The following is a 124,755-nucleotide window of genomic DNA, read 5'->3' as shown; positions in this document are numbered from 1 at the left end:
CAAGGGTACCTGGACAGGGTCTCCCAGTGTTGTTTCAACTGGCGCTAGTCTACCTTATCTCTTTTATCCAATGGTGGGGTGCTTAAGATTTTGTTTTTATAAAATTCCACTGCTTTAAAAATATTCAAAGGCCATCACTTTGGGGAACTGGGGTTCTGGTAGACAGAAAGATAAATCACTTCTTTTTGAAGAATTATTTTGGATTGTTCACCTCTCAAAGAGATGAAATATGTGACTTCTTTCCTCTGTCTCAGTCACAAGTTCTGCCTTGATTGGAATGTTTGGAATTTTTTTTAAACAAAATTGGTCTCTGCTTTGTAAAAAGTTTTTATGTTATAAGAATATATTTATATATATAATATATAGTTTAAATTTATATGTATAAATTTTAAGCCACTTTATTGAGGTATGATTGACAGACCAAGAAGTGTACATATTTAATGTATAGAATTTGACGAGTTGAGAAGTAAGTATACACCTATGGAACAGCATGGTACCTGAGGTTAACAATACTGTATTGTGTACTTAAAAATTTGCCAAGGGTAGGTCTTATGTTAAGTGCTCTTAATCACGCACACACAAAACAATGATAACTAAAGGGGGCAGGAGGAAACTTTTGGAGGTGATAGATATTTTTATATTTTTACAACTTTGATTTCATAGCCTATAGGCATGTAACTCACAAACTGAGTAAAACCTTATGTATATGGCAAGGGACAAGATTACGTTTCAGATGGCCTTGATTCACACCACTTCTTGCCCTGCCTTCAAAAGAAGACTGTTTCAAAGAGATAACCTTTTAAGAAGTATCCCATTATGTCTTTGTTTTTCAAGTACATTGACCTGTTAAATGTCCCCTTCTAAAAAATAGATTGAGACTGTGAGAAAAAAATGACTTTCTTGAAGAACACCTTGCTCTCTTGCCTAGGCTGGGACAACAGGATTTATCTATTCTCGACAGCTTCCTCCAAATGGGCTGTTAGTGTAATTGACATTTGTGGTGTGGGATGTTTCTGGCCTGTGTCATTTCCCATCTTCCCTACACAGGAAGCATTTACTGGCTACATTGCTTCTTCTTGTGTGACTTGGGATTCTTTTTTTTTTTTTTTTTTTTTTTTTTGCGGTATGCGGGCCTCTCACTGCTGTGGCCTCTCGCATCGTGGAGCACAGGCTCCGGACGCGCAAGCTCAGCGGCCATGGCTCACGGGCCCAGCCGCTCCGCGGCATGTGGGATCCTCCCGGACCGGGGCACGAACCCGTGTTCCCTGCATCGGCAGGCGGACTCTCAACCACTGTGCCACCAGGGAAGCCCCGGGATTTCTTTTTTTGAGGGGGAAAATAACTCAGAATATGTTGTATGAGCAGTGTTGGGAAAATAAAGATGAAAAGACAGGTGAAAAGACGTTTTCGATAAGGTGATGTGTGTTATCAACAGGGGAGTCTTGGAGAAGTAAACAGGCGATAGTTGTGTTAAGTATAAACTGGGAACAGGGTAGAAGTAAAATCATTCACTTTTACCCCTAATTGACCCTAAAGGGATTTTTTTTTTAACTGTAAAATCCTGGATTTGATGTGCAGGTTGATTTGAATTTAATTTGCTCTTGGATGATAGATCGTCAATAGTTAATTGAATAAGAATACTGTGTCTTGAACCATATTGGTCTTTTCCCGAGAAATATCTGTCATATTGGAAGCCAGTCATTGGTTAGCTTCCTATTTAATTTATTTTTGATCAAGTCTTTTACTACTACTTAAGGAGTAGGTGATAAACCGTAAACACTTCAGGTCACTAGAGTTAGAAGCTGTTGACTCTTTCTGATGTGACACTAAGAAAGTACAGTTAGATCTCATAGATGTTTTCTTTCTAATCTAATCTGTTTTTTTCTCCCGTATTTTAGTACTTTTGTACTAATATAGGGAGACTTAAGTCGCTGTGGGACTGTATAACAAATGCTGAATATGTAAAATATTTTATTTTGCCCAAAAATTGGGAGGAAGAGAGTCTGATTCTTCTGGGGGGAGAGGATACAATTATTTCTATGGCCAAATTGATTAGAATTGGCCATACTCTGTTAAAATAGTAAGAACTTAAGGATTTTGCTTTTATTTAATCAGAACATGAAATTTCTTGATGTGATATAAACTATGGATATGTAGGGAAATTATTTTCACAATTATCTTACCTCTTTTAAAGATATTCTGAATAAAAACAATCTAGTGGAAGGGCTTCGGTTATAATTTTTATTTCCCAGTGTAGAAATATCCTTTCCTATAGTCATGCTGTGTATGTGTAGAGACAAATTTTATTCTTCGGTGATCTTATGATAGCCGTAGTCATGGAATTCACCTCTCTCTCTTTCTCTCTTTCCCTCCCTCTTCCTATATCTCTCTCTCCCTGCTACATCTCTCCACATAGTATCCACTTGTGAGGCAGTTCTTGTGTAATGGACCAGGCACTGGACTTGGCCTCAGAAGATGGAGGTTTGAGTTTAGCTCTGCCGTGTATAAGCTCTGAGAATTTTGGCAGATTACTTAACTTCTCAGGACCTCAATTCATCTATAAAATGAAGGAAATAATCATTGTGGTTGCAAAACATTAAATGAAATAATGCATGTGAAGGAACACAATTAACACTGACACCTTATTGAAATTTTTTTTTTAATTTATTTATTTATTTTTGACTGTGTTGGGCCTTCGTTGCTGTGTGCAGGCTTTCTCTAGTTGCGGCGAGCGGGGGATACTCTTCGTTGCGGTGTGCGGGCTTCTCACTGCCGTGGCTTCTCTTGTTGTGGAGCACAGGCTCTAGGCGTGCGGTCTTCAGTAGCTGTGGCGTGAGGGCTCAGTAGCTGTGGCACACGGGTCAGTAGTTGTGGCTTGCGGGCTCTAGAGCGCAGACTCAGTAGTTGTGGCACACGGGCTTAGTTCCTCTGCGGCACATGGGATCTTCCCAGACCAGGGCTCCAACCCGTGTCCCCTGCGTTGGCAGGTGGATTCTTAATCACTGAGCCACCAGGGAAGCCCTGAAATTTTTTTTATTGGAGTAAAATATACATAACAAAATTTATCATTTCAACCATTTTAACTGTAATTCAGAGGTATTAAGTACATTCACAATGTTGTCCAACCATCACACTATCCATTCCTAGAACTTTTTCATCATGCCAGAAGCTCTGTATTCATTAAGTGATAACTCTCCATTTGCCCTTCCTCCAGCTCTTGGTAATCACCTTTCTACTTTCTGTCTTTGTGAATTTGACTGTTCTAGGTACCTCATATAAATGGAATCATACAATATTTGCCCTTTTGTGTCTGGCTTATTTCACTTAGCATAATGTCTTCAAGGTTCATTCATGTTGTAGCATGTGTCAGAATTTCATTCCTTCTTAAGGCTAAATAGTATTCCATTGTACATTTATATCACATTTTGTTTATCCATTCATCCGTTGATGGACATTTGGATGGTTCCCACCTTTTGACCATTGTGAATGATGCTACTATGCACATTAGTGTGCAAGTATCTGTTTGAATCCCTGCTTTGAATTCTTTTGGGTGTACACCCAGAAGTGAAATTTCTGGATCATATGGTAGTTCTATATTTAACTTTTTGAGTGACATTCTCTTTTTAAGTATTTTTTGAATCTGTTAAATTGATCATAGCAATGCGATTCCTAAATGGTGTGTTTGTTCATAGTAGTCTTTTAATTTCCATAGTTGACTTGATATGAGTCAGGACAGTGAGGTCACCTTACATTTCAGGACTCTAGGAATAGGTGGCCAAGGTGATAAGCTCTCTAATCCATGGTTCTCAGAAGTGCATTTGCTGTACACTTAGATCATTGAGGGTGAGGATTTGCCCTGCTGATGCCCAGATGTGTTGTTTAAACAATAGCTGTATCAATGGATATAATATTTTCTGCTTTGGGCCTTTCTGTAGGGATTGAGGAGACTGAAGAACACTGAAGACAGGCTGATGGGCTCAGTTGGTAGGCTCCACTGTCTCACCATGACTGCTGCCGAAAATCCCACACCTGGAGACCTAGCTCTGGCCCCCCTAGTCACTTGCAAACTCTGCCTGTGTGAACAGTCTCTGGACAAGATGACCACGCTCCAGGAATGCCGGTGCATCTTCTGCACAGCTGTAAGTTTACCCTGATGCTTTCTTCATGAGAAAATACAAAGGGAAGAATTGTAAAAATACAGGATATACTTCTGTGACTTACCGAGAAGCCAAAGTTTGTTACAATATGATTCTGCTTGGGAGAGCAATTCCACATTTGGATATGATTCCAAATACTATCTTGAATAGTAAACACGGTATTTACTGGGGTTTAGGCAAAGTGTAACACGTATATGAAGTTTAATTATTGGTTGAATAAGCAGCATCTTTCTGTTCTTAAAGCTCTAGCTAAGGAACAAAATAGACATTTTAAACATGCCTTAGTTAACTACCATCTGTAAGAAGCTCATCAAGTGTTTTGAATGATGGAGAAATCAGGTAGCAATTTGCTGAATTTTCCTTCATGTACTTGCTCATCTCCTACAAAGCATATGGTATACAACTGTTTTACTTTGTCGAATTTCCTTTTTAAGTTTTTTTCCCTATTTTCACAATATGCCGAATGCTGCTTATTCCTCATAACAAATATAACCCTATAGATCTTCAGGGGTGGGCTTGTCTCTTTTAGTTTGGCACTTGGTATCAAGGCCTGTGACCTTGATTGCATGTATCCCTGAAGGTTGGTTGGTTAAAGAATAAAGATAGGAAATGGACTGATGGGCTCACGGGGACTACTAGCAGTGTGAACCAGGTGGTCTTGCTCAAATTTTCATTTATTAAAGCATTTTTTGAGCTCCTGCTCTGTGCTAGGCACTTGGTGTTGGGAATATAAAGATAAGTAAGATAATCCCCACAGAAAAGATGGACACATTGCAGGAACTATACAAGAGTTTGGTGAAATCAGGGATGGCTAGATGTAACATACCACAGGAGTGCCTCACCCACTTTAGGACTGGGAGGGGGATTCCTGGTGGCAGTGCTCTCTGACCTGAGGCCTTAAACAAGAGATTGTAAACTGACGCCTGTGGGCCACATCGGGCCTCAACACATTTTTGTTTGCATCCCCAATTGGGAAATTTCAAATAACAAATTGGTAAATTTTTTATGAAAAAATGAAAAAGTAGTAAGATATAGCTACTCTGGGCTTGTATTCATAGGCCCAGAAATAAATGATCTTTCCTCTATTTATGGTACCTACCTCTCTCCTGTGTGTTTGAATTAGCTACACTTTTTTTTTTTTTTTGCGGTACGCGGGCCTCTCACTGTTGTGGCCTCTCCCGTTGCGGAGCACAGGCTCCGGATGCGCAGGCCTAGTGGCCATGGCTCACGGGCCGGGCCACTACGCGGCATGTGGGATCTTCCTGGACCGGGGCACGAACCCATGTCCCCTGCATCGGCAGGCGGACTCTCAACCACTGCGCCACCAGGGAAGCCCCCTAGCTACACTTTTAAACTAAGGATGGATTAAGAGCCAGCTAGGAAGAGTGCTGGGCATTTCAGGATGGTAGAGGGGAGGGCCTTATGCCTAAATTACAGTCGTCACTGTTTATCTTTGCTTTGGTAGGCCTTGTGTGGGCAGACTGTTAATATTTATTATACAATAAGTATAATAATCACCAGCCAAATGTGAGTTTAATACCCCTGACTTGTGAAGGAAATTGACCAGTTTAGATACGGTGATCAGTGCTTAAATCAACGAGAGTAAGGAGAAAGAAATCATTTAGGAAATACTGGAATAATTTATAAAAAGACATTTTACTAAGCATACTTTTGAAAAACAAACAGTTAAGGTGAAATAAATTTTACTCCTCTTTTTTCTAAGTTAATTTAACTAACATGACACATTTTCTAGCTAGTTTATATCCATTTTCTTAAATTCTTTTAGATTGAGGATTAGGGTAGAGAGAAGGCTTGGAATAATTTTTAGGTAAAAAGGAAAGGGACTAAAATCCTTTCCTTACGTTTTCAACTGTAGGATCCAAAGATGGCAAAGAATAGTATCATTTATCCCTTTATTCAACAGATATCTAGTGAGCAGCATTTGTGTGTCCCGGGAATTGTTCCAGGCACCACGATTTATCAGTTAAAGAAACAAAACCCAGCATAGATCCTTGCTCTTAGGAACTTACATGCTATCAAAGGAGTTACATAATAAATAATTAGCATACTAAATAGGTAAGTTACATACTAGTCGGTAATAGGGGCTTAGAAAAAAAGCAGAGCAGGCGGTTAGGAGTGTGGGGACCAGGATGTTACACGGATAGTTGGGTGGAGAGAAGGAGGCTTCAGTAAGTGATGTTTATGCTGGTTCTTCCTCATCTTGTCAGTGTGCATTACTTCACAGGAAGTAAGGAAATGGCCTTGTCATCACGGGGCAGCTTCAGTTTCCTTTGGTCTTACTTTGTTTCTGAGTGCTGTGCTTCAAAACTGTTTCCTTTGACTTTCTCACGTCACTTTCGGACCTTTGCTAATCCTTGAAACAAATGAGTCAGAAGCAACATTTGGTTAAAGCCAGAGTGGAAATTTTTGTCTGAGGGTTAATGATGTTTCAAAGCAGGATATGGAATTCACTTTTTGCAATGAGATCTCAAAGAGCAGAATTCAAATTTGTGCATCAACGTTGGATAAAGAATACACAGACAAGCAAAGGCTGCATTTCATATTCACAGATTGCTGCCACTGCCATATTATTGTTTCCATAGATCTTAGTTCCCAGTTAAAGGCAGCACAACTGCTGCTTATTTCTCCTTCAGCAGTTTGGGGGTAGGAGTTAATACAATTAGATTATTCTGTCATGTAGATTCATACTTCCTCATTGTTGGGGAGTACTCAAAAGCAGAAAGACAAATGGCTTGGTATTTTTGGTATCCCTCCAACTTGGGAACTTTTCATTGCTGTAAACATTAAACTTCCCTGGCTTCCCAATACCCCATTTTCTATGATCTGCCAAAATAGTAAGCTGTATGTGTTTGATTACATTAGTGTCTATAAATTTGCAGTTGATGCCAGACTCACCTGAAATACTATTCTAACGTTTCTGTTAGAGCTCTTATTTCTTCTTTTTAAAAACCAGTTTCAAAATGTCTCGGAGGGTTACTGATGTTAAAAACCAGTTAAAAATGCCAGTTAAAAATGTGTCTGATCCCCCTAGTTTTTGATTTGCATTCGAATTAAAGATATTAAATGTGTTTTGTGTTTTCAAGGCTGAAAAGAAACCTGTGACATTTTTTAATAGGCTCTATACTACTAATTCCCAATTTTAAGTATGATTGGATGACATCTTCCAATTATTGGCTGGGAAAGCCTTCTTGGGCATGCCATATATTTAAAATGGTTTTGCTAAGATAGTTCCCTCTTCCTCCTCCCATGAGGAGAATGTCCAAATGTAATGGTTCTCTTGCTAGAGATGGTGCTATACTTGTATATTCTCATCAGTTCAGTAAAGCTCTTTATACATTCTCTCCTTGTCCTGTTTTCCCTAAGAAACAGTGTGATCAGTGTGGAGAGTACAGGATGGACAGTGTCTGACTGGACCATTGGCTGTTGGCCAGCTCAGACCTGGCGCTTAAGCAGGTGTTCCCTAACCCAAAGGTGTTCCATGACCCTCCAGCTCTGTTTCCAAGTCAAATTAGCTTGGAGACATGTATGTTTTCTAGTCCTCTCTTGGAGGCATATAAAGCATAATTGCATTTTAGAGACTCTGTGAAATCTTGTGGTTAGAAAGAAAGCAAAGGGACCCTGTTGACCTTCTCCTGATGAAGCATTTCCGTTTGACCAATGCCACCTTTTTTTTGAGCGGAATACCTATTAATTTCCCCACAACCAGTGCATGGAAGAATGCCGCTTTGACTTACCACATGGATGTAATTCTTGATTTAAATGACATCCAGAGAAAGGAAGGGGACAGATGTTGCTTCAAATAATCCATCGATGTGTCTAGTTTCTTGTTAAAAGAAGCTTTTACCATGTTCTATTTGAGAAGATGGTTTCTGTTAGACTGCTCAGATTTAACATAGAGAAGAAAGTATAGTATGAAGCAAGGGAAGCTAAATATACGGACAAAAATGGGTGGAGCTCTCACTAGCATGACTTAAGTCATGAATCATTAGGTGCATCACGGAACCAAAGAAGTTGATATTGTGGGGTTACAGAGAGAGGTGTTGTAAAATTACTTGTTGTACTTGAAAGTTAAATATCTCAGGGATGTTAATTAATAATTAATAATATGGAAAAAGTCTCTCTCTCCCCACCCTCCCCCCATGGATTTAAATAATGCAAATATGAAAATTCAAATTCCCCTTTTCTAGCTTTTGCAGCACACTCTTTCAGATAATACCACACAATTATAATTCAAGGGAAAGAAAAAAATTCACAAAAGTCCATTATCAAAGGAGGGAAAATTTGTGGGCTTCTCCCTTGTGAGCAATATTTGCTTCTCTGATTTATTTTGGAAGCTATTTCTGTCAGCCACGAATTAAAGAATAATGAAAACACAGTTGTTGCTTGTTTTCATAACCTAGATAATTTCACCTAAAAAGAGTTAGTATGTTGGCATGGCCTATTTACCATTCAGATTAAAGACAGGATGTGCTGAGCAAAAAGAAAATAAAGTCCAGCCATATTCTTGCCTTTTTTCCATTACATTTTGTTGGCTCTAAGTAGTTAGAACTCCTTTTACTATTCATTTCTCTGAGCCAAATGGATTTTCCAGTGTTTGAAAAAGTGAGAGGAAATATAAAGCTTTTTAGACCAAGTCCTTCTTTTCCTTGGGGCCTGTTGGGTGACCTTTAAGCAAGGCCCACATATAGCCTGGGAGACATTTACAGTGTGGGAAGATTTGCAGTGTGTGTGAGCGCATATGTTGTGTATGTTTCTGAGTACATCCAAACATTCATGCACACCCACACAGATTGGTAACTTTCAAATGAAGCAAAGAACCTGCAGTGGTTCTTTCCTGGATTCTAACCGATACCTACATAAGGAGGAAGGAATGTCATTTTTCTATTCCCACCTCCATTCTTCCCTTCCAGTGTTGCACTCATAGTGGTTAAAAGCGCAGATGCAGAGCTAGGAAGACCCAGGCTCGTGTTCAGGCTTTGCTGTTTACTGGTGTATAACTTTAGACAAGTTCTTTGGCTTCTGTGAAACTTAGTTTCTCACCTGTAGGATGAAGGGGGGGTTAGTGGATAGTAGTATCTATCTTAGAGTGTTGTAGGAAGCACCGAATGAGAATCCCCGTACAGCAACTAGCACAGTCCCAAACCCCTAGTAAGTTAACATTATTATTCCTCCTAAGTTCTGTCAGTATGCTGAGCTGTTCTGTTTTTCAAAAATGTTTTAGAGGAAGGAAATCGTGTAAAGACTTGACTTGCTTCCTCATTAGCCTTTTATAAAAAGGTAGTTATACAATCCAAAAATGGGCAGAAGACCTAAATAGACATTTCTCCAAAGAAGATATACAGATTGCCATCAAACACATGAAAGGATGCTCAGCATCACTAATCATTAGAGAAATGCACATCAAAACTACAGTGAGGTATCACCTCACACTGGTCAGAATGGCTATCATCAAAAAGTCTACAAACAGTAAATGCTGGAGAGGGTGTGGAGAAAAGGGAGCCCTCTTGCACTGTTGGTGGGAATGTAAATTGATACAGCCACTATGGAGAACAGTATGGAGGTTCCTTAAAAAACTACAAATAGGGGCTTCCCTGGTGGCGCGGTGGTTGAGAGTCCGCCTGCCGATGCAGGGGACGCAGGTTCGTGCCCCGGTCTGGGAAGATCCCACGTGCTGCGGAGCGGCTGGGCCCGTGAGCCATGGCCACTGAGCCTGCGCGTCCGGAGCCTGTGCTCCACAATGGGAGAGGCCACAACAGTGACAGGCCCGCGTACCGCAAAAAAAAAAAAAAAAAAAAACTACAAATAGAACTACCATATGACCTAGCAATCCCATTACTGGGCACATACCCTGAGAAAACCATAATTCAAAAAGAGTCATGTACCAAAATGTTCATTGCAGCTCTATTTACAATAACCAGGACATGGAAGCCACCTAAGTGTCCATCGACAGATGAATGGATAAAGAAGATGTGGCACATATATACAATGGAATATTACTCAGCCATAAAAAGAAACGGAATTGAGTTATTTGTAGTGAGATGGATGGACCTAGAGACTGTCATACAGAGTGAAGTAAGTCAGAAAGAGAAAAACAAATACCATGTGCTAACATATATATGGAATCTAAAGAAAAGAATAAAATGGTTCTGAAGAACCTAGGGGCAGGACAGGAATAAATACACAGACGTAGAGAATGGAATTGAGGACACGGGGAGGGGGAACAGTAAGCTGGGACAAAGAGAGTGACATGGACATATATACACTACCAAATGCTAGTGGGAAGCAGCCGCATAGCACAGGGAGATGAGCTCGGTGCTTTGTGACCACCTAGAGGGGTGGGATAGGGAGGGTGGGACGGAGACACAAGAGGGAGGGGATATGGGGATATATGTATGCATACCGCTGATTCACTTTGTAATACAGCAGAAACTAACACAACATTGTAAAGCAATTATACTCCAATAAAGATGTTAAAAAAAAAAAAAGGTGGTTATATAGGTGATTTCAACTCACTACTATTCTGAGACACCCGCAGATTAGCAGTTAGGGTTGAGAAAGAGAAACTTCTCTGTTGGATTTGTCCAAAGAGTGGCTAATGGCTGCATGTTTCAACTGAAGACCTAGCAGTAGGACTTACAGGAAAAACCAAAGACCAACACAACTTGGAAAGTCAGCAGATGAGCACATTTCTGGTGGATGTAAAAGATTCAGATGAAAGTGTCTCAAGGTAACGTTTAAGAGCTGCTGACCCCCAATAAGAATATAGTAATATAATTACTTACTGGCTTGATATGTTTAATCTAGTATCATTTTTAGTATCTTTTACTGAGAACTCTGTGGACTGCAGGAAATAATGAGGCATCTTACTCCAGCAATGTTATGGAACAGTTTTCCATCCCGTCTTCTGGTCATGTGACCTGCCAGCCTTTCCTGAAGTTTTAAAATCTCCAGCTCCCTGGATTCCCGTGTCTTCTAGTAGTACTAAATAGACAGAAGTAAATTCTGCCAGCTCAGAGCCCTCTCTTGCTCTGTTGGTTTCTGGTACTAAAATATACTGGCTTGCAAAGTTGGTTTTATGCTTTCCCTTAACTTTATCTTGGATGATCAATGGTGAGTTGCTAAATTTATCTTTGTCTTTGTTTATTTGTAAATGACCTCCATATTCTTGCTGCTTATGCTTGATTGGAGTTTTAATGATAAAACTGTGATGACTTGTATATTTGGCAGTCAAGCCACTGATTTAAAAACACAAATTTTGATACTCTTTTTCCACTGACAACTGAGTGGCTGCAGGTCAGTTAGCATCTGAGAAATAAGAGCAAACTGTAGTAGCATGAGAAATGGATTAGAGATGACTTAAGGGGGAGCTGGCTTCCTGGACCTATGATCTCATCCATTGCCTAATGCTTACCACTTACTTATTCAAGGAAAGTGGTAAAATGTGGCCAAAGGAAAGAGCAGCAGACAGAACCATGCTCTTAAGGCCCTAATGATGGTGTCATGGCATCATAGTCCTAGAAATGGAAGGGACCTTAGATCTAATGCCCCTGCCTTCCTAGTGAAAGAAGTTCCTTTCCTGGATGCCAGAATGGCTTGACATTTAAGAGAATAGATTTCAGATCTGGTTGTCTGGGCTTCATTTATTCAACAAAGATTTATTGTGCCATGCACAGGGCTGATGGTGAAGATACAGTCGTAAATAATCAGATCAAGGTCTGGTTTTCAAATAGGTCACAGGTTAGTTCAAGACACAGACACTAACAAGTAAATGCAGAAGTCAGATGATGATATGTGCTCTGAAGAAAAACAAAGCAGGCGGAAGGGGATAGGGAGAGCTAAAGGAGAGGGGGTTTCTATTTTACGTTAGATGGTCAGGGAAGTCTCACTGACAAGGTGTTATAGTTAGCCCTCTGTATCTGCAGATGCAGAACTGAGGAATGTGGAAGGCCGACTGTACTATGCCATATTGTATAAGGGACTCGAGCATCAGTGGATTTTGTTATCTGGCGGGGGTGCTGGAACCAACCAACCTGCCCACCACACGGATACAGAGGGTTGACTTATTTAAGCATTTATTTATTTAAGCAGAAAATACATTATTCAGTATTATTTATTTATTTCTTATTTAAGCAGAAAATACATTATTCTGTGTTTAAGCAGAGACCTGAAGAACATGGGGAACAAACTGTATAGATGCCTGGGAGAAGAGAGTTTTAGGTAGAGGGAAGCAAAGGTCCTAAGCTGGAAGTGTGCTTGATATGTTCAGATACAGCAAGGAGGCCAGTGTGCGTGTGTATGTGTGTGTGCGTGTGTGTGTGTGTGTGTGTGTGTAGGGAGATCAGACATGAGGTCAGAGAGATAGTGGTGTTTGTGGGTAGGACCTCACAGGCTATGATAAGAATTTCGACGTTAGGTTGATGTGAGAATGGAAACCTTTGGAGGGTTTTAACCCACAGTGTAACATGATGTAATTTTTCCACCCCCACTTTTTATTTTATTTTTAATGTTTTTTTTGGATCTAATGTTGTTTTAAATGGATCACTGTATTAATAAGTGTTCTCCAGAGCAACAGAACCAATAAGAGATATGTATGTGTGTGTGTATATACACGTGCTCTTACATATATGTATATATATATATATGCATATGTATGTTCGTGTATATACATAAGAGCATATATATATACGTACATATATATATACACATATCTTTTATTGGTTCTATTATTAGGATTCTGTTTTCTCTTAGATTTATTATAAGGAATTGGCTCATGAAGCTATGGAGGTGAAGTCTCATGACCTGCTGTCTGTAAGCTAGAGACTCATCAGAACCAGGGGTGTGGTTCCACTCTGAGTCTGAAGGCCTGAGAATGAGGAGAGCCAGTGATGTAAGTTCCAGTCTGAGGGCAGGAGAAGACCAATGTTCCAGCTCATACGGTCAACCAGAGAGAGTGAATTCTCCCTTCCTCCACCTTTTTGGTGGAGGATTAGATGAGGCCTATCTACATGGTGGGTGGGAGGGGCAGGTGGATCTGCTCTACTCAGTCTACCAACTTGGATGCTAATCTCATCTGGAAACACCCTCACAGACACACCTAGAAATAATGTTTAACCAAATACCCAGGTATCCCATGGCCTAGTCAAGTTAATGCATAAAATTAACCATCACAATCACCCTGCCAGCTGTGTAGAGGATGTACTACAGGGGCAGGGGTGAAAGCATGGAGACTAGTTAGAAGGTAAATATGATAATCCAGGCCAGAAATGATAGTGGCTTGAACCAGCAGGTGGTAGCCATTTATGTCTTTGGATAGTCTGAGTCTTCATTTTCTTTTATATAATTAAGGGATAATAATAAATCATCCTTTAAGGTTAGAGAGAAGATCTAGATAAAGCATGTAGTACAGTGCCTGGAATACAGCTAGCATGTGTAGCTCTACTGGTTTTGGTGTGATCATCTAGATTTTGGTTGAAAACATCCAGGATTAGGACATACCATAACACTAGCTATTCAGTTATTGGAAATTCTAATTCTGAATTATCGTTTTCTTCTGCATTGATTTGAAACCTGTTTCTATATAAATTCTACTTATTAGTATGAGTTTTGTTTTCTAGAATAGAATCGGTTGAAATCAAATTTCTATTCTATTCACTAGCCCTGTATTATTTGAATGAAGGTTATCTTTCTCTTAGAGGGCAAGGACAAGGTTACTCATTAAAAATTCACCCACAGGGCTCTGTCCAATGTGGGAATGTTAGTAAATTTGTTCCCCCTTCCCCTGGTTCGGTTGACACAATTCTTTTGGAACAAGCTTCATTTGCACAACATTCTTGACTTTGATCATTGGTTGAACAAGTACTTAAGGCTTTTCTACTTTCTTTTAGAAAAGCATATGGTATCAGGGTAGCAGGGTGGTTCTAGAAAATGGACCAAGATTTAATTTCTTTTTCACAAAGAAGGTTATAAACAGATGGTATGTTGGTAATCTGCACTTATATGTCTTTTTTTTTTAAAGCATACCTTGCCAGTGTTTAATTCTTTGAACCACATAGCAGAATGTGATAGGCTGGCCAAACATGCAAATCATGACCAGAGAGTGGGCAAAAGTGGGTGACCAGGGCTTCCCTGGTGGCGCAGTGGTTGAGAATCTGCCTGCAGGGCACACGGGTTCGAGCCCTGGTCTGGGAAGATCCCACATACCGTGGAGCAACTGGACCCGTGAGCCACAATTACTGAACCTGTGCGTTTGGAGCCTGTGCTCCACAACAAGAGAGGCCATGATAGTGAGAGTACTGTCCAAAAATACTGGGACAGGCAGGGGCAACTATGCCAGGACCAGATGGCTACTCCAGTTAACTTGAAGTACTTCTTCAAAGTTTGCAGTAATTTCAGTGTGACATGTGGAAGATTTCTGTTCCTCTTTTATCTCTTTGTAGAAATAGGAAGCCAATAGGCAAATGAAGGCCCCCAACAGAAGAGTGAGAAGAAAAAGCTACTTGACTGAATTCTCTCTTCCCTTCAGTTGTCAACTCAGAATGGCTTTCAGTCTTAGACCTCAGCTAAGTGCAAAGGTTTTGGTGACCAGTTTCATATATGCTGATGGGGGTAGAGAATTTAATTAGAAATATAGTGAAATCTCAGTTACTTATTGTCTTCTATTCCATTTTTCCTTGTCCTCTTCTTTTTAAATTAAAAATTAATTTTTAATCTTAAATGTGACATGTGCTGGTTTTAAAACAGTTAAAAACCTTTCGAAGTATTGATTATATGAACAGTTCACCTGTACCCCCTTCTAGACCCTTTCTCTGTTAATATATAGAAACACATGGATGGATACATATTCATGCACATCACGTAATAGAGAAATGGGATCTGTAACTTGAGTTTTACAAATTGAACCTAGTGTTTTGTGGACATGTTTCTATATAATAATATACAGACCTGCCTTTTTAAGTGCTGCATACTGTTCTCTGGTATGGCCGTATCAAAATTTATTGAACTAGGTCACTCCTAATGATGGGCCAGTTTTTGCTATTATAAATAAACATTTTTGTACTTACATAAATATGAAAATATATCTGAGATAAATTTCTAGAAGTGGAATTGCCTAATTAAAAGGTGTGTGCATTTTAAATCATCACGTGTTGCCATGTTGCCTTTCCATACTGTCGTGTCAGTTTACATTCCCACCAATGGTGTAGGAAAAAACCCCTTCTTTGACACTCTGGGTATTCTCAAAATTTTCACCTTCTCTAATCTGATATGTGAAAAGAACATACTATCTCATTGTTTAATCCATGCTTCCTTTTTTAAAGGAGGAAGTTAATTGCAGCAAAACAAACTCATTTCATGAATCTATCTTTAAAAAATATGTGGCTCGTCCAGTGCCAGTACAGTTTCAGCTGATTTTATACCTTGGTATTCAAATTGGCTGTCAAATTAGAAAAATGGGCCCTGTCTGGAAAAGTATACACATAGGAGACATGAATGAATGAAAAAATAATGCTCAGAGCGGTGGGCCTAAGGTGGTGGGAGATGCGTTATCACACACACACAAAAACTCTATGTTCAGCGACAAGATGTTACTAAGCAGGAAAAGAAACTTAAAAATGTAGACAAGTGGCAGCCGAAAAGGTTGTGAGTTAACTAGAAAATTCAATTAACTCTAAAACACCATTTTCTGAACATTTAAGTTAATCAAAGTTTGGTTAGGATATGGATTTCAGATATGCATGGAACCTCTTGGAATCAGGCTGGACAGAATCAGTGCCCCCTTTCTATGGAAGTAAATAGCTCTGGGTTAACTGAAAGCCTCAGCGGTTTTGAATCATTTCCCACCCCCAGTAAAGAGGTCCTTTTGGTTTGCCTCTTCTGGAAAGTGTTTGTGAGTTATTAGCCACGTGAATGTAGGGTTTTAATTCAATCTTTTTGACCCTCTCTTTACTTACCTTAAAAAGAAAATCAGGGAAGGACAAACAAGAGCATTTGAGTACCTACTATGTAATATTTATATTGTAAGAGAATTATTTTTTCCCCCATTTACTCTTACCCTGCAGTTTACAGATCAAGAAACCAGTGCAGAGTTAAGTTGCTTGCCCAAGATCCATACTCTTAATTCCTGAATCATAGGGTAGTTTGGACGAAATAAGAACAATCTCTGTGAAAATACATAATGTACTGCCTAGCACATCGTACGTGCTCCCTAAATTTCATTTGTCAGCATGAACAATGCATGAGGCCCATATTAGGTTTTTGTAATCCTAAAAGTTTCTAAAGCTGGACAATGGCCTTTCTAATGCAAAATTGACAACTGGTTTTTATGTACATAAAAGGTGAGTCAGTACAAAGAAGATGTAAGTAGCAACTGATTTTTAAAAATCCAAGGAATTCCGGAGACCAGGGAGTATATGTATAATCTGAATACACGGGTGGCCATAGCCCCAGGTTGAAGGGATTGAGGGGTGTGCTATGAACTTTCAACTGTGTGACCTCAGGCAAGTTATTTGAGGAAAACAAGGGCTGAGAGATCAAGAGGTCTGTTTTACACACCTGGAGGCTTCCAGTACACTTAGTGTTTATTTAGATGTTGAAACTGAAGTCAGAGTTCAAGCCCAGACTTCCTAATTCAAAGATGAGTGTTCTTTCACCCCCTGATCCATCATGCTTGTGGAGTTACTGGCATTCCCTAGAGGACGTCAGTCTTCTAATTGTTTCCAAGTGCTTCCTGTGTGCTGAGGGTAATTAATGAATGAGGGACTCTAAAGCAAAGAGATCTTTACTGCAACTGGAAAAAAATATTTTATAGCTGTAAAAATTTCCTGGGTATGGTATGAATTGCAGATCATTTTAATATGGAATGGTGTCTAGTTTTTGAATAATTCTGTGGTTTATGGGGTCAGTAACCTTCAGAAGGAACAAAAGTAGTGTTTTCAAGTTATAAAGATTCCAGTATTTTCTCCTGCTTTCGTTCTAATGACAGAAATCATGGTGAGGTAGGGGGGAAGTAAGCCAAGGCAGTGTCTCCATTAGACCTTGGTTTAAATCTCAATTCCTATTTTTACCAGTCATGGGAACTTAGGGTAAGTTTAGGGTAAGTTACCAAACTGCTTTGTGTGAGGTGGGAATAATTCCGTCTCAGAGTTGCTATGAAGATTAAACGAGATAATTTTAAGACGCATACCATAGCTATCATAGGAGCTCGACAGATATTCTTATTCCCATCATCTCCTCCCTTCTCCTGCCTCTCATGTAATGAGTATTTTAGTTCTAGGCCAGTGGTCCCCAAACCAGCAGCATCAGGAGCAGCTGTGAACCTGTTAGAATTAGAAATTCTTGAGCCCCACCCTAGACTTACTGAATTAGAAACTCTGGGGATGGGGTCCTGTGATCTGTGTTTCAGTTCCTCCTCCAGGGGTTTCCGATGCACTGGTCCAGAGTATTTGCAGGGCACTCTATGAGTGAAGTACATATGAGTTGCTCACTGTCATGTGCTTTGAAGAACCTAGGGGCAGGACAGGAATAAAGACACAGACGTAGAGAATGGACTTGAGGACACGGGGAGGGGGAAGGGTAAGCTGGGACGAAGTGAGAGAGCGGCATGGACATATATACACTACCAAATGTAAAACAGATAGCCAGTGGGAAGCAGCCGCATAGCACAGGGAGATCAGCTCCGTGCTTTGTGTCCACCTAGAGGGGTGGGATAGGGAGGGTGGGAGGGAGACGCAAGAGGGAGGGGATATGGGGATATATGTACATGTATAGCTGATCCACTTTGTTATAAAGCTGAAACTAACACACCATTGTAAAGCAATTATACTCCAGTAAAGATGTTAAAAAAATCCTTTAAAAAAAAACAAAAAAATTTTTAAACAAATTTATTTATTTATTTATTTCTGGCTGCGTTGGGTCTTTAGTTGTGGCACACGGGCTTAGTTGCTCCGTGGCATGTGGGATCTTCCTGGCCCAGGGCTCGAACTCTTGTCCCCTGCATTGGCAGGTGGATTCTTAAACACTGCACCACCAGGGAAGCCCAAGACAAAAGAATTTTAACAATGAATATCTATATTCCCAGCACCTCATAGATGCTAACATTAACTTTTTACTGTTCTTGCTTCGTCACACATCTGTTGTCCATCCCTTTAATTTATCCTTCTGTCCTTTGTATTGTGTAGTTTTTTTTGTTTGTTTTGTTTTGCTTTTTGGCCACACTGTGCAGCATGAGGGATCTTAGTTCTCTGACCAGGGATCGAACCTGTGCCCCCCACAGTGGAAGCGCAGAGTCCTAACCACTGGACCGCCAGGGAATTTCCTGTAGGATATAGTTTTAATACTCACTGTGAATTCTCTTGTAGAATGTAAGTACTGCATTCTCCAGTTGTTTGCTTAGACTGGTTGAATGGTTGTATTTTACGCAGATAACTTGCGTAGTCCTATGTCTTGGCTAAAGGAGTTTCTTGACCCTTTATTACTTTGGGATTTGTTCCTTTCTGTGTTGCTGAGACCTTGTGTGCATTCTGAGAGAGTCACAAGGGCTGCTTGAGAGTTCAAACAGGGACTCTTTAGGGACACAGGAGGAGGAGGGAGAAAGTGATAAATGAGTTCAGTGGAATCTACTGATGTTTAATCTGGGATGTGCTTATTCTCACTGCCTGTCCTGGGCCTTTTGGCTGGGGCGCTGGGGCCAGCTGAGGGCTGGCAGTTCTGAGGTCTAATGTTTCTTTGGGGGAAATGGAAGGATGTAAACTTGGCAAGCCTTCTTGTTGTTTTGTTTTGTTTTTTCTCCTGGAACCATTGGTTGCTTTTCTGGGTGTACTGTGTCGTAAGATAGCATCTGGCACAGAGGGATCCCTTTGGAACTAGTATCAGAATTGGGGCCTGCCTCTGTTAAGAAAGGCAGCACGGGCTTCCCTGGTGGCGCAGTGGTTGAGAGTCCGCCTGCCGATGCAGGGGACACGGGTTCGTGCCCCGGTTCGGGAAGATCCCACATGCCGCGGAGCGGCTGGGCCCGTGAGCCATGGCCGCTGAGCCTGCGCGTCCGGAGCCTGTGCTCCGCAACGGGAGAGGCCACAACAGTGAGAGGCCCACGTACAGCAAAAAAAAAAAAAAAAAAAAAGAAAGGCAGCACAGATGAGACAAAGGGGAAAACCTCAGAATGGTCAACTGAAGAGTTATTGAATTACTCATGTTGGAAGCAGGTCTTTGCGCTGCTAGTGCCTGCTCCCTGCTCTGATTGAAACATTCTTCCAGGTTAGCAGATTTAATTGGCTTCGTTGTGAGGACTGACGGGACTGCAGCATTTCCAGTGGATTTATCTTCAGAGCTATTACTTTCCCCAAGTTTCTTAATTTAAATGTTTCATGATCACTTGAGATCAAGATAGAAGCTTTTGATCATTCTTGCTTGGTGGGAACTGGAGGTACTTTTAACTGGGGCCTAGATTTAATCTACCATATTGAATGACTGTTCTCAAACTTACGGGGTGGATCTGAGTACCCTTTTCCAGAAAAAGTAACAGCACTATTTTAGGGTAAAGTGTTTCAAGATACTTTAAATTTTTATATATATTTAAAATTTGCATATATAATTTCCCCTTTAGACTTCCTTTACTATTTCTTCTGGAACTAGTTGATGCATGTATTCTCTATGAAGATGAATTTTCCAAAATGATATAAAGGCAGTGATGATGGATATATTTTCCTTCATTAGACCTGAGGGCATGGATGGTATTGAACCTAGTGGTTCTGACTTGGTTGCACGTTGGAATCACTTTGGGAGCTTAAAAATACTGATGCCAGTTTGGCAAGGTTTCAGAATACAAAATACAAAAACCAATTATATTTCTATGCACTAGCAAAGTAATATGATAATGGCATTAAGACAACAATTCTATTTACAATAATATCAAAAGGAATAAAATACTTGGGAATAAATTTTTAAAAAGAAGTACAAAGCTTATACTCTGAAAACTACAAAACATTGTTGAAAGAAATTCAAGAAGACTAAATACCCCATTTCATGGATTAGAAGACTTAATATTATTAAAAATGACAGTATTCCCCAAAACGGATCTACAGATTCAACACAATTCCTATCAAAATCCCAACCATCTTCTTTGCAGACATTGACGAGCTGATCTTAAATTCATATGGAAATTTGATGGACCTAGAACAGCCAAAACAATTTTGCAAAAGAAACACAAAGTTGGAGAACTCACTTCCTACTTTCAAACTTACTACAGTGCTATAGTAATCAAAACTGTGTGATACCATCAAAAGGACAGACAGATAGATGAATAGAATAGAATTGAGAGTTCAGAAGTAAATTCTCATGTTGTTGGACTGCTTCCTCATACCATCTACAAACGTTAACTCAAAAATGGATTATAGAACTAACTATAAGAGAGCTAAAGCCAAAAAAATCTTAGAAGAAAATATAGGAAATAGAAAAAATTTAATGACCTTGGGTTAGGCAAAGCATGAACAAAAGGAAAAAAATTATACTCTATCAAAACTAAATACCTTTATACTTCAGTGGGTGCCATCAAGAAAGTAAAAAGATAGCCTACAGAATGGGAGAAAGTATTTGCAAATCATGTCTGATAAAGGGCATATGTAGAATAAATAAATAATTCTTAAAACTCAACAGTAAAAACACAATTAAAAATGGGCAAAGGGTCTGAATAGACATTTTGCCAGAGAAGGTGTACAGATTATCAATAAGCACATGAAAAAGTGCTCAAAATCATTAGCCATCAGAGAAATGCAAATCAAAACCACAGTGAGATACCACTTTACACACATTAGGATAGCTAGAATAAAAAAGACAGTAACAAGTTCTGGTGAGGATTTGAAGAAAATGGGAACCCTCATTCTGCTGGTGGGAATGTAAAATGACGCAGTTGCTTTGGAAGATAGCCTAGCAGTTCTTCAAAAGACAAACATAGAGTTATCGTATACCACATCCACTCCTAAGTATATACCTAAAAGAAATGAAAACATGTATATACTATTGAAAGAAGCCAGTCACAAAGGATAACATATTGTATGATTCAGTTTATGTGAAATATCCAGAATAGGCAAATCCATAGGGAAAGAAAGTAGACTGGTCGTTGCCTAAACCTGGGGTGGGAGGATATGGGGGGAAATGGGGAGTGACTACTAGTTGGCATGGGGTTTCTTTTGGGATTATGAAATGTTCTAAAATTGATGTGTGATAGTTGTACAACTCAGCGATTATGTTAAAAGCCATTGAATAAAAGCAATAAAACATATACATATATAAAATACACACATGTATATATATGTATAATATACACATGTACATATATCAGTACATATACATGCATATATAACATACTGATGCCTGGTCCTTCCCTCTGAAATTTCTGAGTTGATCGGTCTGTGGTGTGGCCTGGGCATTGGACTTTTGGAAAGCTCCCCAGGTGATTCTATAAAGCACCCAATGTAGAGAGTCTTTGTTACTAGACCTTGTTCCTCAAGAGTGTATTCTGTGTGCCAGCAGCATCAGTAAGACCTGGGAGCTTATGAGCAGAGCAGAATCTCAGACCCCACCCCAGATCTTCTGAATCAGAATCTGCATTTTTAATAGGATCCTTGATTGATTCGACATTAACGTTTAAGAAGCATTTTCAGTAATGTATTTGAATAGTAAGGCTGGTGAGTGTTATCTTTGAAATTCGCTACCTTCCTGTTGAAACACCCTTCTTCCTTCTGCCCAGGGTTTCTCCTTAAGGCTACTCTTTGGGGTTCCTGTACCCTGTTCCAGTGTGTGTGTATGTGGGGGCCTTCCCCACGCACTACCAACCAATTTTCAGATACCAGCAGAGTCTGGAGATGGTGTTAGATTCCAAACGTTAAGGGTTCAGTTGTGCAAGACTCCCCTCAACCACCACCCCGACAACACACACACCTGCCCATTTCAGACACCAGTCATAAGCCCAGGTTGTTACTTGGGCTTCTGACCACTTGCTCAGATGTAGATTCCTACGCCTCCCTCCATAGACTTCGGACGCCAGTCTCAAGCCCAGGTTGTTAACTGTTCTGCTGACTGATTGGCTGTAAATCAGAGGTTCCCACGATCTCCTCCTTGGATTTGATTAATTTGCTAGAGAAGCTCATAGAACTCAGAGAAACATTTTACTTCCTAGATTACTGGCTTATTATAAAAGAATATAACTCAGGAATAGCCAGATGGAAGAGATACATAGGGCAAAGTATGGGAAAGGGCATGGAGCTTCCAAGCCCTACCCAGCTTACCACTCTCCCCAAATCTCCACATATTTACCAACCAGGAAGCTTTCTGAACCCCATCATTTTGGGTTTTTATGGAGGCTTCATTACATAGGCACAACTGATTAAATCATTGACCATTGGTGATCAATTAAACTTCCAGCCCTTTTCCCCTTCCTGGAGGTTGAGGGTTGAGACTTGAAAGTTCTAATCCTTTAATCATAGCATTGGTTCCCCTGGCAACCAGCCCCCCATCCTTAGGTGACCTGGGGGCATTCCAAAAGTCATTTCATTAATCTCCAAAATATACAAACAGCTCGTGAAGCTCAATATCAAAACAACAAACAACCCAATCAAAAAATGGGCAGAAGACCTAAATAGACATTTCTCCCAAGAAGACATACAGATGGCCAAGAAAGACATGAAAAGATGCTCAACATCACAAATTATTAGAGAAATGCAAATGAAAACTACAGTGAGGTATCACCTCACACTGGTCAGAATGGCCATCATCAAAAAAATCTACAAACAATAAATGCTGGAGAGGTGTGGAGAAAAGGGAACCTTCATGCATTATTGGTGGGGATGTAAATGGATACAGCCACTATGGAGAACAGTATAGAGGTTCCTTCAAAAACTAAAAATAGGGCTTCCCTGGTGGCGCAGTGGTTGAGAGTCCGCCTGCCAATGCAGGGGATGCGGGTTCGTGCCCCGGTCCGGGAGGATCCCACATGCCACAGAGCGGCTGGACCTGTGAGCCATGGCCACTGAACCTGCGTGTCCAGAGCCTATGCTCTGCAATGGGAGAGGCCACAACAGTGAGAGGCCCGCGTAAAGCAAAAAAAAAACAAACTAAAAATAGAGCTACCGTATGACCCAGCAATCCCACTACTGGGCATATATCCAGAGAAAACCATAATTCAAAAAGACATATGCACCCCAATGTTCATTGTAGCACTATTTACAATAGCCAGGACATGGAAGTAAGCTAAATGTCCATCAACAGAGGAATGGATAAAGAAGATGTGGTACATATATACAATAGAATATTACTCAGCCATAAAAGGGAATGAAATTGGGTCATTCGTAGAGACATGGATGGACCTAGAGACTCATACAGAGTGAAGTAAGTCAGAAAGAGAAAAACAGATATCATATATTAATGCATATCGGTTAACATCTGAAAAAATTTGTATAGTTGATCTTATTTACAAAGGAGCAATAGAGACACAGACTTAGAGAACAAACGTATGGATACCAGACTTCCCTGGTGGCGCAGTGGTTAAGAATTCACCTGCCAGTGCAGGGGACACGGGTTTGAGCCCTGGTCCAGGAAGATCCCACATGCCGCAGAGCAACTAAGCCCGTGTGCCACAACTACTGAGCCTGTGCTCTAGAGCCCGTGAGCCACAACTACTGAGCCTGCGTGCTGCAACTACTGAAGTCCGTGCGCCTAGAGCCCATGCTCCACAACAAGAGAATCCGCTGCAATGAGAAGCCTGTGCACCGCAACAAAGAGTAGCCCCCGCTCGCCGCAACTAGAGAAAGCCCGCACGCAGCAACAAAGACCCAAAACAGCCAAAAATAAATGAATAAAATAATAATAATAATAAATTTCTATTAAAACAAACAAACAAACAAAACGTATGGATACCAAGGGGGAAGGTGGGGGAATGAATTGAGAGATTGGGATTGACATATATACACTGTTGATACTATGTATAAAATAGGTAACTAACGAAAATCTATAGTATAGCACAGGGAACTCTACTCAGTGCTCTGTGTTGACCTAAATGAGAAGGAAATCCAAAAAAGAGGGGATATATGTATACATATAGCTGATTCACTTTGCTGTACAGTATAAACTAACACAATATTGTAAAGCAACTATACTCCAATTTAAAAATGTAAAAAAAAAAGTCATTTCATTAACATAACAAAAGACACAGTTCTCTCTCTTACCACTTAGGAAATTCCAGGGGTTTTAGAAGCTCTGTGCTAGAAAAAGGATGAAGACCAAGTATGTTTTTCTTAATATAAATCACAGTATCACAGCTGCCCTTCCCAATGGGGATCTCGTAGTTACTAGTGTTTCTTGTCTATAAAAACCTATTTGTCTTATATCCTTTTCTTCGGGGCTCTGTGCTCTGCAGAGCCCTGAATGAAGTGAGAGTGAGCCATCTGGGGGAAGAGCATCCCCGGGAGAGGAAATGCAAATACCAAGAAAGGCCTTAGGACTGGAGCAAGTTGGGCTTGGAGAAATAGAAGGCTCGGGTTCCCAGAATAAGGGAGGAATGCGGTAGGAATGAGGTCGGGGCAGTAGCTTGGAGTTGGAACGTGTAGGACCTTGTGAGGCATGGTAGAGAGTTTGAGAGGCAACCTAAGGGATATGCACATTCATTGGAGGGTTTGGGGCAGGAAAATAATATATGATTTTTATTTAAAAAATGTATAAAGAGCACTCTGGCTGCCCTTTAGAGTAGAAGCCAAGAGACCCCTGAGAAGGCTCTTGCAGGGGTCTTTGAAAGAGTGATGGTGACTTGAATTGCAGTGGGTGTGGTAGGAAGTGGTTAGATTTGGGACCTGTTTTGGTTGTGGAGTTTGAGGAAGAGAGGAATCAGGGATGGTTTTTGTTTTGGCTCCGCAAGTAGGTAATTGGTTCCAGTGACTGAGATGGGAAGCCTGGGGATGTGGGGAAGCATGTGTGTTGATATGATGGGGCAAGCGGATTCCAAAGCTCTGCTAAGTCAAGTCTGAGGCTGTGATTAGACAACCAGGTGAAGATGTGTAGTAGGCATTTATTGGATATAGGGGTAAGAGAGAAAGAGGTGTCAACCCAGAAACTCCTAGGTTTCTGGGTTATATAACAGCGTGGATGGAAATGCCATTCCTAGAGATAGAAGACACAGGACAAGGATGGGATTTAGGGGAGGGGATCGTGAATTCAGCTTTGCATTTGAGTGTGAGGTCCCTATGAGCCATTCAGGGCCCAGTATGCTAAGTACCCAGTTTGATGTGCAGCTTTGGAGCACATGTGGAGAGATCTGGCCTGGAAGGGTAAATTTGGAATTCATTGATTTTTTTGGTTGAGATTCGGCCAGGAGAATGGAAATCACTCCTGGTCTTTCAAAACAGGAAGTTTCATTCAGCTGATTGGTTATAAAGGTGATGGAGGACCGAGAAGCCAAATAGGGCAGTGAAGCACCTAGATATTAGCAACAACAGGAAGCAGCATTCCCCTGGAAGCCAGGGGACAAGAGGAAGAAAAGGTATTACTAGAATAGGAGTTAGGGTATCTGGTGAGAGCTAGAGCCATTGTGGGAGCTAGAGCCATGGGGAAGGGTCCTGTCCAGGAAGAGCAGGAGATGCAGCCACTGCTGGAGGTCAGTACAGAAAGCAAAGGGGTGGAGGTGGAAATGCCCAGGCTCCTTCCCTCCTCCCACCCTCTAGTTTTTCAGTAATGCCTCCCATTGGCCAAGTCTCCCTGGAACCCGGGAAACACATTCTCTGCGTTACAGAGCAGAGCAGGAAGTGGGGAATGGACCTGAAAGCAAATAGGCAGTGGACCAAATAAATAACTAGTTCTTTCGAGTTAATGAGGTGACCAAAAAGAAAGTGTGAAAAGAAAAAGAGTTTTGATCCCATCCTGAAATTGCAGCATTTAAAAATTGAGTAGAGGAAGTAAAAGAGATTGAGGAGGAATGGCCGGAGAGGAAGAATGAAACTCAAGGAAGTGTGGAATTCTGAAGGCAAGGGAGGAGAAAGTTCCAAGAAAGTAGGGGTGGTTCATTGGGTCTTAGACCGCCGAGAGGTCAGGAAGAAAGAAAATGTGTATGGATGTAGTGACATGGAGGTGGCTGCTGACTTTAGCACCCACTTCAGTGAAACTGTAGGGGAGGAATGGGGATGGGGATGGTGAAGGAGGTGAGGACAGACAGCTCTTTCACACACACATTGTACAGCCAGCAATAGGAGTAAGGGAGGGCTATTTTTCTTTGCTGCTTTATTATTGTTTTTCTATAAGTAGGATATTTTTAGGCATGTTTAACTGCTGGAGAAGAACCCAGTACATGGGGAAATATTCAAGACATAGGAAAGAAGCTAGATGATCAATAGGGTAAATTTCCTGAAAGTCAGCAGGGAATGGGAACTAGAAAACAGTGGAGTTGGCCCTGGAAGGTGGTGTCGGCTCATATGTGTCCAAGGAGAAGAGAAGAGAGGAATGCTGCAGGTGGGGTGGGTTTCTGTTTCGGTGATTGGAACAGAAGGAGTTTTTGCCGCAAAGCTGGTAGGTGGTAGATTCATGCTTCCAGCTCCCACAGATGTCTGAGTGTCTACCATGTACCAGCTCCTGTGATGGGTGTTTCCAGAGGATATGAAGAGGAGTAAGACAGGATCCAGACCTTGAAGGGTGCCTGGGCTACTGGAGAGATATGCAAGTTCACAGTCTACTGCAATGTAGGATGATAATCGCTGCATGATTTCCATGTACAACATGCTTCCATTGTTAACATCTGGTGTTACCTAAGGTGTTGATGGGAATATTGGCAAGTAGGAGGAAAATCCGAGTCTTCTGGAGAATTGCAGGAGAGGAGGCGGTTGTATACTTTATAAAATTCTCTTTGGAGGGCTTGATATTCTAATACATCCTCAAGGAAAAATGCCATACTACCAGCCGCACTGCCATTGAGAATCACACTGTTCTCCTTTTGATGGATTTGTAGGGATTCCTTTTGAAGGGGAAAATAACTTGAACCCCAATATTGAGATAGGCTAAAATAAAAATAATTTTAAACTCACTTAAACTGATAAAACATAATACAAGGGATAAGCACATTAAACTTCTATCTCAAACAACAAGAACATCAGAATAAATGCATAAGCTAAATATTAACTAAAATTATAGACCAATAAAATTTAAGTTAACATTAATGTGATGGGCGTTGCTTAGTTTCCACTAGGCGACTTTTAACAGTTAGGCTCTGAGTTTGGTGTGTTCCAGGGAACAAGTGGTCATTCAGTGATCTTTCCACTTTTCTGTGTTGGAATCACTAAAAATCTTCATTTGTACAGCTTTCACTTGGCCCAGATACTTCCATTGTTTTCTCTTCAGCCTGTGACAATGAAAGCATTCCTCCTTGGCAAAACAGGACTGCCCCGCCAGCACAAGTGTGAGCGTGGACACTGAGTGGAAATGGGTCTTCTCTGCTTTTTTAAGACCATTAAATAAACATGAAATGGGGGAAAAAAACCCAGCCATGGAGAACTTGGGAGCTCTCAAGAATGCACCTTTGCACCCAGTTTGAAAAGTACTGTGCTAGCTGGTCTGCAAGGTGCTGTGAGAGCAGACAGTCTGGGCGTTGCATCAGACTGGGGTCCAAGGCAAGGAAGGCTTTCTCGAATAAGAGAAGCTTAAGGATGAGAAATGTAAAACTAAGGTCTCTTTTTAACATTAGTTATGGTTTATTGTTTGATTTGGGGCTTCTTTGTAGTCATCTGGTACCAGGTTTTCCTATCAGTCCTCTGATGTCCTGTGTAGTTGACAAAGGGGTATGAAGGTGATCCCCGTCACTAGAAATATCGTATTTGTGAAAAGTCAAGGTTTCTGAAAGGGGTTTTGTAAGAAAACAGTTTTAGGATCATGCTGTACCAGGAAACAACTTACTGCTTAGCTATGGGTTGTTGATTTATTTGAATTTTTTTGAACCCATTATATGTTTCCAAGCCAGGATACTTTGGGTGTGTTAAAAGGCTTTTTGAATTGGAAGAGATACCATCTTGAGTTGTACTAATAATTTAGCTCAATGGCATCCAACAAAGAAGGCATTATTCTTGGATCATGTACACACATCATAGTCTGAACTGGAGTAAACAGAATATTGGCTTCAATAAGAGATGTTATTTAGAACACACTTGAGACATTGTGATGTAATTGTGTACCAAGGGGCCGAGAAGTGTTAGTCTGCATTTTATTAAATATCCATTTTAGTGTACAGCATTGTACTAGGAATGATAAAAAGAAAAACAGACATTTACTCAAGGCCTGTCTAGATTTTGGCCTCAAGTACTTCCCCCGCATCACCTTCTTTCCCACCCATGGCTGAGCTAGGGATGAGAAACCCTAGGTCAAGAGGTCACCAACTCAGCTTCAAGCCATGTGGGCTGCCAGTTTTTATTTGACCTCAGAACCCCAGCACCGGCACCTAGAAGTGTCCACGATCCTGGGGCTCAATTTAAACTTTCAGTTACCGGCACTCGTTACCTCTCTTCTCCCAACAATGCCTGTTGTCCTCTTACCTCCCCTCCCCACCCTCTTGGGGTCACATCTCTTTTGGGGCTTTCATGTCTGCGTGCCTGCCTGAAGTTCAGAGACTTCTATTCCATCCTCTTCTTTACATTTGCATTCCTCTTTCACTTTTCAGAGTATTTTCGTGTATTTATCCTCATGGAGGACACTCCATTTCCCTGAGAGTAGAGGCTAGGCAGGTGGTGTTGTCCCATCTTACAACTGTGAGTGCCGCAGCGAGAGGGGTTAATTAATTACTTGCCCAAGATGCAGAGGAGACTTTTAGAGCTTGTACTTCAGTTGTGATCATTAGAATCCAGTTCCATCAACTATTCATTGTAATGCTTTTTTTTTTCTTAGAAAAAACCTTTAAGAAAGCTATAAGGTAGTAACAGAGAATGAGCAGTTGTATAGTAAATATATTGGTGTGTGTGTGTGTGTGTGTGTGTGTGTGTGTGTGTATAATTCTTGTGGTGGATACATAGGAGCTTTGTCTGAATGTTGTAGCCCTTTTTGCCTTGTCCATCTAATAGGTGAGAATATCTAATGAAGAATGCCCTTTGGTCAAGTGGAAAATAACATCCCTGAAAGGGGCCTAGAAGAAACCCCTTTCTGGGAAGACTCCACTGTACATAATTCACAGGCTCTCAGGGTTGGAAGAGACATGTCATCTGGTTCACCAGGTGTTTGATGGTTAAATCCTTGGTTAGATCCCATCTGAATCCTTGAGGGCTGTGGAATGATTTTGAGGAACAATCATTATTATACATGACCTGTAATGACCTAAAGATGTTTCTATGTTCTATCAAACTAAATGGAATATTGGCGATTTAAAAGAAAAAATTGTTTCATTATTTTTTGGGTCATCGGAGCAGGAATAAAGATGCGGAAAGGGGAAGCTGGGATGAAGTGAGAGACAAGCATTGACATATATACACTACCAAATGGATGGCTAGTGGGAAGCTGCTGCATAGCACAGGGAGATCAGCTCGCTGCTTTGTGACGACCTAGAGGGATGGGTTAAGGAGGGTGGGAGGGAGGGGTTATGGGGCTATATGTATACATATAGCTGATTCCCTTTGTTGTACAGCAGAAATTAACACAACATTGTAAAGCATTTATACTCCAATAAAGATGTGAAAAAAAAAGATTTTTGAAAAGTTCAATTTTTGAAACATTTCCCTTAGAATTTGTTAGCTGTTACGAAAATTGCATAGTTAGACATTTGTTTAATCCTGTTGTTTAATGGAATGTGATTTTTTTTTAATGTGACTAAATGACGGTAGTTTTCTTTTTTCTCTTTCTGTGTTTCTCTGTATTTACAAGCTAGATGCCATTTCTCCCAGAATTGTTAACCATTGTACGTAGGTTTAGTTTGTGTAACTTGCACAGGGGTCAGTGTGAATGCTTATGGTTCTTTTGTGCTTTAGCCAGAGGTACTAAAGAAGAGAGGGAAGGTTTGAGATTAAATTTTTGTGAAAGCTAATAGAAGACATATAATGAACCTAAGTTACTTGAAAATTCAGTAAGAGGCAGTAACTTGGGCTGGTTGTTTTCCCTCTTTGCCTTTGAATAGAAATGCATGCCCTAGTGAGGGAGTGTCAAGTGCCTGTGCTGTAGCGTCACTTAGCAACATGCACTTACAAATCTCTATTTTGAACCATTGTTTCTCAGAATTAAAAAAAAAAAAAAAAAAAAAGGTCATATATTTAGACCCTGTAGTCAGTGTATACACCTCTAACTTCTGCCCTAAAAGCACAGGTCTGATAATATTGTGGTCAGGAGAGTCTTTGTGGGAAGCTTCAAAATTCACTGGGTTTATGTATCCTGGTTGCAGTGTATCTAAGAGCATTACATTAGCAAATAGAACATACATTATAAACTCTTGGGAAAGCTTAGATTTCAGCTTTACAAATTTGCAGTATAAGTTGAGATGAATTTTTTTGCCTATAAAGACTCACATAGTCTCTTTAGTTCCTATTTAACTCTAAGCCTTTTCTATGGATGCAAATAAATAGTTCTACAGAGAGGCTTGAATAGAGGTGTGTGTGATGTTCTCTTATAAATATCTGCTCTGTTTATGGAGCTTCTCTACCACAAGTGGTTTAACGGGTTTCCTGAAGGGAGTGGAGAAAGAATAATCTTAGAAGGCTAAAGGATTAACATTTGCTCCACAAAGTTTTTGGAAGTCTGAGACCAGGTGAAATGCAGTAGAAATATGACTAAATCTGCATTTTGCACACTTCCGACGGGCTTCCATGTACAAAATTTTAGCTTTGTGTTTGTGCGTATGAGTGTTTTAAACCCTGTGAAGTAGCCATAACAGGTTTTATTGTCCCCATTTTAAAAATTAAGGGAGGCAAGTCGGGGTCATGGTTTAGGTAATGTTCCCATTGTCACCTGATAGAGTGGCACTGAGGCTAGAGCCCAGATATTGGGATTTGACGCTCATTATACTGTTCACTTTGTTCTTCTCAGATATCTTCCCCTTGAGCCTAGAGACCATACCTTTTCACTCTTTCTACATCAGTTTCAAGTGGCAGCGGGAGAAATCAAGGCAGGAACGCTGGAATCTGTGTGGCAGTTGGAAGGCCGAGAGGTCCTCCGGAGCAGAGCTGGGTGGACAGGGCTTCCCATCATTTACTCATTTATTTGTCCCTTAGTGTGACACTAGTTTTCTTAGGCACTTTGGCAGTTCCTCTCGAGTTTTGCCTGTACATTGAAGTTCTTCCCCACATTTCCTTGCTACTGCTTTCTTATCATTCTTCCTCGTACTGGAGACCTTGTCTGGCATAGTAACTCCTAGAGCAAGTGATTGTTCACTCTTCTCTTGAGCAAAAAAGTGACAGTTAAAATATTATATCTCTACGGGGCCAATTGTCGGGGAAGAGTGACTTGAGAGGACCCTGTTCTCAGATATTGTTTATTCTCCAATTCATACTAAATCATCTTTTATTCCCCAATTCATACTAAATCTTAAGCATTTTCCCATGTCTTTAAACATCATTTGAAAATATTTTTCTTGATTCTTCAGCATTCTATTGCATGGCTTTAGTTTTTTTTTTTTTTTTTTTTTGTGGTACGCGGGCCTCTCACTGCTGTGGCCTCTCCCATTGTGGAGCACAGGCTCTGGACGCTCAGGCTCAGCGGCCATGGCTCACGGGCCCAGCCGCTCCGCGGCATGTGGGATCTTCCCAGACCGGGGCACGAACCCGTGTCCCCTGCATCGGCAGGTGGACTCTCAACCACTGCACCACCAGGGAAGCCCTAGTATAATTTATTGATGCATTTTTCTATTTTGGATATTGAGGTTATTTTCTAGTTTTTTCTGTGATAAAAAACTGACTCCTTGGAAAAGGGAATTTTTAAGTATTTACAGAGTTAAAAATATGGTTTAAATAGTTTGCCTTAGTCATTAATTCATTAGTACATTATAACAGTAACTTCAATCAGATAAATACATGATTGTTTTTCTGAAATAATACAATTGTGATAGTTTTATTTTCAGACAGGGAAAATGCATAAAGATGGTCAATGAAAGGAAAAGATGTCACAATTATATCATTAGGATTTATTTACTAGTTAAGCTTTTATAAAAGGTGCGACAGCAGTATTTTTAATGTAGCAGGTTGATACATAAATGTATAGAGTTGTAAAAATCGGAACCAAATTATGACTAATCATTACTTTGTAAGAGTCATTAATTTATTGACCCTTATGTATCCTGGGGAGTGTCTTCCTCAAACATTTGAGCTTGACTGTTTTTCATCATGCATATAGAAAAGAGCTCACCAATTATAAGCAAACTAGTAGAAATTGAGGAACCAGCTTTTGAATTGCTTAAGAGTTTGATCTCCCAGGACTATGCCTTTTATTTTTTTATTTTTTATTTTTTTTTTGACAGGGTCATTAATTAATTAATTTATTTTTTATTAGTTTCTGCTTTATAACAAAGTGAATCAGTCATACATACACATCTGTTCCCACATCCCTTCCCTATTGCGTCTCCCTCCCTCCCACCCTCCCCATCCCACCCCTCCAGGCGGTCACAAAGCACCGAGCTGATCTCCCTGTGCTCTGCGGCTGCTTCCCACTATCTATCTACCTTACGTTTGGTAGTGTATATATGTCCATACCTCTCTCTCACTTTGTCACAGCTTACCCTTCCCCCTCCCCATATCCTCAAGTCCGTTCTCAAGTAGGTCTGTGTCTTTATTCCCGTTTTACCCCTAGGTTCTTCCTGACATTTTTTTTTTTTTTAATTCCATATATATGTGTTAGCATACGGTATTTGTGTTTCAGGACTATGCCTTTTAATTCCCTGTGGGCCTGTGGGATGGGTTGGAGGGGAGAAGGGACGGGTCAGAGGTCTTCATAAAGCTCTCAGTTCCTTTACAGTCTGACTCACTTCTCCACCCAGTGTCCAAGATCCACATGCAACAGGCCATGAGTAGACCAAGTGTGTCGACGGTGTTCTGCTTCCTCTCTCCGGATTTCTTATGTCCTATCCAATATTTTCTCTCCCCGGGTTCTCCTCAAACTTCCTCATCATAGCATCTACCAAGGCCTATAGTTCTGGGAAGGTCTCATTCTCCCAAATTGTCTTTGACACTTCTTCCAGGTGTAGTTGCTATTGAGAGTATTCATAGGTGAGCCAGTGCCTTAATCTTATTTTGATTCTGTTTGGCAAGCTCAGCACGAGGGTCACAGAGTTCTACTTTCTGGCAAATTTTGAGGAAGAGGGACTGGGTAAAAATGGAACCGGGAAGTCATGTAAGTTAAAAAAAAAAAAAAAAAGGTACAAAGAAGGCTTTTGCCATTAGTGCAAAAGAACGTTTCTCCTTTTCCCAATCTATGGTGGATAAAATGTGTGAGCGTACAGGCATTGACTTGTTGCCTTGGATAACCTCAGTATTCTTAGGATGAAGTCATACATAATTAATTACCTGTCTGCATTCTTTCCAGAGTGATGGCTCTTAGTATTATTCACACTCATGATAACTTATGTTTCCTGAGTACAGCAGCCCCAGGTCTGCCAATTAAGGAAGAAGAGGCAGTGGTGGTTATATAACCTTGGTGCTTCTGTAATGCGGTGGGTAATTATCTGTCTTTTTTTCTTCTTAATGCCTAGTGTCTGAAACAGTACATGCAGCTGGCAATCCGAGAAGGATGTGGGTCTCCCATCACTTGCCCTGACATGGTGTGCCTAAACCACGGGACCCTACAGGAAGCTGAGGTATGGATGCCTGCACTGATTTTTCCCTCTTTCCTGTTGACATGATTTCCTAGGATCTTGACTCTTTATGTACTTCTCTGCCAGGGAGTCAAAAACAAAATACAGAGGTTAACTTTTTAAAGGAGTACTTTATTGCTACATACCTTGGATTCTTTATAGAAACTGTTAAAGCTGTTACTTACTTTGGTTCTATTTCTAAATGCCCTCTGAGTGTTGAAGAAGCTCTAGAATAGGCTAAGGTGCTAGAAATTTACCAAATGTGAGGTTTAGAGGCTGAATAGTCAGTGGCCTTATCTGAATAGTCAGATAAACAGGTGACAGATTAGCCACGGTTATAAATAATATAAATTATTGTGATTCTACAAAGGTAGCCTGAGTTGAACCATTTCCAAAGAGCAGAGAAAGGCCTTTCATTCAATATTTATCAGGCATAGAAATGTCTTTTTTGAGTGAGTTCTTCTCCCACTGTATTAAGACTGTGATGTATCTCTTTCCTTTGTTTTTTCAATCCCTGATTAGTAGCTTGCCCTTAAATCTGCTTTTAACCTTCAGGCCCTGCTCACTTTAAATCTTGTCTGTGTTCATGTAGTTGCTTTCTTAGCCAGTATACCATCTAATCCTTTCATAAACTGAAAGGATTAGATGGTATAAAACTGAAGCCCAGAGTGTCTAAGTAATTTGCCCAAGAGTGCATATCTAAAAAGCAGAAGAGCTAGAATTCCAATCCAATACTTTCTGACAAATTACATGGCTTTAAGAGTAGAACTAGGTAGATAAATAGAATGCATGATAAAGGACTTGATAATTGAAAGCCCAATAGAGTGCATATGTGTGTGTAGATATATAGGTCTGTGGATATGTATGTATGTGGATATGTGCCTGTGTGTGTATGAATATGTGTATGTAAACACGATACATACACACACATATGCTTTGTATACAAATATATATGCTTTACATATACATCCTTTGCTTTGTAAGCAAAGCAGTCAGAAAGATGTTATAGACCATTTTTAACCAATCTGCATCTGGGCACCCTGTGTTTAGCTTATGAAATATCGGGTAAGTGGTACAATTGAGCTTGAAGTGTTTTGGGGGGAAGAATAAAAGGAATACATAATGGTTTAGAAGTTGTTCATTTTAGGAAAATCATGAAATAAATTGAATTTTTAAAATAAAAAGGTAGTATTGAATATGTACATCCAGTGGTGAGAAATGTTTACTTTTGTGTGAGAAATGGGTAGAGGAAATTAAAATGGGGAAAAATTAGGTTATCTACCAAGAATACTATTGATCTGTGCAACTTGGAAGTGGTTTTTAAAATGAGACCCAGATTTGTAGGAGCATCGTTCTATACATAAGCCTTCCAGGGAATATGCTTCCTTTTTTTACTGAGTGTACAATGTGCCAGGCCCTGTTCCGGGCCAGGACAGAGGTGAATAAGACAGTCCCAGTGCTGTCCTCCTGGAGCTTCTGATCTAGCAGGGAGACATTATACTGATAAAGAGCCAGATAATTATAAGAGCAAAAAGTGTAAGACGGAACAGGCAGCAAGAGCCGTGTCTGCCGTAGAACCTTATTTAATTCATGTATGCAAAATCTATTAAACATAAATGAAGTGACGTTTCTAAACAAGCCTTTGAAATTAATCCCAGTCTCTCTTCTAGATAAGCCTACAGCTGTCTATTTACATCTAACTAAAATTAAAATTAGAGATTCATTCCTTTGTTTGCACTGATCACATTTTAAGTACTCAGTAGCTACATGTGGCTAGTGGCTACCAGGTTAGACAGCACAGAACAGAACATTTCCATCTTTGCAGAAAGCTCATTACATAGTGGCGTTCTAGACTTTGAATGAATAGTAACCATTAGCCATTGACACTTTGGATATCACATGTTAGGGCTAATGTTGTACAGATGAATGAAGACAGGCCATGGTTTGTCTGAGAGATCTCTAGAACAGTCTAACTTTTCTGGTTTTCTTAGTATAGACATTCCCTGGTCATCTTCCCCCATAGTTCTCTTCTCCTTCTTAATCCTTACTTTTCCCTCTGTTCACATGCTCATTCACACTTCCCTAGTGCTGATTCCATTTACCCAGCTTTACTCTAAAAACAATTTTACTTTTAGGCTGCATTAAAAGCAAATAAACCCATAATGGCTCTTAAAAATGACAAAAGGGTATTTGAAAAACAGAACGAAAACATACTCCAAACTAAACTATGGTACTTCTTACATTCTCCAAAGTCTGTTTCCCATTAGGTAAGTAAGAGACACTCCAGGACATTAAAGGACCATTTCTGTACTCATAGGTCTGGCTAAGAGCCTGACTGAAGATGGGCGTGAATTACAGTAATCAAATGTTCTTAATTAACTTGCCACTATTTTTTTTTCAGAGTAAAAAAATGTAGTGGTGGTGGTGATTGTCTCTCATTTTTGAACTGAGAAATGAATAGGTTATAATGGAGCTATTGGTGGCTTCAACAGTTTATATGGGACTGTTCCTTTCAAAGCAAATACCTTACACACATGAGCTTGGGCTGTACCATCTTCCTTTCTGACTTGACATCAAGCTTTTCTCATATACAGTTATTATTATTATCACATAGCTCTTAATCTGGATATTATTGAGTATATCACAGTGGGGCTTATCCACATTGTGCTTGACTAGATTCTGTCTCTGACTGCTTCTTCCGTCATTTAAAAAAGTTGTTATTTTTATAGGTAACACATAAATATACTTTGCTTGTTAAGAATAATTCTGGCTCAGGCTGAGGTTCCCTTTGTGCTGCAGCTATTTATAGTACAATATATGGTTCTTCACCGTTCATTGTCTTACAAAATGCATGTAAGTATAAAATTTTTCATCTTCAAAGGACACCAGGAATTTAAGCTCTTTCCTCTGAATGCCTTCCTATGGAGGTCTAGCTCACAAAGGTGACTGTGCTTCATATGTGTGTCTCCTGCAAGCTGTAATGCTTCCAAGATTGGCTCAGTTGTGGCTTTGCCCCTTCACTTCTATTTATCAGGAGTGGCTTCAGCAGCAAAGCATTCAATGCCCAACCCAAATACTGTTTACATAAGAAACAGCAGAAAAGGCAGCTTCCTTCAATGTCACGGAAGCTGGCGGGAGTCAGTGACTGGAGGACTTGTGTCCTAGAGGCGCAGTTACTGGGACCCGGGGAAAAGGAAAACCTTACTTGCGTCATCTGGTACTTTCAGCTGTTGCTCAGCAGCGTTTCGAATGCACTTGATCCAGGAATCTTGTCCAACATGGAATTATGAAAGGCAGGACACAGATGGTTGGTTCTGATAGCATTTCTTCAGGCCAGGCCTTTGCTTGAAGTTAGAAGCCCTGTTAAAAAGGTGATGACTCATTTAAGCAGTTTCCTTACTGTGTTAGGGAAGTAACATACCACCACAGGGAGAACCTGACCCATTTGTCTGGGCCATGTCAAATTTGAGTGGCGAGGGACTTCCCTGGTGGCACAGTGGTTAAGAATCCGCCTGCCAGTGCAAGCGACACGGGTTCAATCCCTGGTCCGGCAAGATCCCACATGCTGTGGAGCAACTAAGCCTGTGCGCCACAACTACTGAGCCTGCGCTCTAGAGCCCGAGAGCTACAACTACTGAGCCCATGTGCCACAACTACTGAAGCCTGCGCACCCTAGAGCCCGTGCACTGCAACGAAGAGTAGCTCCCGCTCGCTGCAACTAGAGAAAACCCACACGCAGCAACGAAGACCCAGTGCAGCCAAAAATAAATTTAAAAAATACATATTAAAAAAAAAATGTTAAGTGGAGCACATACCTACCATTACACAGCCTGAGAAGTTGAATTTCTACCCCTTTCCAGCTGGCAGTGGATGGCAGGGAACAGCTTCTCACCCACCAATACTCCTTCCAAGTCCTGGGGCACTGACATGACCTGCCTTTACTGCTGGTGCCACAGCACATACCCAGAGTATGAATGGGTGCAGCTGTTCTTGTCAAGAACGGGGGCTCCAGAATTGCTGTAGGAAGGGATTTAGGGTGGGGCACTGTGGAAGGACTGGGATGGGGGGATGGAGGAGTGGAGTGCCAAGAAATTTGAAGTTATGTTTGCAAAATAAACACAGTTTTTACTCATATCACGTGTTTGTTTAGGGTGGCTTAGGTAAAGGCTGCTGGAATTATAAGAGATCCAGTTATTCCCCCCACATCACCCTTTAGCACTGTCTCCACTTGCCATCTTTTCATTTAACTCTTTTTTCCCCCCATTATCTGAGTATGAAGCTGGGGCAGAGGTAAAATGAGGATGCCCAGGCAAGTGGCCATATCGATGTTCCTGTAGTTTAAGGACCTGAATGGGAAGGGACTGAGCATGTCTATAAACAACCTTTGGCTGTGATCCCTGTTGGCTGGAGAAGAATAAAACTTTGGGGTGGCACAGGATAAAGGAATCTGCCATGCTGGAGTTAATAGATGTTTCTGAGATTCTAAGCTGAACTTCGTCTTAGAACATATTTAAAACGTTGTTTGAGGGCCCGCACGCAGCAGCGAGGACCCAATGCAGCCAAAAATAAATAAATAAATAAATAAATTTTTAAAAAAGGTATGGCTATATACATTTTTTAAAAACTGCATATAAGTGGAGAGTAATGTTTCTAAGCTTCTCCTTTAAGTAAAGGCAAATATAAGAAGACTCAGGGGCGGTGGGGTGAATGTGTCACGTGGATGTGCACCTGGGCATATCCCTTTTACTCATTGATGGGCTGAGGGAGAGAGGCGGGGGATGATGTGGGAAGATGTACTGAGGCCTCTGCAGAACAGGTAGAAAAAGAAGAACAAAAGCAGCCCTTTCTGAAAGATTCCTGGCCCTGGAATTCCAGGTCTCCTCCATCTTTTGCTTCCCCAATGAGCCATACCTTCTGGCTCTCAGACAATGATGCCCTCTTGTTTTTTCACCTAGGATTTGATAGCTAGTGTGAGCTTGGTTTATTACAGTCATATGAATGGGTGGATGGGCCAGTTTTTATTTTCTGGGTTGTGATAGGAAACATTCTTAGTTTCTGTGTTAGTGTGATAGGGCACTTATCCATAAGGCCAGTACTATTTCTCTTACCAGTATTTTTGCAAGTCACAGCCCTTCAAAAATTGCCAAAACCTTGACATGCTGTAATGATCAATTTCTGTGGTCAATTTCATCTCCAGATCTACTGATCTTTTGTATTCTATGTTCAGCCTGTTCCTTTAATTTTTAAGAGCAACCATAGCAGAAGTATGACTTAAAGGGTCAAACCTAAGTAAAGTCCGGCCTATTTTTTCCCTCTTCTATCCTGGCTTTCCAGACCTTGATGGGTAGTACATACATGAAAGCCAATCCCTAGCTTTTGTGTTTTAACCATTTTACTTTTCTAACTAAAAGACAGCATATATTGTATTTATCAATATAATGAGAACACACTGTACTCTTAGCATTAATGCTTCTCTGGCAAGCAGGCTTCCCTGTCTGCTCTTTCTTTTCCTTTGGTTTTTATAGGGTTAGTGTCAATGTAGGTGGTGATGTCTGCTCAAATATTATGGTCATAGTTAGTAATGGTCCACAAGGGTGTGCCTTTTTGTTTCTTCTCATTTGTGGATTTTAGCTATATCCAATTAACTGTTATATATAATAGTTCCAGCACCCCACATATACATATATTCTGAATTCCCTGCCTATGCTCTGCTGTAGGTGGAGGGGGGTGAAAAAGTGAAGACTTTCATCAGAGTAGGAACTGGGTATTGAAAAAATACCCCCAGGTTCATTTTTAACAACAACAACAAAAAAGACAGTGATTGCAGTTAATTAGTAGCCTTTTGTTGTTATTATTCTGATATTATTGTTTTTGTTCTATTAAAATGAAACTGAATTTGCCTTCTCTTTGAATGAAAAATTTTTTTCTCTTTGGAAAGTTTCAATAGTGATGAGGAGAAAATGTGGTCTTTGGATAGGAGGAGAGGAAAATTTTTGTTTAACAGGTAGGTTAGTACAAATTTCAAAGGACAAATAACGAAAAATCACTTTAAATCAAGTTCAGGATTTTTTAGTAGTTGATTTGAGGGGGGGAGTTCTCTCAACAGTTGAGAAAATACTTAGAAATTTCTGTTTCTGCTGTTTGAATATGAGTCTGGTTAGTAATGCATTAGAACTCACTGAATAAAATAAGTCTTGTTAGTCTGTATTGACCTAAATAAATAAATGAATAAACAAATACATGAGGGATAAGGGACAACTCTTACTTATAATAGAATTCTAATTAATAAATGTGGAAATGAATGATGGAAATTGAAAATCATTAAGCAAATAACACAGTGATAATTATTATAGGCAAGAATTATTGATAGATACAAAAATTAGGAAGACGTATGATGAAAAACAGTGTATTTGCAGAATCTCAAAGTATCTCACTACAAGATACTTGCTGGTTAACAAAGGGTAGAGAAATCTGGCAGATATCACCTTAATCAAGTTAAAAAGTTAACATCGACAGTAATGAGACAGGTTGTCCTCATTTATCTCCTGATGACGCAACATCACTTCTGTGATATTCTTGCTAAAAATGCACAACCTCAGCCTAATCATGAGAAGGCATCAGACAAACCCACATTGGAGAACATTGTACAAAATAAGTGGCCTGGACTCTTCAAACATGTCAAGGTCACAAGAGCCAAAAACAGACTGAGGAACTTCCATAGACCGGAGAAGGCTAAGGAGACGTGGCAACTAAATGCAAGGTGGTATCCTGAATTGGATCTTGTGCTGAAAAAAAAAAAAAAGACATTAGTGGGACAATTTGTGAAGTTTGAATATGGACTACAGATTAATTATTTTGTATCAGGGTAAATTTTATTATTTTAATAATTAACTATGGTTATGTAAGGTGTTCCCATTAGAAGTTGGGGGAATGGCGTTTAGGAACTTTATACAATTTTTTGCAACTTTTTGTAAGTCTAAAATTATTTCAAAATTAAAAGGTTTAAAAGGAATGTCTTAGTGTGGTTTTGAATGATTTGGATTTGTTTGTTGGCAGGAAGAGGATAATTGAATACATAAGACACCTCATTATATATAATCTCTTTTATTATTCTCTAGGATTTTCAGTTTTGCAATCAATCTTAGTGTCCTTTTGATTTCTTTTTTTCTAAGCAGTAGCCCCTTAACCTGTGGCCTGATTGAACCTTCAGTAATCATCCTAACACATTTATTTCAATTTTATAATCCTAAAGACCTTGAGCAATAGTGACTTAGCTCCAAATAGCAACAGAACCAGGTATTTAATACTCTGGATCAGCTTTTTTTTTTTTTTTTTTTTTTTTTAAACTGGGTTCAGCTTTCTCTCATCTAAAGTCAAAGTATATAAAAATATTTCAGAAAATTACCTCTAATCTATGAAATCTAAAAAATGATAAGATCAAGGAATAGATCTTTTTCTAAACTTATGTGTACATATTGCCTCCCGAGTAACTTAAGTTTCTTGAAGTCAGCCTTGGTATCTCCTTCCTCTTTTGTATCCCAAGCTTCCAGCCAATGCTTTGCCCGTAATAGACTCTCAATGAGTATATGGAAAAGAAGTCCAGGAGGTAGGGGCTGGAGAATAGACTGGTGTGTTTTGTGTTAACTTTATTCCAAAAGGATCAAACAGTGAGTGTGATGGAACTAACTTTTTGTGTGAGTGAGAAGTGATGAAACTAACTTTTTGTGATCACACATTTCAATAGAAAAATTGATATACCATATTAAGACCTAATTCCATACAAACCTTTGAGCTATAAAATAATAAATAGGAGATACAAGGTAGAGTGAGAGACAGAAAAGTTAGAGACCTCTGACTTCCCTGTTGGCAGTAATGTGTCCTCGGATGAAATTTATCTTTCTAATTTAAAATTAACTTCCATCACTATCATTGTTGACTTTTTACTGCATTAATTTCTGTCATTTTTCTCATTAGTATTTCATCTGTGTCTAAAATATCTCCTGTTTGCTTTGTCTTCCATCAACTCTGTTGGACTTAGATGTTATATAAATTGCTTGTCATTGAAAAAAATCATAATTTTTAGGGGTTGCCTTTCAGGGGTTTGAAGAAGGTCTTCATCAGTCCAGAAACTATTTTAGGTGGTGGCAGTTAGAGTACAAGACTGTCCCATAGAATCAAAGACCTCAAGTAGCTTCTTTTGGGAGGGGGGGACGTGTTGTTAAAAATAGATTTCTAGAATATCACTGAGGTCTCTCAGGCCCAGATGACATCATTCCCCAAGTACCATTGGCCCAAAAGTTAATGTAGTATTAGAGTATTTTCCTCCACCTGCAGTGAATCAGTGACTAAGTCAAGAATTATACTCTGATTCTTAATGCCTCCGATCTCTTCATGAGCCTGTACCTTCTGTCTCCAACTCTGCATTTTATTTGAGACACCTTTGTCTTTCAGGAAAGATGTCCAGATAGTATTATAACAGATGAAACAAAACTGGCTTTCAGTATGAGAAAAGCCTAACCATACTTTTTAAAAAATTATGTTAAAATACGCATCATGTAAAATTAACCATGATTTTTTCCCCCAGTGATTGCTAAGGAGCTTTTCTTTAAGGTGCCAGATGAAAATGCAACATTTTCCCCCCAACTGGAAAAACTGTTATAACTAAATTTATGTTTTAGGAGATTTTACTTGGCACATAGAAGACTGAACTTGCCCGTTTTGTGGTTCTTCATACATTTTAGCTAACTTAGTTTAATTCATTTGCAAAATAAACAAGTTGAATTTTTTTGTGAGGGGGAGAATTAGGTTTTCATTCCCTTTTAAAATATATTTGTTAAATAACATTTTAGATGCCTCATTTTTAAGGGTTTTCTCAAAGCACACTTCCTCCCATTAGTTGCAAGAACTTACATCTAGATATATTTTATACCAAAAATATGTCATGTTTTACAGCTGGAATTGCCAAGGCTAAGACTGTGTCCTTTATCAACTTGCCGAATGTCTGAAAACGTAATCTAAAGTCCTTTGATTTTCTCAGTTATAAATCTTTCAAGCAATGTCAATGTATTTATATGTTGACGTCAGTGGAATTATTATTTTTAGAATGCCAGTTTAAGAGCAGTTAGCTTTTCCTGCATCTGCCTTTGAAATGCAATTTAAAAATGATTAATCTGAAATGTCATTTAGTTAGATGTGAATCACTGTTCTTTCCTAGTGGCATCTGAAATGGAAGTGGGAATCTAGCCACAGGAAATATCTCAGGCATTTCTTTTCTACCAGGGCATGGATGGCGATGAATGATCACCAAAGGCCCCGTGAGGTGATTTTCGTCAGAAGAAATGATTTTTCTGTTGCTTAGAAAGTACTCTTTCCTAGGTGATTAATGAAGTTCTCATTATTCCTGAGACAGTATCTACCTGATCTTAGTCTTAGCTTTTCTTAGCTTAGTCTTAATTCTTAGATTAGAACTATAATCTTTTTTTGTTGTTAGTCACCCCAGCTACTCCCTACACTTGAATCTTCAGGCTTTGTTTAAAGAATGATGCCCAGTAGAAGTATAATCTGTTAAAAATGTCTTAGAAGAGGAGCATCATTTGTATACGTGCACAGATAATTTGGGAAGTCCAAAAATTTGGTTGTCTGGTCTTGTTAGATGCTGATAAAAGAACAGGAGGTGATCACTGAGTTCTGTAACTGATGCCTTGAGCAGGGAATCCTAGCCATGGCAGAGGACTGGGGATGGTTTGGGAATTGCTGCTTCTGTTACTGCATGAACAGTATAAGGAAAAAGAAGTTTGTGGACAGCTGGTATAGAGAGGATACAGTAAGCCAAACAAGAAAAAGGGATCATAAAAAGACTGGTAACTCAGGGCTCTGTGATGACTGAAATCTCATCTTTTAAATGTCTCTGGTTTCAGATTGCCTGTTTGGTATCTGTGGATCAGTTTCAGCTTTATCAGCGGTTAAAATCTGAACGAGGTATGTACACACTCTTCTTTTTATCCTGATGGTGAATGTGGCTTTACATGTGTCCTCTTTACCCTAACCTGTGTGGAAGATTAAGGCAGCTGTGCGCTGTCAGAAAAGCCACCAGCGTACTCAGAAAAAGACAAACGGGAATTGCAACATAAAATTTCAACTTTCTCAACCACAGCCAGGAAAAAAAAATGCAGACTGGCAGGAAACAGAACTTTCCTTATGTTGGTTGTTTTGTATTTTTAATTGGGCTCACGAGAGAGAAGTTCTGCAAAAGTTGGGTAGTTTCACAGTAACAGAACGACAAAGAAAGTGACCCTCAAAATGGGTTTTACCACCAATTTCCCTGCTCTTGAAGATCACTTCAAAACATTCATCTAGGGCTTCCCTGGTGGCGTAGTGGTTGAGAGTCCGCCTGCCGATGCAGGGGACACGGGTTCGTGCCCCGGTCCGGGAAGATACCACATGCCACGGAGCGGCTGGGCCCGTGAACCATGGCTGCTGAGCCTGCGCGTCCGGAGCCTGTGCTCCACAACGGGAGAGGCCACAACAGTGAGAGGCCCGCATACCGGGAAAAAAAAAAAAAAATTCATCCATCCAAACATTTTCACTGCTCATTGTAATAGTCACTGTTTGTTCTTGTTCAGTCATAGTGATGGCTGAGTAATCATTCTAATGCTATATCCAGTGTATTGGACTAATTTTCTTTCTGACTTTAGACTTGGGGTAATTTATATAGCTTTTCTATTTGTACTGCCTTTTTATCTGTAGGAATTATTTTTTGGTGTACTTTTCCATATCTGAGAAGTAGAAGAAAATTGTTTCCCCTGGAACTCATAGGCCTCGTTGACTATATAATATCAACTCTAATCTAGCATGAATGTACAGTTTTCTGATTGCTACCTTTTTAATCTGGATTAATAAAGTCTAGAGGTTAGAGGGTAGGGGAAGAAATGAACATTTTTTTTTTAATGTGCCAGTAAATTTGGTAAACAGTTTATCTCATTTAATTTTTGCAATTACCCTGAGAGATAATTCTTACATGAAAAAAGAAAGAAGAGCATGTGGAGCATAAAGGGGGTAAGAATAGGAATATTCACAGGAGAATCAACAGGATGGCATTCACTACCTTTGACCAAAGTTTGGTTCAGTCTCATAGGCTTATTTTTTTTCAGCAAGCCAAAAGCAGATTCATCTCTCATGGATATATCATTTAATTAAATTTATAAGACTGGTATATGGAATTTATTTAAAAATTCTTGGACTACATTACTTGAATTACATTTTTGCCCTATAGGAAGATGCAAAAAGGATGTTGTTGAACATAGAATCAGAACCAGAAGAGTCAAATGAATTTTAGGTTTAATGGATGAAGACATAGCCTGATACACCGTCTACACTGCCCTGTGTAGATTCTGAGCTAACTAGAGGAATTAATGATGGGGTAGTTTATATTGGCCCTCGCTAATCCATCCACGTAGGCTGATTAGGTTGAGCATTATAACATCAGATGCTGATGAATGGTATCAAACATCTGCCCTGCCATTTTCCCACTTTATCCCAATATCCTCCATTATAAAAATAAATTACTGCTGGAACATAGGCATTAACCCCGTGGATGGATGTGGCTGGTAGCAGTGCCATGATTTGAGGGCTCTTACCTGGAGAAAGTCAAAGGAGTTAGGCTGGATTTTCAGACTTCTTAAATAGTGAGACCTGTCAATCTCACCAGTCCCACTCAGTAACCAGGGCTCAGCCCGTTTATAGGGTTCCCTTGCCCCAGATGCATCTCTCCTCCAGACCATCCACCTCCTCCCCACCCCACCCATTGCCCCATCTTGTCAGTAGCAGGCCTTATTCCTCATTGTTTACAAACATTTTATTAAATAAAATGTCTTTTGCAATTAATTAGACAGATTCTAATAGTATCAGGAATTAAAACTTTCTGTGAGTTGGTTCTCACTGATGAATATAAATTTTCAGTGTATTCTAAAAATAGTGGCTAAGAGCCTGTGTGGGAATGCAGGCTCCACCCCTTACTAGCTGTGTGACCTTAATTTCTGTACCTCAATTTTTCACCTGTAAAATGTGGATATTAATAGTCCCTATACCACGGGGTTCAGATGAGGATTAAATGAATTAATACATATAAAACACTTCCTTGAGTACTTCCTGTGTCTCAGTGTTCAAAATATTAAGTTGTTGGTAATAAAAATGCTAATAACTTAAAGTATATTCAATGTTCTGCTTCTATTCCCTTTTTTCTAAGATGAGATAATCATAACATTCTCTAGGAGATATCCTCATATTGAAATAGATGTTATGATTGTCTTGTTGTCAATGGGATTAGAACACTTGATATTAATTGGCCACATCCATTTTTTTTGGGTATTGTACATTCTGTGAGTTTGGAAAAATTTATGATGATATGTATCTACCAATACAGTATCATACAGAGTAGTTTCACGGCCCTGAAAATCCTCTGTACTCTGCCTGTTTGTCCTTTCCTCCCCCTTAACCCCTGGCAACCACTGATCTTTTTACTGTCTTCATAATTTTGCCCTTTCCAGAATGTTATATAATTGCAATCAAACAGTATGTAGCCTTCTCAGATTGGCTTCTTTCACTTAGTAATATGCAGGTAAGTGCCATATCCATCTTTACAATAGGAATAGCCTTGTCATATGCAAGGTGCACATGGAAGATTATTGGCCAGGACTCTTACTCTGCCCCGGATAGTGCTTGGATAGATGCTACCACACTTTGCCTTGTGACTTGGACTTTTCGAGGTTCTTGTTTTCAACCCTACTTCTGACTGGCTTATTTCTTCATTAGATGTGATAATATATTCAGTCTGGTTACAAGTTAAGCAGGTTTTGGAGTCAGTCTTTTTTATAGGCGGTCTTCCATATCTCTGATGCATTATAGATCAAATAGTTTTACTCATACATGGAATTTATCTTTTCTCGCAAGTTCTAGGCAGATGCCCCATACAGATCCCATGAATTGACAATTGATTTTATTATTCATATTTTATAGATGAACAAACTGAAAATTGGAGAGATTGAGGCTTGCCTAGGACCACATAGGTGCGTCCAAGCTTCCTCATCTATAAAATTTTTTGAATTCTATAATTTTTTATTTTTTATTGTAAAATAAATACAACATAAAATTTACCACTTCACCATCTTAGGTGTACAGTTCAATGGCATTAAGAACATTCACAATGTTGTGCAGCCATCACCACTATCCACTTGCTAAACTTTTATCACCCCAAGCAGAAACCCTGTAACAATTAAACAATAATTTTCCATTCCTCTCTTCTCCCAGCCCCTGATAACCTCTAATCTACTTTCTGTTCTGTGAATTTGCAGTCTAGACATTTCATATAAGTGGAATCATACAGTATTTTCCTTTTGTGTCTGGCTTATTTCACTTAGTATAATGTTTTGAAGGTTCATCCACGTTGTAGCATGTATCAGAACTTCTTTTTATGGCTAAATAATATTCCATTGTGTACATATACCACATTTTGTTTATTCATTCATCTGTTGATGGACACTTGGCTTGTTTCCACCTTTTGGCTATTGCAAATAATGCTACAATGAACATCAGGGTACAATCCCTGCTTTCAATTCTTTTGGGTACGTAGCTAGCAGTGGAATTGCTGGGTCATACGGCAATTCTATGTTTAGTTTTTGAGGAACTGCCAAACTGTAAAACTCTGTAATTTAATTAGACATTTATACTATTGTAAAGGATGGAAGTATTTTTTATTAAAAAAAATTTTTTTGGCTGCATTGGTTCTTTGTTGCTGCATGTGGGCTTTCTCTAGTTGCGGCGAGTGGAGGCTACTCTTCGTTGTGGTGCGCAGGCTTCTTATTGTGGTGGCTTCTCTTGTTGCAGAGCACGGGCTCTAGGTGTGCAGGCTTCAGTAGTTGCAGCACGCAGGCTCTAGGCATGGCACGTGGACCCTAGAGCACACGGGCATCAGTAGTTGTGACGCGTGGGCTCATCGCTGTGGCTCACAGGCTCTAGAGCACATGGGCTTAGTTGCCCCGTGGCATGTGGGATCTTCCTGGACCAGGGCTCGAGCCCGTGTCCCCTGCATTGGCAGGCGGATTCTTAACCACTGCACCACCAGGGTAGTCCCGTATGGAAGTATTTTAAATTTGGAAATTTGTTAAATCTGATGACGATTTGGTTCAACTTCCTCATTTTATAAAAAAGGAAACTGAGACCCAGAGACGTTTTGATCTTAGGTGATTTTGGGAGGCAATTTGTACTCATGTAATTCTTCCTCAGCATCCATTATAAATAATTATTATTAGAAAAATAGACATTCCAAGTAAGAAAAAGTTTAATAACATTCCAAGTAAGAATAATTCTTAATTCCAAGTAAGAATTAAGTAAATGCAGTTTACTTGATAGGGATAATCTTTATCTAAATTGTATACCCCCATTTTACATAATAGACTTCATATTCACCTCTAACTCAACACTTACCAGCTAGGTGACTTTGAGGTCTATGTCATGAAAATATTTTATGTGGAACTCTTTAAGAGGGGATCTTGAGATGTATGAAATACTAATATTGTGAATGGGTTAAATGACTAACTGGTGGAAACTAAAACTCATTGGCTGGCCTCAGATAGAATTGGAGAGGTTGTTTTTACTCCGAAAAAAATGTAGAATCAGATTAGTGGCAGCTCTATATCTTAGTAAGAAAAATTATCATTAGTTTTGTCCAATTCTTATTGCCTACCAAGTTCTTTTTTAGTTTTTAGTTTGTCATCCAGTGTTTTAGTTTTCTTCTACATTATGTTACATATATGATTAGCTTGTCTTCTGTGTCTTTGTTTTCATCTGCATCTTTGTGGGGAAAATCTTTTGAACAGAAATGGTCCCAAATCACCACTCTGTTTACACAAAGCAGAGAAGCGTCACTTGGCATTGATTGGTTATTCTGTGAATCCACTTTTCATCCATCTGTGATTTTTCCATTGGCTACTGCTGTGTTTGTGGGTTTTCTGTGTCTGTCTTCCAGTATTAACAAAGAAAAGGGAATACTGAGTTTGGCATGTGTTAGTGATTATTGCTTTACTTTCTTCTGGTTCTCAAAGCACATGTCTGATTATTAAGGCTAGAATTTTGTTTGTCTCTTGTTTCCAGAACCTACTTTTTCAAATTAGTTTTTTGGAAAGCTGGGTTAAGATTATGCATCTCTAGTCCTTAAGAGTTTTTTCTAATTTTTGTGATCCTTTTTACTTACTGTAACTGCAAGTTGCTTCAGTTCCTTGGTGGGTGAATGTGTCTGTTCTTGGATATTTGTATAACTACCAAGTGGTTAGAGACTCTTACAAACGGTTTAAATGCCATTATTGTTCTCCTTCATAAAAAAAAGTGAATACAATAGGACTTTATTTTCCTCTTATCATCCGTTAATCCTACTGTATTCACTCATGTATTCAATATGTACTTATTTATGTACTGAGTATCTGTGTGTGCCAGGTGCAATTCCAGATGTGGCTTCAAGCTATGGTTCCAGTTTTCTTTGAAAGCTCTTTTGTTCTCAGCATTTTTCACAAAAGCCTCCTTCTTTTTTTTTTTGAATGAATGAATTAATTTTTGGCTGCGTTGGGTCTGCTGCTGTGTGCAGGTGAGGGGGGGCTACTCTTCGTTCTGGTGCGCAGGCTTCTCACCGCATTGGCTTCTCTTGTGGAGCACGAGCTCTAGGTGCGCAGGCTCAGTAGTTGTGGCGCGTGGGCTCAGTAGTTGTGGTTCATGGGCTCTAGAGCGCAGGCTCAGTAGTTGTGGCGCACGGACTTAGTTGCTCGGTGGCGTGTAGGATCTTCCTGGACCAGGGATCGAACCCATGTCCCTTGCATTGGCAGGCAGGTTCTTAACCACTGCGCCACCAGGGAAGTCCCTACAAAAGCCTCCTTTCATTTTGAGCCTTAACATCTATGAGACGGCTCTTCAAATTTCATCTTGCTCTTTCATTTGCCCTTGGTGAGATGCTCCCACTCCATCATTTCTATCTAATTATTAAGGTCTTATCTCACCAGAGCTTCCTGTGTAGCTATTTGGTTTCTTTTAGTGTTTTTACTTTTTAAGACTGGGTGATACTAAATGACTTTATCATCAGTTCAGTTTTATTTTTTAACACCTCCCATCTCTCATTAGTCACCTTCCTTTTCAGTTTCTGATCACAAGCTCATTCTTATCATCTGTGTGTGTATGTTTTATTTTTAAGCCTGATTTTCTGGTGTTTCGTGGTAAATGTATGACTAAGTCTAGGGTTTCCTTCCCAAGCTATTCTGTGCTTTCAGATGGTAACACTTTCTCCTTGGCTTCATGCTTCTTCAACTTTACCATCCCATTCTTTTTTGTTGATCAGTTTTAAACCTAACACAGCACCCTCTAGATGTTACAGCTCTCCTCTGAAATACTGAAGTGTCTGCAAGAAAGGACATTTATTAGCAAGCTGGGTGAGATTTCTAAAGGGACCCGAATAAGAGGCACAGTGTTCATAAGTGTTTTCCTCTTCCTCTCTGCAAGTCCATTTCCTCATCTATAAAATGGGGATAGTAATGGAATGATGGTCCCAGAGCTGCTGTAGAGAATAAATGAGTTAATATTGTGTATGTCACAGTGTGCATTCAATAAATTATTACTGCCATTATTGTTATTCTTTTTGTTGTTATTCATTGCTACCACCCCCAAATCTTGTCCCCAGTTTTCTAAACTAAACTAAGAAAGAATCTTCCAGAATCCAGATCATGTCTTGGAGTGAGTGCACAATAATATCACTCTGTTTTCTTTTCATCTTAATTCAAATCTTTTTCAGTGTGTTTCCTTCCTTATTGTCCTAGATTGTAGAGAGTTGTATAGAAACTTGATAATCAAGGCAAATTCCTTACCCTACCTATCATATCAGTTTCCTTCATACAGTATATTCTTACTCAAAGCATCAATCCACCTTCTCTGAACACCTCCAAGGAGATTGTGACTTGCTGAGATGGAGCATTCAAAGTTGCTGCTTCAAAGAGAAAAGATTCCCATGGTGATGGGGGGATTAAAATCTATTTAATAACATGATTATGTTTTTACATAAATAATGGTATTCTAGGAGTAAAAAGGCCTGATCCCGTCACATACTCACTAACCATGTGTTATGCAGACTCCTAACTTCTGTTGGTCTCAACATAATGGTGTTAGACTAGATAACCTCAAAAGTTGTTTCCAAGTTTGAAATTCTGTGGTTCTCATCAGCTATCTTGAGAGCAACCCCTCTGCTAATGGCCACCTCTGTTTGGGTATATTTACTGTAGCAGATGTTAATTCCAATCAGTTTAGTTTAATTGCATTTTAACTATCTGCAGAAGACCTTTGTTCTTTGAGATAGTAGAAAGCAAATTAATTTTGGCATAATTAAAAATGCAGTGGGTCATAAAAGTTAAAACAGTTTGATTTAGCTCAGCTGATAATTAAATTAGCTTGAGTGCATGGCATTTCCCACAATAATAAACATGCCTCCGATGTCTTTTTTGGTACAGCCTCACAATGGTAGAAGGTGGCAGAAAAACAACTTGTGTTAGCTGAGAAAATATCTAGCCGAATAAAAAGTAAGCTTCACATATCTAGTTGCAGGTGGGAAAACCAAGGGTCCGGAGTTTAGTTTTTGAAAGCTGAAAACAGTTATTGGGGTCAGACGTGGTCTGTAGGTTTCATGACAATTTTATTTTCTTGGAATGTGTCTATGTCCTAATAATTGTCAGAGTATAGAAGTAGAAAATAGTTTTAAATAGCATTTCCTGCCTTATATAATTTACATGAAGAAGCAGAATCTGAAGATCAAATAGTCATGGGGCTTTTACTTCAGTAATCAATTCTAATTTTCATAAGTAAATTCCAGTTCAAGTCTGTGACTTCGTCTATCTCTGATGTAAGTATGTTACAATTAATCACTTTTCAATCATGTTCATATTAAAGTGTTGAGGGTACTGTTCTCTTTTTCTAGGTTTCTGAGCTTTGCCCCATCTCAAAGCTGCAGAAAGCTTTCATCACTGCTGATACAGGAGAAATTATTTGAATATGCATCAGTTCATTTTTTTTTTCATCTTTGGAATAGAAATTGGGAGGAGGAAGAAACTGAACCTTAAATGTTTTGGATAATGTGCATTTTGTTTATCTACATAATAACTGTGTTTCCTAAGCCCAAAGCCAGGAGGTGGAATTGAATTCACAGTAATAGTAATAAAAAGTGTTTTAGGGGCTTCCCTGGTGGCGCAGTGGTTGAGAGTCCGCCTGCCAGTGCAGGGGACACGGGTTTGTGCCCCGGTCCGGGAAGATCCCACATGCCGCTGAGCGGCTAGGCCTGTGAGCCATGGCCGCTGAGCCTGCGTGTCCGGAGCCTGTGCTCCGCAACGGGAGAGGCCACAACAGTGAGAGGCCTGCGTACCGCAAAAAAAAAAAAAAAGTGTTTTAGAAAGTCCTCCATTCACCCTGGTGGCTCTCCTTCCCTTCAAACTCCTCTCAGATAATTGTTGTGGAGGAGAAGACAGCTCTTGCTCATGTGATAGCGATTTGGCGACCACCTGGTATCCATTAATATGTTCCTTTTTGGCTTGGCTTCTGGGAAGTCCTATTAGCTGCCGGGGCTGCCAATTTCTGATGGTTCTTCAGCTTTTTTCACCTTTTCTACCACTCTGGCTTCTAGGCCCCGCTTGTGGTATACTCTGTTACCTAAGGTATATGAAGCAAAATGGTGCTCTTAATGGCACATTGGAATGTTAATAATTTAAAAAAAGCAAGACGACTCTTTTAGCTTCTTTTGACTTTTACTTGTAACTGCTTTTCTGGGAGCCAGGCTGAAGGATAATGTGAAGGACAGATGGCATATTGTATTCAGATCCCTTTTCAGTGTAACCTGGCCAGAATTGTATGTCTAGATCCCTGTTCTGTTGTGGGAAGCTCTTCTCCAAGAGACTCCAAGATGCCCTATACAAATATCTCTCTGAAGAGTTGTGTCTGTTCTCTGAAAATATCTAGACGCAGGGCTGAACAATATAGAACCTTGCCATAGATGCTTTCATTATCTTTTATTACCATAGGGAATTGATCTACAGATACTATTTCTTTCTTTTTTTTTTTTTTTTGCGTTACGCGGGCCTCTCACTGTTGTGGCCTCTCCCATTGTGGAGCACAGGCTCCGGACGTGCAGGCTCAGTGGCCATGGCTCACGGGCCCAGCTGCTCCACGGCATGTGGGATCCTCCCAGATTGGGGCACGAACCTGCGTCCCCTGCATCAGCAGGCGGACTCTCAACCACTGCACCACCAGGGAAGCCCTTCAGATACTATTTCTTACACTTCTGTTATGTTGCTTCACTCATTTATTCAATGAATGCTATGTTCCAGGTATGTGTCTAGGTCAGTAGTTGTCAACTGGATGACTACATCCAACTGCATCTCTACCAGGAAATCTTGACAGTTTCACCTTCAAACTATGCTCCACATTTTTAATACTTCCACTTCTAATGTATATCACCTTGGATTAGATGTATCATCTTGGATTAGATAACTACAGTAGCCTCTTACTAGATCTCTGTGCTGCCACTTTGTTCTGCTACCACCTATTTTTCCTACAGTAGCCAGAATAATCTTCTAAAAGTGGAAGTCATATCACAGCACTCCCCTGATCAAAATGGCCTTCTCCTCCAATGGCTTCTCATCACGTTTAGGCCTTATCATCATAATCTGCGATCAGACCCTTGATGACTATCCCCAGATTATTTCCTGTGATTCTCCCCTCTGCTTACTTAGCCCCTTGTAAGACTGGACTGCCTTATTACATGTGTAAATCCCTTCTTTTGCATCATTTGGATAAAAGTTGGAAATCTTTCAGACCAAAAACCATGTGTAGGTTGGCTACTTATTCACGGTTCTCACTTGTAGACTTAAATGTGATTTTTAAAAATGCACAGCTAGGGGGCTTCCCTGGTGGCGCAGTGGTTGAGAGTCTGCCTGCCGATGCAGGGGACACGGGTTCGTGCCCCGGTCTGGGAAGATCCCACATGCCGCAGAGCGGCTGGGCCCGTGAGCCATGGCCGCTGAGCCTGTGCTCCGGAGCCTGTGCTCCGCAGGGGGAGAGGCCACAGCAGTGAGAGGCCCGCCTATCGCAAAAAAAAAAAAAAAAAAAAAAAATGCACAGCTATAAAAAAACCCTCAAAAACAGAAGTGATGTTTGCTCAGTATCATCTGGTTCTTACAAATGTAACAGTCCCAAAGACTTATCTTTCCCAATTCTAACCAAATTAATACTGTAGTCACCCAGTTGAAAGAGTAGAAAGTGTGCATTTGAGCTGAGCAGTCTCTGTCATGAATCAAAAATAGAGAAGGCAGAGAGAAAAACAAATTAAGTATTCTTCGTGTCTTCAGGCCCAGAAACACCAATGTACCTTTTCTTCTCATTCAGAAATGTCCATCATGAATTTCTGCAGCGTGTGGCTGTTTGACTATAAGGGAGAAATCTCTGCGGTCCCGTTTGTACATCCAGTAAGAGAAATTGAGTCACTGCTCCTTTGAATACTCATTCCCTAACTCCTTGCTAACTTACTTTGCTCCTTACTTTAACATAGAAATATAAACTGAGAGGACTTTCATGAATTTGGCTAGATTGCCCCCACCCCATCCCCTACCCTCCTACCCACCAGAATAGTCATCTACTCTGCCTTTAATCGTTTATCAAGAAGGCAATAATAACACACCTTTTTTGGCAAGTACCTTTTACATAAGCAGGGCAGTATTTAAAAGTTGTAGGACAAGCTCTAGTACCTGTGTAAAAAAAAAAAAAAAAATCTGTGCCCCAAAACAAACGTTCCATAAACAAAAGATATTGTATTGCTACTGTGGGTGCCTCCTGTATGGATAGATGTTTCTCCAGGCTTTAATCATGTGATTCTAACTAGCAGGGCTTTCTTTCTATTGAAATTACTTAAAAGGGAGGCTGATGGGAGAAGAGGGCCCCGTTTGAGAGAAGTCATTGGTTTAAATTAGTAGATACCTGGTCTTCGTTTTCTCCCTGGGCCCCCTGCATTTATAAAAGGAAATTTTTTGATCCGCTGGGATGGAGGGGAATATACTGAATGCATCCCATCTGATGGTGCTGATTGGCCTAGTGAGGGGGCTTGGAAGCCTGCTAGGGAGACCCAGAAACACCTCCTTGTGATGTGCTGTGTTTCTAAGTGGAACCTAAGCCTGTCCTCTAGGGTAGCTCTCCCTGGAGTTGAAGAACCCAGACAGATATGCAAGAAGCAGTTCATGAATAGTAAACTAGAATATATAACCAAATACTAAGTACTCTTTAGAAGAAGATGTAGACATTTGTGAATGTGACTTCCAGGATAAATACCTGTCTGTATATAGGATGTTCAGGAAGTGGGAAAAGTTGATCAGCAAATCTAAAGAACCATCCCTTCTATTATAGTTTTTTTTTTTTTTTTTTTCGGTACGCGGGCCTCTCACTGTTGTGGCCTCTCCCGTTGCGGAGCACAGGCTCCAGACACGCAGGCTCAGCGAACATGGCTCACGGGCCCAGCCGCTCCGCGGCATGTGGGATATTCCTGGACTGGGGCATGAACCCGTGTCCCCTGCATTGGCAGACGGACTCTCAACCACTATGCCACCAGGGAAGCCCCCTTCTATTATAGTTTTGACTTCTTTTTGTGCTGTGTGAGTTGTCCTTCACGTTCCCACACAGTGCTCCATACTTTTCTCTGCTGGAGTTGGTTTTATATATTTATGTGTTCACTCTCAGTTTGGCTTGCTTTCAATGATGTATTGTAAACAGATTTTAGGGGGGTGGGGAAGGCTTTGATTTATAGTGATTACCAATTTCTATGGTGTAAATACTTCCACTGTGGCTGATTTCCAGCAGCCAGTGTGATGACGCTGAACATGGAGTTGGAAGGAGATGCAGTGGGTTCCTGTGAACTGGCAAGAACCCACTTATGCAGGGGACTGCCAGTATCCTTGCTCAGTGTTTCCTCTAGGTGCAGAATCTTTATTCTAATATCTGGAAGGAGACTCTTCTTTCACTTTTACACCTTGTAAACTCTGGCTGCCTACAGAATTGCTATTCCAGGGATTTCTTTTTTTTTTAAATCTGTGTTTATGTGACGCTTTAGATCTTTCTAACTTAATCTCGTTGTGTTTCATCTCAGCATGTGTCACCTGCTTTGTACTGTGATTAGGAGGGACTAGTTTTACCTTCTGATTTTAGAGCTGATTAAATGGGGCAACTTTAATTGTGGATACTTGGACAAAAAAGCATAAAAAACGTTCTGTATATAAGAATGTTTCTGTATTTTAAAAACTTTCTTACTTCCATCCCCTAAGATCTGTTTACAGATATTTGTTAATAGTTTTATTTTTGTTATCTTGTGAGATGTTTTGTCAGTTATTACATAGCTTATTATTATTACTTTTTACATTGTACTTAAACATCTCTTTCCCTTTTCATACTGTGAGATTTCTCAGGAGCAAAGCCTCTATACACAGGGTGTCCAGTAAGTAGTTGAAATTGATCATTTGTTGAATGAACAATGAATAATAGACATTTGTCTAATTTTCAGTCTTATCATCACAAGAGGTCAGACCTGAGGAGGAAATTTGGAATAGTCCAAATTAAAATGAGAGTTGAGGCTTAGTCATGGTGTGAGCTCTATAAATAAGTAAAATCTAGGACTAAGTCTTAGATACCATCCATCGTTGGAGCAGAGGAAGCAGTATTGATGATAAAGGGGAAAGGAAGGTTGTGGGAAGAAAACAGAGAGGCCAGTGCCTTAGAGAGAGTTACAAGAAGAGTATCAGATAAAAGATGGATTGAGAAACATTTGTTGGATGTGACTAGAGGGATGTCAGTTGTACCTGTCAGAGAGCAGTTTATTTAATGTGTTGGAAGTAAAAACTTTGTTTTAAAGACTGAAGGAGGATTTGAGGGGATAGGAATGGGAATCAGAGAATGTGGATCGCTCACCCAAGTATTAAGATGAGATAGGAAGTGAATGAATGTTAGGTATAGAGAGAAAGTAGGATTCTAGAAGGGGTAATTATTATTCATTTTAATGTTAGAAACATTTTTCATCATTGCCCTTATAAGTGACACTTCATAAAGGAGGTTTAGTTTTGAAAGTGCTATATGTAAAAGTCCATGTTTTGCCAAGTCGACAACTTTTCAGATGTAGAGAGCCCTGATTGAGGTGGGTGGAGATCTATGGTCTAATATAGATCATCACATACTTTCAACACCAGGACTGATATTGGATGATTTTAGTGTGCACATCTATTGATGAGAGTCCCAGAAGAGAATTTTGGTGCAAGGCAATTCAAGATGGTATTATTACTGTATGTATTATAAATCATTTATTTGCAGAGCAGTCTGTCTATGCTTTTGAAAAACCCAGGAATTACTACTTTATATCAATAGGTAGCATCCCATCGCTGTGTCAGGTATATTGGAGCACACAAATAGAATAAGAAATAGCTCTTGCCTACAGTCTGAAGAGAGAAAGGCCATCTTTACGAAATGAATAGAGAACAGCAGTGAACAAGATGCATGTTCTGTGACTCCAAAAATTAAGACAAGCACGTGAAAGTAGGTCCTTTAGGAATGGATAGGCTATGACTTGGTAGAGAAGAGAGGGAGTTTTTAAGGGGAAGGAAAAGCACAGAATGAGAACTGTATATTTGGAAAGAAGGTGAAACAAAGGGGAAATTGGAATATATTTCAATGTTATAAAAAGTAAATGATTTTCCAGGGGACAGCTTAGTTCCAAAATTATTTTATTAGTCTGTTGTTCATATGCCAGACTGAAAGTAGCCTTTCAGTCAGCTTTGAATGGCTGTGTTCAAAGGCAGAAAGACCAAAGGACGATTCCTCCCCCTGTATCAGGGAGGAGATCTTGTCCCAGCAGCCCCTTGGTGGACCTCCCCTGACCTCCCATTGGCAGGACTCGTGTCACATACCCAAGCCTTAGCTGCAGGGAAGGCGGAGAAAGCAAGTCTCTGGAATCTTCCACCTCTATAGAGATAGATAAGAGTTCTCAGCAAGGAGGGTTGACAGGGGTAAAGATAGATATTGAGTAGATGACACTAGAATTGGCTGGAGTAGCCAATTTCATTTGTGAATAGAGTCACATCCACCTCCTAGTAACTCCACTTTTGGTGTTTGTTAAGCTCTATAGGTTATTCCTACAGAACAAGACTTCTAATGAAAGAAATGAGTAGAAGCCTGTAATGTCTCTCTTCTGCCTCTCCTTCCACACTCCTTTTCATTGTCACTTATGTACTGTCATAGTGGAGAAAACTACAGACAATCTGTTTTCTGTGTCTCTGACTCTTCCCTAGCGTTTGCATTGGACTGTGTGTCATAGCTGCACTGCATACTAAGGCCCTTTTGTTAATAGGAGTTCATCAGAATCTTTCATTGCTCCCCTATTTATTGTTTCTGTTTCTATTGTGCCACCCAGATACCTGAAATAATAAGGGGGTAGAAACAAGTCCGAACATCCACCAAATAATTTTAATTGATTAGAGATATGAAGACAGGTTGCATACTTGAATATTTTTAAGGTGATCAGTAGGGATGCTATAAATTTTATAATATCTCTTAGTTTTCCTTTCCTTTCCCTCCTTTATCATCAAACTTTTAAAAGACCTGTGATTTAGAATGGTAAATAGATATTTAAGGTGGGAATCCTTAGTGCTAAGTTACATGCCAGACTTCATTTCTTTGGGCTTAGTATTTGCAAAGCAGTTTAAAGAGTTTGGGAGAAAACATAAATAGTGTGGAAATCAAAGGTCAGGATCTTGGAGCATATGTGTGTCAGTGTCCCCTTAACATTTTAATCATCCTGTCCCAAAATTTTGGGTATCTTAGAGGGGTTCATCTCTTGGAGTCTGAGGACCTGTGAATCATAAGCTTCCCTTTTCTGATTATATTTGGCCCATCATTCTCTAATTCCTGTCCTCCAGAATTATTAGATAAGAAAATATGTTTAGGGCTTCCCTGGTGGAGCAGTGGTTGAGAGTCCGCCTGCCGATGCAGGGGAAATGGGTTCGTGCCCCGGTCTGGGAAGGTCCCACATGCCGCGGAGCGGCTGGGCCCGTGAGCCATGGCCGCTGGGCCTGTGTGTCCGGAGCCTGTGCTCCGCAACGGGAGAGGCCACAACAGTGAGAGGCCCACATACCGCAAAAAAAAAAAAAAAAAAAAAGAAAGAAAATATGTTTAAGGATGCTCTTTTTGAATGAAAACCTATAATAAGCATAGGTCCAATTGTTGCATTTTCTAGATGAAACATTATTGGAGACAGTGTTTCCTGGAAGATTTCAGACTTTTTCCCCCCACAGTACTGAATTTGTAAAATTATTACCTTTAAAATTAAGCTCATACTTAATACCTTCATTTTGTTTTTGCACCATTCTTTGGGGTTTTTTTTTTGCTTTTTTGCACGGAAATTTCCAAGAATCGCAAGCCTTAAGAGATTTGAAACTAGAGTCTCATTAGTTCAAAATTTGCAAAATGCGTTGGTTCAGAGAAAAAAGGGCTACTCTACCTCTTAAATAACATCATTTTCCACATGATATTTTCCACTGAAGGTTACGTTATATGACAAGAATATGGAGTCTGTTATTGACTAGAAAATGGAAAACTGAACAAGATTTGTAAACACTCGCATAGAAAGACAGTTGCACACCTCCCAAACCATATCTTCTTTTCTGCATGCCACATGGATCTAGCCAGTGTGGTGTATGATCATGTTATGACTGTGAAGGTCCCTACCTTTTGTTTTTAGAGCATGTGGGTCTTTTACAAATCGTCCCTCACTAGCACATTGGCAGGGCAACAGAATATCCAAATTGACAGCTAATCTGACTTCTTGGCTGAGCCACACCAGACACTGTTTGGTCCTAAAACTATTTGATTCTTCTTCTTTAATTTCTCTCTAAACAACAGAAGAAACCTCACTACCTGTTTATCAGTGCCTGAAACGACAAAATCTTTTGTGGACTTTTTTTCTTTTGTTTTGGTTGGTTCTTCATGTCCAATTTTTCCCCAAGATGGTATCCAAAATAATTGTAGAAGGGACTTGAGCTTTTTGCCTATTTCGAATGCTGAAAGGTGAGAAATATTCCAAAAGAGTTGTGCATTTTGGTTAGTAAGAAGCCTCCTTATCTGTTCATAAGGGCAATGGTGGCCTATTCATGAGTATGTACTTTGGGAAGTGTGGCAGGGCTGGGTGACCTTGTAGGTCTGGATCCACTGTGAAGACCAATCGTAGAAATCATCGCCATTGGTTGTACTAAGCTTCCATAAGTGTCGACCTATAAAAGAATAAATGTAGGAGAGAAAGCAAAGCCTCGAGCTTGAATGAAAGATAGACAGACCACCCCATTTTCTTTCTTTACGCTTTAGAAGTTCACTTGGACCCCTGCAGAACGTGGTGTCCTGTCGCAGACTGTCAGACAGTATGCGCCGTCGCGTCACGTGAGCCAGGACAGCCCGTGCTCGTGGAGTGCCCCTCTTGCCACCTGAAGTTCTGCTCGTGCTGCAAGGATGCTTGGCATGCAGAGATCTCCTGCAGAGACCGTCAGCCTAGCGTCCTGCCAACAGAGCACGGGTAAGAGAGGACACTTCGTCTTGGGATTATTCACTAGTGTGCTTAGAAATATGTTGCTTGGAGAAGGAGTTATATTGTGATGAAATTTCAAGGTAGGCTATTCCCCTGCAGAGCTTTCCTGAGCAGTGTCTCCGAACTGGTAAGTTATTAACAAAGAATAACCAAATAAGCATGTCTAAAGGGATTTGAGTTATTTACCCCCAGAGAATCTTCCAGATACGGCTGACATTAGAGTCTATATGAGTTTTGATTTCTTTTTAGGTAGGAGGTATGTGGTCCCTTGGTTCTCCGTAGGAAGTCATGACTTTTGTCCACAGCCGTTTGCTTAGGTACCGTGACCGCCTACAGTTGATACACCTCATTCTTCCTGCTTGTGCAGAGGTGCAGAAATGATTTCCTTCCCTGACTCAATTGCCAGCTTGTGAGGTGTGCCAATCATATCAAAAGGAACAGGGCTTCCCTGGTGGCGCAGTGGTTGAGAGTCTGCCTGCCGATATAGGGGACACGGGTTCGTGCCCCGGTCCGGGAAGATCCCACGTGCCGCGGAGCGGCTGGGCCCGTGAGCCATGGCCGCTGAGCCTGCGCGTCCGGAGGCTGTGCTCCGCAACGGGAGAGGCCACAGCAGTGAGAGGCCCGCGTACCGCAAAAAAAAAAAAAAAAAAAAAGGAACACAGCAGTAGAAACAACAGCCATTCAGTGTAGTACGCTGCTAAAATTCGTGTGTACTAGAGAAAGAGAGCTTATCTTTCAGTACGTTGTGCTCTGAAAAAGCAGTGCTGAGGTTGAGATTTTTTTATGATGAGAAGCAATGCACTCTGTACCTTCTAGGACGGAGGGTTTTTATGGCAGCAGCAGGGCCCAGAGTGAGAGACCTTTGTGTTTGATCCCTTGCTTTGCTTGAGGCTATGGCTGTTTTGCATCAGCAAGATCAGAAATACCAGTGTTACCGTCCAGTTGGCTTAATCACCCGGCACCCTCAGCGTGTGGAGAGCCATTCTCTAGGAACAGAAATGCTACCTAGCTGTGAGGCTGTGCTTGAACTGCAGACCAAACACATCAAGAGGAGAAAAAGAGCTAACACACGTGGCAGGCACGTGCCCGCTTAGCCAGTACCTGCTACATTTTCACTGCCATGCACCAAGGTCCCCGGGGAATCACAGGACAATGTAAAGATCCTAGAGGAGAGATGGATTGAGTTCTGACATTGTCACTTGGTATCTGTGACTTCATGCAAGTCATTCAGCCTCTATGAGTCTATTTCTCTATTTGAAAAAAAAAAAAAAAAAAAGGGAGGAATGAAAATGGTGGCTGTCCCCCTGCCGTGTAGGGTTATTACGAGCACCAAATCCAGTCATAGGTTTGAGTACACTTTGTGAAACTGATGTTTCCATGTGCTGGGTGGTGGTTTTGATGAACAGTAGCTAAAATGCAACCCAGTGCTCTGGTTCACCCAGGCCTCCCTCCACCTCAGCTTGTTCTACTTATTTTCTATGCCCCTTGAGCCTGTGAGCCTTGCTGGCCTGTTCATCTATTTGGAGCAGGTCTTTTCAATGATATTGGGCATTTATTTGAAAGAACTGATGATTGACTCCCTCCAATCCCCTCCGTTTGTTTATTTGCACAGATCATTAGATAGATGATCTCTACCCCACCCCCGTTCGATCCTGAGCTGTTTTTTCCACTGTGTGGCAGACTTCTTGTACTTTTTATTCAGACAGGGTGTGCTCAGAGAATGAAAGACTAATTTGGCAAAACAATGAATTCAATCAGCTGTGGAAAATACAATTATATAATTCACTCAAAGCCAAAAATAAATAAATTAAGGTTCTTCTTTGTTTTGAGTTAACTGAACAACAAATAATCGGTGTCTCTCCTAGTTACCCGCACCCTTCTCCTGGGATGGGGAATCAAGCACAGATAGAAAAGAGTTCACTCCCTACCCAATAGGAGCCCTGGGAATTCAGTTGATGACCATAAAGTTGTCTAGAAGAGCATATTTAGCTGATTAATTAATTATATTCAGCCCACTTTTCCCATAGCTCTGGTTAGTGCACACCTTGTGGTCCTTGTTTTTTAAAAAACCAGGCAGGGGCTTCCCTGGTGGCGCAGTGGTTGAGAGTCCGCCTGCCGATGCAGGGGACACGGGTTCGTGCCCCGGTCTGGGAAGATCCCACATGCCGCGGAGCGGCTTGGCCCATGAGCCATGACCGTTGAGCCTGCGTGTCCGGAGCCTGTGCTCCGCAACAGGAGAGGCCACAACAGTGAGAGGCCCACATACCGCAAAAAAAAAAAAAAAACCAGGCAGCATTCTCCATCCCTCCCCTATAATTTCTCATTCATTTTGTTTCTAGGGCCCTCTTCGTGACGGAGGCAGAAGCCCCCATTAAGCAATGCCCAGTGTGCCGGGTTTATATTGAACGCAACGAAGGCTGTGCTCAGATGATGTGTAAGAACTGCAAGCACACGTTTTGCTGGTACTGCCTTCAGAACCTGGACGTAAGTTCCACCTGGAAGAGTCTCCCCGTGTGGTCCTTCTCTATCCTGTATCTGTGCGACAGCCAGTATCTGATGGGCTTTCCTTTTAAAATATTGAGTCTGGGGGCTTCCCCGGTGGCTCAGCGGTTGAGAGTCCGCCTGCCGATGCAGGGGACACGGGTTCGTGCCCTGGTCCGGGAAGATCCCACATGCCGCGGAGCAGCTGGGCCTGTGAGCCATGGCCGCTGAGCCTGCGTGTCCGGAGCCTGTGCTCCGCAACGGGAGAGGCCACAACAGTGAGAGGCCCGCATACCGCCCCAAAAAAAAAAAAAAAAAAAAATTGAGCCTGTTCTTGTTCGCCAAAGAAATTTATTTTTCTTAATGAGACATCCTGAGCCTGCTACTTTAGATACCTCTTTTAGATTACCTTAGGTGTGTCACCTTAACTTTAAAGGCAAGCTTTTGTTTTAGGGACATTTCCTGCTTTGGGGGCATTGTCTCATTTTATTATGTAAAGGACTATTAGTGTAGTAGTTTTATATTGCTTTTGTAACCAACTACCACAGACTTGTGGCTTAAAGCAACACAAATTTATTATCATTAGTTCTGTCCATTGGAAGTCTGATATGGATCTCACTGGATTAAAATCAAGGTGTCCTCAGGACTGCATTCTTTCTGGTGGCTCTAGGAGAGGATCCATTTCTTTGCCTATTTTAGCTTCTAGAGGCTGCCTGCATTCCTTGGCTTACGGCTCCTTTTTCCATCTTTAAAGGCAGCATCATCACATCTCTCTGACTTTTCTTTCATGGTCTTAACTTCCAGAGTGATTCCCTCCGACAAGCTGGGAAAACTTCTCTGCCTTTAAGGATCCATGTGATTAGGTTGGGTCCATCTGGATAATGCAGGATAATCTCCCCCATCTCAGGGTCTTTAATCACACTTGCAAAATCCCTTCTGCCACGTAAGGTAACATATTCACAAGTTATGGGGAATAGGCCATTGGCATCTTTAGAGGAGCAGTTATTCTGCCTACCACAATTAGATTGTTTTTTTTCGTTTTGAATTTAAGGAAAAAAGCCATTCAAATAAATGGTATCTCTTAATTACTATCTCATTCATTGGCGTGACAGCGGGATTGTTACTGCTTTCTCAGAGTTCCCTTCCCACATAAAGGGGTCTCGTCTAATTCTTTTCCCCCGCCATTCATGAAGTGTGTCTTCTCAAATTCAGGTGCGGCTCCATTCAGTCCAGTGCTGAGGCTAATGGTAACCTCACAGTTAAAAGGTGATGTGAAGGATTGGTGAGAGTTTTTTCAATTCTAGTGTTTTACAGTTTGGGGTGGCATAAGTTGTTTATAGATATTCCATATTTTGGCAATTTGGACCCATCAGATATGTTCATATCAGTGTAAGCCCTCAGTCATGGTTGGATGGGTGGCTGTTCTTTTCTCAACTTTTAATTTTAATTGCTTAGTTTGCTTTAATTTCATAGGCCATTTGTGTAGTGCTTTAGTATTATACACACTCAGTGAGTGAGTGCAGTTAACATGGCATGCATGCTGGCCACCACATGCCTGATTTTTAACTGAAAATTAGATAAGTTGTTTAGGCTGACATCTATGAGTAAGAATCTTAATCAGCTTGATGTCAGGATTTCAGAAAGAGGTATGCACTGGGGAGGAGAAAGTTTGACATTTTAGACTCTAGAAGCCTAGCAGGTCAGGTTGAAAGCATGTTTTCATTCTTTAAAAAAAAATCCTATTTATTACAACCCCTTGAATTACAATTATGTTGGATATTTGAGACCTCTCCTAATTCCAAATGAATGATACTCTGGATGAGGGTATGACTCATGATTGTACACCCCTCATGCTTTATAAATGAAAGAAATCTTTTTTGATTTCCTTCAGGTTTAACCAAAACAGTAATTGGATTCATATCCACTAGGAGGCTGAGACCATGAGGTTCTCTCTAGGAGGCAAGAGAGTAAGGCAAGAAATATGTGTGCCAGATCACTCCTTCCCTTGGCTGAAATATGTTTTGGGCATGGTGTTGCAAAGAACACAGTGTTCCGTCACTTGTGCTGTTCTGGTACGCGAGTAAAATGCTACAGATGTGAAACTGCTAGATACACAGCATCTTCTTCTGGTCATTGTGTTTTGAGGTTTCATTTTTCTCAGTTTTAGCCAAGGGGGCATTGGCTCGTGGATAATGATGTTTTCCTGTAGACAAGTGTTCCACATCAGATGGTGGTGTTGATCTTTGTTTATAGGAAAGTCTTAGAGCATGGGTCTGGGAGAAGGGTGATTATCCAAAAGCCAAGCCTGAGACAGACACCAAAAAGAGTGATTTTGAGTTTTGCTGTGGGGAGTTGGGTTTGTTTCTGCCTTGATTCTCATCTCTGCTGTTTCAGAGGATGAGACAGTCTTCATCCTCTGCTTTGGGAACCTCAGAGACTTGTCCCCTTCATTCATATCTTCTCTCTCCTGTGACTTCAACTTCCATTCTCTACTCTCTAACCTACCCACACATTCAACTGTATCCCATTTAAAAACGAGTAACGCTTTTCTCAAGCCTACATCTTTCCCTTACTGCCATTCTATTTCTCTCCTTCCTTTAGAAGCCAAGACTCAAAAAAGCATAATCACCTCTAGCCGTTGACACTCCAGTCACTGCACTGACTCAGATTGCCCCCTAGACGCACCCTGACTGCATTCTTCCAAGACTGTGAGAGATTCCTTTTGGGTAAAATCCAGTGGATACTTCATTCCTCATTTTACCTGGATTCTCCGCTGCCTTTCACATCTCAGCCACCTCTGCTCCAGTGATACCATCTCTTCTGATTTCCCTTCTTTGTTTCTGGCCACTGCTCAGTTTCCTTTCCAGGTTTTTTCCTTGGCCCTCTCTTAAATGTTGTGTTCAATAACCTCTTCACTTCTCAGTCTGCACCCTCTGTCTGGGTAATCTCATCTACTTCTGTGGTTTCTTCAGCCCAAGGACATTGCTTCCCAAGTCTTTTTCCCAAAATCCAGATCTATGTAATCAGCTGTCTTTTGAACAGTACTGCTTAAATGTCTCAAGTATCTCTCAAGTTCAACACGTCCAAACTGTGGTCATCATCTTCCCAACAAAATGCATCTCTATGTTGTCACTTCCCTCAATAAAGCCTTCTACCCAGTGCTTCTCCCTCATCTGTGATTTCTTCTCCCTGTTTCCCCATCTAGTTAGTTACCTTCTTAATTCTTCATGGCTGTATTTACCTCTTCTCCATCTCAGCCACTGGCGTTTTATCTCAGCTGGTTGACTATGAAGCCTGTTAGCTGCCTCATTCGTGGTCCTCTCATTCCATACTGCACCTCTGCTAGAGCTACCTTTCAAAGATAATTGGTCTGGTCGTTAATCTTGTTTAGAATCAATGGAGTCTCAAGGACTATCATCTGTTTTCACTCCATGATGTGTAAAACTACTAAAATACAGTCTAAGGATTGTTAGCTTGGAGTTTCCACAGGCTGTCGTTAATATCACCAGAAAGAGCCTTTGCTTCCAGTGAGGTGATCTGATGGGGTTAGCATCCATTTCTCAACTCAAAAGTGCGTGTTTACCGAAACCTCTCTTTGCTTTTCAGAATGACATTTTCCTCAGACATTATGACAAAGGGCCGTGTAGGAATAAGCTCGGCCACTCGAGGGCCTCCGTGATGTGGAACCGAACACAGGTACCCTGACCTTGAAAGGAACGTGAGAGAAGCCAGACTTAGGATGGGTTAAAAAGCCCACCTACTGGGCTTCCCTGGTGGCGCAGTGGTTGAGAGTCAGCCTGCCGATGCAGGGGACATGGGTTCGTGCCCTGGTCCGGGAAGATCCCACATGCCGCGGAGCGGCTGGGCCCGTGAGCCATGGCCGCTGAGACTGCGTGTCCGGAGCCTGTGCTCCGCAACGGGAGAGACCACAACAGTGAGAGGCCCGCGTACCGCAAAAAAAAAAAAAAAAAAAAAAAAAAAAGCCCACCTACTTATCCTTCCCACTCCATTCCCTACTTACCCAGCCCAGCCTGAGAGGTTCTGGGGAACTTCTGGGGCCTGAAGTTAACTCATGAGCACAGTCTCCTAGAGGAGAGGTGGAGGGGCAGGGCGACAGAGCAGCCAAGTAATTAACAGTGACCAGCAGAACGAAGATGAATGCTCGTTCTTCCTGAAAAAATGGAGAGAATGACCTTCCCAAAGCCCTTTGAGGCATATTTGCTATGAAAGGCAGGGCTCTAAAATCCCATGAGCCGGACTTCCCTGGTGGCCCCATTGTCCACCTGCCAATGCAGGGGACATGGGTTCGAGCCCTGGTCCAGGAAGATCCCACATGCCACGGAGCAACTAAGCCCGTACACCACAACTACTGAGCCTGTGCTCTAGAGCCCGTGAGCCACAACTACTGAAGCCTGTGCGCCTACTGTGCTCTGCAACAAGAGAAGCCACCGCAGTGAGAAGCCCATGCACCGCAAAGCAGAGTAGCCCCCGCTTGACACAACTAGAGAAAGCCCGCGTGCAACAATGAAGACCAAACGCAGCCAAAAATAAATAAATAAATTTATTAAAATAAAATAAAATCCCATGAGCCCCTGTTGGGGCTTAGATCCCTCTGTACATATCATTGTGTGTTTACGTGGCAGGTTCAAAGGGAGTCCTGATTTATTTTTAATAGTATTTGTTTGTTTGTTTGTTTGTTTATTTCCGTGTTCCTTTTGAGGGAGTCAGTGTTCATAGCCTAGTAACCATTATTAACATCCCTCTAAGACTGTTGAAGAAACAGGTAGGGAGCCAACGCCAACAATTCATGATCCCACTGGGCTTGCGCCAGAGCCTGAGTTAGCATTTGGTTCGTCCTTCCGGGCACTGGCTAGAAGATCCCATAATTGTAACTGCTTTATGTGCCTGAGATGGTGTCTTAGTTCAAGCTGCTATAACAAAATACCCTAGACTGGGCGGCTCAAACCACAAATTTATTTCTCACGGTTCTGAAGATTGGAAGTCTTAGATCAGGGTGCCAGTGTGGTTGGGTTCTGGTGAGGACCCTCTTCATGGTTTACAGGTGGCCATCTTCTCACTGTGTCCTCACATGGCAGAGAATGGAGAGAGAAGCAAGCTCTCTGCTGTCTCTTTTTATAAGGGCACTAATCCCATCATGAGGACACCACCCTCATGTCCTAATTACCTACCAAAGGCCCCCATTTCCAAACGTCATCATATTGGGGATTAGGGTTTCAACCTATGAATTTTGGGGGGGGGACACAAACAGTCCACAGATGATGGTAGAGTGTGCAAATAGGAAGATTGAACTGCTGAAATAGGCTTTTCTTCTACATTTCCAGGTGGTCGGGATTCTTGTGGGGTTGGGCATCATTGCCTTGGTGACTTCACCCTTGCTGCTCCTGGCTTCCCCATGTATAATCTGTTGCATCTGCAAGTCCTGTCGGGGCAAGAAGAAAAAGCATGACCCATCCACAACCTAAAGATCTCCGTTCGTATCCATGTGCCACAGATGTCTGGGTTATACGAGACAGCACAGTGATAAAGCCCCCCTTAGTGAACTCGCCTCCCCCCTCCTTGCCAAACTTTGGAAGTGCCTCTGTGTCCAGACTTTGAACTTGCCTGCCCACCTTCGGCATCCAGAAAGGCCAAGCGCTGGTGCGTATGTTCCTGTGTAAAGAGAACCAAGTTCAACAGTCCAGGCCATGTCTATGGAGCGTGTTGGAAAGCTTTGGGGTTGATGGGGAGGAACTAACACATCATCATGCTATCGTCTGAAGGATCCCACTGGACTGTTCAACTTCCAGCCACATTCAAGGAGCCTGAATGAACACTTGGTGTAATAAATGTGCTGCCAGTTATGACAACACACATGATCACTGAGAAGCCAGAGTCTGTTGTGTTGATGTGACCATCATGAGAAGCATGAGGAAAACCTCCTGTAGGAGGGGAAGAATCAGACTGTTTAAGGGGAAATTCTTAGAAGAATTGTAATTCTTGTAAGAATTATAAGAGAGCTGCTTATCTTAGGAGCTGATATGGCGGTTCTGCCTCTGCCGGTTGGCGGGTGTGCTGATTCCCCAGGAACTTGGCTGAAACCCAATAGGTTTCTCCTGTGTGGTCTCAGTGTCAAGCAGGAGTAACTGCTATGCAGAGGGAGTTGTCCCTTCCCAGGAAAAGGGCTGCAGCAGGTAAAACAATCTGGTCTAATGTAGTATCTCTCCCCTGGGTGATAAACTTTTCTTACAGCTAGTAGCTGTGGTCTACAGGATTGTTTTATATGAAATATGGATAGAGTGGCAGAGATTCAAAATCATCATCACAGGTATCAGGGACCTTTCTTGAGCTCTCTGTTCATGCACCCAACAGATTTAGAATTGGACCTGCAAGTACACACCGAGAGTGAATATTAAAGTCCATAGGTATATCTAGAATCTGTATAACTTGCTGCCTACCTAGAGTTTCTATTCATTGGGCATGAATGGATTTACCCAATAGTACACACAAAATAAATGTTTACTTAAAAGCCATTCTTCTGGGACTAATATGGTTTATTATAAATCAACCTAAATATTTTTTGCATATTATATATATAAATTTTGGTTACAAGTTCATAAGTTCCCCGAAGGTTTTGACTCATAAACGTAACTCTTTTAAAATAGTACAATGTGCCATCCCAGTTCATAAAAACACTAATTGATAATCAAGTTGTTTTTGTATTTTCAAACACAGTTCAGAGCAGCTCTCTTCCCAGCAGCAAAGTTTTGCTCTTTCAGCATCTGTTAGGGCAATCAGAGTACTTTTTGTATATACAGGGCACTGATAAAACAACAAAAAATATCTGAGAAACAAAATGTAAATGCTTTATATATCTTAAATAGTTTGGGTTCATATCACCTCATTGTGGCTTATTTTTCCCATTATTCTATTAGTCAGATTTTGAATAAATGAGTTTTGAAAAGACAGTAACTTTTACTATAGTTGCCATTAGCAAAGTAACCTGGTGCTTCGTGAGAACCATGTTAAATGTTAGTGGACGGCTCTCCTTGAAGCTAGGGGTACCACATCAGGACCTATCAGGACCTATTTTCTGAGGTAACTGGGTAACTAGACTATTAAATTGCTGCTATCCTGGACCTGTTATTAAAGAACGATGCTTTGCCTATGTAATGGATTGTATTCTAAGTGGGGATGTGTATATTTAAGAAGATATATATATTGATATCTGATATATGTATAGTACATCTATTGGTTGTGTACATTTTTATTTACTGTTTGTATAGAACATAGATGAGAACTCTGGGAAAACTTTTGAATGGCCACCAACCCCAAAATATTTTAAATTATTCATTAGGGATTTCTCAATATTAAGTGTCTTTATTTTCCTTTGAAACTCTAAACACTTCAGGAAAAAAAATCAATCTCTTCTTCTAGCACTGTATTTCATATTAGTACAAATATAAATGGATATATATTTGAGTAATTTGCTTTTTCTTACACTGCCTTATTATAGTACAGGGCATTTATAACTGCTCAGGGGATCACAGGAACTCAACTGAAATTGAATTTTTGTACCAAGAATGTCAGTCATGGCAATGTACGCCCCCATATTAATACAGTCTTCAAGCTGGGTTCCACAAAGAATCTTTAAACAGGGGCTGATTTCAAGTAACCTAAAGTTCTATGTTATCTGAGGCAGAGCTCCTGAATTTGGAGTAAAAGTGGAAGAAAGCATCTATGCTATTTCCTTGACAAATTGAAGGACTATGTCTTCTCACAGAGATACTATAAAAGAATTAGCTTACATTTTTGTGGGGAGTGGGACGTGTTTGTCAAATAGATTTAAAATAACTGGATTTAGAGGGACTTCCCTGGTGGTCCAGTGGTTAAGACTCCGTGTTTCCACTGCAGGGAACACGGGTTCGATCCCTAGTCAGGGAACTAAGATCCCGCAAGCCATGCAGTACAGCCAAAAAATATATATAACATAAAATAATTTTAAAAAAGAACTGAAGTAGGGAATAGTTTAAAATAACTGGATTTAAGTTTTTAAATGTTGAAAAGTGCCTGAAAACTGGTGACTTCTTCCTTAAAGCGCTCAACAATTTGGCCTGTGTGAGATTGTTGGAATCAACAGGAACAGGTTGGTTGGTTGGTTAAAACCCACATATATCTCCAGTGCATCAAAGGGTGAGATGCAAGCCAGTCTAGAGATTGTGTTTATAATGGGGAAAGCTGGCAACTTTGATAACAGAGACTGATGTTTTCATTTTGTATAACTGGCCAGAGAAAGGGTTTACCCTTGTCGCCTTCCTCTGTTTGTCAGCTCTGTCCTTCCCTAGTGATTCTCTGTCCGTCCTAGGAAGAAATATGGGTCTATGTAACTATCTTTGGATGTTGTGGCAGAAGATCGTTTTGTTTGAAGGAGTGTAGTCCATTTGAAATAGAAATCAAACAAATCCTTCGCCACATTGTAATCTGGATGGGATAACTCACCATCCAAAAGCTATTGGATGTAATTCCATAACGTTTAGCTGTTGCCCCTTCTAGGGAATTTTCCCATTGTTATTAGGCAGGGAGGTGAAGAGGAAAACCACATGGAACCAAGTTTTAGAATCTTAGGCATCCTATTTGTTCATGCCATGGATGTTTGCTCCCGACTGGAAATCTCTAGTTTGAAAGAGGCCTTTGAAAAACCAACAATTCACAGTGTGAGTTTTCTTGTCGCTGGCATCACAAAAATCTCACCTATTCAGGTTTGAAAATCTACATGTTTATTTGAATGTAAATCGCCGTTTCTTAGAACCCCACTTGTCTCTTAAAAATTATACAGAATCTAGGGCTTCCCTGGTGGCGCAGTGGTTGAGAGTCCGCCTGCTGATGCAGGGGACACGGGTTCGTGCCCCGGCCCGGGAAGATCCCACATGCCGCGGAGCGGCTGGGCCCGTGAGCCATGGCCTCTGAGCCTGCGCGTCCGGAGCCTGTGCTCCGCAGCGGGAGAGGCCACAACAGTGAGAGGCCCGCGTACAGCACAAAAAAAGAAAACAAAATTATACAGAATCTAGATATGCATTACTTTAGCCTTCCCTATGCAGTGCTTCTAAAAGACTTTCTGTTCATGAATGGATGCCTTTATGTATATAGAATATGTGTATATGTGTAGCTTTAAAGATAGTTTCAGAATGCCTTCGATGAATGACATTTTATAAAGCTGTTAACGGTTGATATCTATAGGCTGTTACATCTCATGTTGATTCATGATCCAGAAAGTTTTGTTATGTATTTAAGAAATTGCTGTACTATTATATTTTTCCAAGTATTTGAGAGGAAAATAGCTGTTTTAGTCTCTCTGGCCCCAATAAATGTGGAGCAGGAAATCAAGTGTGTTATTTTTTGTTATGCTGCATGTTTTTAGACACGTTCAATTTTATCATCCAGGAGCCAACCAAGTCATTATTAAATCTTAGGTTCGGAACTGACAAAAAAGTAACCTAATCTGCAATACCATATATGGAAGTAACTCTTGCTACCTTGTTTCTTAAAAGAAATAGGAGCGGGCTTCCCTGGTGGCGCAGTGGTTGAGAATCTGCCTGCTAATGCAGGGAACACGGGGTTCAAGCCCTGGTCTGAGAGGATTCCACATGCTGCGGAGCAACTAGGCCCGTGAGCCACAACTGCTGAGCCTACGCGCGTCTGGAGCCTGTGCTCCACAACAAGAGAGGCCTCAATAGTGAGAGGCCTCAATTGTGAGAGGCCCGCGCACCGTGATGAAGAGTGGCCCCCGCTTGCCACAACTAGAGAAAGCCCTCGCACAGAAACAAAGACCCAACACAGCAAAAATAAATAAATTAATTAATAAACTCCTACCCCCAACATCATCTTTAAAAAAAAAAAAAGAAAAAAAAGAAATAGCAAGTGTGATGCCTTCACTTGTTGCAGACTTTTCTGTTGTGTGTGTGATACTTCACACTGCCAATGCACAGGCATTGATCATTATCCAGAAAAATAACCAATAATTTAGGTCTTTGATCATCCTAATAAAAAATGCTGCCGGGCATCAGAGCTATCAACTCTATAAAATACGTGTTGGGCTCCGTGTGCTCTAAGGTCAGTTCTAACCTCCCAAAAGTATGTTAGAGGAATGTGTTTCCTTGTTATGATTTTTAAAGAAAGGATCTACAGGTAGAGGGTTAACTTCAGGTCATTTCCATTTGATTAGTATTCAAGGCAGGACTGCATGAAGTTGAGTGCCAGAAGTTGGTTAACAACTAGGACTTGTGTCTCTGCAAAACTGGAAACTCACATTCCTATACTGGTGTTGATGCCTTTTTGCTGAATGTTATTTGCTTCTAATATGACACCTGAGCACAAAGGTTTACAACTGACTTATAATTCAAATTTCATTTTCTAAGCATTCAGTTTGGAGGAAATCAATAAGATCATTTAAAAACATTTTTGGGTTATCGTTTCTTAATTTGCTTAAACCTCTCCTAGAATGTCAACATTATTTCATTTTTAAAGTGTGCTTATTATTTGCTGAACTTGAATTTGCATTTCCAAAGAATTATTGAATGAACCATTTTATACAGCAGTGATTTTAATTAATCCCCTAACCAGCAAACTCATTGCAATGTAAATTATGAATCTAGTGAGTTTGGAGGAGAATTATAATTAGGTTTTTCCTGTAATTCAATTATTTTCATTTGTTAGATAATAAATCTAGGTATTTTTTAGACCCTAAAGATAGTATCCAGCTCTACATTATGAGAAAGAAATGAATTTCTTTGAATAATTTAATAGTAACTATAGTATGTTTTATTTATATATTTTTGTATATGCTTTTTAAAGAACTTTTGAGAACAATATTATGAAATAAGTGGGGCAGATATTGGATCTACTTCATAGAGAAACCAATAGTTTTGTGTACATGTCCTGCCAGGGGTCATACTATTTATAAGTGACAGATAGAAAGAGAATGCCACAGGAGTTCCCTGGTGGTCTAGTGGTTAGGATTCTGGGCTTTTTACTGCTGTGGCCCAGGTTTAATCTTAACCTGGTCGGGGAACTGAGATCCTACAAGCAGCGCGTGGCCAAAAAAAAAAAAAAACCAGCTAGTAATTCTGAGCTTCCTTTACTCTCAGGTCTGTGAGTCCCAAGAAAATGTCCTCCTCTTCCAATTGTCTGCATCAATGGAGGTATGTATAAGAGAATGTGTTATTTCAAATAGTCATTTAGAGTCTGTATTTTGGTGTGTCTGACAACATGCCTAGGGCAAAGGGCCACCCCCTGAGATTGACCCCGATCACTCCCTGGGGTTCATCTAGAGAAGGGCAGGAGACAGGAGACAGATGGTGATTCCTTAGAGAAGTAATGCAGGGGTGTGTATCTGATTTGCTAATATTGGAACTAGAATTATAGCTGCGTCCGTGTACTTACTCCAAAAGCCAAAGTGTTCACCTCTTCCCCACAAATACGAGATACATTGTCATCGGTTCCTTTTGTTTTTTTTTTTTTTGCAGTACGCGGGCCTCTCACTGCTGTGGCCTCTCCCGTTGCGGAGCACAGGCTCCGGACGCGCAGGCTCAGCGGCCATGGCTCATGGGCCCAGCCGCTCCACGGCAGGTGGGATCTTCCCGGACCGGGGCACGAACCCGTGTCCCCTGCATCGGCAGGCGGACTCTCAACGACTGCGCCACCAGGGAAGCCCTCATCAGTTCCTTTTAATGTTTTCAATCAAGACTCAACGTGATTAACTCAGATCCAGATTCTTCCCTATTAACATTACTAACTTGTACTCTAAAGTGTATTTGTGGCCTAGAATTAAATAAATCAGTCGATTGGCAGTTTCAAAAGCAAGAAAAGAGGCTCTAAATAATGAATTTCTGATCTGTATAAAGACGTGCTTTGAGTTTCATTTTCTGCATAAACCTTGTCTTTCAGTTTTATCAGCTTTCCTTTTTCTGTGTGTTAAAACTAGGATTCAGGCTTTTGATGAGAAGCAGATTAAGTCTAATGTTAGCCATTTTATCTAGTGGTTCCTTACTGAGCTGGCGGATTTGAGGGGGTATATTTTCTTTTGGAGGGAGTGGATGGGTTGTTGACATTAATGCTATTGACCATATTAAGATAAAATAAACATGAAGATTTTCTCGAGGTGAGTTGTGAGACATCTGATTATTCATTAGCCTGGACTGATTTTCTTGAAGTCAAGCCAGTTTGTTTCACTAAAAGCAAACAAGTCCAGAAATCCACACACTGCCCTGCATGGTGTGTCCCAAATTCCAGCCTGGCGCTAGGACTTTGGCACCACAAGGGCACGTGAACAAAGTTGGGAGAGTGTTGGTAAATCTGTGTCACCCCAGGCACAGAACCAGCAGGCGACGTCCTCTGTTCTCCCTGCCTTCTGCTAGTCCAGGTGGTGTGGGGTTGGGGGACAGACACCCAGCTTGTAAGAAGTGGCTTCAGTTCCAGGCCTGGCTTTGCTCTTGACTGGTGGTGTGGTTTGGGGCCAGCCATTTGTCACATGGTGTCATTTTGTCCATTTTAACTCAGGCTTAGGAGGATAGGATGAGATCACGAATGTCAAAGTGCTTCTAAGTGTTTGTTAGGAGGGGAGAGGAGAGGGAGCCATTGTACTGTGTGTGCTGTGGCTGTGAGTGTGGGTGATGAGTTTGTAGTCAGACACTCTTTCCAAAGGAGAAAAGAGAACTAAGGGGGTGTCCCCAAAATATATTTCAAGCTTGTGAATGTGTGTGAGGTAGGAATGACCTCCTCAGTAAATATGTTGTCTTTTTAGATTTAAAATATTCCTGGGCTTCCCTGGTGGCGCAGTGGTTGAGAGTCCGCCTGCCGATGCAGGGGACGCGGGTTCGTGCCCCAATCTGGGAAGATCCCACATGCCGCGGAGCGGCTGGGCCCGTGAGCCATGGCCGCTGAGCCTGCGCGTCCGGAGCCTGTGCTCCGCAACGGGAGAGGCCACAGCAGTGAGAGGCCCGCGTACCGAAAAAAAAAAAAATCCTTCATGTCACTTTTTCACAAATATTTCACAAGCATGTAGCTAATTTTATGCTCCATTAAAATGGAGAATATGTGGAGAAAGAAATGCGTTCATAAAAGCACAAGAAGTTTTTCTTGGGGGAGGTTTATGGTAAAAGCTTGCATTTACAAGATTTCTTATGGTGTGCAAAGTACTTTAAATCACATTTCCATTGGCTCTTCATACTATTCTGGGAAATAGCTATTAATATGCCCCTCCCCCAATTTACAGATGGGAGCTGAGACTCGGGGCTAGGTGACGTGGCACAAGTTCATAAAGTGGGTTGGTGGCAAAGCTAGAATTTGAACCCACATCTTGCACGAGCCAGCCTAGGGCCTCTTAGCATTATTTTAATTTTTAAAATAGTGGCTTAAAGCAACACATTCATTAATCTCAGTTTCTGTACATTGGAAGTTTGGCATGATGTAGTTGGGTTCTCAGCTCAGGCTCTCAGTGGGCTGAAGATCAAGGTGTTGGCCCAAGTATGTTTTAATTTGGGGCTCGGGGTTCTCTTCCAAGCTCACTGGTTGTTGGCAGAATTCAGTTTGTTCTCATGCCTTCTGTGTGGTGCCCTCCATCTTCAAGCCACATCGAGTCCTTCTTATAATTCAGATCTCTTTGACATCCTCTTTGGCTGCATCTTTCTGACTTCCATAATTTTAAATTATAAAGTGGCCAATGGGAATATGTTTGTCATTTTCAATAGGAAATTTAGCTTTTACCATTCTGTTTCCCTGCCCCTTAAAGCCAAGCAGTTTGCAGACGTGATAGTATCAACTAGAAGAAATCACAAACTCAGGGAAGTGTTAAAAGCAATATCTAGCTTCCTACAAGGGAACTGTTGATCTGAATTTTCAGTTAAGCCTAGCATGGCCAAGGTTTTAACAGTAATTCTGCTTCTGGCTGGCATCCTTGAGAGGTCTGCTTGGTCTTTATGTGAGACAGATTTTTCCACATGGGCTTAGAAGAAAACCTGATCTCATCTTTCTGAACAAACCTTCAGAAGATTCAGGATTGGACTGAATCTTGTGTTGGATTCAGGAAGCAGAAGGACAACTCCTTTCAAGAGTTGAGTTAAAGTACAGGATGGTGTTTCCGCCCAGGTCAGACCAATAAAGCACTGGTTTTCAGTTAACCAGTTGCTGCCTGTTGTTGAAGGACCTGCACTGAAAGTCAAGGTCATCACCTCTTCCATTTTCCTGCCCCAATGCAGGAATACAGACCCTGACCAGACACTTTAGATGTTTTGTAGAATGGCCATTTTTCTGACTAGAAATGGAAGACTAGAAGGAGGTGTGAGACCTCTACTAGTTCCTTTTGGCTTTGGACAATTTACAATTTATCTTGGCCTCAGTTTCCTCATCTTAAAAATTGGAAGTGATTATTTTCCAAGTCCACTTCAAATCTAACCTTTTGTGTAAGATGGAAAAGATTACTAGCACCCACTGTGAGCCTCATATACATGAGAATAGTACATAAAAGGGAAATTCTCCTTATTAGACAAGGAACTGGTAATTACGGGAAGAAGCTTCCAGGCACAAAATTATAGATAATTCCAGAAGCATGTGAAATACACTACAAGTTTATTTAAAATAAGCAAATTCAAAGAACAATGGTTGAACTTTGGTTTGTTTACAGCTCTTGATGGCTGAAAAGACTTACAACAAAAGTTGTTTGGGGAATTTTCAGAGATGTGTTTCCTCTAGTACTTATATTAAAAACATCAGAACCTCAGTATCCTAATGGACTATTTATTCTGAGTGCATCAGTCTGAGGAGTCTTTTTAACATTCAGTTGCTTGGTATTGATTAATTTATCTCTGTTTCCTGTACACATGGCATGTTCTGTGAATTGAATTAAATTAATGGCACATATGTACATGTGTTAATGGATGTGTTATAGGATAGTATATATGATAGTATATTTACTTATCTATATATCTATTTGTGTGTGTGTGTGTGTGAGTAGTAGATAGGTGGATGGATGGGCACATCTACTTAGGAACAAAGAAATTTTTATTCAGACTTAATTTTATTTTCAAAAGTAGAACACAAAACTACTTCTGGATTTCAAAAACAGTAAACTAAAAAGCAAAAGCAATCAATATTCAAAAAATACTTTAAAATTTTGACTTTTAAACATTTGAGATTTAATTTTTAAAATGGTCACACTAAAACTCATTTCTAATATTTAAATCTGATGTCACAAATATATCATAACCAAGCAAGTAAAATAAAGACTTAAACAAATCTTCAGGTTTAATTTCTATTACCCATTTTAATGAAAACAAAAATGTGTGTTGATTGCATCTTAAAATAAAAATGGGGAAAAAAAGGGAAATGATTGTATTCTTTCCTTACTGCTCATTCATAATCTACAGGGTATTTCTTGAATGTTTCCACATAAACATCCTCAACTGATATAAGAACACGAACTCACCCTTGGAAGGAGGAGAATGACCTGAAAGCATTGCCCAAAGTGAACCGCTGAGGACTAGAAACTTTTTGACATCTCCTGTTTTATTTTTTAATTTTGTCTTTAACATTCATCTAAAATTATAATCTGCTCCATATTATTTTGATTTCATTTTAAAGATAATATTGTAAATTACCTAAGTCAAATTCACTTCTTAAAGATGCTTCACCTTTGCCTTGTTTCCTCCAGGACATGGCCCATCTGTAGCTGAACACACTGAAGAAGGCAAGTCTATTAGGTTACCATTCTCATTATGAAGCATGTATTCAGTTCCGTCTTTGTACAAACAAATGTGTGGCGATTAGTTGCCTAAAGTGACTTAGTCTGGTTGAGGAGAAAGAACACATTGGGCTATAGAAAGATGAATAACCATATCAGGTCATGCCTGCTAGATGACAGGTGAGTGGCTGAGGTATGTGTTAGGAGCATGTGGAGGAGGATAGATATTGCTGAAACTTTTTGGTTAGAGCTTTACAGAGACAGTACTGGATCAGGGCTTTGAAAGGTTGTTAGGATTGTGATTGCAAAGAAGGAGACAAGGGCATTATGGAGAGGGGGCATGATGAGAGCAAGGTGGCTTGAGGATTGATAACTAGCCTAATTAAGCTGAAACAAAGCGCTTTTAGAACAGAGGAAAGCCAGAAAATGACGAGGAAAAAGGGACTCTTGGGTGCCAGGCTCAGGAGTTGGTGGGTTCTTATTACATTGGGGAGCTGAGTAACAGTTCTGAGCTTGAAGGGTGATATGTGCAAAGGTACACTTTAGCAGGTTAATCTGACAGCACTGTGCTGGTTGAATTGCAAGGGGGAAAGCTGGAAGTAGCATGACTAGTTAGGGGGACCCTGCACTAGTCTAGAGGTATCATTTAATGAAGACCTGGTCCAGAGAAAGGGAAAAAAAGCAAATGAGAAAGATGTTTATACACACACATATATGGCAGTTTGTTATATATATATACCGGTAGCATTTTGGTGGTTATATCACCTACAGAATAAGTGCTTTTAAAAAGCACTATCATTTTCTTAGTTGAACATTATTACTACATTGAATCTTAAAGCCTCCGTACAATTGCTATCAGTTTTTACCTAGAGCCAGTTTAGAAAAGGTTTTATTAATGTGAGGCTTACTCATAGGATTTTCCCTTAAATCGTTTTTGGAACAAAATGGAGAATAAATAAAATTACTCATAGGGCATGATGAAAGAGCCAGACCGAATGTAGAACAATTGTATGGGGGATATGTTTCTACTTGGTTTTAGGTAATAACTTTAGGTAATTCATAAGAAAGTAGAGCGCACAGGAGAGTTTCTTACCTTAATGAATTCATTAGGGTTTAAGAAATGATTTCAACCAAACTACCTTCTCCTTTTTTAGGGAAAGCTGGGAACACAAAGTACACAACCAGCTTGACAAAGACCGGAAATGGAGCTGAGTTCTGAAAGTCCTTTGAGGAAGTTAATTGACCATGTTGTTTTCATTTACTTGGAAAGGAATTCCCTTTGAAAGTGCAGTGAGGTGTGTCTTTCCCTTCTTAGCTGTCTGATAATAAGATAAACTGATGTAATCTTACGTTATATACTTTAGTATTTATTCTATGTGAAGGACTAAAGCTTTGAGCAATATCCCTTAGCTCAGTGATTCTATTTTACAAAGGATGATTAACCCATTCTCATTAGAATCTTCTTCTGCCCTTTGCCCATGGAAATGTTTTGCTCTCTGTACATGGGACACAGTAACTGTTGGAGCTCTGCTTACTACAGCTGAACACAGATGCCAGGGAGGAGAGGGGAAGAACACTGAAATCTGGCCAGTTTGGCGGTTCGTTAATCAATACCCATTATTTCAGGAGGAAAAAAAGGAACAGCTGCATATAATGATCAGAGACCAACATGGCCATCCCTATAACGAATAGCAGGAGAGCTCAACCTCCACCACCCACCCCCACTCCCCATAGTTCTTTTTTTTTTTTTTTTTAAATAAATTTATTTATTTATTTTTGGCTGCATTGGGTCTTCGTTGCTGCGCACGGGCTTTCTCTAGTTGCAGCTAGTGGGGTCTACTCTTCACTGTGGTGCATGGGCTTCTCATTGCAGTGGCTTCTCTTGTTGTGGAGCACGGGCTCTAGGCGCGTGGGCTTCAGTAGTTGTGGCACGTGAGCTCAGTAGTTGTGGCTCGCGGGGTCTAGAGTGCAGGCTCAGCAGTCCCCCCATAGTTCTTGCTTGCTGATCAACTGATGCTCGGGAAGGAAAAGTAAAACTTGGAGGAATGTTTGGACAGTTTTCCTAAGTTCTTCCATAGACATTGATATATGTAAATCAATTGTTAATAGTTTTGTTGTATTGAGAGGGTGAAGAATTGAGTGATATAGAGAAATCTTTTATAATTAAAAACAATCTCTGATTCTCAGAATGATGCTTTTATCTGGCTTCCTCTCAGTTGTTTCTTTTTGTTTGTTTTTGTTTTTTTGGGTTTTTTGTTTGTTTGCTTTTTCTTCATAGCCAGATATTTGTCTGTTTTCTTAGTTTTTTCAAACAAAGAGCTATTGGATTTATTTTATTTTGCTTTGTAATTCATTAATTTATTTTAAATATTATATTTTCTCTACTTAATTTTTAAATTGCCTTTATTTACTTCTTGGGTTAAATGCTTCACTTATTTTCGTACTTTCTTGTTTAGCTATAAAAGCATTTAAAGCTATGATTTTTCCTTTCAATACAACTTTGATAGCATCCAAAATATTTTAATAAATGCCACTTAAGAACTATTTCTTTGGGGACTTCCCTGGTGGTCCAGTGGTTAAGACTCTGCGCTTCCAATGCAGGAGTGCAGGCCCAATCCGTGGTTGGGAAACTAAGATCCCACATGCCGCATGGCGTGGCCAAAAACAAAAGCCAAAAAAACTATTTCTTTGTTTGCTATAGTCTTGTGGGTCTTGTGGACACAAACCTCACTGGCTCTCAGAGCTGGGTATTTTGGGGGGTCATCCTTCAGGTGGAAGTCCTAGTCCTAAAAGTTGAGGTGTCCTAAGTGTTTGGTCCAAACTCTGATTCCTCAGAGAGAAGCTGAGTGTTGTGCATTCCTCCTCAATTGTATGTCACTACGCCAGAGGTGAGGTTTACGGTGAGAATATATCTCAGCCTTTCGTACCCACTTCTGTGTGGGTGTGTTCTTGTTTGCCTGCTGTGTAGGAGTTGATCAGCTCATTTCTAGATTTCTTTCAGAGGGAATTGCTCTGTGTGTAGTTGTACATTTGCTGTGTCTGTGAAAGGAAGGAGGTTCAGGAGGCTCCTATGTCACCATCTTCTTCTTAAGGGTACAAAGTTTGATATATAAATATCAAATCTTGCTTATTAATACTATTATACAATTCCATTTTATCTTTGTTTGCTATTAGTCTACTTTATCTACATGAGAGGAAGGTATTCGTTTCCCTCTCCCCCATGCTCTCATTTTTATCAATTCCCTTGTATTTCTGGTGGCTTTTGCTTATGTGTTTTTAAAACTATTTTATTTAAGTCAAAATAAAATTCATATTTTAATACATGTTAGCATATATTAACATAAAATTTAAAAATATAATAGCGTAATAACAACAGAGCCTCTGACCTCTTCTCTCCATCTTTAGTCCACTCCCCAGGCAATCTTTAATCAGTTTGGTTTTGTGTTCATCTAGTGGCACCTCTGTAAGTCTAAATAGTATGTATACATCATAAATTCTTGTTTGGGAAGTTCCTTTTAATATAACCACAATATGAATTGATTTCTTGCTACTAGTTATGAGGATTTAGCTCACTTATACAAACTCCCTCCTATCCTTCCTACCTCCTCCCAATATTGTTACATCGTTACTTTTAATTCCTTTCTTGGTTACCTTTCCAAGCTTAAGAATTAAAACCTCCATTTCCCTTTCCATCCACTAGACTGTATCTTGACTCCCTACTTTGTAAAAAAGGCTATTAACATCCTTAATCCTTCCTTCCTCCTTTTCTCCTCACCCTCTCCCGATTTTAATTTGTAAAATCTATCAGTTGTACTTTTAATGTTTTTAGTAAAAACAAAGGAGAAAGTATAGTATAGTGGCAAGAACTCTGCCTCTAAAGCCAGACTACCTGGAGGTTTGACCCACACATTACTATCTGCATGACCTTGGGCAAGTTATACAACCTCACCATGCCTTACTTTTTCTACCTATAAAGTAGGAATAGAGGCTGATTCTAAGTTCAGTATCTGATACATAGTAAATTCTCATTAGATATTTGTTGTTACTGTTATTTTTATTGTTATCAATACATTTCAAGACAGATATTTATTTTTTATTTTGTCTTTTATGTTATACTTTAAAGAGATTGATTCTAAAAATTGAAACCTAGTAAATATTTTCATTTTTATAAATACTTGTTTTCTTTATAGAGTCAAGCTGTGTGGTATGATTATATTTCCTTAATAAAAGAACCACTTAAAGGAGAATGCTCAAATGGATTGTTCTTTCTTATACTTCACTAATTGTTAAAAATGCTACATTTTCCATACCTGTTTTGTTTAGTTTTTGTTTATCCTGTAGTTTCTGATTGCCTTTTCTTTCTCTAATTGATAAAGAGAAACATGTATCTATCATTAGATCATTATCACTTTTAAGAGTCTTAATCATTCTGTATTTTACTTGAGACTTATTCTGTTCTTTGTTACAGAATCCATCAAGGTACTGTTCTAACTGGTTAATTTCCTTTCTATTGGTACATGACTTTGTTATATAACTTTCTGCTTTTCCCTGAGTATATTTTGTATGTTTTTTATTGCACTTGTGAATTTTATCGTATATTCAGGTACTTCCTCTTCTCAAATCCTGTCTATTCTATGGTGTGCACTTTTCCCTCAGTGACTTCCCTCCCAGATCACCACTTCTTCCTGCCTCAACTTATACTTTTAGGCCAGCTCCATAGCTGTCATGCTGAGACATCTTTTCTTATTCCTGGTTCTGATCTACTATTTCCTGGGTCTCTTGTCTTCTTTTTCTTGGTTAATCCCCTTGTTTTGCTGGAGTCAGTCTTCAACTAAAATGTGTGGGAGGCAAACTTTCTTAGTCCTTCCTTGTCTGAAATTTTTTAGTCTTCCCTCACAATAGAGAGTTTGGCTGAGTATTGAATTTTAGATTGTAAATGCTTTTCCCTCAGAATTCTAAACATATTAATTCCATATCTTAGTCTGTAGGGGATTTATCTTTCACTGTTCTTAACTTTCACAGTAATGTTTAGAGTTATGAGTCCTTTTCCTTCCTCCTTCTTAGTTGGTAAATCTTTTCAATGTAAAGACATTTCTTCTTAAGCCCTAGGAAATTTCCTTCTATTATTTCTTTGCCTCCATTTTCTCTTATAAAACTCCTATTATATATTAAATCCTCTGTTTTAATCCTGCATGTTTCACCTTCCCTCTCATGTTTCCCATCTTTTTGTTCTCCTTTATGGGAGACTTCCTCTACTGGTACCTTTCAACCGTTCTATTTTATTGTGTATCTTAGCAATCATATTTTTAATCTCCAGTAATTATTTTTTATGTTCATATTCTCCTTTTGCAGAACATCCTGTTATAGGTGTAATATCTATTCTAATCTCTCTAAGGAACTAGTCAGAACTGTACTTTTAAAAAAGTTTGCCATAGTTTACTTCTTTTGTGCTGCAGACTTCTCTCAAATGTTTGATGTTTCTTAGTAGTCTGTTCATATTTAGATGAATGAATTAAATGATCAGATATTCCTAGGGGTTCTCACAGTGGATGATATTAGATAGGCAGTAATTTGGTGAGCTGGAGGTCCTTGTAGGAATGGTAAATTGGCTATGACTGTCATAAATTAGAAGTAATGACAGACCTATAGTGGTAAACTATCATTTGGCAAATGGTTTTGTTCTTCTGTTTAATAGATTTAATACAGTAATCTTTAATCTAGGAAGTATAGAGCCCAAGAGGGTCCCTGGGATGTCCTCAGGAAGTCTGTCAGTACTGAAATTGTGTGGAAAATTGTTGCATATATATTTTTCTGGAAAGAGGTTTCCATAATTTTTAGGAGGCTATGACACTAAAAAGATTAACAATATTCAATAGGAGCATTTATCATTTAAATTCCGGTGGATAGGTATTTATGCATAATGCCGGAATTAGAAAAAAAGCATTCTTTTTGTTGGTTTTTAGTAAAAGGAGAAATTTTGTTTTCTCCTACAAATAATGGATTTGAGTGTTTTTAGGTATAGTTGACATTTCTGAGCTTGAGACTGAGGCATATTTCTTACTGAAAAGCCTAAGTTACTCATTACATGGAAGCCCAGAAGAGAATATTAAGTAATTTCCAATGTACGTGGTGGCAAGATGAACATAAGCTGGTCTCTCCTTCTGACCACCCAAGTGGCCAGCTCCTCTGAATGCTTTTTCTTGTACCTTCATGTTTTGGGTCCAAACTAGCTAAATCAGGGTCTCTAGAGGTTTCCTCTAAATAAGCTAGTGAGCGTTTACCTGACCCTAAACAAAACCCACAGATCTGCCTACCTAAGTTTGGCAATTAAAGCCCCGTGGCCACTAGCAAGTTTCCCTCTACTTTGATCTGTGATGTGTATGACACTATATTCTTTGACTGCTCTAAAGCAGACTGCCAATTAGATCCAAATGTGTCAACCTTGGAGTGGATACTGGTGGCCAAGTTTCCATTAGTGGTTACTACTGATTTATGCCTGCAGCATCTGTTCATTTAGAAATAGAAATCTATCCTCATGTTTAATCTTGGGGCTGGGAGAGGAGGTAATGGTGGGGTTATGGGGAGAAAATCCCAGAACACAATTAAATCTCTTTATATCTCTCAACTTTTAACTTCTGTTTTTCCTTTAACACAGGAAAGACTCAAATTAGTAGGAGGCTGTGATCCTGTTGTTCAGATTAGGGTATGCTTTTTATTTTCTGAGGTATAGAAGGTTGAAAGGAAGAGGAAAGAAAGCCACATTTATTGGAAAACAGCTCTGTGCCTACAACTGTGTTAGATACTGTCACGTGTGACCACACACATGTTCTCTAACAGTTTTACGAGTTAGTGTCTGCATACTGTTGAGGCAATCACAGTTCAGAGAAGAGGAATAGAAGAATATATTCCTTCTATATTGCATACATTATAAGTGCCAAAACAAATTCACACTATTGAATCTGCTGGATTCAATAGTCTGTGCTATTTCTATTCCACTGTATAACAATGTTAGTGATTATGGGGTTAATCCCTCTAGCATCTGAAAAGAGCTTGGGAAAAGCCTCTATTGCATAATGAAAAGGGGGATATTTAGGCTAGAAGCTTACCTGTGGGTCACCATAGACCAATATAGAAAAAATTAAACCAGGGGCCTAATTTCTAGATTTCAGCTTTTGCATTCATACTCAGAAATGGACTGGGGTTTACTTTTCTTTTCTAGTCTTGGGTTAGTTTCTTGAAATCAAATCATTGTTCTGAGAAGTAAACTACATCAGGGAAAGGATGGAGGAGAAACAAACAAACCTCTCTTCTTTGTTAATGAGTCATATTGTCTACACTTGGTTTTTCATTGACACCAGCTGGGGTGGTTTTTGCCCATCTCTCAAGGAGGATCCTAATGATGATTCACGGGGTCTGCATCTCATTTGTGGTACCAATTAATTCTGGAAACTCAAAATGCATTCAATTGAATGTATGTTTAAAAACATTTTTTTTTCTCCCCCATGCTTTTTTTGGGAGGAGTGTAATTTGATACTTGGGATATTTGGGACAAAAGTTGGTGGAGTGTACTTCACTATGGCTCTTCAGAAAAGGGAGGTTTATTGTAACCAGAAGTTTTAGCAGTGGTGAATAGCCTGGAGCAGAGGTTGGCAAACTTTTTCTGTCAAGAGCCAGATAGTAAATATTTTAGGCTTTGTAGGTCTATGTTCTCTGTGGCAACTTCTCAGCTCTGCTGTTGCAGTGTGAAAGTAACCACAGACATTATGTAAACACATAGGTGCAGCTGTGTTCCAATAAAACTTTATTTACAAAGACAGCAAGCGGGGCCAGATTTAGCCTGTGAGCTGGAGTTTGCCAAATCCTAGCCTAGAGGATGTCTCAGGTTTTTCTAGGTATATAATACCTACCACCAAGCAAATAGTAAGTACTCACTAAAAGGTTTTTTTGTCTTTTTTTTTTTAATGACTAAATGCATATACAAAGGAACAGAAGAACTCTTTCACTATGGTCTGAATTCATGTATTGAAATTCATATATTGGAAACCTAATGCCCAAGGTGAAGGTATTTGGAGGTGGGGCCTTTGGAAAGTGAGCCCTCATGAATGGGATTAGTGCCCTTATACAAGGGACCTCAGAGAGTTAGCCTGATGCCCTCCCTACCATGTGAAGTCACAGCTAGAAGTTGGCAGTCTGCAACATGGAAGAGAGCTTTCACCAGAACCTTACCATGTTGGCACCCTGATCTAGAACCTACAGCCTGAGGAACGTTGAGAAATAAATTTCTGTTGCTTATAAGTCACCCAATCTATGGTACTTTGTTGTAGCAGCCAGAACAGACTAAAACATCTTCCAAAGCTTCATTACTATCAACTGTGTTATAAAATAAGGAAGGAGTTGGTAGGAATACTCAATTTATAGATAGAAGAATAAAGCATAAGAAATTAGGGTCCCTAGAGGTTGTGGGCAAATTTTTATTTAGAATTCAAGCTTTTTTTTTTTTTTTTTTTTTTTGGCCACACCATGTGGCCTGCTGGATCTTAGTTCCCAGACCAGGGATCAAACCCCTGCCCCCTGCATTGGGAGCGTGGAGTCTTAACTGAACCACCAGGGAAGTCCAGAATTCAAGCTTCTTGACTCTATTCAATGCTGCATTTGCTGAACTCCCTTGGTTTCGTATTATTTTATCATTTATTCTATGGAAAGCTGCTTCTTTCAAAGATAATACTCTTCATTTCTGCTGTATCAGATAAGGTTCTCTGCATTGTCATAGATGGAACAGCCTTCAAACAGACTTAAACAATACAGGGAATTTACTGGCTGATGAACTTGAAAAGTCCAGGTATGAAGTAGGCTCCAGACAGGCTTTACTCAGTCACTCAGAGTTACCCAGGACCCAGTTCCTCTTTGCCTCTGTTCTGCCTGCCATCTGGGCATCTTCACTCTCAGATTCCACCCTGTGGGATATCCCTTAAAGTTTTCTTGTTTGCGGATGGTGGAGTGGGCAAAATGAACGTCTCAAAGTTCTGCTAACCTTGACCGATTAAGGAAACAACATAGATAAGAATGGACTAACATGTGTCCTGGTTTGGTCATGGGGAGAAGAATGAAATTAGGTAAGTTAAAGGAATATTTGGCGGTCTTGAGCACTGGGAAAAAAACAGAGAGTAGATGCGTTCTAAGGAAAAGAGCACCTTTGGAGGTATGTAAGAGCCTAGCAGGGATGCTGAGCCCAAAGCCATTTAGAGTCACTGGAATCTAGGGAGAAGTTGGGATATAAGAGTGGATGAACAAGTAGGGAAGAACCAAATCCTGAAGCCCCCTGAAGCAGTCACCTTTTACCTCCAAGACAAAGGGGCATTGCTGAAGAATTCTGAGCAAGGGAGTGATGGAATTGGACTTGAACATTAGAAAAATTATTCTGACAGCTTTGTGGAAGGAGGTCCAGGGAGAGGCAGGAAGAAAAGCAACGAACTTAATACAACCAGCTGCATAGAGCTTAGCAACAACAGGATGGAGAAGAGAGGAAGAGGAAGAGAGCCTTTTAGATAGAGTTAACCCACTAGATATGGGGAAAAGTGAAGCAGCCAGAATGACTTCTGGGCTTCTATTTCAGTAGCTGGGCCCAAGGTGGTGCCATAAACCGTGATGGATATGAATAAATATATCCCTGTGCCTTGGTTTTTGAGGGCGTGTATGTGGGGGTCTGGGCTGTATTGTGTATTTTTCCAGATATATTAACCCTAATAGAGGTGACAATCCTCAGATATTATCCTAGTTGCACAAGCCGGGGTGGGATCTCTGCAAAGGTCTATAACTAGTTTAAAGTCTCAGTTCCTACCTCCTTTGAGAAGTGCAGAGTGCTGGCCAGATTGAAATCAGATGTAGCCACAGAACCCCTGGGCTACTGAGCCTCTTCAAATAAGCACTGGGTGAAATCATTGTGGAGGGAAACTGACCTTTCTGTCTAATCTCCTCAAGCTGCTCTTGTTAATGGAACAAACTAATCGTCAAAGCCACCTGACCCTGAAAGGAAAACAATGCCTTTCTTTTGCTTTTGTAAAGAGCCTGGCAGGAGGATTCACCATATGCAAATGCCTTAGGCATCCTGGTGGGGAGGGACGGGAGGGGGCAGTCCTGAGCCCTGTGTCCATCTGTGACTCAGCCAGGCCTCACAAAGAGCATTCTCCAAACCTGCAAGGGAAGAAAGCGAGTTGAAAGGGGGCTTGTCATTGTTCTGGCCATGGGAACATATGTCAGAAACATTGTTCCAGCCGCTGCAAAAAGCATTGCTTCCCAGGCAACATCATGCATTACATTGGTGACAGTAGCAGCTGCAAGGCCAGCCTGTGAGCGACCAGAGGAAGGGTAGATGCACGGAGAGAGCCGAGTGGGCAGTCACGATTTTGCAGGACACTCTCTCCTTCTTCAGGGTCTCAGCTTAGCCTGCCTCCAAAGACCTGAATGTTAGGAATGTGGCTGGGAGGCAAATTGAACGTGTGATTTAATCAAGTTTGCTTCTTTAGCTAGAAAATGCTTTGAGATTATGGTAAAAAGGACCCTAAATTGAAATGTAGTGTCATTCTCATTAGCAATCCAGGAAGCCTTTGAAAGCTCCTGTGTGAGTGAGCTGATTTTCAGGTAAAGCCAGTCTCTCAAGCATAGCTGAGGAGGTGGTGAATGGGCAAATGGGCAGATGTGGCAGACAGAGCCATGAAGTACAGCTCTGAATGTTACAGAAGGAAGTTTTTTTGGTTTTGTCTCTAGCTTCCTTTCTTCTCTGGCCCTTCTGTTTCTTTCCTGTCTTAAAATGTTCTCTCCTGATGTTATGGAGAAGAAAGAAGTCCCCAGGACTTGGTTTTAGGCACAAATGAGCAACTGAAGCGGTACAGAGAACTCTGGTCAAGCCAGTTCAACAACCTGCGATGAATGTGTGTGACGGGTCAGGCACTGTGTTACGAATGGAGCTCAGGGGAGGGGTGATAACAGTTGAGACACAGTCCACGTTCTGAAGGCGCTCCCTGTCTATGGGGGAGGATGGGCATCTTTTCAAGTCATTGTAACACACATCCCAATGTAGTAAGGGATCTGGGGAAGGTATAAACAAACTAGCAAGCAATGCAAAGACAAGTAGAAGTATTCTGACAAGAGACCTGGGTAAGGTTTCAGGAAAGAACTGACATGGGGAGAGAGAGCCAGGGAAAGGCAGTGATGGTGAGAACAGACAGTCTTCTTGCTGAGGAGGAGCTAGAAGGTTCTGAGAGGAAATACAGCTGCGAAAACTCTGTTGGGATGGGTGACACAGCAGGAGGCCACCTATGATTAACTTGCTTCCCTCAAGGTATTGGAATTTGGGACAGTTAATCTTTCATAGTTAGGAAAAGTTAACACCTCCCTGAGTGTTGGAAACAGGCTAAATCGGGTTGGATTCTCGCTGGGGGGTTTCCATAGGAACAGATGAGGCCTCTGACCTTTCAGAGTGAAATGGCTAAGAGTTTTTCCTGGTCTGTTCTTCCCTGGTTAATATTTATTGAGAGTCCTTCCTGGGTGCTGTGGAAACCACCCGATTACAAGGAATGTGGAGTCAGTTGGAGGAGATAACAGAAGTCGTTTTTATTGCTTAGAATATGAAACTGATGTTTTTCAGAGCCCCTGAAGGCACTGAAACCATTCATCTAACAAAACATTTCTCTTAGGCCTTTACTCTGTGCAAGCCAAGACAAATAACAGTCCTTCTGGAGGTCTTGTTTCACATATTCTTTGAGACATGTGTTTCCGAATACTTTGAGTGAATTATGCGTTCGCCTCATTTTGAGTCAGTGACTGCTTCTGGAGGTGACTCGGTTGGATTGTTTGGTAGCACTTTTCAGGGTCAACAGAGCCCCACCTAATAAAAGTGGGAAAGTGCAGAGGCCAGAGTCCCTACAGCACTACAGAAGGGGTGGTGTGGGGTGGGAAGTGTGGACAGGGCAGGAAGTCACATTTATTGAATATCTTTGTAGATACTTTGCTAGGTACTTTGTAGGCACTTTGCTAGGTACTTGGTAGGCAATATATTCATGACTTTTTGAGACTCTTGAAGGAAATAGCAGGTATCCCTATAGAATGATGCAGAAAGACTCTGAGAGGTGAAGTAACTTGCCTAAGGCCTATCTACTGGGCAATGATGCAGTCATGATTCATAGGCCAGAATCCAGGGCTTACGCCACCCTGCCCGGGCTGCTCCCAGGGCAAGTGCTACTCTATCAGAAAACAAACAATACTGTTCTTTTATTGGGCTAATACCAGGAAAAAAGAGAGCGCAAACAGTACTATTCCACCGGCAACCTTGCTACAGCTAGGGCAAAACTTTCAAACACTTTTTGTTCAGCACTGTAGTAAGAAATATATTTGACAAGAAGATCCAGTGCAGTTTTACATATAAAATTTCAAAAGTTTTATGAAGCAACTCTTACATCCTGACTGGGAGGTGCTCTGTTTTCTGTTGAAGTAATCTGTTCTACTCGTGTAGTTAAAAAAAAAATGCCGATCCTGAATGTCCAATTTGGGGGTGGGCTGCTTAGTGAAAGCACTCGTTGGGGGTAACAAATTGGAGATTTGTTTGTAACATTGGACAAAGGAATTTTGGCAAGTCTTTCCTCTTTTGCATACACCCCTCTGGCTAAAAATACAATGTTACCCTTTTATGATTTATTTTTCCTCTAAAGGCTGTCTGGTTCTATTGTTCATAAAAGAAATAGGTAAACCATTTGCCTATCTCCAAGAACCTTTCACTCATGTGTAGGGTTACACGGCAGGGTAGATTCTGCTTCTTTTACCTTCCTAGGGACAAAGGGCTCCAGTCAGCCCTCAATCGAGAGGGAGTTTTGAATGTGAGGAAGCTGATTATGTCTGCTTTTTAAATTATTTTCCTTGTCCAGGTCAGGTATAGACATTTTCTCTCATGACTCCTACCTGTGGGTAAATAGAACTTTTAAAGCCTCACACTTTTACTGTAATCATGGAAATATTGCTAGATTTGGTTGAGAGGATTGGAGAGAGATAGGTGGTATTTAATGAGGTGGATTCTACAATTCCATTCACCCTGACAGGAGAGGCTCTGATACGAGAATCATGTTTGCCAGGTTTGTGGGAAGAAACCTGTAGGAATCAATCCTTTTTTTTTTTTTTGCGGTACGCGGGCCTCTCATTGTTGTGGCCTCTCCCATTGCGGAGCACAGGCTCCAGACGCGCAGGCTCAGCGGCCATGGCTCACGGGCCCAGCCGTTCCGCGGCATGTGGGATCCTCCCGGACCGGGGCATGAACCCGCGTCCCCTGCATCGGCAGGCGGACTCTCAACCACTGCACCACCAGGGAAGCCCGGGAATCAATCTTTTTGAAGACACTTTGTATGCTATGAAGTGCCAGGCAAATATGAGCAACTATTGCTATTAGGTGCGATGCTGAGTAAGAGCAAAGCTCTTTATCTTGTCTGTAAAAATGGCAGGTCTTTTCTTTTCTTGTTGTTATACATTTATTTATTTATTTATTTATTTGATTTCTGGCTGCGTTTGGTCTTTGTTGCTGCACGTGGGCTTTCTCTACTTGTGGTGAGCGGGCACTACTCTTCGTTGTGGTGCGTGGGCTTCTCATTGCTTTGGCTTCTCTTGTTGAGGAGCATGGGCTCCAGACGTGTGGGCTTCAGTAGTTGTGGCGCGTGAGCTCAGTAGTTGTGGCTCGCTGGCTCTAGAGTGCAGGCTCAGTAGTTGTGGCACACAGGCTTAGTTGTTCTGCGGCATGTGGGATCTTCCTGGACCAGGGCTCGAACCTGCATTGGCAGGCAGATTCTTAACCACTGCACCACCAGGAAGCCCCAGCAGGGCTTTTCTTGACACAGGTGAGGCCTGTAGCAAATTATTGCTCTTTGCCTGACCACAAAAATTGTTACTCTTTGTTTGACCAATAAATCCAAGACATACTGATTCCCTATTACATACTAAGTATCGTGCTGGACTTTGTGGAGGCTGAAACCAAATGAGATGTGTTCTCCGCACTTTAGGTGCTTATAATTGATCTTCAGGGAGAAGAGACATTTAAGGCACAAAACAAAAACATGAAGAGTCCATGATGGTGTGTAACTCAGTGCTGAATGGCATGCTACAGAAAAGCCTCACAGTCAGATTCGTCAGAGGAATCCAGATCTGCCTCATGGTCTGTGAAGGAAACTCCACGGTGGACATTAGACAGAGGAATAAGGACGCAGCAGAGGTCTGTTTATCTGGAAAACTCTACTCAGTAACCTGCAACCCTTGGGATTTATCTGACCTGATTTGTGGTGTTGATTAAACTCGGGCTTCAAGACATCCCATGCACTATGTCATTCACCAAAGCCTTGGTAACGAATTTAATTGAAGGACTGTGACTTCTGGGTCTTGGTGTATGTGTCAGCTTGGGCTCCCATAAAAAAATACCACAGACTGGGGGGTTCAAACCATAGAAATGTATTTCTCATAGTTCTGGAGGCTGGGAAGTCCAAGATCAAGGTCCTGGCAAAGTAAGTTTCATTCCGAGGCCTCTTCTCTTGGCTTGTAGGCTGCTGTCATTCACATGACCTCGTTGAGAGAGTGCTAATCTCTTTTCCCTTTCTTATAAGGACATTAATCCCATCATGGGAGCCCCATCCTCAGTGCCCTCATCTAAACCTAAGTATCTCCCAACTACCCCACCTCCAAATAACATGACATTGGGAGTTATGCCTTCAACATATACATTTGCGGGGTGGGGGACACAAACATTCCGTCCACAACACTCTGTATGCTCAAGCTCTGAGATGAAAGGGAGAAAGGGAAAAGCACAACAGAACTTCCGCCTCCTCTGCCAACTTTGAGCTTTGTTATAGCAAGAATGCATCCTAAATATTCTACTATCAGTGATGTGGTCACTTCTTTAAGGCCTCACTGATTTCAACATTTTGTGTGTGTGTGTGTGTGTGTGTTACACGGGCCTCTCACCGTTGTGGCCTCTCCCACTGCGGAGCACAGGCTCTGGATGCGCAGGCTCAGCGGCCATGGCCCACGGGCCCAGCCGCTCCACGGCACGTGGGATCCTCCCGGACCGGGGCACGATCCCATGTCCCCTGCATCAGTAGGCGGACTCCCAACCACTGCGCCACCAGGGAAGCCCGATTTCAACATTTTTGATATATCTGAAGTTGAGGCATGTTGGAAGGCTGCCAGAGTGCCATGCACCAAATTATGTGTTGAGTATTAGGGCCTCTTGAATGCATGCACTTGAGAAGTGTATACTCTGTTAGGCAAATCATACAACTTACCCATCAGCTTCCATAATTAATCTGACATATAAATAGTAGAGAGGCCACTGCTTGGTTCCTTCCCAATTGACTACCTATTCCTGACTTAGTAATAGCCAAAAGTTATGAGTACTTTTTTCCCCCCTTTGGTTCTTCCATTATTTCCAATGCCGTCTTCGTATTTGAGTCTTCTCTTCTGCTGCTTCTTCCTTGCTCAGAAAGACATAAAGTAGCCATGAATTGTTTGTCTCCTTATTTTTCTGGCTATGGACCAAGAAGAGCCATGCCTGGTACATTCATTTAAGATAAGCAGGGGTGGGATGTAGTTAAATGTTTATAAGGAAAATTTTAAGGAAAACAGAATGTAGGGGGTTAGTGCCCTCTGAGCCAGTATTAGAAGAGGCCCCTGATGTGCTGGGCAAGGCAACACTTGAGTTGTGAGGAAAGAATCCCACAGCCTCAATAATGACCCATGGCCACTGAGCTTCTGAGGTTTTCCTTCTAAGTAAAGCAGGCTCCTGGGCAAGTAGGGTGACCCTAATTTTCAACATTAATTTTTCTTATCAACATTCAGTTTCTTAATATGCTTTGCCAGGGTAACCCAGGGAGGCATGTCCACCCTTTGTGATGACCCAACCTAAGTCACATCACTCAGGATATCACAGAGGATATCTGTATGATTATATGGAGTCAAAGAAACTTGTGGATGGATTCCACAAGTGGATCCTAAGAATCCACTTTAGGGATTCTTAGTCTGGTTCTTGATCTCAGATAAGGAAAGCAAGGCCCACTGGGATGGTGTCTTAAGTCAGTCAGCGAAAGACCTGACACTATATCTAGGCCTCCTGGCTCCCACTCAATTCACTGTCATTTTTCACTGTGCCCAGCTTGGAAAGTTTATACTATTGTGTGTGTGTGTGTGTGTGTGTGTGTGTGTGTGTGTGTGTGTTTGAGATAAACTTCCTTGGAGGATTGCCTAGTATTTTATCAAAATGCTGGAACTTTTATGTTTATGGTTTAATAGGTAAAGTTGGCACTGATTTACCTTTTTTCACATTTTTAGCAGAGCAAGAAGCACATCTAGAGGTAATAAAGTTTAGAAAATATGCTGGGATAAAATCTCTTAAGTCAACAGAACTAAGGCCATGTTTTGTTCAGGGCTCTGTGTTTTGTTATTAATTCATCCTGGGGTCAGACTGAATCATTGCCTTTTTCTAGGTGGTTTTCATGGGCAGTTGTCAGAAGAGAGGCTCTGTTTTCAGGCATTGTGATATATATTGGGTAGGGTGGGGGTGGGTAGACGGATGTGGTATCAGGGAGAAAGAGAGAAGATGGCAGTGTAGCCAGAAAGGAAACGGCACTTGTGTCAGGAAACATGCTTCTTTTCCATCATGATTTTGTTATTGAAATATAGTTCATTTCACATCTTAAGGCTTCTTCTACTATTACGGAGAATAAAGATTAATTAAAGGTACACTTTATGACAGCTTGTATGTTCACAAAACATCCCACAACAGGAAACCAGGAGTCAAGTTGCCTCAACTCTGCAACTAAGAATCCAAGAGCATCCAAAAGACCCCAGTTCCTTTATGTCATGAAGAGGTGAATTAGATGACTTTTTTAGTTCTCTTGTGGTTCCCCAATTCTAGGTCATCCCTCATGGCAAGATACCCTGTTTCTGAAATCGTCCTGATTTGGTTATGTACTCTGCCAAGCAGTGCAATAGATACTACTACATACAGTCCAGAATTGCCAGGTTTGCTAGTTAATACCCTGAAGGTCATGAGTAGGAGGCTGCCTTCCTTCGTTACCAAAAACCGATTAGGAAGATTTTGTAATTTGGAGATAGATGGGATGTCTGGAAGGCATCTTGGCCAAAGAATTCCATCATACCCTATCTTGAAGGCTTGTGATAAAACTACCCAGCTCAGTGTCTGGCACTGCACAGCTTCCCTGGGAGCATAGATCCCCTCCTGGTAAATATTTTTGATTGCTTGAAGAAAGATCTTAGGTTGCCTTAAGTGAAATTGGCCTTGGGACATTCTCTGAAGGTTCAGCGCTCAAGCACTTCACATTTGGCCCACCAATTAGCCTTTTCTGGCTGCTCCTTGAAATTGCCTAATTCTCTCAAGATGTCTCCACATGTTTTAGAGTTGTCTCTTCCTATGGACTCTCCAAAACTTGCCTGTCATGTCCCTTGTTTCCTAAGGTTCTAACCAGTCTTCCACATGACAGCCAATGATTGCCTGCCACATATATATATACACACACACACACATACACATATATACACAGATATATGCATATATATACCCATATATACGTATATATATATGCATATACATATACACACATATATACGCATATACGTATATACACACATACATACATATATATGCATATATATACCCATATATATGTGTATATATATATATGCATATATATATACACACACACCCCTATATAAATTACATATATAAATATATACATAAGAAAGTGGTGAGGGAAGGGATCACAGTCTACAAAGTCAGTCTGTGACAAATCAAAGAAAAACAGTAACTTCAAAGCTTCTGCCAGGTGTTAAAGGTAATGAATTTTTTGTTTAGGAAAATACTGTATGGATCATTTCAGTTAAAAAAAAAAATTAAGTGAATGTGAGCTTGCTTGGGTGGTAGCTTGGTAGAAAAATGGTGAGGACCCCTGGGACTGGAAGAAGACAAAGGATGGTAGAAAAATCTGGTTGAATATGGTAACATGATAAATTGTTGTTGGCTAAGGGAAAAAAACCAGCCAGCAGGAATCCCCTGTGACAGGATGGAGAAGCTTCAAGAACAGTAATGCCTAATACCCGGTGATAAGTTTTTCTTTAGGATTGGTAGTGTTCTTCTATTAAACCTAAGCTTTTAGTAAAGGCTTGTTCCATGAAGTAGTAGCGATACTGTTGCTTTGGGTGTTGAAAGGAGGTAGGAAGGTGGTGGCCAAAGGTGAGGGGATAGAATGAGGAAAAAGGTCAGCATTTGCAGAAAGCAAGATGGTAAGTAGGACTGAGAAACCAGCAACAGCAGGAATTTGGAGTGATATGAACCAAGAGAACATGGTTCCTAGACTCCTTAAAAATATCAGGGAGGTGATTGGATTTCTCAGCATATGTTAGATGGTAGTTCGAGTCATTTTATTTGAGTATTGATGAAAAGGGTGACCCCTGAATAGCCAGTAAACTTGGGGACATTTGGATTATAAACCTGGGACATGTACATGCACAAAATGTACAAAATGATTTGGCATTGGTTGACATTGTGTACTCCCGTGCCAACTAAGTTTGTGGTTGCATATTAACATCCAACAAGGAGCTTTAAAAAATTGCTTTGCGGGCTTCCCTGGTGGCGTAGTGGTTGAGAGTCCGCCTGCCGTTGCAGGGGACGCGGGTTCGTGCCCCGATCCGCGAAGATCCCACATGCCGCGGAGCGGGTGGGCCCGTTAGCCATGGCCGCTGAGCCTGCGCGTCCGGAGCCTGTGCTCCACAACGGGAGAGGCCACAACAGTGAGAGGCCCACGTACCGCAAAAAAAAATAAAAATTGCTTTGCTCTGTCCATCCCCAGATAGTCTACTTCAAATGCTCAGGGATGTGAAGCCCAGGCACTGATATTTTAAAAAAGATCCTTAGTTAATTCCTAATATGCAGGTAGGGTTGGGAGTAATAGATCAAATGGCTCTTTTAGGATAGGTAGAATCCAAATAATTTTTGCTCAGTTCTACTCCAATTTTAATTACAGAGATAAAAAGTGATCTGCAGGGGGTATTATCAGCAACAATAATTCTTAAAATGGGTTTATATCAATAAAACATGGAATTTTATATCTCAAACTGCACCATATTTAATTGTACAGTTACTAAGCAATATCTGTTTGGTGTAGGATGACATGGATGTCATTCAACCTGGATTCTAGTTATGACTCAAACCAACATACTGTATTTGAAGTTTAATCTCCTTATCTGTGAAATACGGCTCCTAATAACATCTGTCCAATCTACCTCATGAGTTAGGAATGAAACAATACCGTAATAGGTGTAAAAGTTTTTGATAAAGGTAGAAAATTTTACAGCAGTATAGTGTATTGTTATTTTTCTTTTCCTTTGTAGTCCCATTTAGCCACACACTTGAAGGATTACGCGTCAATTTCGGATCAGTGGGAGGCGGAACTGTTTCGCGGGCGGAACCCGCGGGGGCGGAACCGGGAGACGGTACGGTCATTTTATGGAGGGGACTTGTGCGTCCACGGTCATTTTATGTAAGGGACTTGTGCGTCGACGAGTTGGTATTCGTGTGTGTCCTGGAGCCAGTCCCCAGAAGATACCAAGAGCCGACGCTATATGTATATATGTGCATATATACACAGAAATGTATAAATATATGTATACCGGTGTACACGGGTACATATATATCTATCCGGTGTCTATACGGGCCTTTGGAAGCAAGGCTCTGCCAACACAGCGGTAGGCCGTGCAGAAAGAAACCGCTAAAGCACTGTTGTCCCAGGGCAGCAGCGACCACAACCTCACCTTTGTGCTGACAAGGCTTCTGGATATGATCTTAATTGAATAAGCTTCGGGCCTGCTTCTTTTTCTGCCTTTGGGTGCCTTGTGTGGAAGTAATCTCCAGGTATGCCGTATAACTGGGGAGGGTAGTGTGGGTACTGGGGTGCCCTAGAGAGCTGGGGCCACTTGCCCAGCTCTCAGATGAAAGCACATGGATGTGGAAAAGAGTTTTAAGAGGGGCCACTGACAGGTCTGCACGCTCAGAAACGGGTGGCCCTTCTCAATAACTTTTCAATTCTCCTGTTTCCCCTTTACCACCTCCTCCTCCATGGTGAAGCACTCAGGGCTGAAAGGTGCTTCCTTCCTGGTTTAGGGCAGAGAATCTCTTCCCAGGTCTTGGGCTCTCCCCAGCCAGGAAGGGCACTGTCATTCTGGTCTTCAGGTTCTTCTTCCGTAGTTTTCAGAACAGTCCTTGGGTTGCTGGGAGCCAGGGGTCTGTAGTTGCGTCTGAATCCTGCTGCCAGTTAGTCCTGTGACCTCAGGTAATTTACTGCATCTCATTTTCTTCCCGTTACCTGTTGGATGGGAACACTTTGTGAATTATAAATTAGTGTAAAGAGCTATAATTCTGGTACTTACAGGGTGGCTAGCTTGATTTTTGTTAAGCATGTATGTATAGGGAGGGAGGAGAACGTCATCATTGAGTTTAGGGTCAGAAAGAAAGATCCTGTAAACTTAAAAGCGTGGTTGCTGAGGGGCATAGGAGAAAGGAAAGCACAGTAGGTGCATTTCAGAGTGTGGTCAGTTGCATAGACCAGAGAGAAAAAGTTGGAGTGGGGGAGCAGAAGGAGAAAAAGCTGGCTGGGCCTTCTGGTAAAAGCTATGAGAAATGACTTTTTTTGGTGCAAAGAGATGACAAAATCTCTCCACAGTGCCTCACATTCAACCATTAGAGATTTATTCCTTTGGATGAAACACTGTCTTTTTGGTTACCATTCTCATTTAAAATATAGATGTTTCTAGGGGTAACATGTTAATCTATATATACCTTTTTCTCTTCATTTCCCAACCTGACAGGGACAGCCTGGGTAAAAGTGATGGTACAGGATTAACTGTGAAGGATAAGTTAAATCAGGCTATGGATGAAGAGGAAAACTTTAGAGACTTCTTTTCACTTACTTCACCATGTTGCTTAGAACTCAGCTTCACGTGGAGTTTGCTGAGAGGACAGGGAATGAGTGAGTTGGGGTGATACTTAACCAGAGAGTGGAGAGAACAAATCCCTGGTGTCTAGATACTGAATAACGCTTCTCTTCCCTCACTGTATGCTGTTGAGTATGTTGGCCAAGCTCAATAGAAACACTGCATACCCAGGCAGAAGCACCTCATGCCTTCTGCAGAGAAACTGCTTTTCCCTTCACAGCCTGTGTTGCCTCAAGACCAGCTCTGATCTCAGGGAGAAATGTGTGCTAATGGCAATTAATTAATAACCCGTCACAGTTCACAAAAGCCTTTCAAATCCATTATGGCATTTTGTTCTCACACATTCCTCTCAGGGAGGTAGACGAGATTCTGGATCTAATTAGTATATGAGAAAATGAGAACTCTGAGTTGCTGGGAAAATCATGAAGTTGCCTTGAAGCCACATTGCTGGCCCCTAGCAATTGAATCAGTGTTGACGATGATAATGTTAGGTGCTTCTTCTGTTAGAATATCAATTTATTTTTGTTTCTTTAGCTCCTCTCTGATGAAAATGATACCTACAAGGGCAAATTTGAGGCACCATATGTAAAATGCTGAGACCCCTCCATGAGAAAGGAGACATCGAAAGCCAAGGATGCTTGTGCAGTTACTGTGATGCGGCAGTTTTCTGGTGCCATCTAGTGCTTCACGGTAGGAATGGCAGATGAATGGCTCAGTCATAAAAGGACACAGGTTGCAGCAAAGTGAGTCTTTAAGGTGACAGAGTTGAGTTTTTCTTAAACTGGGTCTGTGAGTCATTGTATTTATTTTCAGAGGTTTGAGAGAATTGTTTTCTTTAAAAGTTGTCTTCTCCCACAGATACTTTAGGATTGGGAGGAAAGACCTGATGAACAAATTCATAGCATGTTATATTATTCATTTTACCCATGGGTAGTTGCATATTAAGAGGGCTACATAGAAAGAACAATAATTAACCCTAAAGAAGGGATCCCTTTAATTGACTCTGAGTCCTTTGAGGGTAGGGACTAAGTTGGTTATCTTCATACCACTAGCCTAGCAAACACTGGCCACATAGTAGGTACCAGTGAATATGCGTTCTTTCTCTCATTGATGGTATGATTTCACCCCAGTGGCATCTGGATGAGGAAGATGTACACCCTGCTGGCCGGTGGTCTTCTCAGATAGTGAGTGAGTTATGGGATTCTTCGCTTATTTTCACAGAGGCAGGTAGCCTGAGAATGGGAGGCATATATCTTTGAGACAAATACCAACCTGGTCCTAGAAGCAGGGCTGAATTTTTATTTTAAAGGATAGTTAAGGAATATGAAAATATCAGAGCATTTAAGGCATAAAACAGAGAGAATGTTAAAAATCCATTTATAGGCCCCATCCTTAAAACTGGAATTAGGATTAGAGTCGGGGACCCTAGCTGAACGATAGAACAGGCATGGGCCTTGTTTTAGAACGGTTTCCCCCGCGGCAGAGCTTTCTGAGACACAACTCTTGCTTTTAGGGTGAGCTTCAGAAAAGATACTTGGAAACAAGTATGGTTGACCCTTGAACACTGGTTTGAACTGCGCAGGTCCACTTTTACTCAGAGTTTTTCGATCGTAAATACTATAATACTGCAGGGCCCGAGGTTGGTTTAATCTGTGGATGTGGAACCATGGATACAGAGGAACTTAGTATACAGAGGGCCAAATATAAGTTATACTCACGTTTTCTACTGTGTGGAGGGTCGGTGCCTCTAACCTCCTTGCATGTGCAGGGAGGGTCAACTGTAGTTTGCTCTTTAGACATTTTAATTCTTGCTCTTGGTGACCCCATGCATAGGGCATCACTAAACATCCCTAGCCCTAGGTTTCACCTGGCTACTTATTGTTGAGCTATGGTGAGGGCATGTAGCCATGTCTGCTAATGTTCAATCTAACATCCACATGGAAAAGTACACGCTTTGAGCCTTTCTTTTAGGAACTGGGAGTCAATCTAAGGAGGCAGAGTCTACAGGCCTAAAATAAGTGTGATGATACTTACCCTTCATTTCTATTTCATTTTTACATTTGCTTTTAGCAACAGCTGTGTGCATGAAAATGTGTGTGGGTCAAACATGGGACTAAGTAAAGGAAACTGGTTAGTTCTCTTGAAAAGCAAGGAATCTTTTTGCAAAGTAAATAATCACACAGTTCAACTTGATAATCTATGTGTTGGCCAAGATATGTTCATTAAAGGTCTCTCTTGTTAAATATATATTCCATGTTTAAGCGACTACAGAAATTCATTTAGTCCTTGAACAAGAAATGGAATGGCTTGTAGATATTTATTGAGGCAAAAATGCATATGTCCCTTTATTACGAAAATTATAAATCACGAATAGGTTTTCAGATCAACCCTTCAAAAGCTATTAAACCCATGAGGTAGGTTAAATAATGCAATTTGTAACTGAAGCAAGTAAAAAGAATACAGCTAGAATAGTCAAAACTATGAAGGAGATGCCAGATTCAGTAGAAATACATATTTAGTTATCAAGATGTTTCAGTAAACGTAGTGTTAGAGAAACATGGAGAAGAAAAATACCTTTGTATTGAGATGTTGGTAGCACTGATTCTTGTGTCTAAATTAGTCTAAAAATGGGTAGCCTTCTTGTGTTTGTTCAAAGTTGGCCATTTTTCCCCTCAGAATTGAAACAGAGTAAGAAGAGAAGAGATTTTTTTTCTGGACTTAACACATAAGATCTAGAAAATAAAAATGGAAGAAGAGAATTGAAAAAAAATATGTGTGGGTGTGAAAAAGAGATATCTTGAAGTTAGCAAGTGGCCTATAAGTAGAGAAATTAAGAAAATCAACTCACGAGAGTTTCTACAACCTCCTGATTCCCAAAGGAAGTGAATCTATGTCTGCTAGTTTCCATGTTGGCTGACAGTTATGTACGTTAAAAGGAAAATAGTATTTTGCATGTTTAATGACTTTTGAAGATCATTTGCAAAGTTTTTTTTTTTTTTCACATCGCAACATGATACAGTGGTTTGGGAAAGAAATTTCAATTCAGGAATTTTCTTTAAAATCAAAATCTAACCCCCCTCCCTAAACCCTGTTAGCATTGCTGTTTTGATTCCTGTACCAGTAAAGAGCCTAGCTTGGGCTTTTCAGGGTGACATCCCATCCAAAATCCCATGGCAAGCAAGCTTTTCACAAGTATCCAGCTGTCTTTCTGTCTCTGTCAGACAGGCAGGCAGCTGTGAGTCATCAAATACACATTAGGGTCATTTGGGAGATAAGTCTTTATGAAAATAAAAAATGGGTTTGAGTGTTTACTGATTTTTTTCTCTTCAGTGTGGAATGAGAAAGCTCCATCAAGTAAAGCAGTGGGTCCTTAAAGTGTGGTTCAGGACTAGCACCGTCTAAGTGATGCACTTGGGAACTTGTCAGAAATGCAGTTCTCAGGCTTGATCCCAGACCTACTGAATCAGAAACTATGCGTGTAGGACTCGTTATAATATGCTCCCCAGGTGATTTTGATCCACACTCAAGTTTAAGAACTTGCGAGTAAGTTCTGCGTGGATGAGGTGGGGAGAACCAAGGGAAGTAGGTTAGGGAGTGAAACCAGTTGAGGCCAACTCCTTCCAAAATAAAGTCAATGTTATATGGCTGAAAGAAGTTTGAAAGGGACATTAAAGGTGGTCTCCTGCAGGGTTAGGAAATAAACCAAACACAGCTCGAGGGAGAGTGGAAAGGGATGGGGGGAGTACTACTGGTTTTCTCTTGGGGTTGAAGCTGAAAGGTTAATCAGGTCTACAATCCCTTATCCAAATTTCTAACTCACAAAGCTCTGAAAACCAAGAGTTTTAATGTAAGTTTGGCACCAAAATTCATTGGTGGCAAAACCTATCTGGAATTCATATGAGATTATTTATGATCATTATATTTATCCCACTTAGAGTGAATATTTGTGTTTTGTTTTGATAATATTTGATAACATATTAATATATTTGATTATGGGGTAAGGCCCCAGATTCTACTGGAGGTCTTAGTAATTCATTATATTTGCTTTCTAAATTCTGAAAAATTCTCAATTCTGAAGCATATCTGCCTCAAAGATTTCAGAAAAGGGATTGTGGATCCGGATAGGTTTAAGAGCCTCTGGTCATTTCTCAGAGCCAGCCAACTGAGCCAACTCCTTTTTCTCCCTTCCTCCTGTCCCCTCTAATGACCCAACCGTCTGAGGTAAAGGGGTCCTCCACGCCAAGGACGGAAAGATCCAAGCCAAGCCCCAAGGATAGATCTGCTGGGCAGGCAGTGGGTCTAAGAGCCACTGTTGGAGCCAAGAGACCCACCCTTTCTGTCCGGTGCTGCCCAGACTGGAAATTCCTTGAGAGTGGGCCCATAGCTTGCACATCTTTGAGCCCCAGTACCTTGCACAGAGCGTGCTGTGCTAAATGAGTGGGAGAGGCCTTGTGATGAAGAGGTATAATCCAGGAAGGTGGAAGCAGCTCCCGTTGCTAGAGTTGAGGCCATTCTGCTTTGCCCTCATCTTTCTAGGCCACGCAGCTGTCAGAGCAAAGACTAACTGGTAGTAAATGCAGAGGTTATTCCCTCCCCCACCCCCGTGCCCCCCTTTTTAAAAATTAGCTAAACTCCATATTTTATTCATATTTTGTTAATTTCTGTATAATGTCCTTTTTCTGTTCCTGGATCTCATCTAGGCTACCACATTTACATTACATTTAGTCATGTTTCCTTAGGTTCCTCTTCCTGTGACAGCAGAGAGGTGAAGTGCCATTCTCATCACATCCGTGTCAGGGATTATCGTTCCTTTTGACGGGGCTCTCCTAGGCTGTGGTTGTTGATTGCTTACTGTCGCCTCATTCTCTTTATATTGGGATCTCAGGTAACTCTCCAGGGTTATGCTCACTTCCACAGAATTCAGTTCTAGCTGGCTCAGCTGTGCTGACCTAACCAAGTATTTCCAGTGGAAAAACCCAACTTAAAAAAGGAATTTCTTAATTCATGTTTTTACAAAACCCCAAATTTTGGTTTCAGGCATTCCAGGATCCAAGAACTCAAGCACAGTCATTAAGAATCTGTCTCTCGGCTTCCCTGGTGGCGCAGTGGTTGAGAGTCCGCCTGCCGATGCAGGGGACGTGGGCTCGTGCCCCGGTCCGGGAAGATCCCACATGCCGCGGAGCGGCTGGGCCTGTGAGCCATGGCCGCTGGGCCTGCGCGTCCGGAGCCTGTGCTCCGCGATGGGAGAGGCCCCGGCAGTGAGGGGCCCGCGTACAGCAAAAAAAAAAAAAGAATCTGTCTCTCATATATTGGCTTTGTTCCCTTTGGGTTGGCTTCATTTTTAGGCTGGCTCTCTCCAAAATTTAGAAAAGAGGATTCCTAGAAATTCAGAATCTTTATATTATCCTTAGAGCTAGGATTTTCAGGAGAAAGAGCATGCTTTCATGAAAGTCCAGCAAAAGCACTTAGGGGAGGAAATTCTTGTCTCAGTTTAGGTGGACGCTTGTTTCAAAATCTGCAGCAGGCTCTGCACTGCTCTGATTGGCCAGGCTCAAGTCATGTGCCCATTCCCAGAGCTTGAGGGGTGGGGCCAGCCCCATCTAAACCACGTGGGCTGCAAAGCAAAGAAGGGAAAGAAAGGTTGAATGAGTTTTCTAAGCTTGTTTGTTAAAATGGAAATAGTAATATGTACAGGAGATGTTCTGAGAGCAGAAAGAGAAAATTGGTATCCTAACTAACATTTATTTGATGCTTACCATGGTATGCCAGGTGCTTTTCTAAGCATTTTACATATACCAACTCATCTAATCTTCTGAGCCACCCTAGGAAGTAGAAATCATTATTACCTTAATTTTACAGACAAGGGAACGCAGGCACAGTCATACTACTGGCAAATGGTGGAGACAGGATTTATGCAGGCGCTCTGACCCAACACGTTCTTAACAGTCTCATGATGCCGCCTACTGAGAAAACATTTGGCACAGGTAGTGCTGTGGTGCGTCGTGGAGACTTCCCTCCTGGACCACGGTGTTAATTCACTCATCTCTGCGCTTGTTGGGAGTGTTGGTTGCTGTTGGATTGAAGTCCCTCACTTTCAGTTGCCCTCTGCAGAGGCGGGCAGCCTAGCCAGAGTTCACTTTGTCCTTAGGGCCAGCCTGCATCCAGTGACTGGTTGATGCAAAAGTTCAAACGCCTGTCTGCCTGGCCTCTGTAGGGCCATCCCAGCTCTAGAGCTCCCTGTAAGACTAGTCAATATGTCCCTCTGCCCAGTGCTGCTTCCCTCACTGTCTTACAGTGTTGTCCCTGGAGCACTCCCCATAAACTCCTTTCTGCACACAAATCTCAGTCTCAGAGTATATAACCCAGGGAACCAACTGAAGACAGCTAGTTGTTATTCTTCATCTTTGTGTCTTCCACAGAGTCTAGCATAATGAAATCTTTGTCTAAGATACTCCAAGATAAATGAATGAATGAAGATATGTAGACATTACTTTGGGGATATACTATTGACCCCATCCCTTCTCATATGAGGACCCAAAAGGACATGAAATAAAGTCTCTGCTTATAGGTCAGTCTGTTAGGAAAGCCTTTCCTTACCATCTAATATAAAATTCCATCTTCCTCCCTATACTCTGTCACTCTCAGTCTCTCTTACTCTGCTTTACTTTCTTATCATAACACTTATCACCAAAGCTTTCTCTCTTTCTCTCTGCATCTATCCATCTATCTGATGGATATATCAGATATATATCAGAAAGATAGATACAGATATCTTTTATAGAAGATGTCTATAGATAGATGATATATCTATAGATAGATATCTATAGTAAATATATATAGATAATAGAGATATTTAGATATCTCTGACTATATATTTCACACACACACACACACACACACACACACACACACACACACACACACACACACACTTCTCCTGCCCCCAACAGTATACAAGCTCCAAGAGAGAGGATTTCTGTTTTGTTCACTGGTTTATCCCCAGTGCCTATGTCAGTCTCACTAAATGACTGCTGATGCGTCAAAGATAAAACAGATTAAATAAAGAGAGGGGGCAAAACAGGCAGCTAGCAGAAAGCATAAAGTGCTGGCGCAGAGAACAACCACAGCGACAGCCCTGCTGAGCACATGTGCCATAGCAGGGGACTCAGACGACAGCTGGGCCCTGCAGTGCCCTGCTGCCCCTCCCTGGCAAGGGCTTGCACCCTGATCTTGACTCCTAGACCGCTTTCCAATAGGCAATCTTGAGTTTGCTAGTTACAAAGTATGCGATCCTTTCACACTTAAATTTTTTATCTGAAAATGGCAATTCTGTGCTTCTTATCTGATAGGGACTAAATGGGATACCTTACATGAAGCGTTTAGGAGAGTCTTGCACAGGGTGTATGTTTAATAAATACTACCTCTTATGGTTGTGATATTTGTGGCATACTAGGAGAAATAAGATCTGTCAGGAGGTTTATAGAAAGGATTTATGCTCTGGACTGCGGATTGGACAAGGGGATGGCTCAGCCTCTTATGAATTCTAAGTCTGTGGCTCTGGGTGACAATCTGAGTGGAGGCTAATTTTCTTTTTCTAACCAGAGCAAAGCTCACTCTTTCTTTTGATCTTAGTAGGGCATATTTCCTTAGAATCATATATAGGTAGTTTTGCAACACAGCACAGTGCACTGGTTGAGTATGAACTCTGGAGCTAGATCACTCGGGTTCAATTTTTTGGCCCTACAACACGCTAGCTGTGATTTTGGACAGTTATGTAACCACCCTCTGTCTTAAATTCTTCATCTGTAAAATGGGGATAATATAAAAGGGGCTAGGTCTGCTGTGCTCAGTTTTTCTTAGATACCTGTCTAAGAAAATACCTGTCTATGCTTGCTATGTAACTAGCAAGCATATGGCCTGGTCATGTCACAATTGTCATGTGACTGCCCATCTATTACTATAATGTCTTGGACAAGAAAGCAAGATGGTGCCAATGGGGTTGTAAATAAGTACACTTAGAGCTGGATGGTAGAGCCAGCTGATGTGGCTAACTAATGTTAGTTTTTGCAGCCATATAAAGCAGTTGTTCAGAATTTCATAGTGGTAGGTCTTCATGCAACCTGGCAGGATCTCTTGCTGGACAAGTAGAATACCATTGTCACTAGTCTGAGCCCATCTGCTATCAGAAACTGAGGAGACCTGAGAATTCTCCCTCCCCTAGGATCACCCCCACCTTGATGTTCGCTCTTAACATTTGCTGAAAATGTATTCTTTGAGCTTTGTCATAAACTGGGTCTTTAAGATTTAAGTCTCAGGATACTCTATTCTGCCAGGCCTCCAATCCATTCACTTGTATTTCCACCTTAGTCCTAGGCAGTTCTGGAGTAAACATTTCTTGTTTCTCTGACCACCTTTTGCTCACCCTCCTGAAAGGAAGATAAATAGCTAATTGGGGAGTGTAAATCTAGGGTCAAGTACAACACAGTGGGTAGCTAATATGCCTCCAAAGTGAGAATCTGACTTTACTCTTTTTCTGCTTGTCTTATAATTCTGCAGTAAGGGCAGAAGGGATTAGCACTGCCTTTCCCCATGAGGTAAGCAGACTGAACAGGACCTGTTTCAGCAGATTCGCTGTTGGGCCCAGCTTCTTCGCCAGTACCTGACAGGATGTATGAGGGTGATCTTGCATTCCAAGGAGAAGATTGCATTTCAGAAAGGAAGTCCAGTCTTGGCCTTAGAGATCTGCCTGTATTTTGTGTTTTTAAAGATTAAATATCAGCCATTAATGAAGCTGATACTCTGATTGCCATTTGGTCTAGTGAACTTTGTGAATATTCTGGTAGATTAGATTTGTGAGGAGTGGGAGTGAGGTAGGAGGGGATATTGATTTCCTAGCAGTGTGAGGTGCAAAATTTTTTTTCCGTTTTGGAAGACACAAGACAAACTCAGGATGGTGAAACTATTTGTTGAGAGGTGAGGCTAACTTTTAACGTGGATGTTTCTTTGAAGGAGAAAAGAATTCTGCATCTTCAAAATTCCAATTGGCCTTGTTACCTTAAGGCCAGTGATGTTGCTCTCACCTCTCCCACATATGTCTGGATAGGGATGTTAGCTCGGAATACACAGATATAAATGACAGGACCCTCTGGAGCCAAGCGGCTGTGACTCGATCCCAGCCCCCTTCCGTGGTTCAGGATCTGAAACTCTATGTGTCGGGGCATGCGGAAGTGGGAAGCACACATTTCCCTTTCTGTAAGGTGTCTCTTTTCCCCTTGATATGTCTGTGGCATCTCGTGGAGCCAGAACTCTCTCCAAAGGCGAATTGATGTAGAGCCATTATGTTTGTGCTGTATCTGCAGGCAACATTTGGGTAGTGAATGTATTTAAAAAAAAAAAAAAAAAAAAGCAGCGATGTCTCCAAAGGGTGATATTCCAAGAGGTTAACAAAGATTTCTCACGCATCACAGAACTGTGGAGCAACAGTACACTGCTGCTTGCTTTTAGAGCCTGCCTGTCATGGCTGTCAAGGTCCCACTGTCCTTGCCATCCCTCAGTGCTCATCAAAAAGGTACACAGGGCTTCCCTGGTGGCGCAGTGGTTGAGAGTCCGCCTGCCGATGCAGGGGACACGGGTTCGTGCCCTGGTCCGGGAGGATCCCACATGCTGCGGAGCCGCTGGGCCCGTGAGCCATGGCTGCTGGGCCTGTGCGTCCGGAGCCTGTGCTCTGCAACAGGAGAGGCCGCAACAGTGAGAGGCCCGCGTACCGCAACAAAACAAAACAAAACAAAACAAAAGGTACACAGATAACAAAGACTGCAGCTGCTTGATTAACGCCTCCTGCACCCTGGACTTTTTGGCTAAACTGCAAGAGGCTCCTTTGATTTTTTTCTGGTGCACAGAATAACCTCCATTCCCTGCTTACTAGGAGAAGGCAAGGATTTGTGGTAAACGATATCAAAGCTGAATTGAGAGCATTATTACAGAAAATTATTCTCTAAGCTCTTCTTCATCCCTTTTCTCTGGACGAGCATGGTTTCTTCTGAAATCTTTCTGTAGAGCCATGTCAATGTTCATGCACAAATTTCCTCTTGGTATTCAACTCTCATCAAGCATTTGATACTTAACAGGGTTTATAGTATTTATAAGATCTTTTAAATTAGTCTTTTCATTAAACATTTATTTTAAAAATAATTTTTATTATGAAAGGATTATATGATCACTATAGAAACCTTGGAACATAACTAAAATATGAGAAAGAAAATAAAAGCATCCAGAATCGCAACATCCATAGATACCTGTGAGAGGGAGTGAAAATTAGGATCTAAATAACTGGAGAGATGTACCACGTTCATAAGAAAATTGGTCTCTCTCTTTGGTTTATTTTCTTCCTTTAGCATTTTGCTTAGAAAGTCATTCTAAGTCTTAGATCATAAATTCACATGTATTTCTGCTAGGTTTCCTGAGTATAGTTTTTACACTTAGCATTTTAATCCATCCAAAATATGTATTGTTGTACATTGTGAGGTAGTGATTTATCTTCTTCCTAAAATAGTTAACTTACTATTTTTAGCACCATTTATTAAATAATACTTTCTCTTATCCTATGATTAGTAATGCCACCTTTACTATATACTAAGTTCTTTTTAAATAGATACGTATGAGATTCCATTTCTAGAGTATTTGGTTCCACTGTCTATTCTTACATGTGTACCACATTACGTTATTGTAGTGTCATCATGTTTTATTATCTGGTAGTGCAAGTTCACTTAATTACTGCGAGAATCACAAAACTTGTGTTAGTAGCTGCTGAAGTTCTGGCTGACTCATGGGATTGTATGGTTTTGTGATGTCATCTCAAGACATTAATGTTAAATAGTTCACTTTTTTCAAAATGATCTTTATGTCCTCTGACTATAATGTATCACAAGGTTGTTGTAAAAATTTGGGTGCTTCAGGCAAGCACAAAGGAGAAAATAAAAATCACCCCAATTCTATCACCAGAGAGAGAGCCATTTAAAGTATTTGAATCACAGTTATTTGGCTATCAAAACAATCACATTTAGGTGACTCACTCCTGTTCATTTAAAAAATACATTTATTTATTTATTTATTTATTTTTGGCTGCGTTAGGTCTTCGTTGCTGTACACTGGCTTCCTCTAGTTGTGGCGAGCGGGGGCTACACTTCGTTGCGGTGCGCGGGGTTCTCATTGCGGTGGCTTTTCTTGTTGTGGAGCACGGGCTCTAGGCGCGTGGGCTTCAGTAGTTGTGGTGCATGGGCTCAGTTGTTCCGCAGCATGTGGGATCTTCCCGGACCACGGATTGAACCTGTGTGCCCTGCATTGGCAGGCAGATTTTTAACCACTGCGCCACCAGGGAAGTCCCACGCCTGTTCTTTTTTTTTTTTTTTGCAGTACGCGGGCCTCTCCCTGTTGTGGCCTCTCCCGTTGCGGAGCACAGGCTCTGGATGCGCAGGCTCAGCGGCCATGGCTCACGGGCCCAGCTGCTCCGCGGCATGTGGGACCTTCCCGGACCGGGGCACGAACCTGTGTCCCCTGTATTGGCAGGCGGACTCTGAACCACTGCGCCACCAGGGAAGCCCTCAGATTTTTCATTAGTAGTGTATAGGAATGCAAGAGATTTCTGTGCATTAATTTTGTATCCTGCTACTTTACCAAATTCATTGATTAGCTCTAGTAGTTTTCTGGTAGCATCTTTAGGATTCTCTATGTATAGTATCATGTCATCTGCAAACAGTGACAGTTTTACTTCTTTTCTGATTTGTATTCCTTTTATTTCTTTTCCTTCTCTGATTGCTGTGGCTAAAACTTCCAAAACTATGTTGAATAACAGTGGTGAGAGTGGGCAACCTTGTCTTGTTCCTGATATTAGAGGAAATGTTTTCAGTTTTTCACCACTGAGAATGATGTTGGTTGTGGGTTTGTCATATATGGCCTTTATTATGTTGAGGTAGGTTCCCCCTATGCCTACTTTCTGGAGAGTTTTTATCATAAATGGGTGTTGAACTTTGTCAAAAGCTTTTTCTGCATCTATTGAGATTATCATATGGTTTTTATCCTTCAGTTTCTTAATATGGTGTATCACATTGATTGATTTGTGTATATTGAAGGATCCTTGCATTCCTGGGATGAACTCCACTTGATCATGGTGTATGATCCTTTTAATGTGCTGCTGGATTCTGTTTGTTAGTATTTTGTTGAGAATTTTTGCATATATGTTCATCAGTGTTGTTGGCCTGTGGTTCTTTTTTTGTGAAATCTTTGTTTGGTTTTGGTATCAGGGTGATGGTGGCCTCGTACAATGAGTTTGGGAGTGTTCCTCCCTCTGCTATGTTTTGGAAGAGTTTGAGAAGGATAGGTGTTAGTTCTTCTCTAAATGTTTGATAGAATTCACCTGTGAAGCCATCTGGTCCTGGGCTTTTGTTTGTTGGAAGATTTTTAGTCACAGTTTCAATTTCAGTGCTTGTGATTGGTCTGTTCATATTTTCTGTTTCTTACTGGTTCAGTCTCAGAAGGTTGTGCTTTTCTAAGAATTTGTCCATTTCTTCCATGTTGTCCATCTTATTGACATACAGTTGCTTGTAGTAACCTCTTTTGATCCTTTATACTTCTGCAGTGTCAGCTGTTACTTCATTTTCATTTCTAATTCTGTTGTTTTGAGTCTTCTACCTTTTTTTCTTGATGAGTCTGGCTAATGGTTTATCAATTTTGTTTATCTTCTGAAAGAACCAGCTTTTAGTTTTATTGATCTTTGCTCTTGTTTCCTTCATTTGTTTTTCATTGATTTCTGATCTGATCTTTATGATTTCTTTCCTTCTGCTAACGTTGGGGTTTTTTTGTTCTTCTTTCTCTAATTGCTTTAGGTGTAAGGTTAGGTTGTTTATTTGAGCTTTTTCTTGTTTTTTGAGGTAGGATTGTATTGCTATAAACTTCCCTCTTAGAACTGCTTTGGCTGCATCCCATAGGTTTTGGATCATCGTGTATTCATTGTCATTTGTTTCTAGGTATTTTTTGATTTCATCTTTGATTTCTTCAGTAATCTCTTGGGTATTTAGTAGCGTACTGTTTAGCCTCCATGTGTTTGTATTTTTTACAGTTTTTTTTCCTGTAATTGATATCTAGTCTCATAGCATTGTTGTCGGAAAAGAACTTGATACGATTCAATTTTCTTAAATTTACCAAGGCTTGATTTGTGACCCAAGATATGATCTATCCTGGTGAATATTCCATGAGCACTTGAGAAGAAAGTGTATTCTGTTGTTTTGGATGGAATGTCCTATAAATATCAATTAAGTCCATCTTATTTAATGTGTCATTTAAAGCTTGTGTTTCCTTATTTATTTTCATTTTGGACGATCTGTCCATTGGTGAAACTGGGTGTTTAAGTCCCCTACTATTATTGTGTTACTATCGATTTCCCCTTTTATGGCTGTTAGAATTGCCTATATATTGAGGTGCTCCTATGTTGGGTGCATAAATATTTACAATTGTTATACATTCTTCTTGGATTGATCCCTTGATCATTATGTAGTGTCCTTCTTTGTGTCTTGTAATAGTCTTTGTTTTAAAATCTATTTTGTCTGATATGAGAATTGCTACTCCAGCTTTCTTTTGATTTCCATTTGCATCTTTTTCCATCCCCTCACTTTCAGTCTGTATGTGTCCCTGGGTCTGAAGTGGGTCTCTTGTAGACAGCATATATATGGGTCTTGTTTTTGTATCCATTCAGCCAGTCTCTGTCTTTTGGTGGGAGCATTTAATCCATTTACATTTAAGGTAATTATCGATATGTATGTTCCTATTACCATTTTCTTAATTGTTTTGGTTTTGTTTTTGTAGGTCTTTCCCTTCTCTTGTGTTTCCTGCCTAGAGAAGTTCCTTTAGCATTTGTTGTAAAGCTGGTTTGGTAGTGCTGAATTCTCTTAGGTTTTGCTTGTTCATAAAGGTTTTAATTTCTGCATCAAATCTGAATGAGATCCTTGCTGGGTGGAGTAATCTTGGTCGTAGTTTTTTCCCTTTCATCACTTTAAATATGTCATGCCACTCCCTTCAGGCTTGCAGAGTTTCTGCTGAAAGATCAGCTGTTAACCTTATGGGGATTCCCTTGTATGTTATTTGTTGTTTTTCCCTTACTGCTTTTAATAATTTTTCTTTGTATTTAATTTTTAATAGTTTGATTAATATGTATCATGGCCTGCTTCTCCTTGGATTTATCCTGTATGGGACTCTGTGCTTCCTGGACTTGATTATTTGCTTTCCCATGTTAGGAAAGTTTTCGACTATAATCTCTTCAAATATTTTCTCAGACCCTTCCTTTTTCTCTCCTCTTCTGGGACCCCTTTAATTTGAATGTTGGTGCGTTTAATGTTGTCCCAGAGGTCTCTGAGACTGTCCTCAATTCTTTTCATTCTTTTTTCTTTATTCTGCTCTGTGGTAGTTATTTCACTATTTTATCTTCCAGGTCACTTATCCGTTCTTCTGTCTCAGTTATTCTGCTACATTCTCCTAGAGAATGTTTAATTTCATTTATTTTGTTGTTCATCATTGTTTGTTTGCTCTTTAGTTCTTCTAGGTCCTTCTTAAACGTTTCTTGTATTTTCTGCATTCTATTTCCAAGATTTTGGATCATCTTTACTATCATTACTCTGAATTCTTTTTCAGGTAGACTGCCTATTTCCTCTTCATTTGTTTGGTCTGGTGGTTTTTTTTTTTTTTTTTTTTTTTTTTTTTTTTTTTTTTTTTTTTTGGTGGTACGCGGGCCTCTCACTGTTGTGGCCTCTCCCGTTGCGGAGCACAGGCTCCGGATGCGCAGGCTCAGCAGCCATGGCTCACGGGCCCAGCCACTCCGCGGCATATGGGATCCTCCCAGACCGGGGCACGAACCCGTATCCCCTGCATCGGCAGGCGGACTCTCAACCACTGCGCCACCAGGGAGGCCCTGGTCTGGTGGTTTTTACCTTGCTCCTTCATCTGCTGCACATTTCTCTGTCTTCTCATTTTGTTTAACTTACTGTGTTTGGGGTCTCCTTTTTGCAGGCTGCAGGTTCATAGTTCCCGTTGTTTTGGTGTCTCCCCCCAGTGGGCAGGGTTGGTTCAATGGCTTGTGTGGGCTTCCTGGTGGGGGGGACTGGTGCCTGTGTTCTGGTGGCTGAGGCTGGATCTTATCTTTCTGGTGGGCAGGACCACATCTGGTGATGTGTTTTGGGGTGCCTGTGAACTTAGTATGATTTTAGGCAGCCTCTCTGCTAATGGGTGGGGTTGTGTTCCTGTCTTGCTAGTTGATTGGCATGGGGTGTCCAGCACTGGAGCTTGCTGGCCATAGGGTGGAGCTGGGTCTTTGTGTTTAGATGGAGATCTCTGGGAGAGCTCTTGCCCATTGACGTTATGTGGGGCTGGGAGCTCTCTGGTGGTCCAGTGTCCTGAGCTTGACTCTCCCACCTCAGAAGCTCACAGAGCATCGAGACCCTGTCAGCTGCATGGCAGGTAGGAGACAGCTAAATATGCACGTATCTCAATGGCTTCTTAAGTGATGGGGAAGATGTGATCATGAAGGACACCAACTCAAGTCTCGCAGCTTAGTTCTGTGATCTTGGACCAGGCAGTTAACTTCCCTGTGCATCCGATTTCCTTTCGTGCAGCACCTCCTCGCCCCAGAGGCCCAGTCAGGTGCGAGGGAAGGGCTGTTTCTCACAGGCTGTGCAGGGAGGAAGCCCTGGAAGCTGGAGCAGGATGGTGGCGCAGGAGCAAACTGTAGGAGCAGTTTTTTTTTTTTTTTTTTTTTTTTTTTTTTTTTTTTTTTTTTTTTTTTGTGGTATGCGGGCCTCTCACTGTTGTGGCCTCTCCCGTTGCGGAGCACAGGCTCCGGACGCGCAGGCTCAGCGGCCATGGCTCACGGGCCCAGCCGCTCCGCGGCATATGGGATCCTCCCGGACCGGGGCACGAACCCGTATCCCCTGCATTGGCAGGCGGACTCTCAACCACTGCGCCACCAGGGAGGCCCTAGGAGCAGTTTTGAATGTTGAGGTGGGGGTGTCAGTGCTGCTTCTGCTAAGCTGATCCCTTTCAGGAAGCTCTTCATGGATGTGGCTGGCTGCAAGGCCTAGTGAGCTTCTGAACTTAGAATGTGTTCTGCTTAGAGACTTGTTCTCAGCTGTGGATATAGTCACCAGTTCTGTCAGTTCTAGCACCTAACACCATTGGCAAATTCAAGCTAATGAGGAAGATTAGAAAAAATACAGTAAAAACTAGGGACAGGTGAGTACACAAAATATATACTATTAGTTCTTTGAAATTCTTGGAGATAACTCAATTCACAAAAATTGGCTCTGCGATTTCTTGACACAGTAGGAAAATACCATTACTCATAGAAATTTTATTGGTAATTAGCAATTAGCAATGGCTTAGGAGAAGTAAAACTTTTCCTGGTACTGAGAGAAACTGCTCCCTTGGCCTTTATAGAGAGAACCCTGTGTTCTTCAGTGAACAATGTTCTCCAAGTTAACATGTAACTTTTTACTTTCCATAATGTGAGCCAATGGGGTAAATGTAAAATGAGTTTGGTGAAAGCAGTTCTATGAGGGAGGGGAACCAAATAACTGTGTCCAGACTAGGTAAATTGCATTTTCACAAAATAGTTTGATGTGAGCATAAATTGTTTTAAAAAACAGCTTTATTGAGGTATAATTGAACAAATAGGAGTTGTATATATTTAAGGTGAACAACTTGATGTTTTGCTATATGTATACATTGTGAAATGATCACCACAATCAAGCTAATTAACACATCCATCACCTTACATAGTTACCATTCTCTTCATCATCTTTTTCTCTTTTTCTTTCTTTCTTTTTTTTTTTAAGTGGGTATGTGTGTTAAGAATACTTAAAATCTACTGCCTTAGCAAATTTCAAGTATACAATATGGTATTGTTACCTTTAGTCACCATGCTGTATGTTAGATCTCCAGAACTTACTCATCTTGCATAACTGCAACTCTGTGCCCTTTGACCAACATCTCCCCAGCCCCTTCCCTGCTCTGCCTCCAACTCCTGGCAACTACTATTCTACGTTATGCTTTTAAGAGTTTGACTATTTCAGATTTTACATATAAGTGAGATCAATGATCTGAGCATAAATTTTATACCTAGAGGAAAATAGAGACTGCCTGACAGTCTTTTATAAATTAAATCTCTTAACTAGATTTTGATAAATTAAGTGGCAGTGACTTCAGCGTTATCTTTTCAGTAATTGCTGAAGAACAGGTAAGTCATGTTGCTGGCTGAGTGCAGACCAATGTGCTTAACAGCTAAGCAGGGGGGAAGTTTGAAAGTTTGTGTAAGTTGAGGAGCCTAGTAGGGTACATGCCACATGGAAAGCTCCACAGTTTCCATTTGTAATTGGGTGGAGCCCAGGCAAGGTCAAGACTGTTTTTGATTAATAGCTTCAGTTTTGCTCTAACACAGAGACAAATGGGCAAAGGAGGCCATCAATTTTCACTCCAAGGAAAATAGTCTAATCTGGAGATCAGGAGCCAATCCCCACAAGCACTGTCTGTAGATGAAATATTGTATCTGTGTGCTGCTAGTTTTCATTCATTCAGTAATATTTATGGAGTACCATCTATGCATTTGGCATCATTCTCTTAAAGTGTGTCAAATATTTTTAAATAAATGGACATTCAGAGCAAAACTCTTACTCATGGGAGATCTGCAAAACTGTATTTTGATGTTTAGGAAGTTCTCACACTTTAAAAATTTGGGAACCGTTGCCAAAGGCCATATTTCTATAATTTCAGCCTGCAAAACTTCAGATGTTACAAAGCGTTTGCTTTGACCATTAAAAAATCTTAATAAAATTCCCCTGAGAACACAGCATGTACTGAAACTTCTCAGTCAAATCAGTTGCCTTCATAGGACCTAAAAGCTTAGTGATGGGCACCACTTCTTTGTCCCAGCTTCCGTAGGGCTCTACTGAATGCTTTCTTTAGTGGACTTTTATGCTAATGTTTTACTCTGTTAACAAGGGCACTTAAATTTGAAAATGGGTAGGAACACCTTTTGGGATTTGTCCTACAAACTACCAGCTAGCTTTTCTTCTGCTGTCTGCCCTTGACTTTTTTTTTTTTAATTTTTATTTATTTATTTATTTATTTTTGGCTCTGTTGGGTCTTAGTTGCTGTGCGTGGTCTTTCTCTAGTTGTGGTGAGTGGAGGCTACTCTTTGTTGTGGTGTGCAGGCTTCTCATTGCGGTAGCTTCTCTTTTTGTGGAGCACAGGCTCTAGGCACGCAGGCTTCAGTAGCTGTGGCACGTGGGCTCAGTAGTTGTGGCTCACGGGCTTTAGAGCACAGGCTCAGTAGTTGTGGTGTACGGGCTTAGTTGCTCCGTGGCATGTGGGATCTTCCCAGACCAGGGCTTGAACCCGTGTCCCCTGCATTGGCAGGCGGATTCTTAACCACTGCGCCACCAGGGAAGCCCTGCCCTAGACTTTTTGGCTTCTCTTTATCTCTTTTCCTGGAAGGAAAAGAAAGAATTTCTTGATTGCAGGTGTGTCGACAGAGGTCCTTAACTTGGCTTGCCCTCAGCAATGGACCCAAGGAATTTTGCTGTAATACTCTGGGTTACCCAAGTATTCCACCTAGTATTTCCCAGCACTGGAGAAGAGTTATATCAAGTTGGTGGGTACCATCAATTTTTCTGTTTTTTTTAAAAATGATATTTTGCAACCTTAAAGCATTTGTTTGGTCTCTGTATGCAGGGAGAAAGCATGTCTAGCAGCGCTGTTTTTGCCTGAAGGGGTCCCTGACTTTTAGAGCCTCCTTCTTCCCTCCCTCCCCCTTCTGCTCTCCTCTGCTCTTCCTCCCCCTTTTACTCGTCCCCCCTCCTCCATGCCCTCCTCCTTTCCTTCCTCGTCCCTTTCCCCGCTCTTACTTCTCTTTTTCTCCTCCTCCTCCGTATTATTATTATACTTTCACAAAAGCTGCAGCCAAGGTCCAGTTGTTACTATTTTGGTAGATTCCCTGTGCTTCGCAAGGGCTGCAGGATTACTTCTGAATTGCAAAATGACATAAGTCCTGCTATTTTTTTTTTTTTTTTTGCGGTAACCAGGCCTCTCACTGTTGTGGCCTCTCCCGTTGCGGAGCACAGGCTCCAGACGCGCAGGCTCAGCGGCCATGGCTCACGGGCCCAGCCACTCTGCGCCATGTGGGATCCTCCCGGACAGGGGCACGAACCCGTGTCCCTTGAATCGGCAGGCGGACTCTCAACCACTGCGCCACCAGGGAAGTCCTATAATAATGTTTTATGTTGTTGTTGCTATGATTGCTGTCCTTATTTGTATTACAGTGGAATAACACTCTTTTGCAATTTGCTTTTTCACTTAGCCCTATCTCTTGGGGATCTTTTTATATGAGCACATCTAATTATATATCATTGTGTTCAATGGTTGTATAGTTTTCCATTGTGTGAGTGAACCATGGTTTGTAGCCATCTTTGTACTGAAGGAAATTTGTGCTGTTGACACCTTTTTACTCATAAACTTTGCATAGTATGGGAGTGCTTTTGAAGGCTAAATTCCTAAGAGTAGAAATGCTGGCTCAACATATTTTCAAACTGTTCTCTACTACACATCTCCTCCAGCAACATATTAGTATATCTGTAACCTCACACCCTTGTTAACACTGGATATTATAAATCAAAAAACCCCAAATACATAAGCAAAGAATAATAAAGTACATGTGACTGAGATATTAAAGATAAAGAAAGAAAAGAAGAATTAAAAGGTAATAATGACAACTAATAGAGAAAAAAATTCACATTGAACCCTGAGTGACTGAAGGAATAGAGAGAATTTTAGATCTCAGTATTCAGAGTACTTGAAGTTCAGTTGCTCTTTGCAATGGTACACATGAAAGTCTGGATTTTTTTTTTTAATGCTACCTTTACTATGTAAGCTCTGCTCAGCACAATGCTGATATATAGTGGTTGTCGGAGAATATATATTTCTCTTTTTATTTTCTGGGAGTGCCCGTGATAAAGGGAGAGAATGGATGACAGGCCTACTGCAAACCATCTGCTTTTCAGCATCATAGAGTTTCAAAAATGAAAGATTAATCAGGGTAATTTATGTTGTTATTCATATAGGAAAGTGCCTTGTGTGCAAGTTATCAATTTATTGACTCTCAGTAGCAAAGCCTTGTTTGTGTGCCTGAGTGATGTATATATAAACAGATAATTATGACATGCCACAATAACTGCTGTAATAGAACATGAACATTTTGCTTGGTCTGTAACTGATCAAACCCCCCAAATCTCAGTCCAATGTTTTTACCCACTCTTCCATGCTCCTAATAAAAATAACATTGAAAAATATCAGTAGGGATATTGAAATAGGTAAGTATTCATGTTCTGTAGTATACTGTGTATCCTATATATTCATAGTCAATTTTTTTACCTCCCATATTTATGTGTCATGGTTCTAGATGCCTCCCTTTTTAACTGATTGCAAGCCAGAGATCCTTGGCAACTTAAGTCATTTGAAAATGTTACATTTGGTAGAGGTACTGGTTAGCTATGAACTGCTGTCTCTTAAGACATTTAGAAAGATGAGAGTCCTCATCATGCCTGTCTTTCATTTTAGACAGTTGATGTCATTTTAGACTGTTGATGTCATTGACTGCTTCAATCAATCAATCAGTGGTCCATGTGGAAGGTGGCTGTTATCTGTTCTACCTTGCGAGGGAGCTTAGCTAATCAACCCTTATTAATTAGTCACTAATCTGTGCTGTGTAGCAACAACCGTTTTCACTAAGTGGTGGCAGCATTAACTGATGGAGGATAATGAACCCCTCCCTAATTACAAAGAAACACTGCTCCTTACCTGTGTAGATGATCCCTTATAGATGAAGGGCCACTGAGGGATGGCTGGGACAGGCACACGATGGCAGGGTCTAATTTGTTTTTAACCTGCTTTTAAGGAGTTGTTTAATTAATATGAGATCAGCACATTTGAAGGCTTGAACAGATGCAAACACACACTTATAACCAGCTGTGTAATTGACCGCAGTGGAACAGGCCAAGGCTGAGGATACAGACTTCGCTAATCACCTGCTCACCTCTTACCTGTGGCTGTTAAAAGCCCTGTTCTTTTTAGTGCAGGATTCTCTGAATCTATCTAAAGGCCATACTATGTTGGAAGGAGTTTAAATTATGTCTTTGATCAAAAACTTGTAAATTGGTTCATCTCTGTTCATTATTCACCATAAACGTTGCCATTGTTTTTTCTTGTTTGTATTTGTAGCCTTCCTAAAAATCTGGGGTTCATGTGGATATTGTGTATGGTTGTGGGTAAATAGGTTGCCAGGTTTAAACCTCAGAGCCAAAGAATTCTAGAGTTCTAGGAGTCTTGAGGAGCAGCTCTCTAGTCTGGGGATTAGCAAACTACAGGACAGAGCCAGTCCAGCCTGTGACCTGTTTTTGTAAATAAAGTTTTATTGGGACACACTCATGCTCATCTGTGCATGTATTGTCCATGCTGCTTTTTTTTTTTTTTTTTGCGGTACGTGGGCCTCTCACTGTTGTGGCCTCTCCTGTTGCGGAGCACAGGCTCCGGACGCACAGGCTCAGCGGCCATGGCTCACGGGCCCAGCCGCTCCGCAGCATGTGGGATCTTCCCAGACCGGTACACAAACCCGTGTCCCCTGCATCGGCAGGCAGACTCTCAACCACTGCGCCACCAGGGAAGCCCATCCATGCTGCTTTATTGCTACAATGGCAGAGTTGAGGATTTGTGTCAGAGGCCATATGATGCACAAAGCTGAAGTTATTTACTACTTGGCTCTTTATAGAAAAAGTTTGCTGACTTTTGAGATCAGGGGTTCAATCTACATTATGTTTTCCAGCTTTTATTGTAAAGTTCAAGTTCTTTTTTAAAAAAGGTGCTAGATGTCAGGTGGGGTTGGGCAATACTCAGTTTTTTTTAAAATTAATTTTTGTTGGAGTATAGTTGATTTACAATGTTGTGTTAGTTTCTGCTGTACAGCAAAGTGAATCAGTTATACATATACATGTATCCACTCTTTTTTAGATTCTTTTCCCATATAGGTCATTACAGAGTATTGGATAGTCAGTTTCTTTACAAAAGATTTTCTGAGACTTTAATATGTCGACATGCATGATGTACATTGTAAATGTTGAAGAAGAAAATAAAGTATGCAGAATTTTTACAATATCACTGCATCTCTAAGAACATGTCCAGGAAGAAAGTCACTATCTCACAGGGCAGCCAATAGCATTTTAAAATAATCTGATTCTATAATGTGGGAAACTACCTCTTAGTGACTTTCACTTTTTCATGTTTGTTCTACCCTCCAGTGTCACATAAAGTAGATCTGGGTTCTCTCCAATAAGAAAATCCTTCAAATATTTAAAGACAGTCATTATATCTCTTCACTCAGTAGTTTCTTCTTATCCTTCTACTTTTCTCTTACAGTTTGTTCTCAAGATGCTTCGTCAACCTGCTCATTCTTCTTTGGATCCACAGTAGTCTGTCAACATTCTTTTAAAACCTGGTTCTAAATATTTAGAGAATCTGAAAGAAGTTATAGATTCTTCCTTAGAAAATACACATACTCCAAAATAAAATGTTACATACAATTTTATGAGGTTCATAGATTCTTTGAAGCGAATCTATGTCAGTTGATTCTTGCTGAAGAAGTTCTGACTGAATTATGTCAGCCAAGACTGAATACAGTTTTCACTCCAGATAGATAATAGTGCAAGTAGAATAAGGTGTATTAAACATGGCATACTTAAAAAATTTAGCTTCAGCACTTTTATCTCATGTAGATTTTGTCAGAAACTAAAATCCTCAAATCTTTTTACATATAGTGTTCTTTCACCGTGTATCTCCATAGTGTACATTTGCAGATGAAAATTTTAATCTGAAAGCAGGACTTCATGGTTATTTTTATTAAGTTTTGTTCACTCCATTGTTTTATTCTGTCATGATCTTCTTGAATCTTAGCTCCATCATCTGATGTATTAGTTATCCTTCCAAGATTTATCATCTGCAAATTGGATACGAATGTAATTTCTCTTTTAAAAAATTTTATTGAGGTGTAGTTGATTTATAACATTGTATTTAATTTCTGCTGTACAACAAAATGACTCAGTTATATATATATTATTTTGCATATTCTTTTTGCATTATGGTTTATCACAGGATATCGAATATAGTTCCCTGTGCTATGCAGTAGGACCTTGTTTTTTATCCATGCTACATATAAGAGTTTGCATCTGCTAATCACAAACTCCAAGTCCTTCCCTCCTCCACCCCTCCTCCCCCTTGACAACCACAAGTCTGTTCTCTATATCTGTAAGTCTGTTTTTGTTTCATAGATATATTCATTTGTGTCATGTTTTAGATTCCACATGTAAGTGATATCATATGGCATTTGTCTTTCTCTTTCTGACTTACTTTGCTTAGTATGATAATCTCTAGGTCCATCCATGTTGCTGCAAATGGCATTATTTCATTCTTTTTAATGGCTGAGTAATATTCCATTATATATAATATCTACTATATATATATGTATATATCTCCATCTTCCTTATCTGTTCATCTGTCGATGGACATTTAGGTTGTTTCCATGTCTTGGCTATTGTAAATAGTGCTACTATGAACATAGGGGGTGCATGTATCTTTTCAAATTATAGTTTTGTCTGGGTATGTGCCCAGGAGTGGGATTGCTGGATCATATGGCAACTCTATTTTTATTATTTTGAGGAACCTCCATACTGTTTTCCACAGTGGTTGTACCAGTTTACCGAATGTAATTTCTTATTTGCCCAAATCACTGACAAAACTGCTGAATAAGACAAGGCTTTGTAGGGACATATCATAGCTTTGAAGACAGTGGCCAAGTTTGATGTCTTTCCATTAATCAGCTGCTTTGATCATTATATCCAATTCATAACTATTTATATTATAAACCACTTCTCTAATTAAATGCTTTTCAGAAATAAACACCTTGAGGTGACAGCATCCCCATATCTGCAACATGATAACTTTTCTTAAAGCAAAACAAATAAAAAAAAGTGAAGTTAGTCTAGCATGGAAATTCTGTTGACTTTTATTTATAAGTTCTCCCCTTTCAAAAGTTCACTTATTCAGCAGCTATTGATTGGAAGAAGCTAATATAAATGAAGTGCCTATCACAGTACCCAGAACAAGGCAAACTGCACAATATTATGCTAATTTTCTTCCTTTTCTATTTCCTTCCTTCTTTCCTCTCTTTCCTTCCCCCCTCCCTCCTTTCTTCCCCCTCCCTCTTTCTCTCTCTCACTTTCTTTCACAGTTGTATACATGATGCTGTACGCACAGAGGATTCAGAGATAGATAAGGACAATTCCTGTTTGCAAGAAGCCCATGGTCTAGTGGGGAAGATGAATACTCAAAATATATGTAAATTCCTCCCAAATTATAATTTCCCCTTATGTGAAATCTGATTTTTAAAAATTTCCTTCTGAATACTTTTTCTTTTCTAACACAGTAGATTGGGATCTAGGTTTAAATCTAGTTTCTCCCAGTCTCTGTCACAGTACCTAGCTTCGATGCATCAAATATTTGTTCAGTTGTTTATTATACATCTCCATCACCACAGTGCAGGCTCCACAAGAGAGAAACTTTGCATTTGTTGTTCACATATCCCCAAGATCCAGAATAATAGCATGAAATATACTAGATGCTCAGTAAATACTGTATTATATGGAACCTAAGAAGCCATCAGTTGTAAGCTATACCATTATTTTACATACGTAAAGAAAGAAAAGCACTACCAATTAATTTATGATACCTACTGAGATAGTGATGAAAAGATGCATCCTTG

At 40.7% G+C, this 124,755-nt stretch overlaps 1 protein-coding gene across 1 annotated transcript; it reads left to right on the top strand.

Moving 5' to 3' along the window:
• Positions 1-3,941: 3,941 nt before the first annotated feature.
• Positions 3,942-68,583, top strand: RNF144B (ring finger protein 144B; the record flags this gene model as incomplete). The annotated part of the gene is made up of 7 exons (XM_079713969.1): positions 3,942-4,139; positions 33,847-33,951; positions 43,866-43,926; positions 60,403-60,607; positions 62,959-63,103; positions 66,707-66,796; positions 68,443-68,583. Exons 1-7 carry the CDS (start codon positions 3,972-3,974, stop codon positions 68,581-68,583), a joined length of 915 nt encoding a protein of 304 aa, XP_079570095.1. The 5' UTR covers positions 3,942-3,971.
• Positions 68,584-124,755: the final 56,172 nt, after the last annotated feature.

Source organism: Hyperoodon ampullatus (assembly GCF_949752795.1).
Source record: "Hyperoodon ampullatus genome assembly, chromosome: 10".
NCBI classification, from domain to species: Eukaryota; Metazoa; Chordata; class Mammalia; order Artiodactyla; family Ziphiidae; genus Hyperoodon; species Hyperoodon ampullatus.
Note: the sequence above shows the minus strand (reverse complement) of the source record. Positions and strands in the feature narration are given on the sequence as shown.